Source organism: Mastigoproctus giganteus, chromosome 11 (genome assembly GCF_048544385.1).
Source record: "Mastigoproctus giganteus isolate SK-2022 chromosome 11, ASM4854438v1, whole genome shotgun sequence".
Lineage (NCBI taxonomy): Eukaryota > Metazoa > Arthropoda > Arachnida > Uropygi > Thelyphonidae > Mastigoproctus > Mastigoproctus giganteus.
Genome location: NC_143585.1, coordinates 97,727,745 through 97,871,923, shown reverse-complemented (window position 1 = coordinate 97,871,923; position 144,179 = coordinate 97,727,745). Strand labels below are relative to the sequence as shown.

Genomic DNA, 144,179 nt, shown 5'->3' with positions numbered 1-144,179 from the left:
TCTCCGACGCATGGACATCCGAACATTCTGGAATACTCCAGGCGAATTTCGAATTTCTTCAGCAGCTACTGCGATTCTTGCAACCAGCTCCTCAGCATTGTCAACAGGGGTGTCATAAACTAGTGATTTCATATGACCCCAGAAATAAAAATCAAGACATGATAGGTCGGGTCACCGGTCAGGCCAACGCACGGGTCCACTACGTCCGATCCACTTTTGACCAGATGTGACATCCAGGTAGTTACGAACATCTCCACTCTAATGGGCAGGGGCTCCATCGTGTTGGAACCACATTGTCTGTTGCGTCGATGCAGAAATCTGTTCATCTCTCAAAAGTTGTGGCAATACTTGCTGCAGAAAGATCAAGTAGATAGGTCCGGTTAGACGACACGGTAACAGGTAAGGTCCGATGAGGTGATCTCCCATAATACCGGCCCATACATTGACCGAAAATCGAATCTGTGCTGCACGACGTCGTATTGCATGCGGGTTCTCGACCGCCCAGATATGGTCGTTATGCGTGTTGAAAATTCCTTCCCTTGTGAAGGATGCCTCATCGGAAAACAACACTTCAGCAGGAAAAAGGGGATTTGTAGCACATTTTTTTTGCATCGACGCAACAGACAATGTGGTTCCAACACGATGGAGCCCCTGCCCATTATAGCGGAGATGTTCGTAACTACCTGGATGTCACATTTGGTCAACAGTGGATCGGACGTGGTGGTCCCGTGCGTTGGCCTGCTCGGTCACCCGACCTATCATGTCTTGATTTTTATTTCTGGGGTCATATGAAATCGCTAGTTTATGACACCCCTGTTGACAATGCTGAGGAGCTGGTTGCAAGAATCGCAGTAGCTGCCGAAGAAATTCGAAATTTGCCTGGAGTATTCCAGAATGTTCGGATGTCCATGCGTCGGAGATGTGAGGCGTGCATTGTAGCCCGTGGAAGAAACTTCGAACACTTACTTTAATCCATGTACCTTTTGCTTCTTTTCATGTATTATTAAAACGATTTCTCACTTACGGTCTCTTTTCTTTATGGTGCTTCTGTGTACAACATCGCTTCAGGAAAGCATTTCCGACCCCCCATTGCTATATGATTTCGAGTTGTCAGGATGTACCCTACCCCTCTTAGAAGTTCTGAAACGTTTAACTGAAACACCCTGTATAACGATAGATCTAGGCATAAAATCTTCAACCTGTATACAACTATTAGAACTAAAAACAAGATGTTATTTCATTTTCAAGATTTACTTAGAAATACATAAGTAATAGTTGGGGTTTTATTTTAAATGATAAATTACAATACTTCCAGAAGCATAAAAAAGTTTTTTTATTACTTCTAGAAGTTTTATAATGAAATAGTCGGACTAATCATGAGACAGGCCAATTTAATAGGTTTCTTGTTTATTGCCTGTCCTATCGTTCAGCAGCAAGTAAGATTTTCAGTATAATAAGTATTCTTGATGCGTTATGTGGAAATCTAAAGAGTTAAGTAAAGTGCACATAGCATTACATTTCAAGTGCATTTGATTTTTTTCTTAAATTAATATTTTTTTTGTAATTACTTTTATAGCTGGATCCCCCTCTTTCCCCAAATCTAGTAACCCAATTTGGCACCACCCATTTTCAAGCTGTGTTGAGCAAAGTGGGTGTATCTGATAATTCACCTGAGAACTGACAAAATTAGTTCTGTGGTTGGCCATTCATCTGAGCAAATGGCCAATAAACTAAAATTGATTGTGTAAAACAGAGGTTCCCAAACTTTCTTGGTTCATGGTGCCCCTAGTCCAAAAGAAATATCTAACAGTTCTATTTATTAAGTAGTTAGGGCCAAACAACTTAATAAGTAATTGAAACTATGAACTACCTCGAGCTAGTAGTTTGGATGGTGTCTGACAGATGTCGAGTATCACTGTGTTTTAAACAGAAACAGGGAACCACGGGTATAGAATATAGATTTCACTTCAGAGCCATAAAAGTTTTTACTGTGCTTCAACAATATTAAAAAATTTGTCATAGAATTTGTCTAATTGCTATTTACAAACAAGGATAGCAACTCAGATTGTCATTTGTAAATAACATTGACAGAGCAACTTTCATCTATTTGTATTTATGTATGCTGCTTTAAAGAAAACAGACTAACTATTCAAATGTGTTTTTTCCTATCTGCACAAAGGTAGCATGCTTTACAATGAGAGGATGATTTCACTTTTTAAAGTTTATTTTAAAATACAATTTGCAGGCCCAATATGATATTTGAAACTAAAAACATTATTTGTAGTTACGAAGAGCAGAATTTTAATAAACTTTCCTGTCTGTTTCAAAAATAATGAATGGGGCACTCTGTGCCTAGTTCTCAGTCATGTAATCATTCTCAAGGGGGGCCCCTCTGAGGTTGCAGTTTGTGGGGAATAACTAGTTGCTCTATAATGAAAAATCTATATTATGAGCTAAGAAATAAATTATTCACACACTTCATACACCACAGTAGATAATTTTAATAAGCAACCATCATGTTACAAACCTTTTACCGAGTTCTTGTTCACGTGCATAATGAGCCAGAACAAGGATTACAAATTAGCCTTTCTTTAACTGCTGGTGTCATGTCATATAGGGCATCTCCAATCCTGCTAGTGTTCTCACTGCTTTTCATTCCCAAGCACCCCCCCCTGCCATGCTCCATTAGTCCTAACTTAATTTTATTGTTGAAACATTCATTCGAGAGTTCCCCTATATTTCTTCCCCTGTTTCTGTTTAAAGCTACCTGGCTGAATTTTTTTTAATGTAAACGGCTCCTTTTATTTTTTTCAAAGTTCCTTTCCCCTGAATTACCACAAAGTTCCCATCACAGTATGCCTGAATGCATTCCAATACATGTTCTGCCAATTTTGATTCATGTTTGTTGCGTTCATCTATGCACAGTTTGTGGTCCAAAGATCTGATATGCAGATCTTTGGACCAATTCTCCTTCCCCCCATCTTATTAATTGGCTTAAAGATCAGTTCAAGCCTGTACTTTTACCATTTCATCTAGTGTTATTGTTTATTTTGTTCAAATATTTTTCTATGGTTTTGTTGATTAAATTACTTGGATGCCTATTATTTTCTAATTATCTTTAAATAGTGATCCTCCTTTTTTTGTTTATCACAAATTTTCAAATATCTATTGATGGTTTGATAATACCTATTTTAATTTTATGTGGATGATTAGACACAAAGTTTGCGTATCGGCCTGAAATCTATTGGCTTTCTGTACATTTCAAAACATAATCTTTCTTTCTCTTTAGTCACTAGGATGTCCAAGAGAGGCCAACTATTACTGACCTCAATGCTGAAGCTTAAACTGAATGCTGTTTAGATGTTCTTTGAGCTTATGTAATTCTCCCTGCCTATGTTCCCAAATTATGAATATATCATCCACTGTAAGGCCTTCCCTACAGGTCCATTTCATGGATGATATATTCATCATTTGGGAACATGTAATTGTAATCCTTTTTTTTGGTTAATTATGCATGTGAACAAGAATTCAGTAAAGGAGATTTAACATAATTCTCATTTATTAAAATTATTTATCATGCTGTATAAAGTGTTTGAATAGTTATTTTTTAATGGATAACACCTGCAAGAAAACAACAGATTTAAAGATATATTGTGAATTTTGTGTTATTTAGTCACTTCATTATTAAAGAGGTTCAGTGCCAATTAAACTAATTAGATAATAAAGTAATTTTGTTGATTTAAATCAATAAGTTAAATTTTAAACAAATTTTGTCGGAGGGGAAAGTGAGAAGTCTCAGTTTTCCCTGTTTTTTGAGACCATGTGCTGTTTTTTGCATTTAAATCAAGAACCATTTGACAAATCAACACATTTTATTTAATTTCATTAACATGTTCAACATTACATGAATTAATTTAAGCCCAATGGAATTCAAAATGGAAATAGTCAGTGGTGAAGGTTCATCTTACTTCAATGTGCTTTGATGGCAGAATATAAACGAAAGCCTTCTCATCAGTGTTGTCATGTGTAGACTGAATTTCTGTCTCCTTCTCCAGGTCTATTGAATAAGTTGCTCAATTTCAATGATTTCATAACAATATTTGTAGAGGAGCTCATTCCTGAGCTCTTCTACAAATATTGCTATTGCCAGTCAAGCTACCACTTTGATCCTTGATTTAGTTAAGTGGTGCAGCATTTTTTTCCCCCCCTGCTATTTTTTACTTCTGAGTCTTGTTCAGATATACTTACTTCATATTCACTAGCTTAATCTGTTAATTTTGCTCTTACAGTTTTGCAAATCTCTTAAAGATCACTGGACACAGCTATACACACAAAACACACACTACCCCTGACAGCAAGTAGTTATGTTAACTGGGTAGAGTGAAGCACATGCTTCTTGATTAGACCGGGGTTCGAGCCCGTGACCACCAAATACAGAGGATGTGGAAAGGTCAGGGAATGACCACCACATATTCCCGGAGCAATATGGCCTTAGTTGCTAATGCTTCTAAAAAACCAAATAACAACAACCAAAAAAAAAAAAAAAAAAACTGGGTAGAAGTGATGCCTAGTTTAACATGTGTCCCAACAAAATATGTATGTTCAAGATTAGCCATCATTAATTACTCTGTATCTTCATAATTACATACATATAGTTTTACTTGAATAACTTTGGAAATACTCAGGGTATAGTAGCCAATCAAAGGAGTGCCTAAATTATGTTTAGACACACTGTGTTTTGTTGCTATTATTAATTTCCATCAGAGGAAAGCCAGCAATGGACACATTTGTGTCCTTTGCTCTTCGTGGACTAATGTTATTAGTGGAGTCCCACAGGATTCAGTTTTGGGTCCACTGTTGTTTTGTATATTTATCAATGATATTGATAAATGACAGTAATGGCAGTGTGCTACTGCAACAGGATCTAGATAATTTGGGCAGATGGGCTAAGAAGTGGCAACTGAAGTTTAACCTTGACAAATGCAAAGTACTGCATATAGGTAGAAGTAACCCCAGAGAAACGTACTGTGTGGTACTACACTTAAGGTGGTAGAAAATGAAAAAGACCTGGGAGTAATTGTGCAGTCAGATATGAAGTTTTCTGAGCAATGCAGACAGACTGCCAAGGCAGGTCATGGGGTTTTGTCAATGATATATAGGAATTTTGCTAGCAGGGAAAAGGAGGTGATTGTCCCTCTGTATAAGGCAATGGTCAGGCCACGCCTTGAGTACTGCGTACAGGTCTGGAGGCCTCATTTTAGGAAGGATGTAGATTTGCTTGAGCGTGTACAGAGAAGTGCAACAAGATTGGTGAGGGGAATGAAGGGATCCTCTTACCAAGAGAGACTTAAGTTCTGCAAATTGCAGTGGCTGGAGACTAAGCACCTGGGCGGTGATCTGATTGAGGTGTATAAGGCCTTGAATGGGTTGAGCACGCTGAATTCTGATGGGATCCTTCCACTTGTTCAGATTACGAACCTAAGGAGGCATAAATTCAAATTAAGAAAAGACAGATATAGAATAGATGTGCAGAAATTTACCTTTAGTCAGCGGGTGGTTAATTGCTGGAACAAACTTCCATCTGTCGTTGAGGAAGTTGATAGGTTAAATAAATTTAAGGAGGAACTGGACAGGTATCTGGAGGGAATGGTGTGTTTTTTTTTTTTTTTTGGCTGATGCTGCATAAGCTCATATGCTTGCTTTCTTGCATCACATGCCACTACTACTACTACATTCCAAAAATAGCTAGCACTACAGCTTTAATAGACTGTTCATTGCTTGTATGCAATAAATGGTTTTCAAATTTTTCGGTACCACAATAAAATGATAAATGAATTTGTGCAACCCCTTTCCTGCTCACCATAAATAAAACTAATGAATTCATTTGGGTTAGAGTTGAGTAAGAAATAAATATATCGCAATTTAATAATTAAGTATCAATCTTCTTCTTCTCTGGGAACAGGGATTGGGCCCTTAAGATCCGTTCTGAGAACTCGAATTGGTCTGTCTTTTCTCATGTCCATCTTTTCTCAGGTTTTTTTGACACTCCTCCATCCATGTGGCCTATAAAACAGAGCCTTCTTAGATAGTCTGTCGTCAGTCATCCTCATTACATGTTCACTCCACTGTGTTCTATATCTTGTAATATCTTCCACTATACTGCTGATGCCAAAACATTCTCTAATGGTGTGGTTTGGGATATGGTGTCTCAATTGAGTACCCTGCAAGCGGCCTAAGAAATCTCTTTTGTATGGCCTCCAACCTTCTTTCATCTTTTTTCTTCAAGATCCAAGTTTCAGGCCAAACATTAAGGCTGGCTTTGAGACTATTTTATGAAGTCGTAATTGTATATCTCTTGACATATATTTACCAAAATGTCTTCTAGTAATACCATTCAATTTGTTGAAATTTATTATTTTACTCTCCATATATGCAATTTCCTAAATCTGAAATTGTATTGCTATTTAAATGTTTTTACTTCTTCTATTAATATGGCCATTAATTGCTATTTTTGCTCATAATAATTCCTTTCCTTGATTGGCCATAGTTTTGGTTCTTTGGATTGATATTTCCATGCAAAATAATGAACTAATTTTGAAAAGATTGTGAGCCTGTTTTTGTAATTCTGTCTCAGAATTCAGCTAAAATAATGTGGTCATCAGCATATAGTAGAGTTGTGAGACCTATGTTTGTGCTGAAATTGGGATCCCATTAGAGCGTAATTTGGTCCAGTCTTCTTGTTACGTTATTGATGTGGCCCTCCAAAGTTCAACCCTACTCGATGACACCCATTCCTTAATATTTAATTTCTCTCATTGGATTTTATTTTCCCCCGAGACAACCAATTTTTAACATATAGGTATATTATATTTAGGAGTGGTGTGAGTGAGAAATTTTGATAAAAGGAAGATAGTGGGCATGATTTAATTTGACCACCTTTTCATAGGCATTAAATGCCTGAGTGCTTTCTCAGGCATTAAATGCCAGAGGTAATGTCTCTGCAAATCTGGACAAATATCTAGCCTTTTATCGAAAGACCATTTGACTCAAGACAGCCCATGTGTCTTATGTGTAATAGTTCTTTTTCAAATGAGGTTATGAAACCAAGACTTCATCGTGGCATTGAAGGAGTCTGGGTGCGAGGTTAGCCTGTGCAGACATTGCTCCTTAAAGCTCTTCAAACAGAGAAGTTTTTCCTGATTTATTTTCTGCTTTATTAGTTTAAATTGTCATATTAACTTATTTTCTAGAGTAGCTTTATATTCCTAGTTACGATACTTAGTTTAAAGTTTAAATTAGACAGAGATTTCGTAGATATTACTTAGTATCGGTAACGGTATCAAATCCACGTGTCACAAATTGAACGAGAGGTCTTTTAACCAAATTTAGTCGATTTATTAACCAATTGTTATATCAAATTATCTTCTATAAGTAGATTATAGACCTAGTCAGGATCCTTAGTTTATTCTAAATTGAGATAGCGAGATTTCGAAGCTAATCAATACTTACGAGTCCGTAGAAATACCGTTCGTGAATTCCCGCCATTTTTACACGATAGCATAAGCTTAGTGTAGTATACTGCATAATATAATATTGTCAATTAATCAGTAAATCTATTAATCTTCATAAACTTTATTGTCAGTTAAATTGTATTTTTAACTCTATATATATATAACGACTTAATCGTAACAAATAAGTAATACATAACTATAGTGGTACACGTGATACGGAAGTTGTATAAAGGGAACACTAGATACCGAAAAAAAAAAAAAAAAAAAAAAAATATATATATATATATATATATATATAACATAACTGTTTTGGGATATAACTTAAGGATTTAATTTTTGTTTTAAATTTTATTGAATTAAATTGGAATCATGACTCTGACCAGAGCAGCAAAGCAAAAGGCTCAAGCTAATGGGAGTGCTGTGGTTCAGGGGAGAACTGAGGGGGGCAGTTGCCCTCTGAATCACAGTCTATTAAAATGCACTGTTTGCTTGATGTTTGCGGAGCAGTCGGGTACGGGACATGATACTGCCAAGGGGGATGTCTTTGTGTGTGCACGATGTAAGGAGTGCAAGGAAATCAGGCGACAACTCAGCGTTGTTATGGGCCTTTATGAGACCTTGAAGGACAGGGTGGATGCCCTCGAAGGAAATAAATTGAGGGGCCCATCAAGCTCTCAGCTGCCCACATCAACGCCAGAGCTTGCACTTGGTCATCAGGCAACACAGGGGCAGCCCCCTAGGCAGAATGCGCTGGTCCCACAGGAACTAGTAGTTGTTGGTGACTCTATTGTCAGGGAAACGGGGAACATGCTTTGTAAAAAGGATAGGTGGAATAGGACCAGGGTATGTCTGCCAGGGGCAAAGGTTGATGACGTTGTAGAGCGGATATCATCTTTTAAGGGCACAAAAGGTGATATAGTTGTACACGTTGGCACTAATGATATTAAGAGTAGGAGACCGGCGGAATTACTTAGCAAGTACAGGTCACTGTTGAAAAAAAGCCGTGAATTAGGGTTGAACTTGAAAGTGTCTGCAATTCTGCCCAGACACGATAGGAGGGAGTATATGATGAGAGCCTTGTCGATCAATTCGGCCCTGGAGGGATTGTGCAAGGCTCAAGGGGTAGAATTTTTTTCAGCCTGGACTGTACTTGTTAACAGGAGAGATTGCTTCTACAGGGATGGGATACATTTAAATAGAAAGGGTGCAAGAATATTTGCTGATGCTGTCGAGGCAGTGTTAGGTGGGTCGGAAAACTGCTAGTTGGGGGGGATACAAGGACTAATAGATTAACAGTAGCCACTGGCAGAGGTGGAAGTGATTCTTGCACTGCTTCTATTCAAATGAGCAGAAGTCTGAAAAACAAGATGCAGGATATTTCAGAGACTGCTGGTAGTCATTGCGTTACAAGTAAACACATGGGTTGTGTTAGGGTAGCTAAGAATAGAAACAGGTGCATGTATACCTGCGTGTACACCAATGCTAGGAGTTTGGTAAATAAATTTGATGAATTTGAGGTATTGCTCAAAACATCAAAGGCAGATATTGTTGGGATATCAGAGACGTGGTGTCACACAGATATAAGTAATGCGGAACTGGAATTTGGGGAATACAATGTATATAGAAAGGATAGACAGGACAGGAGGGGAGGAGGGGTTATGCTATTAATTAAGAAACACATAAAGTCAAAGGAAGTGAAGCCAGTTGACATCGCTGGACAGGGCAGTGTCGAGTCAGTTTGGTGTGACATAAGCATAGGGAAATCAAAATTGAGAGTAGGAGTGTGCTATAGGCCTAATGACTCTGATGAGTATAATAATATATTGTACAGGGAAATAGAGTGTACCAGTAAATCAGAGAGTCTTATAATGGGGGATTTTAATTTCCCAGATATTGACTGGAATTTGTGGGTTGGTCACTCGCACACTAGCAAGGCTTTTGTGGATTTATTGGATGATTGTTTTCTACATCAGCATGTTCGTGAGGCAACAAGAGGGAGCAATACTCTTGATCTGATTATCAGTAGTGATTCTTCATGCATTAAGAACCTGCAGATAAATGAACCACTAGGTGGCAGTGATCACAGTGTGTTGAAGTGGGATTTACTCAAGGAGGTAACTACCATCAGAGGTAAAGGGAAGGGTTTTTGTTTTCGTAAAGGCGACTATGATGGTCTGAGACAGTATTTAAATTCTATACAGTGGGACCAACTGATGATGTTACCAACAGCAAACTCAAAATGGGAAGCATTCAAGGAACTAATCTTGGTGGCTACCAGGCTTTACATACCAACTAAGAAATATTGTTCAAGGTTTAGGCCTAAATGGTTGTCAGATGGACTAATGAGACATGTGGCAGAGAAGAAAAATGCATGGGATACATACAAATTAATGGGTGACATGGAAGCCTATGATAGATATAAGTTGGTCTGTAACCAAGTCACAAAGGAGATTAGGCAGGCAAAGGCAGACTACGAAAAATCCTTGGCAAAGGATGCAAAGAAAAACAGAAAGGAGTTCTTTACATACTTGAACTCGAGAAGGAAAGGGATGAATCAGATTGGTCCACTGGATATTGATGGTTCAACAGTTGAGGATCCTGCTCAGGTGGCTAACAATCTAAACGAGTATTTTGCATCTACATTCACGCATGAGGAGTTATTCAGGAAGGAGAATGATGTAGGTAAAGTAAACATTGGCAGTGAGCTGGATGATTTTGTAATAACTGAGAGGAAAGTGGAGGAGAGATTGTTGAGGATAAACATAAAAAAGGCACCTGGGGTGGATGGGATCTATCCAGTTATATTAAAGGAGGCAGCAAAGGAAGTATGCAAACCCCTAGCCATAATTATGAGAGCTTCTTTGGACTCAGGGGAGGTACCCATAGACTGGAGATGTGCAAATGTAACCCCAATTCACAAAGGAGGATCAAAGGCTGACACAAGTAATTATAGACCTGTTAGTTTAACTTCTGTTCCAGGTAAATTAATGGAGGCACTGGTTAAAGAAGCACTGCAGGATCATCTAGACAAGAATTCCGTTATAGCTCAGACGCAGCATGGTTTTGTTAAGGGCAGGTCTTGCCTGACCAATTTGATTGGATACTATGATGTAGTCACAAAAGAACTGGATGCAGGGAATAACTTTGATATTATATATTTGGATCTTAGAAAGGCTTTTGATACTGTTGCACATGGAAGACTGCTGCACAAATTGGAGCAGTGTGGCATTGGAGGCAAATTGCTGCTATGGATAAGGGGATGGTTGAGTGGCAGAAGACAGAGAGTGGTAATCAATGGACACTGCTCAACGTGGACTAATGTTATTAGTGGAGTTCCTCAAGGTTCAGTGTTGGGTCCATTGTTGTTTTCGGTGTTTATGAATGATATTGATGATGGGATATCAAGTTTAATGTCTAAGTTTGCAGATGATACAAAGGTTGGCAGGGTCGTTAAGGACACTACTGACGCTATGCTGCTGCAACAGGATCTGGAAAGGTTGAACAGATGGGCTGAGAGGTGGCAAATGAAGTTTAACATTGACAAATGTAAAGTACTACATATGGGTAACAGTAACCCCAGAGCAATGTATCAACTCTGCGGTACTACACTAACAGTAGTGGAGAATGAAAAGGACTTGGGGGTAATTGTGCAGGCAGATATGAAGTTCTCTGAGCAGTGCAGACGAGCTGCAAGAGTAGCTCATGGTGTCTTGTCTATGATATACAGGAATTTTTCTAGCAGGGATAAGGAGGTGATTATTCCCTTGTATAAGGCAATGGTTAGGCCACATCTTGAGTACTGTATACAGGTCTGGAGGCCTCATTTCAAGAAGGATGTAGAGCTGCTGGAACGGGTACAGAGAAGGGCAACAAGATTAGTAAATGGAACAAAGGGTTGCTCTTACGAAGAAAGGCTTAAGTTTTGCAAATTACAGAGTCTGGAGACTAGGCACCGGCGAGGTGATCTGATAGAGGTGTATAAGGCTTTGAATGGTTTGAGCATGCTCAATGCCAATGGGATTCTTCATCTTTCTCAGAATAATCACCTCAGAGGGCATAAATTCAAATTGAGGAAGGACGGATGTCGGATAGATGTGCGGAAATTTGCCTTTGGCCAGCGGGTGGTTGGTTGGTGGAACCGACTTCCATCACTTGTTGTTGAAGTTGATAGCCTAAACAAATTTAAAGCTCAACTGGACAGGTATTTCGAACGAACGGAGGGGTGAAATGGGAGAGGGTTTTTTTTTTTTTTTTGCTGATGCTGAATAAGCTTGCTTTCTTGCATCATATGCCTCTACTAATGCTAATGCTAATGCTAAAGACTTTTAGATCATCTAAAAAGGAAACATCCTGATAAAGTTGGTAAACATATTGATTATTTTAAAATTTTAAAACAGAATTTTGAGCAATGTAACACTGTTACTTCCTTATTCAAGAAGAACACACAAACAAATGATGATAGAATGATTGCATGTTATAAAATTGCAGAAATAATTGCAAAAACTGTAAATAGCAACTGTGTATGTAGCACTCATACAGTTGTTGAGACTGTTATAACTCACATTAGAGACTGTAATTTCAACAATGATACATCAAAATCCTTCCAGTATTTCAAAAGCATTGCCATTGAGCAACAATTCAATTCGAAGACGAATTGATGAGATGTCAGTTAACATTGGACAGCAGCTAATTGACAAACTAAAAATGAGAAAATTTTCTATTCAGATTGATGAAAACACAGTTACTGACAATAAGGCCCTTCTAATGGCATATGTTTGTTATTTCAATGATGATTGTAAATTGTAAGAACAGATGTTGTTTGTAAAATCTATAGAAACTGATTGTACTGAAGCATCCATTTTTGCTGCTGTAAAAACATGGTTTGATGAAAAAAAGTACCATTAGAAAACTTAGTATCCCTCCATGGTTGGAAGACAAAAGTTTTATAGCCCACCTAGCCGACCGGGCTAGCCGGGTGGGTAAAGTGCCTACCTGGCAACCCAAAAGGTCGCGGGTTCGAATCCCTCCTCGGGCTTGGATCAAAGTACTGCAAAAACCTTGGGAGGTGCATTATGGCCACAGAAGCCAATGCACCAACAACTACCAAAAAAAAAAAAAAAAAAAGCCCACCTAAAGGAAGTATGTCCTGTCACTTGCATTGTGCGCTGACATCTGGTTGCAAAAAAATATTAATCTAGTTCTTTATCAGTCTCTCAGTATAGTTATTAAAACCATCAATAAAATAGTCACATACCAATTATAATCACCTTTTCAGAAAATTTTGTGTTGATAATGAAGAACATTGTGTGAGACTTCTTTTACGTACAGAAGTCAGATGGCTTTCTAAAGGAAACTGTCTAACAAGATTTGTAAACCTTTTGGATACAATAATTAGTTTTTTATTAAAAAGTGAAGGAGACAGAGATTTAGCAAAGGAGATCAGCAAACACAAAAACAACATATAGCATATGCCGTGGATTTTTCTAAAACTTATGAGATACCACTTCAGCTTCGAGGGAAATGAATTATGGTGATAGACTGCAAATGCGTATTAAAAGCCTTAACTGATAAACTGGAAATATTTGAAATTCGAAAAAGGTGGAATGGCTGAGTTGTTGGGATCAAAAACAACTAAACTTCTTTAACCAACAAAGTTGTCTGAAATGGCCAAAGTACTTTGTTTTCTAACGTCTTATATGGTTGGTGGAAAGTGGGTTTAGTTCAGTAAATAAAATAGTAACAAAGGAAAGAAACAGAATTGATATATGTTCAAGAGGAAAGGATTACCCATATGCAGTATGGGTAGCAGTAATTAGAATTAAACTTACTAACATCATACTGAACATTGAACTTTTAGACAAGAAGCATCAGGTTCAGGGAGTCCATTGAATAAAAAGAGTATTTTCTTGTTTAAAATTTCATGGGGGGGTGCAATTAGGGAAAAAATTGTCTAAAAAAGTCCTTTAGGGAACAACAATTAAAAAAAGTTGAGAAACACTGATATATGGATTAAACAATAAAGGAGAGAGCCACATCCTTGTAATCATCTAGTTGTTTTAAAATTTTAAATTTCCCAGAGAGTTGGTCAGTAGATTCTGTTATATGCTTGCTTATAATCAACAAACAGTAGGAAGGTTGGCTGGTTAAATTCTTTTCCCATGTTAATTATTTGTTGTAGAATAAAGATGAGATCAGTACAGCTTCAGCCTTTCCAAAAACCTGATTGTTCTTCAAATAAAACAATTTCCACACATTTCAGAAGTTTGTTTTTTAACATGTTTGCTGCATAAATTTTGTATGTCCTGCATAGGAGTGAAATACCTCCATAGTTTCACAAAATTCTTTAGATCCCTTCATATGTAAATTTATTACCACCCTTGTTTTCAATTCATTAGGGCATTCACTTTTTCTCCATACTGTATTAAGAAATTTTAGTATTGTCCGCTAACTTTTCACCTCCATATTTAATTTTAACTCAATACTAATTCCATCTGATGTGGGATTTACTTAAAGATGTAACTACCATCAAGGGTAAAGGGAAGAGTTTTTGTTTTTGTAAAGGTGACTACAGTGGTCTCAAACAATTTTTAAATTCTATTTAGTGGGATCAACTGATGATGTTTAAAACAGCGAATTCTAAATGGGAAGCCTTCAAGGAATTAATCTTGGAAGCTACTAGGCATTTCATACCAACTAAGAAATAACTCTGTTCAAGATTTAGACCTAAGTGATTGTCTGATGAACTAAAGAGGCTCGTGGCAGAGAAGAAAAATGCATGAAATGAATATAAATTATCAGGTGACACAAAAGCCTATGGCAAATATAAGCTAGTCTGTAATCAAGTTACAAAGGAGGTTAGGAAAGCGAAAGCTAATTATGAGAAATCCTTGGCAAAGGATGCAAAGAAAAACAACAAAGACCTCTTTATTTATTTAAACTCTAGAAGAAAGGAAGAGGATGAATCAGATTGATCCACTTGATGTTTGTTCGCTGTTGATGATCCTGCTCAGATAGCTGACAAACTGAATGAGTATTTTGTATCTACATTCACACACAAGGAATTCTGTAAGGATGGGGAGGGGAGGACAGAAGTTTATTAAACTCTAACGGGAAGCTAAATGATTTTGAAATAACAGAGAGCAAAGTGGAGGAGAAATTGTTGAACAAGTTAACTTCAACAAGAAATTGTTGAAGTTAAACATAAAAAAGGCACCTGGGGCAGATGGAATCTATCCAGTTATATTGAAGGAGGCAGCGAGGGAAGTAAGCAAACCCTTAGCCATAATTATGAGAGTATCCTTAGATCCCCAATTCACAAAGGGGGTTTAAAGGGTGAGGCAAATAATTATTGACCTGTTAGTTTAACTTCTGTTCCGGGAAAAACAATGGAGTCACTTGTTAAAGAAGTGAAGCAGGATCACCTAGACAAGATTGCAGTAATAGTTCAGATGCAGCATGGGTTTGTTAAGGGGAAGTCATGTCTGGCCAATTTGATTGGATACTATGATGTGGTCACAAAGGAACTGGATGCAAAAAATAATTTTCATATCATATATTTGGATTTCAGGAAAGCTTTTGATACTGTTGCACATGGAAGACTGCTGTACAAATTGGAGAGGTATGGCATTAAGGGCAAGTTGCTGAAATGGATAAAGGGATGGTTGAGTGGGAAATGGCAGAGAGTGGTAATAAATGGATACTGCTCTATGTGGACTAATGTTATTAGTGGAGTCCCCCAGTGTTTGGTACTGGGCCCATTGTTCTTTTGTGTATTTATTAATGATATTGATGAAGTTATATCAGGCTTAATGTCCAAGTTTGCAGATGATACAAAGATTGGCAGCATTGTTAATGATAGTAAAGACAGTATGCTACTGCAACAGGATCTAGAAAAGTTAGGCAGATAGACTGGAAGTGGCAACTGACATTTAGTATTGACAAATGCAAAATACTGCATATGGGTAGCAGTAACCCAAGAGAAATGTACCAACTGTGTGGTACTACACTCCAGGAGGTGGAGAATGAAAAAGACTTGGGGGTAATTGTGCAGTCGGATGTGAAGTTCTCTGAGCAGTGCAGATGGACTGCTAGAGCAGGTCGATGATATATAGGAATTTTGCTAGCAGAGATAAGGAGGTGATTATACTTTTGTATAAGGCAATGGTCAGGCCACACCTTGAGTACTGTGTACAGGTCTGGAGGCCTCATTTTAGAAAGGATGTAGAGTTGCTAGAACGAGTACAGAGAAGGGTAACAAGATTGGTGAGAGGAACAAAAGGTTCTCTTACCAAGAGAGAGAGGCTTAAATTCTGTAAGTTGCAGCATCTGGAGACTTCACCAGCGAGGTGATCTGATTGAGGTGTACAAGGCCTTGAATGGTTTAAGCAGGCTCAATGCTGATCGGATACTTCTGCTTGCTCAGATTAAGAATGTGAGGGGGCATAGATTGAAATTGAGGAAAGACAGTTGTAGAACAGATGTGCAGAAGTGGCAGAGGTAAAGAAAGCCAACACGAGAATGACGAGAAAAGTTGGATAACTTACGTGGAAAATTAGTTTCCTGATACGGCAGTCTAGTGCTGCTTGCTCGGTAAACAGACAGTAGGGTGTTATCAGTCTGGAGCAAAGTCAAGAATTGATATATTGATTAACAGGTAGGCATGCAAACATGCTGATTGGTGCACAAACACAACACACGATAACATCAGTTTAATAGCACTCAGAAGCACTAACAGTAACTTGCCCTAATCGCATATGCCCTAATGAATGCTTTCCATAATGGTGAAAAAAGATCAGGTTACCTCCACTTTAATCCCATGGGAGCTTGAACCCCTCCTTAAGTGGAGGGGGTAACCTAACCTTTCTTTAGAATCACAGTCATATTTAGAAATACATTCATAAAAAAATTTATTTTTTTATGACTGTATTTTTATTTTCTTGTTCAATAATATGTCCTAATGGTGAAAAAAGGTCAGGTTACAAAATATAATGAAAAATAAAGAAACCTTTTCCTTTTTTCGTAACCAAACCTAAATCAACAAAACAAACACACTCGTGAACTCCAAAAATCTGCTTTTAATAATGAGAAAAAAACATAATGAAGAACATAAAAATGAACGGAATGAAACTTTTATTTAGTTTTCATCAACAAATGAACCAACGTTTTATTTTCCTTACAAATTTCTTCCGTTTTTAAAAGATTCATTGCTGCCATTACCTGTTTATCGTTCATCACAAAACTATTATGCACCGTTCTTTACTCATAAATACACAATAATGCCAACCAATGACTACACAGTAGCTTCTCGTCTGTCTCACCCACCACCAATCATTTCATCGTTTGCCACGCCTACTTGTCAATCAATATATCCTTCTAGATTTCGGCTCAAGACCAGTAACACCTACCGTCTGTTTACCAAGCGAGCAGCACTAGAGTCCAGTGTCAGGAAACTAATTTTCCGCATAGGTTATCCGACTTTTCTCGTTGTTCTCGTGTTGCTTTCCAGATGCTTTCTTTACCTTAGCTGTGGAAGTTTGCTTTTAGCCAGAGGGTAGCTGATTGCTTGAACAGACTTCCATCTGTTGTTGTGGAAGTTTAAATAGCTTAAATAAATTTAAGGCTGAACTAGACAAACATTTGGGGTGACCAGATGGGTGAAATGGGAGGGTTTTTTTTTGTCTGATGCTCTATAAGCTCACTTTCTTGCATCATAATCCACAACTAATGGTATGCCTGGACTTTCCTATTTTTTGGCTTTTATTAATTGTAATTCTAATTCTTCTGAAATTGATTCCATGTATGGTTCTTTGGTGAGTGTATTATTTGTGATTTCTCTAGTTGATTATTACTTATTTCTATGGGCATTTCATTGTTCCAGAGTTTGTAATAATGTGTCTCCCATTCTTTCACTGTAATTGAATTTATTTTAAGGTTATCCTTAGTATCCAATCTGAGTTTATTTGAACACCTTGAAGCCATATCTTTGATATCCTGTAAAATCTCTCTGAGGACTTGACATATTTCTACCAGTCCTGTCGCTTTGTTTTTCTAACCAATCTTTTAGCAATTGCTGCTCTTCTTTTATATTCTATTTCATCTTCTAGTTTCTTTGTTTAAATATTTCTTATAAGCTTCTTTCTTATTTTCAAGCACTTCTTTTAGTTCATGGTTCCAAGTATGAATCAAATTTTTATGTTTCTTTTTCTTTATACCTAAACTTTTTAGAACCTGCCAGTAGTATTTTTTTATTTTATTTTTTTCCATTTTGCTTCTATTTCTTCTGATCGTTTCAGGTATTTATTTATTCTAGTTACATATAAATTTCAGATGCTTTCTTCATTTAATAGATGTATTTTATATTGGTGTTATGTATTTGTTTGTTTGTTCGTTATTTGATTTTTAGGAGCATTAGCAACTAAGGCCATATTGCTCCGCGAATATGCGGTGGTCACGGGCTCGAACCCTGGTCTAATCAAGAAGCGTGTGCTACGCCACTGCTGCTCCTGCTCACCTGGTTACGGAGGCGCCTATGTATTTGTATGGGAGTCTTAAATTACTTATCAATAGCATATGATCAGTATTTATTTTGCTGAATACACTTGTATCTGTGATATATGAATTCAATTTCTGGTTAATTATTATATAATCTGTAATTGAGTTGATGCCTCTTGCTGCAAATGCCCATGTGTATTTGTGGATATCTTTGTTTAAAATATGTATTAGTAATTTGGAGATTATTATATACACAATAATCATCTTTCAGACATTTTCCATTTTTATTATAGGTTTGTTTTCCCTATTTTCCAGTGCAGTCTGTTAAGGGACTGCAGCCTATTCTGGCATTTAGATCTCCCATAATTACAATATAATCATTCCTATTGATTTCATAGATTGTAATTTTATTAATTTATTAGTAATTAAGTAATTTATTTTATTTTATGGCACCCCTACTCAATTTTCTGCCTGTTAGATCCGATTCTCTCTCTGTGTGTGTGTAATATTAAAAATATAATATATAACTGTAATATTAAAAATATAATATATAACTGTAATATTAAAAATATAATATATAACTGTAATATTAAAAATATATATGTTATATGATAGTTATTACAATAATATAATTATAAAAATTACATTTAATAATACAAATTATACATATACAGAATATAATAATTTTATTCTTTATATAGAGTAAACATCAATTATAGATCACCACAATTAAAAAGATGTACACCTTTTTATAAGGAAATAAACATATAAATTTTTAAAAAAATAATATTTAAGTAACTTAAACCCAAATTACGTGGCAACCCTGGAATGTTGTTGCGGCACCCCGGTTGAAAACCACTGATATAGTTTCTTCCAGTTGTAATTCTGAGTGCGACAGTTCAATCTGAGATCCAGACATATGATTTGTTTTTGTAATTCCTGTTTTTACCAATACTGCAACTCCAGAGGATGATCTTTTGTATTTTAATTTTCCTGAGTAAATCATTATATGGCTACAATAGCATTAGTAGAGGCATATGATGCAAGAAAGCAGGCTTATGCAGCATCAGCCAAAAAAGAAAACAAAAAAAAAAAAAAAAAACACACTTCCATTTTACCCCTCCGTGCGTTCGAAATACCTGTCCAGCTGAGCCTTAAATTTATTTAGGCTATCAACTTCCACAACAAGGGATGGAAGTCTGTTCCACCAACCAACTACCCGCTGTCTAAAGACAAATTTCCACACATCTATCCTACATCTGTCTTTCCTCAATCTGAATTTATGCCCTCTCAGGTGATTATTCTGAGCAAGAGGAAGAATCCCATCGGCATTGAGCATGCTCAAACCATTCAAGGCTTTATACTCCTCTATCAGGTCACCTCGCCCGTGCCTAGTCTCCAGACACTGTAAATTGCAAAACTTAAGCCTTTCTTCGTAAGCGCAACCCTTTTTTCCATTCACTAATCTTGTTGCATTTCTCTGTACTCGTTCCAGCAGCTCTACATCCTTCTTGAAATCAGGCCTCCAGACCTATATACAGTACTCAAGGTGTGGCCTGACCATTGCCTTATACAAGGGAATAATCACCTCCTTATCCCTGCTAGAAAAATTCATGTATATCATTGACAAGATACTATGAGCTACTCTTGCAGCCCGTCTGCACTGCTCAGAGAACTTCATATCTGCCTGCCTACCCCCAGGTCCTTTTCATTTTCTACCACTGTCAGTGTAGTACCACAGAGTTGATACGTTGCTCTGGGATTGCTGTTTCCCATATGTAGTACTTTACATTTGTGAATGTTAAACTTCATTTGCCACCTCTCAGCCCATCTGCTCAACCTTTCCAGATCCTGTTGCAGCAGCATAGGACGCTACTGATGCTAATCAGTAGTGTCCTTAACAACCCTGCCAACCTTTTTATCATCTGCAAACTTGGACATTAAGCTTGATATACCATCATCAATATCATTTATAAATACAGAAAACAATAATGGACCCAACACTGAGCCCTGAGGGACTCCACTAATAACATTAGTCCACGATGAGCAGTATCCATTGATTACCACTCTCTGTCTTCTCCCACTCAACCATCCCTTTATCCATAGCAGCAATTTGCCTCCAATGCCACACTGCTCCAATTTGTGCAGCAGTCTTCCATATGCAACAGTATCAAAAGCCTTTCTAAGATCCAAATATATAATATCAAAGTTATTCCCTGCATCCAGTTCTTTTGTGACTGAATCATAGTATCCAATCAAATTGGCCAGGCAAGACTTTCCCTTAATAAAACCATGGTGTGTCCGAGCTATAACTGAAGTCTTGTCTAGATGATCCTGTAGTGTTTCTTTAACCAGTGCCTCCATTAATTTTCCTGGAACAGAAGTTAAACTCACAGGTCTATAATTACTTGTGTCAGCCTTTGATCCTCCTTTGTGAATTGGGGTGACATCTGCACATCTCCAGTCTATGGGTACCTCCCCTGAGTCCATGGAAGCTCTCATAATTATGGCTAAGGGTTTGCTTACTTCCTTTGCTGCCTCCTTTAATATAACTGGATAGATCCCATCCACCCCAGGTGCCTTTCTTGTCTTTATCTTCAACAATTTCTCCTCCACTTTACTCTCAGTTATTACAAGATTATCTAGCTTACTGCCAGAGTTGAATACACCTCTGGCATTCCTCTCGCTGAATAACTCCTCATGTGTGAATGTCGGTGCAAAATATTCATTTAGTTTGTTAGCCACCCGAGCAGGATCATCAACAGTTTAACTATCGATATCAAGTGGACCAATCTGATTCATCCCCTTCCTTCTAGAGTTTACATAAGTAAAGAACTCTTTGCTGTTTTCCTTTGCATCCTTTGCCAAAGATTTCTCGTAATCTGCCTTCGCCTGCCTAACCTCCTTTGTAACTTGGTTACAGATCAGCTTATATCTATCATAGGCTTCTGCATCACATGTTAATTTATATGTATCCCATGCATTTTTCTTCTCTGCCATATGTTTTATCAGGCGCCTCCATAGCCAGGTGGGAAGGAGCAGCAGTGCGTAGTACACGCTTCTTGATTAGACCAGGGTTCGAGCCCGTCACCACCAAATACGGAGGATGCGGAAAGGTCAGGGAATGACCGCCGCATATCTCGGAGCAATATGGCTTTAGTTGCTAATGCTCCTAAAAACCAAATAACAAATATATGTCTCATTAGTTCATCTGACCTCCATTTAGGCCTAAACCTTGATCAATATTTCTTAGTTGGTATGTAAAGCCTAGTAACTTCCAAGATAAGTTCTTTGAATGCTTCCCATTTTGAATTTGCTGTTGGTAACATCATCAGTTGCTCCCACTGTATAGAATTTAAATACTGTCTCAGACCATCATAGTCGCCTTTATGAAAGCAAAAACCCTTCCCTTTACCCCTGATTGTAGTTACCTCTTTGAGTAAATCCTACTTCAGCACACTGTGATCACTGCCACCTAGATAAAGCCATCTAGTGTTTCCTTTATCTGCAGATTCTTAATGTATGAAGAATCACTACTGATAATAAGATCAAGAGTATTACTCCCTCTAGTTGATTCCCAAACATGCTGATGTAGAAAATAATCATCCAATAAAGCCCAAAAGCTTTGCTAGTGTGTGAGTGACCAACCCACAAATTCTAGTCAATATCTGGGAAATTAAAATCCTTCATTATAAGTCTCTCCGATTTACTGGACCACTCTATTTCTCTGTAAGTTTCTTATTATACTCATCAGAGTCATTAGGCAGGCCTATAGCACACTCCTACTCTCAATTTTGATCTCCCAATGCTTATGTCACACCAAACTGACTCTACACTGCACTGTCCAGCAATGTCAACTGGCTTCACTTCCTTGAATTTTTTTCAAGGAAGTGAGTTGAATACACCTCTGGCATTCCCCTCGCTGAATAACTCCTCATATGTGAATGTCGATGCAAAATATTCATTGTTTGTTAGCTACCTGAGCAGGATCATCAACAATTGAACCATCGATATCAAGTGGACCAATCTGATTCATCCCCTTCCTTCTAGAGTTTAAAGTAAAGAACTCTTTGCTGTTTTTCTTTGCATCCCTTGCCAAAGATTTCTCGTAATCTGCCTTTGCCTGCCTAACCTCCTTTGTAACTTGATTACAGATCAATCAAACCACAATTAAAATCATTGTCTTTTTGCTCATTACAGCTGTGATATCGTTATTTCCGTACTCGTTATAACCAAGTTCCACTGCATTTTATTGTCTATGCCTATAGTATAGGGGAATTCCTTTTGCTTGGAAGCCCAAGGATATTTCCCTGCTTCCTCTGTCTTGACTTGGCTGGATGATGTCCCTGTTACCTGCATGTTGAATAAGCTTGTGGTACATACGCATTAAATCTTTCTTAGTCATTAAATGTTTAATGGAATATATATTTTTCTTCTCCACTCTTCATCTCTTTCTATCTCTCTTCAATGCAGTGAACTTTTCATTTTCTGTGATTAATAGAAGTGAAAAGTAAATAAATACTTGATGTTTTGACAACAAATTTATTATTAATAATACAGGAATACCTCACATAGCGCGGTTTCGAACAGCGCAGGTTTCACTATAGCGCAGTTTACAAATTGAAAAAAAATTAACTGTGTTACGCACCAGTACATTTGATATGTATGTATGTATTATAATGCCAGCACGTAGGTTAATGTGTTATGGATTCAAGGCCACGCTGACTGTTGTTGCAACTCCATTATATACGGACTCTGCTAGCATTCATACATTAGTTAACACTCTAGATTCAGAGCGGTAAGGTCATTGACTTTGTGTAAGCTGTACAAATATTTTTCGTTGTGTATTTTTATTAAAGATTATTTTTTAAAAACGTTACACCTTTATACGCAAATATGAGTGGAAAGAAGAAATGTAATGCCGCTGAACGTTCTTCTAATGAAGTCATCACACTCCTCCAAACTGCATACAACGGTTTAACCAGCCAGGTGTGCATCCAGAACGATTTATCTGAGGAATTTACCATTCAAACTGGAGTCCGCCAAGGGGATGTAGCCTCCCCGTTGCTTTTCAACATCGTGGTCGACGCCATTATGAGGCAAGCATTCAGAAACAGACGGGGCATACAATATGACAAGGATCACTATGTGACTGACCTGATGTTTGCCGATGATAGTGCTATCTTTGCTGGTAACGACTCTGAAGCCACGGACATCCTCTACGACATTGCCCGCATTGCCCGGCCAAACGGTTTGAAGATCAATGCTGATAAGACAAAGGCTCTGACAACAGATGGGTCGCAAGCCACCATCTATCTCGAAGGCGTCCAGATCGAGCAAGTGCAGGACTTTAAATACCTTGGGTCGCTGGTCCAGGAGAAGAAAGTTGCATCCACCATGGAAATCCACAGCAGAATTGGACAGGCGGCCACTGCGTTCGCCTCGCTCAAATGGTGTCTGTGGAAGAGGACCAACATTTCCTCAAAAACTAAAATCTGACTCTTCCGGACTTTGATCCTGCCCATTCTCCTTTACGGATCAGAAACATGGATTTGTCTCATGCTAGATTTAAACAAACTTGAGGTATTCCAAATGCGATGCCTGGGGCAGATTTTGGGCATCTCACTTCGTGACCGCATCACTAATGATACCATCCGCACCAGATGCCAACAGCAACCAACCATTGTCGACCAAATCCAGAAGCGAAGGCTTAGATGGTTTGGCCATGTATGTAGAATGGGCACGAACAGAATACCATCCACACTCCTTTGGAGACAACGACCCACCTAATGGAGCATCCAACGGACTGCGCCTAGGAAAACGTGGGCCAAGAAAGTCATAAATGACTTGAAGAGCCGACGTCTCGACCTTAACCAGGCCAGGACTGATGCCATGGATCGTAAAGTATGGAAGAACATCACAGAGCAAGTCCGAAACCCTGCGGCACCTACAGCAGCATACTGGTTGCGTGGCCAACCGCCTCCCCCAGCTGCCAGCTAAGGACCAAGAAGAAGAAGAACGTTCTTCTAAACATAAATGGCCGACCGGGCTAGCTGAGTGGGTAAAGTACCTGCCTGGCAACCCAAAGGTCGTGGGTTTGATTCCCGCCTCGGGCTTGGATCAAAGTACTGCAAAAAAACCTTGGGAGGTGCAATATGGCCACAGAAGCCGATGCGCCAACAACTACCAAAATCAAATCAATCTAAACATAAATGGATGACACTAGATGATAAACTAGAAATTATAAAACAATATTAAAATTGTGCATTATATGCTAAGATAGCACGGGACAAGAATATGATCAAATCATTGGTACAAACACTTCTAAAGAATTAAAATAAAATAAAAGAACATGGAATGGCAACAGCATCTTATATGTCAAAAATGATTGTTAAAAATCGTAGCTCTGAAATGGATAATATGGAATGTCTGTTTATGTTATGGATTGAAGACAGTAAACAGAAAAGAATTCCGTTAAGTCAGATGACGATTCAAGCTAAAGCAAGCAGTCTCTTCACTACTAACAAAAGAAAATGGCAAGGAAGAGGAAAGTTTTTGTGCAAGCCGTGTTTGGTTTTACAGGTTTAAAAAACATATGGGGCTCCACAATATTCGACTTAGTGGTGAGTGCCAGTACTGACAATGAAGCAGCTGCAAGATTTCGTAATGATCTAAAAAAACTGATTGAAGATAATGGTTAAGAGGATGAACAAATTTTCAACAAAATTTTGAACAAAATGGGATTATTTTGGAAGAAGATGCCGTCGTGCACTTATTTGGCAGAAAAAGAATCAACCCAACCAGCATATAAAGCCGCCAAAGGTGGATTAACCCTTTTACTAGGTGGAAACGCATCTGGTGACTTTAAATTAAAGCCTATGCTGGTATATAAATCAGAAAATCCAAGGGCTCCAAAAACCTTTTCAAAAAAATACTCTTCCTGTTATATGGTGGTCAAATAGGAAACGAAACAGCTCTTTGAAGATTGGGTAATGAAACAGCTCTTTGAAGATGGGTTTGTAAATTATTTTTTCCCTGCAGTTAAATGCTATTGCAAAGACAATAATATGGACTTTAAAATTCTGTTACTGTTAGACAATGCGCCAGGTCATCTTACTTATCTTAGACCTGAACAGAAATGTCAATGTTTTCTGCCACTGAATACAACTTCTTTGTTACAACCAATGGATCAGGGCATCATTGCCACATTTAAGGCTTTTTATTTGAGACATACCTTTGGACAAGCCATTAATGGGAGAAACCATTAATGGCTTGTCCAAAGATACGTCTCCAACAATGGGAGAAAATGCCATATCTTTATGTGAATTTTGGAAATGTTACAATATCCGAAATGCTATTGAAAACATATGTGAATCATGGCTTGAAGTAACTGCAAACAACGTGAGAGCTGTTTGGAAAAATCTTTTACCAAACTGCACCAATGTTAATTGTATCAGTTTCAAATCTCAAATCAAAATAATTTCTGAAAACATTGTGCAACTTGGGAAAGATCTGGATTTGAAACCTTGGATTGTGACAGTGTGTGTCAATGCATTGACTCTCACTTCGATGACCTCGCTGATGAAATACATATGGAAATGGAGTAGCAACGCTTATATGAAGAAGAAAAAAAAAAATAATTCACAATTGATGAATTGTCAACATTGATTGCTAAAGTAGATGAAGTTTGTGAATTGATAATGACAGCAGATCCAAGCATCGAACGAGGTATAAGTAAGGCAGGCATTGCAAAATGACATTCAATGTTATAAAGAGATGTATGCAGATAAAAAGAAGGAAAAAACTGTGCAAACTAAGCTGATCAGTTATTTTTCAAAATAAAAATACAGTACATACTTCACTTATATTCTTTTGGTATGTACATATTGCAATAAAAATAATTTGTACTGTACTTACTAGTATTTTAATTTTTGTCATTTTAGTTGCTTTTTTTGCAAGAACTTGGTGTGCATCAATTTATAGTAAACAAACACCTATATATTTTTGCAACTCAACCCATATAATCAAATTGTCCGAAAGCATTACATTAAAATATATACTAATAATACCTCAATCAGCGAGGTATTTTTTTGGCACGAATTAACCGTGCTATGTGAGGTATTCCTGTATTTAAAAATATTGCTTTAATTTTGCTGCACATACCTGAACATAATATTCACTAAACTTTTAGGATTGTACTTTACACACAAAGTGCAACCAGGGAATTCTAGGAATGATTTTATAAGTTGCAGTGTGAAGTAAATGATTAGTCAGTGTGTGGGGAGGGGGTTGATGATGTTATGTTTAACTTGAACCCACATGACTGCTGAATATGGTTAATGACAACATTCTTATCAAAGATGAATAGCTAATAAACCCCTCCATACAATGTGGTCATGCCAAACAGAATATTTTCTTCATTAAAATGTTATTTTCAGTAATATATACTTAGCTAAAATATTAAAAAAACATTTTCTTTCTTAACATCAAGTCTCAGATTTTCAATTGTACAAGCCAAATTGCAGCTTTCTTAACTTTGGAATTGTGCAAGCCAAATTATGCCAATATCTCTTTTGTTTCACAAGCTGACAGTTTTAATTGATACTAAAATAAAAGTCTGAAGTATAAAACTGGTCAAGAAATTAAAATGTGAGAATAAGTAAAATTTATATAAACTTCATGTAAAAAGTTATTTTTATTGATTTGTATATTAACTAAAGTTTATTTATTACCTGAAGTTTCTAAATTGTTCCTTTCTCCTAAAATTTGATATTTGTGATTTAATATAAATATTGGTTTGTGTTCAATTTCATATAGTCCCAAAGCTAAGAATGAAGTTATTCTCCAAGATACTATGCAAGCTCCAGTTGTTACTTCAGTAACTGATGTAAAAATGTACTTAGCAGAAAAGGAGATTATAAACAGCTTACAGAAACAAAGTTCATTCAAAGAAAATATTCAAGTGGATGATGAACATCACCAGGCATTCACATCAGGAGTTGACTCATTAAATTTTCTTAATGCACATTCATCAAGCTTTGGTATAAGCTCTAAGGCTGGTATTCTCTCTTCATTACCACATAGTGAAACAATGGAAAGCACTCATACTGGTATGTGCATATGTTTCTTTAAAAGAATTACTTATAATTGCATAAGCTACTACTGATTTTATGGTGATAGTATGTACTGTATGATGCTAATTAGAATCAAGAGCATTGAAGCCTAATAAGTCCTATTATTATAATCTTAAATTATAAGAGGAAACCTCATATCTTTTTAGTAGGACTGTAATTCTCTCGACACTCAATCGCAGATGAATGTATTATTATATGAACCCACCCCACGTGCTTAGTCTTAAATAATTTGATTTATTTATTTTTCCATACACCATTCTTGCATTTAGTAGTCAATTGATCTCATGCTTCTGCAATGTTCTTTATTCCATGAAGAATGTTATGGTTCTTCCAGAATTCTTGTAATGTCTGTTCTTTTGCTGTAGCTGCAATTATCTTTGCAAAAGTTATTTTAAAATAATGAGGTTTGAAGGTAGCAATAGCTCCCTGGTCCATAGGCTGTATTAAACTTGTGGTTTTAGGTGAGAAAAAAAAAAAAAAAAATCACTTTTACATTTGAGTGTAAACTTAGTGTGGAGTGCAGTCTGAAGCATATCATGATTTGAAAGGAATATCTTTTTCACAACAATATTCTTTTACTTCTGAAACAAAACAATTAGTAAACCAGTCTTCAAAAAGGAATTGCATCATCCACACCTTATTTGAATGATAATGGTAATTTGGCATTTACTGATTTCTTTTAATGCGCTAGGGTTTTGTGAGTGACAAATCACTTCAACTTATAGCCAGCAGCATTTCCACCCAATAAAAGAGTAACTTGATCCTTATATGCTTTGAAACATGGCATAAATTTTTGAATGTATAGTTAGGATCTTTTTCCATTAGAGACCAGTTTCATCCACATTAATAATTTGTTTGTTCAAATAATTTTGTTCTTTAAGGAACATCAAAATCATTCTTGAAGACATCAGTAGCTTTCCAATCTGTTGTTTCCCCGCTTATCTTCACATTATGAAAATTTCCACGATTTTTGAACCTTGGAAACCAGCCATACCTTGTATTGAAACTCTGGTCATAGTTGTCACCTTACCTTCTTTTTAAGTCTTTGAAAAGACTGCACAGTTTGTTTGGATAGTTGAATTCTATCGATGACGCGAGGAACTTTAATGGGCTTTTTTCACTCCATGGCTGAGTTAGTCGGTTTCAGGTAGCAAGATTTTCCCCCCCAGAAACTGGGGTTTTTTGTACAGTAAAACAGACAAATCGACCATAGAACACACACAATTAACAGACATAAGACACAGCATGGCAGATGAATTTAATTATTCGGGTGGCCTAAAAGTAATAATAGTTTGTATGTATGAACAATAACTGTGTTAATTAAAAAAAACAAAAAAAAAAAACAGTAGTCATGAAACTTAGTAGAATACATTTTTGAATTAGATTTTCCATTCAAATTTCAAATAGTTAATAATTTTTTTTTTATTTTGTGTATGGGATATTTTGTTTTTTTGTAATTATTAGAGATTTTATTGGTGCCAGTTCTCAACGCCTCACTAACTCACTTTTTCTTAATTAACATTTTTAATTAATGGGATAAGTGTTAAATCACACGCCCAATCAGACTCTTTTACCACTCTCATTGTTTTATTAATTTTATTTTTTAGGTGTGTTGTATTCCACTTTCTTTTATCACTTTTTCCCTTACTGGCCATAAGCATTTGATATTAACATAAATTGAAAACCAAAATACAAACCACGAGAAAATTTATGAAAAATAAGATATTGACAATCACACAAAAACACTGCTACTCAGTGACTAACCAATACAAAACAGTTGATTTTGTATGATGGGATACGTTCTTGCGTGATGTGATCGGTTGCATAATCGGCCAATATTCCCGTGCAATATTGAAATATCTTGATTTTTTTTATCCCCTCCCCCACTGACTTACGGTTGTAAGTCAGTGGAGACCTGCATAAATAAACCAACAGCAAAGTGCATTGCCATTTGAGAATTCAAATATTATATACATATATATATATATTTTTTTTTTTTTTTTTTTTTCTGCCTTCACGGAGTTCATGTACTCTATTAGTTCCTACTCTATTAGTTTTTGTTCATCTTACTATCCGCATGTTTCTCTTTGCATTAACTTAATTTTAACTAATTGGCTATTTATCATATCCATCACATAGGGGTCACCACATGCATATTAACTCACTAACCGACTGGGCTAGCTGGGTGGGTAAAGTGCCTGCCTGCCTGGCAACCTAAAGGTCACGGGTTCGAATCCCGCCTCGGGCTTGGATCAGAGTACTGCAAAAATCTTGGAGGTGCATTATGGCCATAGAAGCCGATGCGCCAACAGCTAACTAAAATACAAAAAAACAAAAAAATTAACTCACTAGAGGGATTTGCATTTCTTTCATGACGACTGTTGTTGTTACTACATCACGTTCTGGATATGGTAGATATGCCTTATGCTTTACATTTATTCTTATTTTAATTATTAAATTAAGTTCTCTGTCGGGTCTAATTATTGTTCAATATGTGCTTGCATTAATACTTTATATTATCTTTCTTTTGATTCTAAATTTATTACTATTATTATTTCATATAACTTAGAAAATATTGATCATTACAGAAAGAGAGATCTCCTTGTTGTTTTTTGCCTTCAGTCTGGGTGGTTGGGCAACTCCATAGCCAGGTGGGAAGGAGCAGCAGTGCACATAGCACACGCTTCTTGATTAGACCGGGGTTCGAGCCCGTCACCACCAAATATGGAGGATGCGGAAAGGTCAGGGAATGACCACCGCATATCCCGGAGCAATATGGCCTTAGTTGCTAATGCTCCTAAAAACCAAACAACACACTCTGGGTGGTTGGCCCCAGACGAAGTCACTTAGATTGTGGGTAAATAGCAATAAGTCTTGTGTATATATTTTAATTTAATTTATATTCTCTTCTTTCCCTTTTTTGTATATATATATAGTTATTATAGTAAAAGTATAGTGTGTATATATATATATATATAAACTAAGATAGCCTGTGTAGGTCTGCATTGCCATACCCTGGAAATAAACATATAATTAGCATTAGCAAGGGCACATGATGAAAGAAAGCAAGCTTATATAGCATAAGCCAAAAAAAAAAACCTTATTTCACCCATCCCTTCGCTCCATATGTTTGTCAAGTTCTGCCTTGACAGCAAACAGGCAAGCATTAGTAATAATATAGAATACAATAATGATTGTGTAGCTAATTATTGATCTATAGACACATTGAAAGGAACTTTTTCAAGGGCTAACCCCTTTCAATATAACCCACCAATAATTAGCAGAGCTGTCTGTTTCTGATTGCCCTCTTTTATCTTGCCTGTTTGCTGTTAAATTTAAATTTTAACCAAATAGCCTCTATGTTTATGATTATTAATTGGACCAAGTTAAACAGGCAGGGCAATCAGAAACAGATAGCTCTGCTAATTATTGGTGGGTTATATTGAAAGGGGCTAGCCCTTGAAAAAGTTTCTTTCAATGTATCTATAGATCAATAATTAGCTACACAATCATTATTGTATTCTATATTATATATTATTACTAATTATATGTTTATTTCCATGGTATGGCAATTTAGACCTACACAGGCTATCTTAGTCTTTATAAGTTATTTTGGCCTTATGGCTCACTGTATACTGTTATGTTTATGTACATATTCAGTACCTATATAGTATATATTATACTTTTACTATAATAACTAGATTACAGACTGATGTAATGTTTAATCTACTATTGATGGCATTAATCTGATCTGACTTAACGTTTACATTTATCCCAATATATATATATATATATATATATATATATATATTCTTTACTAACCTTACTTTATCCCTTACATTTACTATAAATCCATCTTGAATTTTTTTCAATATTATTTGCTATGTACAACATATTACACACACACAGGAACTCCCTTACTTACGAACGTTACATAAGTTGGAATTTTCCCCATGCTTGTGCAATACTCGCAACTGTGCTCGCTGAATTGATTGAATCAAAAAAGAAAATGTTTGATGAACACGTAAATAGAATTATTTATTGTATTTATTCAATTTTTTATCTCATGCACAGGAAAAATTACAAAAGCGTGCAATTTAAAAAAAATTTCAAAATTATAATATTACAAAAAACACAGAGGAGACAGGCATCATGTCGGTAAGTTTTACCTCTCGAGTATCTTTGCCAGAACATCTTGAGCTGATAAGTACGCTGCTGCGGAGATTTAGAAGGCATCGACCACTCAACCTTACGAAAGAACATATTAATGGATGACTGGATGATGGCTTGTTTTCTTTTCATTGTAGATTTCTTTGTAGCAATCAAGCATATCATTCACCCCTCTTAACTTTTAAGAATCGTTCGCTGTCAGGATCCATCTTCTCAAACCTTGCTGTTGCCGATGCACTTTCATGAAATACCATTGCCATCTCTCTGGTGATGAAACATCTCGGCTCCTCATTTGGTTCATCTTAAACTTTGTCAGCATTTTCTTCTTTCACTATTGATGCCTGCAAGTCAATAAGTTCTTTGTTAGATAATTCCTTCTCTTCTTCCTCTATTAACTCCTCCACGTCTTTGGCATAAACCTCCAACTGAAGTAGCTCTGCAACCTTTACAAATCTTATCTGTAAACTCTTCATGTGATTCATCTTTTTCAAATCCTTCGAAGCCTTTTACGTGCCATTGGCATATTTTCTTCCATAGACCATTTAAACAACTTTTAGTAATTTATGCCCAGGCCTTATTAATGTTTAAGATGGCATGGTAAATATTGTAAGATTTCCAAAAGTCTCTTAACGTAAGATTTTTTCTCATCGTCTACTGCAGAAAATGCCTGAGCAAATGTTGTGTATAAATAGTATACTTTTAAATTCGAAATAACACCTTGATCCGTAGGTTGGATGAGTGAAGTCGTGTTTGGCAGTAGAAATATGTTCGAATTGAAATCATGTAGATGCATAGGATGTCCAGGGGCATTATCTAATAGAAGCAAAATCTTGAAAGAAATGTCGTCTTAACAATATTTTTCGACCTCAGAATGAAGCAGCATTTAAACCAATCCTCAAAGAGAGATATTGTTATCTGTGCTCTCTGGTTCGATTGGAAATGCATGGGCAGGGTGGCTTTATTGCTGCCTTTAAATGCATGAGGATTTCCAGAATGATACCCAGGCAGTGGTTTTAATCTGTCATCTCCCACTGCATCAGCCCAAGCAAGAGTGTTCCCCTATATTTTGATGCCTTGAAACTTGGCATTGTATTTTCCTCTTTGGCAATGTATGTTCGATCCAGCATTTTTTTTTCCAATACAGAGAAGTCTCGTCAATGTCAACTTGAATGGTCATTAGACTCAGGGGCACTCGCTTCTGAATCCGATTTTCCATCCATATTATTAACAGCTGTTCCATCTTCGATATAGCACCTAAACGCTGTTTTGCGATCACTGTTGATCCTTTGACATGTTCTTTTATACGTACACTGTCCTTTAAAATAGTATTCATTATTGAAGCAGCGAGACCTAATTCCCTTGCAATAGATGACAAACTTTGTCCTGCTTCTTAATTAATCATCTTGATTTCTAAATTAATTTTGTTTCGTTTCCTGGCACTACCACCACTTGCACTTTTCTTTTGTCGCTTTCCCTTCATCATTGTAATACGTTAATAGGAATGAAGAGAAGTTTCTGAAAATTTTGTTTTTTATATGATCGAAGATTTCAGTGAAGGGGAACTCATTTCACCATAATAACGTAAAAACCCACACAATTGCAGTTATTGGTATTATTGCAAATGCAATACATTGAGTTTTATTACCCATTTATAATTAGATGCACTAACAGAAAAGCCCAATAAACCAGAAAGTGCAAATTGTTTTTGTTGTTTTATGATCGTGACCTCCAGAAACGTGTTTTAGAAAAATATCACAAAGGCATTCAAAATTGATTCTTATAACGGGAACATATGATAACAATGAAAGTGTACTGAAATATACATTATAAATATGACCTTTTAGAGATAAATAGCTTAGTAATATAGCGAAATTTTCAACTCCAAGGACTTGGAACGAATTACAAAAAAAAAAAAAAAAAAGTGTTATTGGGTTCATTACGATATTTTCACAATACCTTCATTTTTTTCTAAGGGATGCAAAATACATTTCCACTATGTTTTTAAGTTTGCACCAGCCAGCAAAAACTTACGTAAAGTAGAATTTCCATAAGTAGAGTATTACGTAAGTAAGTCGGGGAGTTCCTGTGTGTATATATATATATATACACACTGGTGTTCAAAGAAAGTGCATCACTTAGGAATTTCACATTTCTAACCCTTTTTCGCACTGGTATGTTACATTAATGTTGTGACTCAGGAGAGAAACAAAGAGGTGATTCTCCAATGCATCACAGTCTCAAAAAATCTGCGAAATGTGTTTGTCGACCTTTCTAAAACAGGATATGATCTAGCCATTGAGGATGCCTTTGTGTGTACTAGGTGTCTAGAGTGTCAAGAAATTAAGCACCAACTCAGCGTTCTGATGGGCGTCTATGAGAGCTTGAGGTGTAGGGTAAATTCTCTTGAAGAAATTAATATGAGGGCCCATCAAGCTCTCAGCTGCCCAGCTCAATGGCAGAGCTCACGCCTATGCATCAGATAACACAGAGGCAATCTCCAAGCAGAAAGTGCTGGTCCCAAAGGAACTAGTTATTGTCGGTGACTCTATTGTCGGGGAGATGGGAATATACTATGCAAGAAGGATAGGTGGAACAGTACCAGGGTATGTTGCCAGGGGCAAAGGTTGATGACGTTTTAGAGCAGATATCATCTTTTAAGGGCATAAAAGGTGATATTGTTGTACATGTTACATTAAGAGTAAGAGATCTGCAGATTTACTCAACAAGTACAGGTCAATGTTGAAAACAAGTTGCGAGTTAGTGTTGAATGTGAAAGTGTCTGCAATTCTGCCCAGACACGATAGGAGGGAGTATATGATGAGAGCTTTGTCGATCAATTCGGCCCTGGAGAGAATGTGCAAGGCTCAAGGGGTAGAATTTTTTTTCAGCCTGGTCTGTGCTTGTTGACAGGAGAGACTGCTTCTACAGGGATGGAGTACACTTAAATAGAAAGGGTGCAGGAATATTTGCTGATGCTATCGAGGCAGTTTAGGTGGGTTTGGAAAACTGCTAGCTTGGGGGGAAACACAGACTAAAGGGTTAACAGTGGGCGCAGGCAGAGGCAAAAGTGATTCTTGCACTGCTTCTATTACAATGAGCAACAGCCTGGAAAGCAAGGCAATTGGAAATTTCCAGGACTGCTAGGAGTCATAGTGGAACAAATAAATACCTGGGCTGTGTTAGGGTAAGTAAGAGTAGAAACAGGTGCATGTATAATTGCATGTACACCAATGCTAGGAGTATAGTTAATAAATTGGATGAGTTTGAAGTGTTGATCAAGACATCAAAGGCAGATATTGTTGTGATATCAGAGATATGGTGTCACACATATATAAGCAGTGCAGAATTGGAATTTGGGGAGTACAATGTGTACAGAAAGGATAGACAGGAAGGGAGGAGGGGTTATGCTGTTAGTTGAGAAAAACATAAAATATAAGGAAGTGCATCCAATTGATGTTGGTGGACAATGCAATGTTGAGTCTGTTTCGTGTGACATAAGCACTGGGAAAGAAAAAATGAGAGTAGGTGTGTGTTATAGGCCTAATGAATCTGATGAGTATAATGAGCAATTGTCCAGAGAAATAGTGGGCCAGTATATCAGAATGTCTTATAATGGGGGATTTTAACTTTCTAGATATTGACTGGAACTTGTGGATTGGTCACTCTAGCAAGACTTTTGTGGATTTATTGGATCACTGTTTTCTACATCAACATGTTCAAGAGGCAACCAGAGGGAGTAATACTCTTGATCTGATTATCAGCAGTGATTATTCATGCATTAAGAATTTGCAGATAAAGGAGCCACTGGGTAACAGTGACCACAATGTACTGATGTGGGAATTACTTAAAGATGTAACTACTGTACCATGAAGGCTAAAGGGAAGAGCTTTTGCTTTCGTAAAGGTGTCTACAGGGGTCTCAGACAGTTTTAAATTCTGTACAGTGGGATCAACTGATGATGTTACCAACATTGGATTCTAAATGGGAAGCCTTCAGGGACTTAATTTTGGAGGCTACTAGGCTTTTCATTCCAACTAAGAAATACCGTTCAAGGTTTAGGCCTAAATGAATGTCAGATGAACCAATGAGGATCATGGCAGAGAAGAAAAATGTATGGGATGCATATAAACTATCAGGTGACACAGAAGCCTATGGCAGATATAAACTAGTCTGTAATCAAGTCACAAAGAAGGTTAGGCAGGCAAAGGCAGATTACAAGAAATCCTTGGCAAGAGACGCAAAGAAAAACAGCAAAGAGTTCTTTACTTCTGTAAACTGTAGAAGGAAAGGGATGAATCAGATTTGACTACTTAACATAGATGGGTTGACTATTGGCGATCATGCTCAGGGAGCTGATAAATTGGTGAGTATTTTGTATCTACATTCACACATGATGAATTATTCAATGAGGGGAATGCCAGAAGTTTATCAAACTCTTAACAGCGAACTAAGTGATTTAGTAATAACTGAGAGCAAAGTGGAGGAGAAATTGTTGACATATAAAAGGCACCTGAGGTAGACAGGATCTATCCAGTTATATTAAAGGAGGCAGCAAAGGAAGTAAGCAAACCCTTAGCCATAATTATGAGAGCTTCCTTGCACTCAGGGGAGGTCCCCATGGACTGAAGGTGTGCAAATGTATCACCAATTCACAAAGGGAGTTCAAAAAGTGACACAGGTAACTATAGACCTGTTAGTTTAACTTGTGTTCCGGGTAAAATAATGGAATCACTGGTTAAAGAAGCATTGCAGGATCATCTAGACAAGACTGCAGTAACAATTAAGACACAGCATGGATTTATTAAAGGGAGGTCTTGTCTGACCAATTAGATTGGATACTATGATGTGGTCACAAAGGAACTGAATGCCAAAAATAATTTTGATATCATATACTTGGATTTCAGGAAAGCTTTTGATACTGTTGCACGTGGAAGACTGCTGTACAAATTGGAGAGGTATGGCATTAAGGGTAAGTTGCTACAATGGATAAAGGGATGGTTGAGTGCGAGAAGACAGAGAGAGTGGTAATCAATGGACACTGCTCTTTGTGGATAAATGTTATTAGTGTAGTTCCCCAGGATTCGGTGTTGGGCCCATTGTTGATTTGTATATTTATCAAAGATATTGATGAAGGTATATCAGGTTTAATATCCAAGTTTGCAGATGATACAAAGGTTGGCAGGGTTGTTAATGACAGTACAGACAGTATGCTACTCCAACTGGATCTAGATAAGTTGGGCAAATGGGTTGAAAAGTGGCAACTGAAGTTTAACATTGACTAATGCAAAGTACTGCATATGAGTAGCAATAACCGAAGAGAAACGTGCCAACTGTGTGGTACTACACTCAGGGAAGTGGAAAAGATCTGGGGGTAATTCTGCAGTCAAATATGAAGTTTGCTGAGCATTGCAGAGGGACTGCCAGGGCAGGTCATGGAGTCTTGTCAATGATATATAGGAATTTTGCTAGCAGGGACAGGGAGATGATTATCCTGTTATACAAGGCGATTTTGCCACACCCAGAGTACTGTGTACAGGTCTGGAGGCCTCATTTTATGAAGGATGTAGAATTGCTAGAATGAGTACAAAGGAGGGCAACAAGATTGGTGAGGGGAACAAAGGAATGCTCTTATGAAGAAAAGCTTAAGTTCTGCAAATTGTAGCTTCTGGAGACTAGGCACCTGCGAGGCAATTTGATTAAGATGTATAAGGCCTTGAGAATGGGTTGAGCAAACTGATTGCTAATGGAATTCTTCCTCTTGCTCAGATTAAATACCTGAGGGGGCATAGATTCAAATTGAGGAAAGACAGTTGTAGAATTGATGTGCGGAAATTTGCCTTTAGCCAGCGGGTAGTTGATTGGTGGAACAGACTTCCATCTTTTGTTGTGGAAGTTGATAGCCTAAATAAATTTAAGGCTGAGCTGGACAGGCATTTGGAACGAATGCAGGAGTGAAATGGTTTTTTTTTTTTTTTTTGGCTGATGCTGTGTAAGCTTGCTTTCTTGCATCGTATGCCTCTACTAATGCTAATGCCAATACGCGGTCCTGTTTTGGCATAGAGAATTGTTTGTTTGTGTGCAGTTCCTTTTTCCCTGTGAGCAGAACCAGTATTCTTGAGTTTGGAAAGAAATCTACTCACTGTCGACATTACAAGACACTCTATAAGCAATATGACAGAACATCATTTTCAAGTAAAGCAACAACAGCACTCTTTCTTTGTGATATCAACTGCACATAACTCGCCATCATGACACAAGCAAAGAATGACTGCAAATCTTGCAGAACGTGCTTACAAAGCTGAGAGTAACAGCTGATGCAATGTTACGTCATCACCTATGCGTGCCAATCTTATCTGATGCAATCTGTAAGAAATATTGCCATATAGTTACGTTATTCAGACAATTACAATTTTAAAGCGGTGATGCACTTTCTTTGAACACCAGGGTGTGTGTGTGTGTATATATATATATATATATATATATATATATATATATATATATATATAAATTATTATCATTTCTTTATAAAAAACCCAAGCACGAGAGGTGTTAGAACCTGTAGTACATAGTACTGTGCATGGGTTGAAATTTAATCCGATGTCATAAACCATAAAATTAAAAATATTTGAGGAGATGTTTTAAAGAAGTTTGTATGAATATGTTTTGGGTAATTATTTCTATAAATAATTCCAAAAATTTTCAATATTAGTAGTCCTTGTACTTTACTGACATTCCTTTTGTATTGAGGAATATTAATGGAGCACAGTGTTAATGCCTCAACAATTGTATTCCCTATGCTGTATAGCATGATGACAAAAATGCCATCACAGAAAAAAAATGGAACTTCTATTGATCATTAAATAGTATATTCTTTAAATGAAAGATCATTTTACATCCAGTTAAATTAGGATGCTTTTTTAAATTTTTTCTGATTGTTATGCTGCAGGGTGATTCAAAAGACATGCAACCCATAGCATATTTTCAGTTTATTTAAATTTTTATTCATACTATATAATTATAATAGAGATTATAATATATATTCAGTTATTATTATAAGCATGATTAGAATAAATATTAAAAACTCCTTTGTACTGAAAAGTACAAACTGCTTTTAACCATGCTCGATTTGCTAAGTGTTGGAAGAGTTATCATTGAAATTTCTGATTCAATATGGACTTTTATAACTTAAATTGATAATATGTAAAGGTTATGCCACTCCTTTTAAGAAATCCAAAAAATAAATATCTAGGAGTTATGAATGTTCAATTATGAACATGTGCTGTGCCTGGGAATATGATGTGTTACTTTCATTTTAAACAAAACACTATTGGTTAGTGACCAAAAGCTGACATGCAGTGATCACCACAGAAACACCTCTTGGAAATCTGGAGATGGCCAGTACTGTACCAATTAGAATCAAATGGTATTAAATATTGATGATAAATTACAATTTGGATTTTCATAAATTCATCAATTTTGAATCACATTATTATATAAAGTAGCATAACCAAAATAAAGTAATTGTAAAACTCTGTGTTAAAGCTTTTTATGTAAATTCTGGGTATCATTACTGGACAAACACTTAGCCATAATTATGAGAGCATCCTTGGATTCATGGGAGTTCCCCACAGACTGGAGATGTACAAATGTAACCCCAATTCACAAAGGGTATCAAAAGGTGACACGAGTAATTAATTTAACACGAGTAGTTAAATCTGTTGATTTAACTTCTGTTCTGGGGAAAATAATGGAGTCACTGGTTAAAGCATTGCAGGATCATCTGGACAAGACTGCAGTTATAGTTCAGACACAGCATGGGTCTGAACTATAACTGCAGTTTAAGGGGAAGTCTTGTCTGACCAATTCAACTGGATTCTATGATGTGATAACAAAGGAACTGGAAGCGAAAAATAATTTTGATATTATATACTTGGATTTCAGGAAAGCTTTTGATACTATTGCACATAAGACTGCTGTACAAATTGGAGAAGTGTGGCATTAAAGTAAAGTGGCTGCTATGGATAAAGGGATGGTTGAGTGGGAGAAGACAAAGAGTGGTAATCAACAGACACTGCTCTTTGTGGGCTAATGTTATTAGTGGAGTCCCCCATGGTTTGGTGTTGGGCCAATTGTTGTTTTGTATATTTATTAATGCTATTGTTGAAGATATATCAGGCTTAATGTCCAAGTTTGCAGACAATATGAAGGTTAACAGGGTTGTTAATGACAGTATACTACTGCAACAGGATCTAGGAAAGTTGAACAGATGGGCTGAGAGGTGGCAACTGAACTTTAACAGATGTAAAGTACTGCATATGGGAGCAGTAACCCCAGTGTAACATATCAGCTGTGTGGTACTAACTCAAGGTAGTGGAGAATGAAAAAAACTGGTGGTAATTGTGCAGTCACATGTGAAGTTTTCTGAGCAGTGCAGACAGGCCCCCAGAGCAGCTCATGGGGTCTGTCAATGATATGCAGGAACTTTGCTTGCAGCGATAAGGAGGTGATTATCCCTTTGTATAAGGAAATGGTCATGCCACATCTTGAGTACTACATACAAGTATGGAAGCCTCATTTTAGGAAGGATGTAGAGCTGCTGGAATGAGTACAGAGAAGGGCAATGAGATTGGTAAGGGGGGAACAAAGGGTTGCTCTTACCGAGGAAAGCTTATGTTCTGCCAGTGCAGCATCTGGAGACTAGGCACTTGCAAGGTGATCTGATTGAGGTGTTTTAAGGTTTTGAATGGTTTAAACGAGCTCACTGCTGATGGAATTCTTCCTCTTGTTTAGGTTATACACTTGTGAGGGGTCATAAATTCAAATTGAGGAAAGACAGTTGTAGAATAGATGTACGGAAATTTTCCTTTAGCCAGCGGGTGGCTGATTGCTGGTGCAAACTTCCATCTGTCATTGTGGAAGTTGATAGCTTAAATAAATTCAATGAAGAAATGGAAAAACTTTTGGAGCGAATGGATGGGTGAAATGGGAAGGTTTTTTTTTTTTTTTTTTGCTGATGCTGTATAATCTGCCTTGCTGTTCCAGTGCTGGTTGGCAGATCGACCGTATTTAGCAGTCAGGGGCTTGAACCCCAGTTTACTCCAAGAGTGTGTGCTACTGTGCTCCCACTCCTGACCACTTGGCCGCAGAGATTTTTGGGGGGGGGGAGGGGCTTGTAATCTTTAAAAAAAAATTGAGTGTTTTGTAGCATTTTCAAGGAACACATAACTGATATCAGAAATTACCAAGTTCTGATCAAAAACGTCTAAGACTTCAAAAGGAGTGTAGGTAGAGAGGATGAGGAAATGTAGGGTAGAGATCACTAAATTACTAGTTTGATCTGCTTTCCACTCCACTAAACCATTAATGAGCAGCAGTTGAAGTTCAGATGTATGTCAAGCCTCTATTGCAATTGTAATAGATGCAAAAGTAGAATGTGCCTCCACAAATTGTGTGAAGAGTGGAAATACTCATCCTCTAAATGTTAACTGTATTGGTGATTGATATTTAAGTAAGTCTTATTTATCAGTGGATGAAATATTACAAAACTGGCTGATAATCTATCGAAAATTATCGATGTTCGGGTCGAACTTCCCAAGTTGTGATTGCATGCTAAAATGCACGAAAAAATTCATTCTGATTGGCAATTATCTGAGAAATTGCTCATGAACTGGGAATTTCCTTTGGATCATGCCAAGTGATTTTGACAGCAAAACTTTATTTTTCAATGTTGTTGAATGATGACCAGAAGATTCCCCATCAAGAACTGTACAAGGAGCTGAAAAAAATGATAGAAAGAGACCCTAACTCATCAATTGCATTGGTGATGAAATAGATGTATGGCCGTGACTCAAAAGTAAATTCCAGTAATCTCAATGAAAGTTACTCAGCTGAGCCTATTATTCATTATGAATTTGTACAGTGGCTAGATGGTTGTAAACCAGGCCTATTACAAAGTTTTTGTTTGAAATTGAGTATTTTTTCTCATCACTCATAAAATGTTGATCTTAATCAATTCTCCCACACTTTAGAAACATTTTTGCTCTTATTTTCATTGTTATATCCATGTATCTATCAGAAAGATTTTTGTAAATCCAACATCATGATATAGTGTAAGAAGGTTTTTTTTGTTATTCAGGGGTATAAATAGCATAAAAACGAATGTAAAACTGCATAGACTGTCATTTGGAAAATTTATGAATCACTTTATTTGTAAACAAAATATTGTGGAAAATGAGCAGGGATTTTTAGTTTAATATTTCAGGAGCTGCCTTCCTTCTGAGGCTGTAAAAAGGGGAAATTGTACATAATACTTAATTCTGCTTTATACATCATATGCGATACTAATTTAATACATATATCCTTAAAACATTTTAATTTAAAAGCAAAAATTCTTGTCATAAGATATATAATTTGCCTTTAAAATGTGCACCTGAAATTATTTTCCCTTAAAAGCAAAATTCATGCAACACATACTATGAAATTTGTTAATTATCAGAGAGATGGTTGGGGGGGGGGGGAGTAAGCTTACTTTCCGTTTATTACAATAATTGACAATACTGTCATTTACAAGTCTCCCTTTACATTTTTACTTCAGAAGAGGGGAACACAGTAGCTCGTGAAATATCAGCCTACCTCCTTCCTCCCAATACTTTTTTTTTTGTAAATCCATTAATTTTTGAATAAATTCACATATGATAGTCTATACAGTCTCGTGTTCCATTTTTATGCAGTATCATTTTTTGTTTGCCTGTGCTGACCACAACCTTTGTATTGCTTATGAAAAACATTGTAAATATTCTGTTAAAAGAAATATTCACACTTGTAAAATATTTATTGATAATTTCAGTTAATTTTCTCTATCCTAATAATATAACTATTGTATTGTTAAGATGAAAGTTATTTGTTTGTTTGCTTTAGGGTCTGATGATGCCCAACCACCTAAGTTTCCACCACAGGTTTTGGGATCTCGTTGTGATCCTCCAATTTTGATGCCTGGCATTTATGGCTCAAGAAAATTTGTAGAAAAATATGCAACACATGTAGAACTTAGCAATAGTATTCAGCAAAAGCCCCAAGATTCTCATTCTGAACCTTCTCCTCTTAGATATGTTGATCTGTCACAGAGAAATCGGCAGGTTGATGAAGCTCCCATAAATATTTCATCTTCAAGCAGAGTAGCAGCTGATCAAGAGATTTCAAAGTGTCCACTTCTGTTACACTCACACGTTGAAGGTGCCAAAATGCATGATAAAATGTCAGAAGTCTGCAAACAAACTCATACAGGTAGTGATTTGATCTCTAGCATCTACCAAGAATCCCAGCAGTTACATCAAGTAGCAGAAGAAATATATCCAAGAACTTCTTCACACTCTCTTGCTGTTCATTCTGGCATCCCTTCTAAGAAATCTAAGAATCCAAATGACATTCGAAGATCATTAGTTAAAGATTCTCTAAGCCAAACAACAACAACAACAGTTGTAACAGACTCCTCAAATTCTTATAGTCAGACAAAACAAAAGAGCAAAACAAATCGAAAAGCACAAAATAAAGCAGTTCACACAGCTCGTCATGAACTTGATAAACTTCGGCATCTTATGGAGAGACAAAAGAAAAATTATCTGCAACGACTTCAACTTGAAGTTGAGCGGTTAGAAAGTTTAGAAGATTTATTGTTGTTCCAGACCCTAAAGTTTCAAACAGCAGTTTCGTCCTCTTCTTCAGCATCAGTTACAGCTTCTTCTAGTAATGTGGAACAAACAGAACCTAAATCTTTATATTCTTCTGAATGTACTTATATTAGAACAACTGAATCAAGTATGAACAGTAGTTCAAAGAGCAGTATAACAGAAAAAAATAAGCCAGTTTCTTTTAAAGATCCTAGTCAATATTTGTATTCCGTTCCTAGATCAAAAAAAAAACGAAATATTAAAATTTCAGCGAGAGAGGATGATTCACATCAGATTTTGCAAACTTCACTGAAAAATACATCAAGTTCAATAACCCATACTTTACGCATAACATCAATAAAAAAAGATTTCAGTCAAAACTATCCTACCCCTCTGCCTTCAGAAGATGAGGTGAAGCAAAGGAGATGTACAGCTAAAGTAGAATCTAAAGGTATTCAGACTTCTGATTCCTTGTTGTATCTTAAAAAAAATTATAAAGAATCAGAACGATATTTTATTTCTTTGAGCCCATCATCTAAAATGGCAAAGAGAAGTCCCAAAAAAAAAAATAGGAATAAAAGTAGCCGAAATATTAAATCTCACTATCATCATCAGAAAACAGATCATGAATATAGGAAGCAACCAGCTTTATCCTGGTTTATATCTTTTCACAATATGGATGCACAAAGAAAAGAAAGCAGCTATAAATCAACCAGGAAGAATTCCTTACAAAGATTTTCACCACCAAGTTTACAGGTATATATATATTTTCCTTCCATTCATTTAATTTGTTATGGCACATCCTAATGGTTTATGACACATTCTCTGCCAGTTTAGGGTAAAAATTAATATTCCATTGTTGACTAGCAGTGTAATTTCTAAGATTTTTAACCTAGTACCTTTTGTTCCCACCTTCCTGCCATAATAGACACTATGTAGGTGTAGTTTTTATTTGTAACTACTAGATAAAGGTACATTAAATAAAGATTATTTATTAAAGATATAAGATCAGGAATGGTGAACCAAATGGGACATGTTCCACAAGTCATATGCATAAGAAAATATACAAGCATGTAAACACTTATAGTTTATATTATAAAAAAAGTCCTTTATTTGAAAACATATTTGACAGCATATCAGCCACATCTGCTAGTGAAAACCATGTGTAATTGTGTGCAGAGTTATAAAGCAACAAAGTTTTCCAAATGAAAACTTTGTTGCACTTAAATATTATTTATTTTATTTTATTTAAGTTACAGTAATAAGCATTTTCACTCTGCAATTTTAGAACATCCTGTAATTCACAGATACAAGGCTTAAAGGTTCATTTTGTGCTAATTTAAGCATTCTAAACTTCTTATATAAGGTATTTTACAGGATTTTTCTCCATCACTTATAATCGTTAAAAGTTCTAAACCATGAAAGTATATTCATATGCGACATCTCGCTGTATATGTATAGATTTCAATAGAAACTCTGGCTGTTTCAATCCTGCCCTGAGAATCTTTTACAGTGGGCCATTATTTACTAAAAATAAAATTGTATAAAATTAATAGGAAATATCCATTTCATTTATACTGAAATGAAGAGTTCAAAGTTTTTATGATCTTGGATAGTTCTGTTGTAAAGTAGCTGAATAACTTCAGACTACAGATTCAACTTATCAATCTCCAGGAGATTGATAAGTTGACTCTTTTTCTCTTCATCTGAAAAGATTGCAGTTTTCTGTGATGTTCTGTAGTGCTGTTACCTTCGGTTGTTACAGGTAGAGTCTCTCTCTCTCTGTTTAGAGAACAGGTGAGAAGTAGTGGTTAGAATGTTCAGTAAAAGGTGGAATGATTGGAATAATAAATCGGTTGAAATTTTGTGGACTGGATATAAACCTACCAGGAATTCTGCCCTTTTTTAAGTTTGAACCCATAGCCACGTTAAGAGCCTCAAGATGGGAGTAACTCTGACTAATGGCCACATAAAACTGACTTCCTCTAGCCTCATCTTTGGTGTGTCTCTACATTATAATATGGAGAGGATGGGGGGGGAGTTGCAGAAATATCTGACTTAAGTTTTAATATAACTGGGAAAGGATTTTACATGGTTACACAGACTTTAGCTGCACTGGCAAAAAAAAAAACACAAGTAGATAAGAAAATACAAATTATATGCTTCCCTCCTCATATAGGTTACTATCCAATTGACCTTTGAATTTATTCAAACTGTCAACCTCAACTACATGAGAGAACAACTTAGCATTAGCATTAGTAAAGGCACATGATGCAAGAATGCAAGCTTATATAGCATTAGCCAAATAAAAAAAAAAAAAAAAAAAACCCCTTCTCATTTCACCCATCCACTTGAACCAAGTGTTTGTCTAGTTCTGCCTCTAATCTATTTAAGCTATCAATGTCTACATGACGGATGGAAGTTTGTTCGAGCAATCAACCACCTGCTGGCTAAAGGCAAACTTCCGCACATCTATTCTACAACTGTCTTTCCTCAATTTGAATTTGTCCTCTCAGGTGATTATTCTGAACAAGAGTAAGAATCCCATCAGAATTGAGCATGCCCAACCATTCAAGACTTTATACACCTCAATCAGATTACCTCGCAGATGCCTAGTCTCCAGACATGTAATTTGGAAAACTTAAGCCTTTCTTCGTATGAGCAACCCTTAGTTCCATTCACTAATCTTGTTGCCCTTCTCTGTACTCGTTCCAGCAGCTCTGCATCCTTCTTAAAATGAGGCCTCCAGACCTGTATACAGGCAGTTCTCGCTTTACAAGTTCCCTCGTTTTTTCCCCAAGTATCAACAAAATCGAAAATATGAACATTAATTGCAAAAAATGAATTAAATATTCATAAATACCGCATTTAAAACCATGCGTATAGCTATACAATACAGTGTACCCTGCTTTACAATATTAATCCACTACCATCGTATCGCAAAAATATTGTAATGTAAACCCTTTTTGGTAATTCGTTGCACAACCTCGGAAGTTGAAATTTTCACTTTGTAACTCAGTAAAAGGTCGTTTTTATAGTGTAAATTGTATTAGTTACCAATTCAAATCATTAAATGCACTACACTTTCGTTGTTATCATATGTTATAAGAACCAATTTTGAATGGCTTTGTGATATTTTTCTAAAGCACATTTCTGGAGGTCACAATGGTAAAACAATAAAAACAATTTGCACTTTCTGGTTTATTGGGCTTTTCTGTTACTGCAAGCAAATATAAATGGGTAGTAAACTTGATGTTATTGCATGTGTGAAAATACCGATATCTGGAATTGTGTGATTTTTTACTTTATGGTGAAATGTGTTTCCCTTTACTGAAATCTTCAATCGTATAAAAAACATAAATAAATTTTCAGAATCTTCTCCTCATTCCTTTTTTTTAAAGCTTCGCAAATTTGTTACTCTGTGCAAATCATGATAGTTGCAATTTGTGCGTTCCGTTAAAAAATGCTTATGCATCTATTGAAATTTATAAAGCATTTCTGAGAAGACAACTCCTTGTGCAACAAACCAACGAATGCCGAGCCATTGAGTGATCAACAAGTGTGCATTTAGTTGATGACGACGAAGAATAAACATTCTTTAACGTTTGTAAGCCATAAATAATTTCTCTAGTATTATAATTTGCTTGATTTTACAGGCTGTTTTCATTTCTTTGGATAAATCAATCATTGTTTAAACAAACTAATTAACTAACTAATTTCATTGTTGATAATGTAACCCCTATTTTTAACATTGTGTCTATGGAAAATAAATTCCCACTTTATGAGTTCACTTTACGCGCACGCTAGGAACGAATTAACTCGTAAAGTCGAGAACTACCTGTACAGTACTCAAGGTGTGGCCAGACCATTGCCTTATACAAGGGTATAGTCACCTCCTTATCCCTGCTAAAAAAATTCCTATATATATCATTGACAAGACAACATGAGCTACTCTTGCAGACCATTTGCACTGCTCAGAAAACCTCATATCTGACTGCAAAATTACCCCCAGGTCCTTTTCATTCTCTACTACTGTCAGTGTAGTCCCACACAGTTGATACATTACTCTGGAGTTACTGCTTCCCATATGCAGTACTTTACATTACGCAATGTTAAACTTCAGTTGCCACCTCTCAGCCCATCTGCTCAACTTTTATAGATCCTTCTGAGCAAGGATCATGTTGCAGCAGCTTACTGTCATTAGTATCATTAAAAACCCTGCTGACCTTCGTATCATCTGCAAACTTGGACATTTAGCCGGATATACCAAGGGTCATTCCATGTCAAGTGGCCTAGGAGTCCCTGCTCGACCATCTTCAATTTTGTTGAAACTCTGTGTGGATGTTTAAAAACAGGTTTCAAATGAAGCTGTGCAAAATTTCAGTTCAAAATATAGTATGCTTAAGGCACCACACCTTTTTTGTGGCGGTCACTTGTGTTATGCGGAATAAATCACAAAAAATTTTCAAAGTTTTAAGTGTTACTGTTGCACAACGGTGAGAGGTAGTGCTCTGAAACTTGGTATACTTAGCTAACTTTTGGTGTCCAGGCTCAAAATCCTTCACATTTTTTACAATGCGGTCTAAAACTGGCAACAAAAATTTGTTGTAACAAATTTAAGCAAGACTTTTGAAAGTCATAACTCTTCTTTGGACATTCCACTGCATGAATTCAGCCTAAATAAATATCGGCTCTTATACTTGTTTTCGGGCTGAGATATATTCCTTCAAAGATTGACTCAAAATTTGAAAGTAAAATTTGGCCTATCTTAAGGGGCAAATATCTTAATGTGGACACGTTCAATTCTCTCATTTTTGTCACCACTGGAAAGAGCAGAGTTTCATGGGTTTATATGTTATGTCTTTACACTTAAGGCTTTTGTTGCAGAACACTTTCTTAATCCTGCCTAATGTTTAGAATAAGCTAGAAATAGAGTATATTTTAGAATTCCAGAACATTCTTGGATTCCAAAAAAACTGATGAACATTCTAGAATTCTAGAATCGTACAAAAAAAAGTATAAATAGCCGATGTTTGAACCATGCTGTTATTAATGTGTTCCTCTATCTTTTATTGTTTGACTGTAATAAAGTTAATTAAGTTTTCATTGCTTGCAGAAAAGTCCACTATTAGTCAGCAAGAAAGCCATGGAATCAGAAGATTTTGCTGGAGATAAGCTGGACTCGTGCACCATCAGTCATATGGATAATTCTAAATATCTTGTGCTATTCTATACATGCAAAACTAGGTTAAAATTATTTAAAGAATTTGAAGAACAACAGCTGATAGATCGTTGTTGTGGATTAAAACTGGGTGAAGAAGACAATTTGTCTACATCATGAAGCTTTGCTTTGACAAAATTTGAAATTTTGCAAAAAAAATCATATGGTGAAAAACAGTTTACAATCAATTGATTTGTCAATAGCAGACCACCTGAAAGACCTAACAAAGGTAGACATAAAACCAGGTCAGAAGCTGTGTCCATCATCATGCTGAGGTGCCTCCGTAGCCAGGTGGGAAGGAGCAGCAGTGCATAGCACACAGTTCTTGATTAGACCGGGGTTCGAGCCGTCACCACCAAATACGGAGGATGTGGAAAGGTCAGGGAAAGACCACTGCATATCCCCGAGCAATATGGCCTTAGTTGCTAATGCTCCTAAAAACCAAATAACAATAACAAACATCATGCTGAAAAGAGTATAACAGCCGAAAAGCAGCAACCGGAACATCAACTTCATCTGGATCAGACCATGATGACAAAATGCATGTAATTGATTTTACTATTGATTTTACAATAGCCATCAAGATTGAACACAAGTTTGATGGCTATTGGTATTTCTCCTCTGAAATTTAAGTGAATGGTTAAGAGAGACTCACAAGGCTATGCCAAAGGAAGTCAAGTACAAGATGTAATTTCCAGTAAAATTGCATCTATTGGCGGCTTGGATCCAAATGACATCATGGAGCCAAGTGCAAGTCATCAGTGTGGAAATTGTTTAGATTACAATGAGCTGCCGAAAGAATTGAAAGAAAAGTTGATGGTATCAAGTAATTCAGAAATACTTCAAATAGTAACACTAGCTCCAGTTAGTTGGTCCATAAAGAAAACAATGGAAGAGTTCAGTGTCTCAGAAAGAATGGTCAAGAAAGCTAGAAAACTTAAAGCAGAAGAAGGAATCATGGCCATGCCTGGAAAAAAGCTTTCTGAGCAAGTAAAGCAAACCTCTACCTCTTGCTACCTCTACTCTGCCAGATAGTGACTGGAGGGAGTCCGAGTAGTGTGTATGTGGGGAGCATTGTCGAGGCCACGTTATGTCAAGGATCTGGGTATATTCTTACCACGTGTATGCCATATCCAAAAATTTCATTACTTCATACAGCATGTTCCACCCACTTTTTCTTACTATTGAATACACCATGAATTGTCAAACTAATAGAGCAAGCTTATCTGCAAAAAGATCTAAACCTCCCAAGGACTTCCTAATTCATTTCACAAATATACGTGGCCTCAATTCTAATTTCAACGATATCCACTTCCACTTGCAGTCTGTCAAACCCCATGTACTTTTTCTGACAGAATCTCAGTTATCGGTTGATTCAACTACTGCTCATCTCAGATGCCCAAATTATTTGCTGTATGATTCCTTTCGCCTCAAAGGTGGTACTTGTGCATATGTCCGTTCTGATATTCCCTGTCAGAGACTTGGCAATTTGGAATCTCCTCTCTTTGATCTTCTCTGGCTTAAAATCCCAACTCCACTAATCACTTGGAGCTCTTTGACTTCCTCTCTTTGCAACTTGACTTTCTCCAGTCAAACTTTCCTAACAGTGAGATAATTTTTCTTGGTGATTTTAATGTTCAAAACTCCAGCTGGCTTCTGTTTTCTAGTCACACCGACCCAGCAGGTCGAGATGCTGAGGCTTTTGCAATTACTAATGACCTAGCACAAATTGTTCATTTAACTACAAGAATACCAGACAATCCTAATGATACAGCCAATATGCTTGACCTTTTTCTCACAAACAACCCTTATAAGTACACGGTCGAAGTGAGAGGTCCTTTAGGTACTTCAGATCACAACTTGGTGATTGTCTCTTCTCCAATGGAACCTTTATCTCATGGCTATTCCCAACCTCATGTTGTTTGGCATTACAAGAATGCAAAATGGGATGACCTGCGAGACTTCTTTTCTTCTTTTCCTTGGTCGGATTACTGTTTCAAAACTTCTGATGGCAATGTTTGCTCAGATCGTGTCAGTGAAATTATTCTTGCAGAAATGAATCCTTTATCTAAATCTTGGTTTTCCAATAAATGTGCTAAGGCTGTTCAAGAGAAGAATGTTGCATATCGTAATTGGCTTCTAATTCTTCAGTTTCATTTTCTGTCTTCACCAAAGCTCGCAACAATTGTAAAGCAGTTATTAATCAGTCCAAACTAGAGTTTGAACAGGCTAAGAGTAGAAAACTTGCTTCTTGCCCTAATGGTAGCCGAGCATTCTGGTCTCTTGCCAAAGCTATTGGCCGCAACTTTTGCCCATCTCTGCTCCCACCTCTGTCCAAACCAGATGATTCTATTGTCACTTCAGCCAAGGATAAAGCTGACCTGCTAGCATCCCATTTTTCTTCCAGCTCATGTATTAATGATCTTGGTAAAACACCTCCCACGATTCCCAACACGCTCCATTCAATGCCTCCTGTGGTCTTCCGTCAAAAGGATATCAGAAGGATTTTGATTAATCTTGATGCTAAGAAAGCTCCAGGTCCTGATGGTATTTCTCCACTTGTTCTCAAAACCTGTGTTCCTGAACTTACTCCTATTCTTTGCCGCCTTTTTTCACTTTCTTATTCCAAAGGTGTTTTTCCTTCTGCTTGGAAATTTGCTCATATCCAGCCAGTTCCTAAAAAGGGAACATCCCATCCAATTATCGTTCCATTGCAATTACTTCTACTCTTTCTAAAGTAATGGAGAAATCAATTAACCGCCAACTCTTAAACTACCTAGAAACCTTCCGTCTGATCAACGATCGCCAGTATGGATTCCGTCATTGTTGATCCACTGGTGATATTCTGGCTTATGTTACCCATTTATGGACTAATTCAGTGGAAAGGTTCGGTGAAACACAAGTAGTTGCTCTTGACATCTCAAAGTCTTTTGATCGTGTTTGGCATAAAGGTCTTCTAAACAAGCTTCCATCTTATGGTTTGCCATAAGATGGAAGAACCAATTACTAAAAACAGTTTGCCAACTGTTTTTAGTAATTGGTTATCCAGTTTTCTCTGTGATCGCTCACTGAAAGTGATGGTAGATGGCTCTCTGTCTTCTAACTTCTCCACTAATGCAGGTGTCCCCCAAGGTTCAGTTCTTTCCCCCACTCTTTTCCTCTTGTATATTAATGACCTTCTTCCATTGACTGAAAATCCTATCCATAGTTTTGCCAATGATAGCCAATTCCTTAAATGCCGATCTTCAGGTAATTCTCCAGTGGGGCAAAGACAACTTAGTTGATTTCAACCCTTCTAAAACTCAGTCTTGTCTTATATCTCGCAAAAAGGATTCTTCTGCTCCTATGCTTATCTTTAGTTACATTCCAATTTCTAGGCAAAATGATATCTCTTTTGGGGATTACCCTGACTTCTAATCTCTCTTGGCACAAGCACATTACAAATATTGCTTCCTCTGCATCTAAAAAACTTGGTTTTCTCTTTCGCTCTCGGCGTTACTTTTCTTCCAAACAGCTGCTCACTCTGTATAAACGCAAATCTGCCCTGCCATGGAATATTGTTCCCACATATGGGGTGGTGCCCCCAAAACCTTTCTCAGGCTTCTTGATTCCATTCAGAAGAGAGCAGTTAGGTTAATTAATGATTCATCTCTAACAGAGTCTCTCCACTCGCTTTCTCATAGATGTACTGTTTCTGCTGCATGCCTCTGCTACAGATTCTTCCATGGGCACTGTTCTTCTGAATTGGCTTCTATAATTCCCGCTCTCTCTTTCAAAACAGTCCGAACACATGCCGCCACCAGTCAACATCCATTTAGTGTCCAACTTCAAACTCACAGAACCAACTTTTCATCTTCCTCATTTATTCATTCAACTGCCGTTTTCTGGAACAACCTTCCTTCATACGTATTTCCTGAAAATTACAATCTACAGAAGTTCAAGTGCAACGTCAACAAATATCTTCTTTCGTCTTCTCAACCTCCAACCCAAGCACGGTACTAAGTACTATAGGTTCTAATACCTCTCGTGTTTGGCGTTCACATAAAAAAAAAAAAAAGTGATGGAATTTTTTGAAGATGATGAATTTAGTTGGATATGCCCTGGAAAGAAAGATTACATTTCCATTAGAAATGCAGATGGAATAAAAATGCAAATGCAAAAGCGACTACTACTCAGCAACTTGAAGGAAATGTTTATAACTTATCAAGATAGAATGGATCTGACATTGGATTTTCTAAATTTTGTGTACTTCGACCCAAGTGATGTGTCACAGTTGGTGCACCAGGAACACATTCTGTATGTGTATGCACAATCCATCAAAATGTCAAGTTAATGCTAGCAGCAAGTCCTGTTGAATGTGATTACAAGGTTCTTATTGCTTAAAACAGTCTGTGATTTGGAGTCAAAAGATTGTATGCTTCATCAGTGTGAAAACTGGCCAGGAATAGATTAATTTAAAAATTTCTAGAGAATATTTTTGAAAACAATGAACCAGAAAATATTATTGAATTCAAGCAATGGATACACACTGACAGAGATACAGTGGACACAAAGCAATTAACAACAGAAGATTTTATTGAGAGTTGAGTACAAATATATTTAACGTTTCCTGTCATCACTACATTGCTAAACATCAAAGCTACCATTTTAAGTCAACAAAGGAAAAAGCCTAATGACAGGAGAATTGGCCATCTTGATGGATTTTGCAGAAAATTATTCATTTGTTGTGCAAGATGCTGTTCAAGGGTTTCACTGGGAAAATAGTCAAGGCTACATTGCATCCATTTGTCATTTATTACAAGGATGTTGAACTTCAGAATATAAGTTTCTGCATAATCAGTGACTGCCTTCAACATGACACAATTGCAGTGCATGTTTTTCTAACCAACTTAATTGAATATTTGAAGAGTTTCATGACAGAAATCGGGCACATTTACTACTTCAGTGATGGTTCTGCAGCTCAATACAAGAATTTTATTAACTTGTGTCATCATCAGAAGGGTTTTGATATCGGTGCTAATTGGAATTTCTTTGGCACTAGCCATGGCAAGTCACCATGTGACGGAATTGGTGGAACAATAAAACTATTGGTAGCATGTACAAGTCTCCAATTCCCAATTGAAAACCAAATCCTGACACCAAGAAACATGTTTGAATTTTGTGACAAGCATGTGACTGGAATAAAATTCTGTTTTGTTTCTAAAGAGAAAATTGAGTAAGTAAGGCCATTTCAAGAGAAAAGGTTCATAGATGGTCATACTATTGCTGGAACAAGAGAAAATCATCACTTCATTCCTATTGATGCAAGACAGATTCATGTTTTCAGAGTATCAAATGACACACCATCATCATAGTTCATGTAGATTAAACTAGTGAAACCAATATTAAATATGTGCATATTGTTAATTTACAACATGGCCAATACATTGCCTGTATTTATGACAATAATTGGTGGATTGAAAATATTTGTGAAATATCATTTGAAGAACATGATGTATTGGTAAATTTCATGGAGCAGCTTGCTCATTTCACTGGCCTGCTGGAACAAGCCAATCTTCCAGCTCCAAAAACAACGGGAGAACAATATAGCTTGCTGAAGTAGGTAATGTAAACCATTAATGAAAAATTCCAGTCCATTACGAAGCAGTGATTCAATACCTTCACACTCACTTGCTTATTTCAAATTGTATTGTGTTTTAAATAAATTTTATTGCAGTTATAACTTCTTTCAAGCTTAGAAACCAATAGAACATCATCTTTATGCTTGGACTCCTGAATAAAGACCATATTTCAGGCTTGGTAACTTGCACTAAAGAAACCCATGCAATTTTGTTTCTTGCCATTTGCACCCCATTGTAAAAAAATACAGATCTTTTTGTGCATTGGTAATATATCCTTTCTCCTTAAACCAAAGGGCAGAGTAATTACAGAAAATTTTACTCTTGTAAATGCAATAGTTCATCAATAAGTATGTAAATATTATGAGGAAAATATAAAGTGTTTAAGGCCATTTTTTAGGCCTTAAGTAACAAGACACACAACTGAAAAACCATGATTCTTGTTGCTTAAAACCTGCTCATTCCAATGGTGGCAAAACCGAGAAAATTGAAGGTGGCCCACATTAAGATATTTGCCCCTAAAGATAGGTCAAATTTTGAGTCTATCTTTGAAGGAAAATATCTCAGCCAGCAAACAAGTATAAGAGCTCATATTTAGCTAGGCTGAATTCATGCAGATGTTAAATGGAATGCCCAAAGAAGAGGATACCAAAGGATTTTATTTCAAAGTTATGACTTTCAGAAGTCTTGCTTAAATTTGTTGCGACAAATTTTTGGTGCAAGTTTTAGACTGCATTGTAAAAAATGTGAAGGTTTTTGAGCCTGGACACGAAACATTTTGCATTCTCTGCCAAAAGTTAATTAGGTATACCAAATTTCAGAGCACTACATCTCAATGTTGTGCAACAGTAACACTTAAAACTATTGAAAAATTTTTGTGATTTGTTCCATGCAACACAAGAGACCTCCACAAAAAAGGTGCTGGTGCCTCGACTATACAATATTTTGAACTGAATTTTTGCTCAGCTTCTTTGGAAACCTGTTCCTGGAACATTTTTTTCCCGGAAAATGTGCCATAACGGATCGACTTTTTTTTATTTTACAGATTAAAAGTATGCATCATGCGAATACTCATTGTATAGTTTTTTTGTGTTTTTTATTAATTTTTCATGGGAGCAAATCATACAGATTTTTTTAATAAATTAGCACTTGAGCTAAAAGAAAGGCACAGAGAAAAAGTCTTCATTACTCATTATATAAATAAATTAAAAAAAATCAAGTGGAACGTACAAGCAGTAATTGCGAACTAACTACATTCTGATACACAGCTGCTACAAGTGGACAGGCGAGGTAAGTGTCACTTACAGGTGGCAGTTCAAGAGGAGGCACCTCCGTAGCCAGGTGGGAAGGAGCAGCAGTGCGTAGCACACGCTTCTTGATTAGACCGGGGTTCGAGCCCGTCACCACCAAATACGGAGGATGCGGAAAGGTCAGGGAATGATGACCGCATATCCCGGAGCAATATGGCCTTAGTTGCTAATGCTCCTAAAAACCAAATAACAACATAACAACAACAGTTCAAGAGGGCACTAAAGTATTTTTCAATATTGTTTTTGTGAATTATTTTCATGGGTTCAGTATTTTGCATTTAGGACGGCAAATTATATTTTGCTTATTGGCAGCATAGGAACATGTGCTACTGTTCTGACATTGCTGTACAATATATAAGTAAAACGAAAACCAGTCGTTTGCTGCCAGGTGTAACAAAATCCTGAGAAAACTCAGGATTTACCTGCCTAATGCAAAATTAGCAAGATAGATGCCAGAGAAAATACGATTCAGTCCTAAATTTGGAGGCATTATTGTATCCCAAGATATTTTGTGTAGTTCCAAATAACTTTTAAAACTAAAAACGAGATCTCGGGATAATCCATGAAGCGGTTAAATATCTACACCAAGTTTCAACAAAATTGAAGATGGTTGAGCAGGGACCATCTTCAAAATTAAGCCACTTGACATGGAATCACCCATCATCAATATCATTAATAAATACAGAAAACAACGATGCACCCAACGCTGAACCCTGGAGGACTCCACAAATAATATTAGTCCCTGAAGAGCAGTGTCCATTGATTACCACTCTGTCTTCTCCCACTCAACCAATCCTTTATCCATAGCAGCAATTTGCCTCTAATGCCACACTGCTCTAATTTGTGCAGCAGTCTTCCATGTGCAACAGTATCAAAAGTCTTTCTAAGATCCAAATATATGATATCAAAATTATTCTTTGCATCCAGTTCCTTTGTGACCACATCATAGTATTCAATCAAATTGGTCAGACAAGACTTCCCCCTAACAAACCCATGCTGTATCCGAGCTATAACTGAAGTCTTGTCTAGATCATCTTGCAGTGCTTCTTTAACCATTGCCTCCATTAATTTCCCTGAACAGAAGGTAAACTAACAGGTCTGTAATTACTTGTGTTGCTCTTTGATCCTCCTTTGTGAATTGAGGTCACAGTACATCTCCAGTCTATGGATACCTCCCCTGAGTCCCCTTGGACTCAGGGGAGGTGTCCCTTAGCCAAAATCTCATAATTTTGGCTAAGGGTTTGCTTACTTCCTTTGCTGCCTCCTTTAATATAACTGGATAGATCCCATCCACCCCATGTGCATTTCTTATGTTTATCTTCAACAATTTCTGCTCCACTTTGCTCTCAGTTATTACAAAATCATCTAGCTCACTGCCAGAGTTTAATACACCTCCGGCATTCTCCTCCCTGAATAACTGCTCATGTTTTAATGTAGATGCACAATACTCATTTAGTTTGTTAGCTACCTGAGCAGGATCATCAACAATTGAACCATCAATATCAAGTGGACCAATCTGATTCACCCCTTCCTTCTAGAGTTTACATAGGTAAAGAACTCTTTGCTGTTTCCTTTTGCATCCTTTGCCAAAGATTTCTCGTAATCTGCCTTGGCCTCCTTAACCTCCTTTGTGACTTGGTTACAGACTAGCTTATATCTATCATAGGCTTTCATGTCACCTGTTTCTTCTCTGCCACATGTTTCATTAGTTCATCTGACATCCATTTAGGCCTAAATCTTGAACAATATTTCTTAGAATAAAAAGCCTAGTAGCTTCCAAGATTAATTCTTTGAATGCTTCCCATTTTGAATTTTCTGTTGGTAACATCATCAGTTGTTCCCACCGTAGTCGCCTTTATGAAAGCAAAAACCCTTCCCTTTACCCCTGATGGTAGTTACCTCTTTGAGTAAATTCCACTTCAGCACACTGTGATCACTGCCACCTAGTGGTTCCTTTATCTGCAGATTCTTAATGCATGAAGAATCACTATTGATAACCAGATCAAGAGTATGACTCTCTAGTTGCCTCCTGAACATGGTGCTGTAGAAAATAATCATCCAATAAATCCACAAAAGCCTTGCTAGTGTGTGTGTGACCAACCCACAAATTCCAGTCAATATCTGGGAAATTAAAATCCCCCATTATAAGAAACTCCAATTCACTGGCCAATTCTATTTCTCTGTACAGTTATTATACTCATCAGAATCGTTAGGCCTATAACACACTCCTACTCTCAATTTTGTTTTCCTAGTGCTTATATCACACCAAACTGACTCAGCAATGCACTTATCACCCAAGTCGAGTGGATGCACTGCATAACCCCTCCTCCCTACCTATCCTGTCTATCCTTCTTTACACATGGTACCCCCCCCAAATTCCAATTCTGCATTCCTTATATCTGTGTGACACCACGTTTCTGATATCCCAACAATATCTGCCTTTGATGTTTTGACCAACATCTCAAATTCATCAAATTTATTTACCAAACTCCTGGCATTGGTGTACACGCAAGTATACATGCACCTGTTCCTATTCTTAGCTATCCTAACAGGGCCCATGTATTTACTTGTTCTGCAATGACTCCCAGCAGTCTCTGAAATCCCCTGCACCTTGTTTTCCAGGCTGCTGCTCATTCCAATAGAAGCAGTGCAAGAATCACTTTCACCTCTGCCAGCAGCTACTGTTAATCTATTAGTCCATGTATCCCCCCAAGCTAGCAGTTTTCCAACCCACCTAACACTGCCTCGATAGCATCAGCAAATATTCTTGCACCCTTTCTATTAAGTGTATCCCATCCCTGTAGAAGCTGTCTCTCCTGTTAACAAGCACAGACCAGGCTGAGAAAAATTCAATCCCTTGAGCTTTGCACAGCCTCTCCAGGGCTGAATTGATCAACAAGGCTCTCATTGTATACTCCCTCCTATCATGTTGGGGCAGAATTGCAGACACTTTCAAATTCAACCCTAATTCACAGCTTTTTTTCAACATTGACCTGTACTTTTTAAGTAATTCTGCCAGCCTTCTACTCTTAATATCATTAGTGCCAACGTGTATAACAATATCACCTTTTGTGCCCTTAAAAGATGATATCTGCTCTGCAATGTCATCAACCTTTGCCCCCCTACACACTGGGCATCAGAAAGTCTTAGATAATCCAGTTGATGTTACGGATGAATTGAATAGGTTTTTCCAGCTTGTTCCAACAATCAACGACTCGCAGGCTAAATGAAAACTTCCTACAACTTCAACCCCTGTAATTTGAATTTATGGCCCCTAGTTCTGGAATTCTTTATAACAGTGAAAATTCCAGCTTCTTTCGTATTACTAATCCCTCTCAGAGCCTTATAAACTGCAGTCAGATCACCTGTGAGGTGCCCGTTTCCAAGCGTCTGTAGTCACATAATCAGAGTTTTTCCTTGTACGGTTGTCGTTTTTTTTTTATCTCACCATTCGAGTTGCCCATCTTTGCACCCTCCAAGAAGCTCAATGCTTTTTTTCAGATGAGGTTGTCATACTTGAATGCAGTATTCCAAATGTAGTCTTACAATTGACTTATACAAAGTACAGTAGGATTATGACCTCCCTATCTCTACACAGGCACCTCCGTAGCCAGGTGGGAAGGAGCAGCAGTGCCTAGCACACGCTTCTTGATTAGACCGGGTGTTGAGCCCGTCACCACCAAATACACCAGGGAATGACCACCGCATATTCCCAGAGCAATATGGCCTTAGTTGCTAATGCTCCTAAAAATTGGTGCCTCCGTAGCCAGGTGGGAAGGAGCAGCAGTGCGTTGCACACGCTTCTTGATTAGACCGGGGTTCAAGCCCGTCACCACCAAATACGGAGGATGCGGAAAGGTCAGAGAATGACCACCGCATATCCCGGAGCAATATGGCCTTAGTTGCTAATGCTCCTAAAAAACCAAATAACAAACAAACAAACAAACAAGCTCCTAAAAACCAAATAACAACAACAACTATCTCTACAGGATAACATCTGATAAGACACCATGAGCTTTCTTGGCTGCCTGTTTACACTGCTCAGAAAACTGTATATCTGTCCATATCATAACTCCCCGATCTTTTTCCTCCTCCACTGTTTTTAATTCAACCTCGCCAAGTGTATAATTTATTTGGGGTTGCTATTTCCCCAAGTGTGAGGCCTTGCATTTAGCAGTATTAAAGCATAACTGCCACTTCTCTAACCATCTTTGAAGTCTATTCAAGTCATTCTGAAGAAGCGCTGCTTGTCACTGATCATTAACAACTCTACCAATCTATGTTGTCTGCTGATTTTGACATCACACCTTCTATCCCTTCGTTGGTATCATTTATGAAAACGAGAAACAACAATGGTCCAAGAACTGATCCTTAAAGGAGCCCACTCCCGATGTTGCACGAATCGGAATAATATCCATTAATCACAACCTTTTTCCTTCTGCCCTGCAGCCACCCAGAGTACATCTTGGAATCTTACCAGTAATCCCAACTTGTTCAAGCTTATACAGTAACCTCTTTGAGGGACCGAGTCAATGCTTTGCTAAATTCCAAATAAACTATGCTGAAATTGCCCCTACATCCAGCTCACAAGTAACTGTGTTAAAATAGCCTACCAATTTAGTTATATGTGATTTTACCTTAACAAAGCCATGTTGTATATCTGTCTAAATGTTCCTGGATTGCACTCTTAATCAATTCCTCTAAGAATTTTCCTACCACTGAAGTTCAACTAACTGGTCTGTAGTTACCAACTTCACTCTTAGAACCACCTTTGTGTATTGGTGATACATTGGCACTTCTCGAATCCAAAGATCTCATAATTAACCTCAATGGTTCTGTACACTCCCTGACGATCTCCCTCAAAACTACCAGGTATGTGCCCTCAACTCCAGGAGCTTTACTTGCCTTTATGCTCAAAAGTTTTTCTAATAAACAATCATCTGTAATTATGAAATGACTAATTTCATATGGCTCATCCTCCTCACACAGCCTCTTCTCAGCACGAAGGGTCTTTCATCGGTTAACACCAATGCAGAGTACCTATTCAATTCATCCGTAACATCAGTTGGGTTACCTAAGACTTTCTCACACCCAATGCGCAAGGGTCCAGTCGCATTAGCTTTCTTTTTCGTTGTATTCACATACATGAAAAATTCCTTGTCCCCATTCTTTGCTCTCTTAGCAAATACTTTCTCGTGCAGCCTTGACCTCCCTATGGTACTATTACAGATTAACTTCTACCTGTTGTAGGCATCAGTACTTTTCATTGCTCTGTAACTGTCCCATGCTATCTTGTTCTGCTCTCTTTAACCAGCCAGCTCTGCAGTCATCCATTTCGGCATCCTCCTCCTGCAGTATTTTCTTAATGGTATATATGCGTTCGTGGCTTCTGTGATTTTTGCTTTAAAAGTATTCCATAATTCAAATGTATTGGCCATTCCTCAGCAATCTGCCCAGTTCATAGATGCCATGTATTGCCTTAAACTGTCAAAGTCCCCCTCTTCTGAAGTTAAACCTGTGCCTTTACCTTTAACTACTGCAACATCTTCCTTCTCATCTTCCAACTGATGATTGCATGATCACTGCCTGACAGTGTACTTTAATCCCTGTGATGTCATCTGATTCATTAGTAGTAATAATGAGGTCAAGAATATTCTCACTCCTGGTACTTTCTCTAACATGCTGTTACAAATAATAATCATCTAGTTTATTTTTAAAAAAATTTTTCCCGTGGTGAGTTTCAGTCCCACTTATTTCAATCAATATGGGCAGATTAAGGTCACTCATAATAAGACATTCACGTTTTCCATGCCCATTCCATCTTCATATAGAGCCTCTTGTCATACTCTTCAATCTTCTGGTCTGCAGATTACTCCCACTCTCATTATACCTTTGCTTCCAACTAACTCGCATCACAGATTCTGTGATTATATGTTTTATTGGCGCCTCCATAGCTAGGTGGGCAGGAGCAGCAGTGCGTAGCACACGCTTCTTGATTAGACTGGGGTTCGAGCCCATGACCACCAAATACGGAGGATGCGGAAGGTAAAGATGACCACTGACCACCGCATATCCTCGGAGCAATATGGCCTTAGTTGCTAATGATCCTAAAAACCAAATAACAACAACAACTATGTTTTATTAAACTCATATACAGGACCATGAAAAATACAGGACCATGCTGAGGAAATGTCGCGAGCTAGGCCATAATGTCTATGTGTCTGCAATTCTGCCCAGACACGATAGGAGGGATTATATGTTAAGAGCCTTGTGGATTAACTCAAGACTTGAAGGAATCTGCAAGGCTTTAGGGGGTAAATTTCTATCAGCATGGCCCACACTTGTAGGTAGAAGGAATTTGTTTTGTAGAGACGGAATACACTTAAACAAAGGTGGTGCAAAAGTTTTTGCCAGTATTATTGAGGATACCTTAAAGGTTCAGGGAAACTGCTAGTTAGGGGGGATGTGGGTAATACTGACACGCGTTTATCTGATAATATTGGTCAAAGTAACTCTTGCACATACCTCAAGAGTTCTTATCTGTTACCCCAACTGGACGTATTATCTAGATGTTCTGGGGGCACAAACGTTTCACGTGGGCGGGTAGCTAATGCCAGGGAAGAGAGCCTAAAAAACTTCAAGGGTTGTGTTAGGGTTGTTAAATATACAAGAACAGTAAATCTTAATTGTTTATACAGTAACGTTAGAAGTGTCGTCAATAAAATGAGCGAATTCGAACTGCTGGTTAAAACAAGTAACGCGGACATAATAGGGCTTACAGAGACGTGGTGCCACCCGGAAATTGGCGATGATGAGTTTCAGTACGGCTTGTATAATGTATTTAGGAAGGACAGGTTAGATAGAAGGGGTGGTGGGGTAATGCTTCTTATCAGAAGCAGCCTGAGTGCGACGATAGCTTTCCCGGATTCAGACGTTTCACATGCTAGTACAGAGTCTGTATGGTGTGAGATAGTTGGAAACAAAGGTATAATGCGAGTAGGAGTAATCTACAGACCAGGTGATTGTGAAGATTATGACAAAAGCCTCTACATGCAAATGGAATGGGCAAGTAAGCGTCAATGCCTTATTATGGGTGATTTCAATCTGCCTCTAATTGATTGGAGTAAATGGGAAGGAAACTCGACATGGGGAACAAAATTTTTAAATCAACTAGATGACTGTTATTTGTATCAACATGTCAGGGAAAGTACTAGAGAAAAGAATATCCTAGACCTCATCATCACACATGAATCAGATGACATAACAGGGCTGACAGTAGAGGAACCAGTAGCAGGAAGTGATCACGAAGTTCTACGGTGGATGATGACGAGAGAGGAAGCAGAAGTAAAAGGCAAAGGAATGGGTTTTAATTTCAGAAAAGGAAATTACGATGCCTTAAGGTACTACATGGCCTCTATTAACTGGGTAGATATCGCGCAGAGAATGAATACAATTGAACTGTGGTACGTTTTTAAAACATTAATCACAGATGCCTTGAATGCGTATATACCATTAAAAAAATACTCCACGAGAAGGGTTCCAAGTTGGATGAATAGTGAAGTTGCCACATTACTTGAGCAGAAAAAGGTGGCATGGAAAAGTTACAGAGCAATAAAAAGTACTGAAGCCTATAACAGCTACAAGGTGATGTGTAATAGAGCCACAGAAAAGGTTCGACAGGCAAAGGCAGTTTATGAGAAATCACTAGCAAACAGAGCAAAGAGGGGGGATAAAGAATTCTTCACATATATAAATGCCAAGAAGAGCAGGACAAACCAGATCGGACCTTTATGTAAGGGAAAGGGGATAGTAATAAATACACCAGCTGCCGTTGCAGATGAACTCAACAGTTATTTTGCATCGATATTTACAAATGAAAAGCCTTTTGTGGCAAAGGGAAATTGTGGGAGCGAAGTTAAAAAATATGTAATTAATGATATTGAAATTTCGCAAGATTATTTAATGAAAAAACTTTCGAGCCTACAGACCAGTAAGGCTCCTGGAGTTGATGGAATATACCCTATAATCTTAAGAGAGGCGGCAAGCGAGTGCATTGAACCATTGAGGCTAATTATGCGAGCATCATTAGACTCTGGGGAGATTCCCTTGGATTGGAAAAGTGCAAATGTATCTCCCATACATAAGGGTGGCTCTAAAAGTGAAGTTGGAAATTATCGACCTGTCAGTCTGACTTCAGTAGTAGGGAAAATCATGGAGGCAATGATCAAGGGTGGAATTCAGGATCATTTGGATCGAATTGAAATTCTCAAGGATACTCAGCATGGTTTCGTAAAGGGAAAATCATGTTTAACAAATCTGGTTCGCTATTTCGAAAGGGTCACTCACGAGCTGGATTTAGGGAATAATTTCGACATTGTTTATTTAGATTTCAGCAAAGCTTTTGACTCAGTCCCACATGAGCGGTTGCTTTATAAGCTGGAACAGGTTGGAATCACTGGGAAAATCCTTAGATGGATAGAAGGATGGCTTCAGGGCAGGAGGCAGAGGGTTGTGATAAATGGCTATTCCTCAGATTGGGTTGATGTAAGAAGTGGGGTTCCCCAAGGATCAGTATTAGGACCACTGTTGTTTTTAATTTTCATAAACGACATTGATGAAGGGATAGAGGGCGTGATGTCTAAATTTGCAGATGATGTTAAAATTGGGAGAGTAGTTAATGATCACTGTCAAGCTGAGCTTCTTCAGAGAGACCTAGATAGACTTCAGGAATAGTCAGAAAAATGGCAGCTGTGCTTTAATCCAACAAAGTGTAAGGTATTACACCTGGGAAACAGTAATCCCAAAAAAACTTATTCACTTGGTGGAGTTCAACTAAAGCCAGTACTGGAGGAAAGGGACTTGGGTGTTACGATACGGTCAGACATGAAATTCTCTGAGCATTGTAAACAGGTTGCAAGGAAGGCCCATGGTGTCCTATCAATGATCTATCGAACTTTTGCAAGTAGAGATAGGGACGTGATAATCCCATTATATAAGGCTTATGTTAGACCACACTTGGAATACTGTGTTCAAGTATGGAGACCGCACCTGAAGAAAGACATCGAGCTTCTTGAAAGGGTGCAAAGAAGGGTAACTCGCCTGGTGAGATCGGCAAAAGGGCGTCCTTATGAAGAAAGACTTCGAATATGTGGGTTGCAGAGTTTGGAAACTAGACACCTTAGAGGAGATTTGATTGAGTTGTTTAAGGCTCTGAGAGGCATCAGTAAAATGAATGAGGACAAAATTTTCAAGATTATAAATGATGCTAGAACTAGGGGACATAAATTCAAGTTACGGGGGGAAATGTTTAGATTGGATTGCAGGAAGTTCTATTTCAGCCAGCGAGTTATAAATTACTGGAATAAGTTGCCTTCATGGGTGGTAGAGGCCGAGAGTTTGGGGAAATTCAAAGGTCATCTGGATAGTACTTTCGGGTAAGGGAAGCACATAGGATGATAGGTTTAATTTCCTTTTTATCATTTTTTATTTTATTAATTATTATTATTTAGTTATTTATTTTTATTTTTTTGTTTTTATCATTGTTTTGTTCGGATTTATATTTTTTTTTATTTTTTATTTTTTTTATTTTTATTTTTTATTTTTTTTGGCTGGTGCAGCATAAGCCATAGGCTTTCTTGCACCATGCGGCCGTTACTAATACTAATACTAATATACAGCCACTCCCCAACATACGTAAGGGTTGCGCTCTGCTGAATTCTACGTAAGTCGGAATTTCCCTAAATGCTTATGCTGCACTCACAAATTTGATCGAAGCAAAAAAGTAATGTTCGATGAACATGTAAATAGAATTATTTATTCAACTTTTTTATATTATGCGCAGGAAAAATTATAAAATTACAAAAAGAGAGAGGAGACAGGCATACCGTCAGCAAGTTTTACCTTTTGAGCATTTTTGCCAGAATTAACTCTCCAGCTGACAAGCACGTCGCTGCGGAAGTTGAGGGCTGTGGAGATTTAGAAGGGGTTTTTTCCAACACATCACAAAATTTCTCTGCAGCTACAGAAAAATTTTGTGATGTGTTGACCTCATTTCTTGACCTTTTGCATCCTCCGTATTTGGTGGTCACGGCACTGGCGACTTCATCACATACTTTAATATTTTGAAAACCAGCAACGATGCTTGAACCTATTAAATCATCCGTTGTAATCAGGTCACAAAGGAGGTTAGGCAGGCGAAGGCAAATTACGAGAAATCTTTGACAAAGGATGCTAAGAAAAACAGCAAGGATATCTTTACTTATATAAACGCTAAAAAGAAGGGGATGAATCTGATTGGTCCACTTGATATTGATGGTTCGACTGTTGATGATCCTTCTCAGACAGCAAACAAACTGAATGAGTATTTTGCATCTACATTCACACATGAGGAGTTATTAAGGTTTGAAAATGGCAGAAGGCTATCAAATTGTAGCAGGATGCTTAATGATTCTGTAATAACTGAGAGCAAAGTGGAGGAGAAATTGTTGAAGTTAAACATAAGAAACATCCTTGGACTCAAGGGAGGTCCCCATGGACTGGAGATGTGCAAATGTATCCCCAATTCACAAAGGGGGATCGAAGAGTGACACGAGTAATTACAGAACAGTTAGTTTAACTTCTGTTCCAAGTAAAATAATGGAATCACTGGTTAAAGATGCATTGCAGGATCATCTAGACAAGACTGCAGCAATAATTCAGACACAGCATGGGTTTGTTAAGGGAAAGTCTTGTCTGACAAATTTGATAGGATATTATGATGTGGTTACAAAGGAACTGGATGCAAAAAATAATTTTGATATCATATATTTGGATTTCAGGAAAGCTTTTGACACTGTTGCGCATGGAAGACTATCATACAGATTTGACCAGAATGGTATTAAGGGTAAGTTGCTACAATGGATAAAAGGATGGTTGAGTGGGAGAAGAAAGAGGGTGGTAATTAATGGGTGCTGCTCTTCGTGGACTAATGTTATTAGTGGAGTCCCACAGGGTTTGGTGTTGGGTCCTCTGTTGTTTTGTATATTTATCAATTATATTGATGAAGGTATATCAGGCTTAGTGTCGAAGTTTGCAGATGATACAAAGGTTGGCAGGGTTGTTAATGACAATAATGGCAGTGTGCTACTGCAACAGGATCTAGATAATTTGGGCAGATGGGCTAAGAAGTGGCAACTGAAGTTTAACCTTGACAAATGCAAAGTACTGCATATGGGTAGAAGTAACCCCAGATAAACATACACTTAAGGTGGCAGAAAATGAAAAAGACCTGGGAGTAATTGTGCAGTCAGATATGAAGTTTTCTGAGCAATGCAGACAGGCTGCCAAGGCAGGTAATGGGGTTTTGTCAATGATATATAGGAATTTTGCTAGCAGGGAAAAGGAGGTGATTGTCCCTCTGTATAAGGCAATGGTCAGGCCACACCTTGAGTACTGCGTACAGGTCTGGAGGCCTCATTTTAGGAAGGATGTAGATTTGCTTGAGCGTGTACAGAGAAGGACAAGATTGGTGAGGGGAATGAAGGGATCCTCTTACCAAGAGAGGCTTAAGTTGTGCAAATTGCAGTGGCTGGAGACTAGGCACCTGCTCGGTGATCTCATTGAGGTGTATAAGGCCTTGAATGGGTTGAGCACGCTGAATTCTGATGGGATCCTTCCACTTGTTCAGATTACGAACCTAAGGGGACATAAATTCAAATTAAGAAAAGACAGATGTAGAATAATGTGCGGAAATTTGCCCTTAGCCAGCGGGTGGTTAATTGCTGGAACAAACTTCCATCTCTCCTTGTGGAAGTTGATAGGTTAAATATATTTAAGGAGGAACTGGACAGGCATTTGGAGGGAATGGCGTGTTTTTTTTTTTTTTTTGTTTTTGGCTGATGCTGCATAAGCTCATACACTTGCTTTCTTGCATCACATGCTACTACTACTTGCCACGAACTTGGCTTGGGGTTTGCCATACTTATCCTTAATATCTTCATAAATACTTCTTGCTTTTGCTTGACTGGCAATTGGACTCGGGGGCACTTGCTTCTGAATGCTGTTTTGTGATCACTGTTGATCTTAAATGCGCTGATCCTTCAATATGTTATTTTATACACTCACTGTCCTAGTATTCACTGTTGAAGCAGCAAGACCTAATTCCATGTAATAGATGACAAACTTTGTCCTGTTTATACTTCTTAATTAATCATCTTCATTTCTAAATCAATTTTGTTTCGTTTCCTAGCACTGCCTATCACCGACCAATAGAAGTGCCAGCGCTTGCACTTTCTGTTGGTCCCTTTCCCTTCACCATTGTAATGAATAAATAGGAATGAAGAGAAGATTCCGAAAATTTTTGTTTTTTATATTGATTGAAGATTTCAGTGAAGGGGGACTCATTTCACCTTAATACTGTAACGTAAAAACTCACAAAATTCCAGTTATCAGTATTACTGCAAATGCAATAAGATAGTTTATTACCCATTTATAATAGATTTTGATAACAGAAAAGCCCAATCAACCGGAAAGTGCAAATGATTTTTATTGTTTTATGGTAGTGACCTCCATAAATGTGTTTTAGAAAAATACCACAAAGGTGTTCAAAATTGATTCTCATAATGGAACATATGATAACGATGAAAGTGTAGTGCGATTTCCATTATAAAAATCACCTTTTAGAGAGATAAATAGCTTAGTTATATAGCGAAAATTTCAACTTCCAAGGTCTTGGAACAAATTACCAAAAAAAAAAAAAAAAAGTGTTATTGGGTTCACATTACGATATTTTCATGATATCCATTTATTCCTACGGGATGCAAAATACGTTTCCATGTTTTTTTTTTTTTAGTTTGCACTGGCCGACAAAAACTTATGTAAAGTCGAATTTCCATAAGTCGAGTATTACATAAGCCAAGGAGTGGCTGTATATATATAAAATACATGCCCAGTACTACACTAATTCGTTAGCAGGTGATGTGTCAGGATTCTTGCTGAACCCCATGGTTTATGATCTGAAGGTAGGGCAGTTTTAATAACTTCTAAATTAATTTCAAAATAAACTTCATGGGGGGGAAAGCACACCTGAATTTAATACTTCCTAAACATGTGATTAAAATAAACAGAAATATATGCAAAATAATAAATGAATAAATGCAGAAGTAAGCATTAATATAAAATATTAATGCTTACTAGCATGACCTCCTGTAGTGATCCAGTGATAGGATTATCAAATAAAGTGCCTGTGAGGCTGTTGAACTCCTATACTATGTACTTTATAAAGTTAGTAGAGAAGTCTCTACCAATATTTTATATATGTAAGTCCTGAAATTTTGAAGTGGATTATGTTTAAAGCACAATTCAGTCTGGCAGTTTGAATTGCACTTAAAACATTCTTAGGAACCAGCAGGAACACACCCTGAAAATTTGATATTTATCTGACTTTTTATTCTTGAATGATGCCAGATCGTCTGTAAAACACTTTCATTTATATTACACAGTGTGCTTCATAACATTGGACCTGTACTTTCAGGATTGGTTCAGGGCCTGAAAACAATGAAAAAAGATTATAAACATTTTTTCAATTCTGAATAGTTACAGTGCTTGGCAATTTGAATTTTAAAAAACAGCTATGGAGCAGTGGTAAAAAATAATTGAAATAATAAATAATGTTGAATAAGCAGAAACATGTCCAGTAAAATGTTTATTCATGAGGTGTTTATTCTCATTTATTTTTTTATTTCTTTTCATCAGTTTTACATATCCATTTTTTTATTTATTTATTTTACTCCATAGTCATTTTTTTTTTAAATTTAAACACCTGCAGTTCCCATATCCATTCAAAATCATGCACTAGAGTAGAATGTGGCCTGGGCCTTAAGGCACCAAATGAAGTTAAAGAAAAGACTCAGAATGATTGAATTTAATTATAGAAGTCTATGATTATGGCTTTGATTTTTTTACTCTTTCAAACACTAGCATCTATGTGTAATCCAAACATCACACATTGGTGCTTGGCTTTTCTCATTTAAAAATTTTTTTATATCTAGTACGTTGGTGGTTGGAATAGTTACCGAGGAAATGTTAAGGTGAAACTATGAAAATGACTGCATCCAGATACCAGCTCTTAAAGGATGCAAAATGAATAGTATCATTGGGACACTTTTACACGTATTGTGAAGGGATGGCATTTTCTGTTTGCTTTTGAGAGCTTAAGTCTTGGTAACAAGACTTAAGACCCTACATAGATATAACCTCTGTATTGTGTTTTGTCATAATGAAAAGCAAAGGTACTTATTTAGCAGTAGGCACTAAAAATCTTAGTTACAACATCACTGCACACCATATCATTTGCAACTTAAGTCATATATGATTTTTAGGAATCCTTCCATCTGAACTGTGGTCATCTTATCAGACGCTCTCAAGGTAGATTACTGAAAGTAGCAAAACTTGCTGAACTAAGGAGAAGATGTACTGCTTTAGCACTAGAAAGGGCAAGGTTGACAGATTATATGAAAAATAAAAGGTGTCATTCAAAAGGTATGTTTTCATATTGAAATGTAATTTTTTGTATGGTTTGGTTTAAGTTATCACAAAAATAAGTTCTTTTATATTGTGGATGTGCATCTGGTGAAGGTAAAGAAAGAGACTACAAAAATCATGGCATGCTGGCAGCTTCCTACTATGCGATTTGTAAGCAGAAAGAGTGTATGTGTGATAAGCCAATTGTCTATCAACAAGATTTCCGGTTATGAGCTCAGACAACAGTATTCTGATACCTGCAGCAGCAAATGCAAATTGTGGCAAACAACGACTGCTGGTGATCACTCAGTAGCGTAACATTTTTCATATGGAGTGAATCTAAAGCTGTCCACTTTGCAAATTTACCCTACCACATATTATTAAACTTGTGAACAGCCTGTGTTGGCAATGACAAAGTGATATGTCTTTTATCAGCAGCATAAAAGTATACCTAGCATTTTAACATTTGTTTCTGTATATGGCATGTATTTCTTGTTTCTGTATATGACTTTCTGTATTTCTAAACATACAGTGACTTTTTTTTTTTTTCTCCCCTTGTCCAAACTCTGGATTTGAGGTGGGCAGCTAAGAGCTTGATGGGCCCAGATCTGCAAACATTGAATAAGTAATACATTTCGTGAGGCTGTGATTTAGAGGGAAACCACTCCCTCAGTTTTCTCCCAAGCCACAGCACTCCTACTAGTTTGAGCCTTTTGCTTTGCTGCTCTAGTCTGAGACATGATTTCCATTCAAATTCAATTTACTTAAGAATACTACACTAAAATAATATACTTAAATGCAATATTAACACTATGAATCAGTTATGCAGCAATAATATGCATTACACTATCTAGTTTGTTATTAAATATACACTGAGTGGACAGAAATCATGGGATACCTACCTGGTATTGGGTAGGCCCACCTTTTGCCCAGATAAGGGCAATCACACGGCAAGGCATTTAGTCCACTAGTTCATGAAAGCATTCCACAAGTATTTCCATCTATGCTTGCTGCACCGTTGTCCTTAATTCCATCACATTCCTGGGTGGAGGATCCAAAGCTCGAACGGACCTTTCCACGGCATTTCAAAGATGCTCCACAGGGTTCATGGCCGGTGGGGAGGCCATTCCATGGTGGTAAAATCTGCAGAATGCTCTTCGAACCATGTTCTAGTTACCATGGCTCAGTGGGGAGGTGCATGCCCTGTGGGTGCATGATGACTATGAAGGGATGCAGATGGTGTGCAAGGATGGACACATAACCTGGACTGTTGAAAGATGTTTAGACATACCAGAGGTCCAAACGTGTGCAGTTGAACACCCCTCCCCAGACCATTACCAATCCATCCACCTGCCTGAACAGTTCCTTATTGATATGATGGGTGCATAGCTTTGTGCCAGATACACACCCTCCCATTCTCTCGAAATAACTGGAAACAGGACTCTTCGGAGCAGGAGACCCATCTCCAATCATCCAAGTTCCAGTGCTGATGTTCTTTAGCCCAGTTGAGGAGTAGAGTTCTGTGTCATCATGTTAGCAGTGGGACTCTGGTGGGTTTGTGTCTGCCATAACCTATTGTGGCTAATGATCACGATGGTCTTGGCGGAGATGTTTCTGGCACCTCCCTCATTGAAGTTGGCAGTGATTTATGCTACTGTCACTCTCCAGTTGGCTGAAACAATGCGAGACAGACGTCGACGACTGCATTCATCCACCACCTTTCTTTGCCCACAGTGCTGTTCATGATGAGCTGTTATTCCAAGAAATGGTATATTCCTGATACACTCTTGATACTATCACACGGGTATAATGCGATTTCTGTACACCTCCATGATAGAGTGACCCATCCATCAGGCACCCACTATCATCCCTCTTTCGAAGTCTGTTAACTCACGATGTTTATCCATACCGACACTGAATTACCGTCTACGTGAATGAAGTGATGCAGTTTACCTATATACCTGCCAAGTGTTGGGTTCATCCACTAGCAAGAGGGTGAAAACGTAGTCTTTCCCAGGAACCTGGTATCCCATGAATTCTGTCCATGGAATATGATTTAATATGCTAATTAGACCAATAAAATGGCAAAATTTTTCATTATATCAATATATCAGAAACTTCTTAATTATGATGGTTAAGTTCTTTACAGACCAGTGAAATCAATTGACTGTTTCAGGGTATATGCACCCTAACTGGGATGAAAGTATTAATTGCTCTTTGAACTCTATGTTTGAATATGTAAGGTTAGTACCAAGTATATCAAGTGAGAGTGGCCTCTCCGTAGCCGAGTGGTCAGGAGTGGGAGTGCAGTAGCACACGCTCTTTGAGTAGACTGGGGTTCAAGCTCCTGACTGCTGAATACGGTCGATCTGCCAACCTGCACTGGACCAGCGTGGCAGATTATGGTCCATTTCCCTCAACATGAATTGTTGAGGAGGCTTCCATCCTGCAGTGGGTTGATAATGGCTGCACTTTACCTTTTTTATATCAAGCGAGTCTCTGATAACCAAAATTCTTCTGAGTGCAAAGTTAAAAACTAGGTATCTACTTTGCCATTTCGGTAACATATCTGACAGTGTTCAGCAGCCAATGTAACTAACTACTGAGGGGTGGGGGGAGTATTCGAACAGCCGACTGAAGGAATAAAGAAAAATCCGAATAGCAAATCAAACATAGTTTGTTTTAGTAATATACACGATTCATAAATGAATTCATGGGCCACATAAAATTAACATTATATTTTTTAATAGTGAATAAAGGTTATGCGAGCAAGTGATTGAGTGACATGTTTGAGAATAACATATCACTCAGTCACTGTTAATGTTTACATGTTACTTAAGTGACATGTAAACATTAACAGTCAATAAACTGATTGGCACATCAATCAGCACTTAACAGAAAGCAGTTTGCTGATAAGAGTTCTGGTAATTTGAGGATAGTTTTTCGTAGTCTCTTTCTTTACCTTTGCCATACATCCTTATTTGATATGTCCCCATATCAAACAAGGATGAACGTAATAATTTCTCCTCCTGGGTTTTTAATTTATCACAGATTCATTTTAATGCCAACTATTTCTTACCCAAACTAACACAACCCCTCACCAAATATATTCTTGTGCAGTACAGAGAACAAGTTCAACTCTTTTGCTTGGGGTTATAAATACTACAGTACTAATTCTGCTGCTTCCCTGTACCAAATATTCATTTACATTTCATTCTTTTCCTTTTATTGTTCACATATACAAAGAATTCTCTACCTTTCTTGAACTGCTTTGCCAAACCCTTTTCATAATCTGCATTATCCTGCCTAACCTCCTAACTTAATTACACATCTTATATTGATAGGATCTCTTGATAATCTATAGATATTCCAGGCAGCCTTCTTTTCTGATACTGATTTCATCAATTATTTTATCATCCATTTTGGTTTCCACTTTGTGCCATAATATTTTTTAATGGTATGAAAGAGTGTGTGACATCCAGAATTACTTTCTGATATATTTTCGATTTAAATGAATTCAAACGACGCTTATAGCCAACCCTGCTACCTTTTCCTTGGATGCATTAAATACCAAAACAAATCACATTTTATTTGCTGCGGCCCCCCTGGCGGCAGCAAATAAAATGTGGTTTGTTTTGGTAATTTACACATTCTTAGATGTACAGCATAAAAATAACATTATAATAACTAGGTATCCTCTTACGTCATATCAGGAAAAAATTGATTCCAAATCTATTGAAGCGATGGAGGCATGGAAACATTTTTCAATTGTTACCACAGCTTTATCTCCCAGAGAAGTAAAACCATCAACATTAAATACGTATTGGAAAAATGTATGGCCAGAGTCAGTTCATTCAGGAAATATGTTAGAACCGGCAGACAACGGAATCGGTGTGATAGTAGAACTTGATAAGTAGGAGGGGAAGGTTTCGATGGCATGACTACCGAAGCAGTCAAGAATCACTGGTAGCAAAAGAGGCTGGCAAAGCGGATTCGGTGGAAATGGCATCAGAAGTAAACCAAATAAATTGCTCAGAATAATAGCCTGAGAGGACACAAATTCAGGAAAGATGGTTTTAAGATAGATGTGTGGACGTCTGCCTTTAGCCAGTGGGTGGTTGATTGGTGGAACAAACTTCCATCTGTTGTTGTAGAAGTTGATCAGCTTAAATAGATTCAAGGCAGAACTTGACAAACATTTGGAGCGAGTGGATGGGTGAAGTAAGGGGTGTTTTTTTTTTTTTTTTTTTGGCTGATGCTATATAAGCTTGCTTTCTTGCATCATGTGCTTTTGCTAATGCTAAATTCAGAGGATGATAGCACAGATGAAAATTCTGCAGTTCCAAATTTTACACTAAAATCCACAAACAACCCTTTTAAGTACACGGTCAAAGTGAGAGGTCCTTTAGGCACTTCAGATCCAACTTGGTGATTGTCTCTTCTCCAATGGAACCTTTATCTCATGGCTATTCCCAACCTTGTGTTGTTTGGCATTACAAGAATGCAAAATGGGATGACTTGCGAGACTTCTTTTCTTCTTTTCCTTGGTCGGATTACTGTTTCAAAACTTCTGATATCAACCTTTACTCAGATCGTGTCAGTGAAATTATTCTTGCAGGAATGGAATCCTTTATCCCACACTCCACTTTAAAATCTCGTCCTTTATCTAAACCTTGGTTTTCCAATAAATGTGCTAAGGCTGTCCAAGAGAAGAATGTTGCATATCGTAATTGGCTTGTTTCTAATTCTTCAGTTTCATTTTCTGCCTACACCAAAGCTCGCAACAATTGTAAAATTATTAATCAGTCCAAACTAGAGTTTGAACAGGCTAAGAGTCGAAAACTTGCTTCTTGCCCTAATGGTAGCCAAGCATTCTGGTCTCTTGCCAAAGCTATTGGCCGCAACTTTTGCCCATCTCTGCTCCCACCTCTCTCCAAACCAGATGATTCTATTGTCACTTCAGCCAAGGATAAAGCTGACCTGCTAGCATCCCATTTTTCTTCCAGCTCATGTATTAATGATCTTGGTAAAACACCTCCCACCATTCCCAACACGCTCCATTCAATGCCTCCTGTGGTCTTCTGTCAAAAGGATATCAGAAGGATTTTGATGAATCTTGATGCTAAGAAAACTCCAGGTCCTGATGGTATTTCTCCACTTGTTCTCAAAACCTGTGCTCCTGAACTTACTCCAATTCTTTGCCGCCTTTTTTCACTTTCTTATTCCAAAGGTGTGTTTCCTTCTGCTTGGAAATTTGTTCATATCCAGCCAGTTCCTAAAAAGGGTGACAAATCCCTCCCATCCAATTATCGTCCCATTGCAATTACTTCTACTCTTTCTAAAGTAATGGAGAAATCAATTTACCGCCAACTCTTAAACTACCTAGAAACCTTCTGTCTGATCAACGATCGCCAGTATGGATTCCGTCAGTGTCAATCCACTGGTGATATTCTGGCTTATGTTACCCATTTATGGACTAATTGAATGGAAAGGTTCGGTGAAACACAAGTAGTTGCTTTTGACATCTCAAAGGCTTTTGATCATGTTTGACATAAAGGTCTCCTAAACAAGCTTCCATCTTATGGTTTGCCAACTGTTTTTTTGTAATTGGTTATCCAGTTTTCTCTCTGATTGCTCACTGAGGGTGATGGTAGATGGCTCTCTGTCTTCTAACTTCTCCACTAATGCCGGTGTCCCCCCCAAGGTTCAGTTCTTTTCCTCTTGTATATCAATGACCTTCTTCCATTGACTGGAAATCCTATCCATAGTTTTGCCGATGATAGTACATTGCATTCAATTTTCCATTTTGAGAAACCTTGTCCTGCTCAATCTGCTTCAACTTCTCAAAAATCTGCTACCAATTCCTTAAATGCCAATCTTCAGGTGATTCTCCAGTGGGGCAAAGACAACTTAGTTGATTTCAACCCTTCTAAAACTCAGTCTTGTCTTATATCTCGCAAAAAGGATTCTTCTGCTCCTATGCTTATCTTTAGTGACACTCTGATTTCTAGGAAAAATGATTTTCTCTTTTGGGGATTACTCTGACTGCTAATCTCTCTTGGCACAAGCACATTACAAATATTGCTTCCTCTGCATCCTAAAAAACTTGGTTTTCTCTTTCGCTCTCGGCGTTACTTTTCTTCCAAACCAGCTGCTCACTCTGTATAAATCGCAAATCCGCCCTTTCATGGAATATTGTTCCCACATCTGGGGTGGTGCCCCCAAAACCTCTCTCAGGCTTCTTGATTCCATTCAAAAGAGGGCAGTTAGGTTAATTAATGATTCATCCCTAACAGAGTCTCTCCACTCGCTTTCTCATAGACGCACTGTTTATGCTGCATGCCTCTTCTACTTCCATGGGCACTGTTCTTCTGAATTGGCTTCTATAATTCCCGCTCTCTCTTTCAAAACAGTCCGAACACGTGCCGCCACCAGCCAACATCCATTTACTGTCCAAACCCACAGAACCAACTTTTCATCTTCTTCATTTATTCATTCAACTGCCGTTTTCTGGAACAAACTTCCTTCATACGTATTTCCTGAAAATTACAATCTACAGAAGTTGAAGTCCAATGTCAACAAACCCAAGCACGGTACTAAGTACTACAGGTTCTAATACCTCTCCTGTTTGGGGTTCACATAAAAAAAAAAAAAAAAAAAAGTGGTATGGCATAAACGTAGCCGAGCAATTAGAATCTTATTTTTATTACTGCCTGAAACTGCAGAAGTTACTTTATAATTATTGTTTAGTTTATTGTATCTTTATCAAGTTGAAATATGATAACAAATCCAAAAATTATATTCCCAGTCTTCCTGACTATTTCTTAGTTGGATGCACTAAAAATAACCCATATAATTGTTTTTTGCTTACAGTACTTATAGATCAGAAAAAGCTGTTTTCACACAAAGAAATGAGAGAACAAACTGAGAAGTAAGTAATTGCATGTTTTTTAACCATGTGTTTGTAATTAGTAATAGAGCTAAAAATATTAGTACATATGAATTTTCCATCCCAATTCTTTAGTGCTAATCCAGTGTCAAAAGAAATTATAGCCAACTGAATCATTTGAAATAAAAGAAGTATTGTGGGTAATTATGCAAGTGTAATTAGAAATTTAACTGCAGATATCACTAGAATTTAGTAAAAAAATAATTCATATTTATTTATATCCTCCATGATACAGAATAAAATTCCAGTATTACCAGATAAAATAGGAAATTTAAACATCTTGATGAGGTTCCATAGTTAAGTGTATATTCATGCATTCATTTTTCACCTACTGCACTTTCTGATCAATTTCTTAATTTTTATAAATTATACATTATGTAAATGACACATTCATACACAGATATACAGGGTGTCTCAAAAATACACGGCATAACTTCAGGAAGGAGTTCCTCATATGTAGACAAAAATATTTTATATCAACATAGTTCCTGAGTTATTAACTGGAATGTCCTATCTCCCGCAGGTGATTTCCTTCATCACAAGGTAATGACAGAATCTGGTGGTTTTCCATTCCAACCATGTACTCAAATCAGGAGCAAGCGGATATGCACTTTATGTACGGTTTGGCGGACGGCAATGCTCTGGAGGCTCGTCATTTGTACCACGAAAGGTTCCCAGAACGAAGATGTCTAGACAGGAAAATGTTTGAAGGTATCCTTCGCCGCCTTTGTGAACAATGGGACCTTTACACCTCGTGCTGCCGACAGAGGACGACCAAGATCTACAACTCCTGAAGTAGAGGAGATTTTGTATGTTGTGCATGCCACTCCTGGAATCAGCTCATGCAGAATAGCAATGCAACTGGCTGTTCAATGTTCAACTATTTGGAGAGTGTTGCAAGAGCACCAGCTGTATCCTTACCATCTGCAACGGATACAGGCCTTGTCACCAGCAGATTACGCTGCGTACATAAAGTGTATATCCGCTTGCTCCTGATTTGAGTACATGGTCGGAATGGAAAACCACCAGATTCTGTCAGTACCTTGTGATGGCCCCAGGGGCTATTCTGGGGCAAGTCAGTGAATTTAGTGCGAATTGAGACTGTGATAGTTGAAATTGAGCTGACTTTCAACTTTTAATTTTTATTCTCTTTGTTCTAGTTTACTGTTGCCTTACTTTAGCTGCCCTACTTCCACGTAGTCTGGGGTGGGCGAGCAGGGTGAATCCCTGCTCGGCTAAACGGGCATTGACTGATTGTTGATAGGGTTTTTTGAGGAATTTTGTTGAGTATTTCCGTGCCCTTGGGCAGTTGCCCTTGGGACCATTTACCCGTTTAACTTGGGTTACGGTGTTTCAACGACAGTTGTCGTTTTAAAATTGTATTTAAAAGTTAAGTATTGGTTCGACGGCTCCTTGCTCTTTGAATTGTAAATATTGTATATAGTTATCAATTGTCATTTTTGATTTTTAGTTGTAAATAGAAAAGTTTTATTATTTACAATGACGAGTTCTAGTGATCTGGACTCAGTCTGTGAGCAAATTATGTCAGTAACATCAGAAGTTACTGAAGATGAACAGGAAGAAATAGCTAGAGATATCCTAGTTCAGGCTCAAGAATTGGTTGAAATTGAAGTTTCAACAAGTAATTTAGCTGGAACAACTGTTCAAGACAGCTCGTCGTCACTTCCTGGTCCTTCGCAATTAACGAGCAATGCTCTAATAGTATCAGGGTCTAAGAAGCAGAAAAGATCTAAAGGTACAGGTGAATCGGACAAGAGTGTAAAGAAGACTCGAAATAGAAAGAGACAAAGGAAAGAAACAGTGGAAAAACAGGCAGATCTTGATGGATTTTCAGAAATTAAGAGAGCTCGTGAACGATTAAGAGCTTTTCTGTGGGACAAAAATAGTAAAATGCCAACAGCTTCGATAAGAATTATTTTAGAAATGTGGGACGAATAAGAAAACAAAGTCCAAGAGATAAGCAAGAAAAATATGGTGTTAAAAGATCGTCTAAAACAAAAAGAAAAGTTAAAGAAGGAAACCTATTCGAGTATAGTCAAGAGTACTGAATTGACTGAAGATAAAGTGTCCAAAGATATGATCTTAAAGTCTACAAAAGGAAACTTAGACTAGTGAGCAGGTGAAAGATGGAGTATTGAATGAAATTCGTCCATTGTTGAAAGATGTTAAAGTGAGGAATATAAGACCAATTAGAGATTGCGGTGTTGTTGTGGAGGCAGTGACTGACGACGACCTGAATAAACTTAAAAGTTGTACAAAGCTAAAAGAGCTTGGATTGGATTGCTCAATACCTAAGCCAATATGTCCAAAAGTCGTGCTTTTTGATGTAGAAAAAGGGTTCAAGAAAGACGATATGGTTAAAGAACTGTGGGCAAAGAACTTCAAAGATCTTGGTCTAAGTGAGAAAAGAACTGTTGAAGGAATTGAAGTACTGACTGTTAATAAAGCAAAAGATGTAAATGTGGAAAATTGGGTTCTCCAAATATCACCAAAAATATGGAAAAAGTTTAAGACTTGTAAAAGGTTGTTGGTGGGCTGGTCAGCTTGTAAGTTTAAAGAAATTTTTAGTGTTACTCAATGCTATAAGTGTTTGATGTTTGGGCATGTTGCCAAATATTGCAGACAAGAAGTGCATTGTGGTCACTGTGGCGAGATGGGGCACTCATAAGAATTGTACTAATAAGAATGTCCAGCCTAAGTGTTGCAACTGTAAGCGAAATAAAGTGGAAGCGGGCCATGTGGCAGTAAATAAAGAATGTCCTCAATATAGAAAAGCGCTTGAAAATTATAAAAGAAAGATAAACTATGGGTAAAACACTAAAAGTGATTCAACTGAATGCCCAGCGCGCAAAAAGTGTGGCTATGCAAATTAATAACAGAATGGAGAAAGATGACATTGCCCTTCTCCAAGAGCCATATACTGCATGTGGACAAGTGAGGTGTTATCCTCAAGGATACAGAGTGATATCGGAAGGGGACTCTCCAAATGCTGCCATCATAATACGATCAAAAGATCTAGTAGTAACGAAAGTTATGGTACTGTGCAACAGGAATGCTGTCTGTTGCGGGGTGATTGGTGGCTTTGGTAGAGTGTACCTGGTATCGCAGTATTGTCAGCATGCAGAGTCCATATTTCCCGAAGTGGAATATATGGAAAAAGTTCAAAGATTACTTGGTTCTTGTGAGTTGGTCATGTCTCTAGACTCTAACTCTAATTCTCCTCTATGGGGTGGTGAGAATACTGATGATAGAGGTTATATACTTGAAGAATTTATAGCTGCCTCAGGGGTTGAGATTGTGAATATTGAAGGCCATCCGCCCACATTCTCTACTGCCAATGGCCAGTCCTATATTGACCTTACACTTGTAACAGGTGCAGTTAAGAATAAAATTAGGGGTTGGAGAGTTGCAGAGGGTTACACTACAAGTGATCACAATGCGATATTGTTTTCTATAGAAAATAATAATGAAGCCCGAGTTACATTTGATATTGAGCGATATTGTATAAAAAATGTATCTTGGCAAAAGTTTAATGATATCTTTTTGAATATGGTAAATAATGTTAACTGGCAAAATTTTGATGTCAATGAATATGTGTGCACATTGAGTGAAATAATAATTAACTGTTGTAATAGATGTTTTAAGAAAAGTTATGTTAAAAGCAGACCGGTCTTTTGGTGGACAGAACAATTGACAGTTTTACGAAAACAGACCAATAAATCAAGAAGGCTATATCAAAGGCACAGACGTTTTGGAGATGTTGACTTACTGGCTAGGTATTTGGCTAACTATAGGGATAAACGAAAAGAGTATTGTAAAGTTATAAGTGAAACTAAAAAGTCTTGTTGGGAGACTTATGTCAAGGAGCAAGGATCCCGAGACCCTTGGGGAATTTTTAAGATTATTGTTAATAAAAAAGGAGCACAGGACATAACTAGTACTATCGGTTCTGATGATAATCAAACCTTAAATTGGCGAGACTCAGTTAACAGGACGCTGAATGATCTTTTTCCTGAGATTAACAAAGGAGCTTCCACTCCGCTACAGTTGTGGATGAAAGAGCAGAATATGCAATATAACTCTGAAGTACTGGAAGAAGGGTTCTCTATGGATGAAGTTATGTTGGTGGTGGACTGGGCAAAAGCAGGAAAGTCACCAGGTCCTGACAAAATAGAAGTGAAAGTAATGAAGCAAGCTTTTATGTTGAGCCCTGAGACATTCTTAAATTTGTACAATAAATGTTTGTATTATGGTGCTTTTCCGCAGAGCTGGAAGGAAGCCCGTGTGAGGTTAATAGTTAAAAGTACAGATAGATTGCTGAATGATACAGGTGCATATCGACCCATTGCTCTTTTGTCAGTCTTGGGTAAAGTTTATGAAAGGTTGATTATAGACCGATTAATGATTATATACGAAAATAGGTCCATGTCCTCCTTGAGCCAGTATGGCTTCAAGAAAGGGAAGAGTGCAGAAGATGCCGCCTATGGACTAACCCAGATTGTTGAAATGAGCGGTGCAAGATACGTACTTGCAATCTTTGTTGACTTCAAGGGGGCTTTCGACCGGCTCTGGTGGGAGAGTGTTCTTGCTAGACTAAGGAAGTGTCAATGTGCAATGAATTTATATTATGTTTTTAGAGATTATTTCTCTGATAGAACTATAGTGGTGAGAAATAAATATTGTGAAGTCATTAAGAAAGTGAGTCGGGGATGTCCTCAGGGTTCCGTAATTGGACCTTTTGTCTGGAACATCATCATGGACGAATTCCCGGAGAACACTTTTGACGGTGTACAAAGCATAGTGTATGCAGATGACCTAGTTTTACTGGTCCATGGTGATTCCCGTCTTCAGTTGGAGACTAGAGCTGAAATAGCTCTTGATTCGCTAGACAGATGGTGTAAGCAGAATAGATTAGAAATATCAATGACTAAGACTGTCCAAATGTTGCTAAAAGGGAAGTTAGCAACATTTGGACAGTCTTAGTCATTGATATTTCTAATCTATTCTGCTTACACCATCTGTCTAGCGAATCAAGAAGTACAAATCGTCCCCCTACTGTTCGGCTGAGTGGAGGGGCTGTGCGATATGCTAGAGTGGTGAAATACTTGGGAATTATGCTAGAAGAAAGGCTCTATTTTACAGAACATATCAAGTATTTGAAATATAAAGTTAAGAGTATTGTATTCTAAGCTCCGGAGGGTTGTGAGGTGTGATTGGGGCATCAAGGCACGTTCGTTGAACTTATTATATGATTGCGTATTTGTCCCAATCATTACTTATGCCTCTGGAGCTTGGGTACATCGAATAGAAAATTCGTCGATACAAAAATATATGTCTCAAGCTCAACGTTTTGTTCTGTTAAGCATCACTCGGGCGTGTCGTACGGTCTCAACCGACGCCTTACAGGTAGTTGCGGGCAGAATTCCAGCATTATATAATGTTTTATTAGCTGGAATGATGTACTACACCAAGAATAACATAAGAAAGACGATATTAGGAGTCTCTTCCTGCCTAGAAGAAAATTATATATACTCAAGAAATGATGTAAAGCTAGAAAAGAAAAGGATTAGTCTTGAGATAGAAAATCTTTGGCAACAGAATTGGCAAAATTCTGAAAAGGGCAGGCAGTCTTATATGTTCCTACCATCAGTTCAAATTATTAAATTAAAAATAAAACCATGGCTCCAATTTGGCTTAAATGCTATGTTTTTGATGACTGGTCATGGCTTAGCTAAAAGGTTATTTGAACTTGGGCTTAGAGAGTCTGATCTCTGCACCTGTGGCGGTGTGGAGACTTCTGAACATATAATGCTTGAATGTGTTCAATATAGTGATTTTAGAAATATATTAGAATGTTCAATTGGTGAGTCGATGGAACGGGATCGTCTCAGTGTTCTGTTTTCTTGTAGAAGGAATTTTAATTTCTTTAACGAATTTATAAGTGCAGTTTTTCGGAGAAGGAAAAGTCTGCTAGATAGTAGTGGCCTGCCTCCCAGGGGCAGGGATGGAAACCGCTCTCATCAAGATATGTAAAAGAACAAACATATTGTTCCTAAGAGCGGGCTAAATGGCCAATATATTGTTGAGTTCAATTTTAACTTGAGTTCAGTTTAAAATTTAACTAAATTTAATTCTTTATTCTGATGCCAGTCTACGATGAGACAAAAGCCACGGATGTGCAGCTGCACAGGTAGTGGTGGGCTCAGGCGCTTTAAATGAATGAATGAACAGAGGGAATCTCGTTAATCCATTCATGCTCGTCACTAATTAGATGACGAGGCATTTGGCTATTTTTTGCTACACCACCTTTGCTGATGGCAGTCATTCCCCCTCCTCCGCGAGGGGTAGCCCAAAATGGGCGCCCTAGACGAACAGCTTGATGGCCCATCATTCCATCGAAGTCATCCTCTGGTGTATCCTGAAACAGGTATGGGTTCCCTGCAAGACCCGGACCGACATAATCTTAAGATCAGAGGACGAATGTCCTAAGGTATGCGGCGGAGCTAGGGCTCCATACACCCCTATACGATATGGTAGCAGTGCTCACAATCGGTAATAGGCCAGTCAAGTCTCTAATTTGCCCCTTGAGACTGGTGTTAGTATCATAGTACCGAGCCTTTAGACGGTGCGCTACGTCTAAGTCGTGTCCATGTCCCACGACCTGCGCATCAATGATATGAGCGCTCTGTGTGTTGTAACACACACCAGGTCGGGTTTCCGAAGACCTTGGTCAGTCACGTAGTGGGGTTCCTTCTGCACGATCCATTTCTGCTGAGCCAGACGATTCGCTAGAATCCCGACTATGGCATCGTGCCTTCGCACCCTCATTCCATCAGTCCTGTGGCACCGAAGTGCCACGTGAGCAAGAGTCTCAGTTGCCTGACACCGGGCCTACAGGCAGTCAAATCATTCCTCCCTCTGGACTTCCTTGCCAGGGTTGGAAGAGCATTGATTCTGGTTCGGTTAAGATCAATGAACTCATACCCAGTAAGGAGTCGAGTGCCATCGCTCACCCAGTGGTGTTGGGACTTCACCACGTGCGAGTTATGGAAGGCCTTGCCGCACAAGAGCCTTGAAGGAGATTCCGCCATCTACGCTTGACCTTAGTCTCAGTGTCGCAAATCAGGTTACGGTCTTTAACCAACTTATCACAAGACCTTCGTTCCTTTTTCAGTGGATTATGATCGGCTAGCTTACGAATAACACAGGATGAAGAAGTCTCCAAACCTATGAGCCGATTTCTTTTAAGGATAGGAATCGTCCATCTCATGGACGGGATGCCCAGCCCTCCGTCTGCCACATCAGCATGGAAGTAGCCTGTAGGCACATCCTTGGGTAGGCGCATCCATGTCCGGATGGCCCTCCTGACCTGGAGGTCAAGGTTATTCAGTAAACCCGCAGTGATGCGCCCCAGCGCTAACTTATGGTATAGTCTGGGCAGGACATATACCCTCAAAATAAACAGTCGCTGTTGTGGTTTCAGGGGAGCTTTCCTAAGTCTAGTTAATAGGGCACTTAGGTCGCATCCTGGGGTGGTTCGCCCACTAGGTGAGAAACCAACACCCAGGTACTTCCAACCGGTCTCTATAGTGACCGAAGGAAGTTGCCTATCCTTAATTAGAAATTTAACGTCCTGGATAGCGACTTTCTTTTGTCGTCCGGACGGGACCTGGGACATGGTCCATGATTTAGAGAGGTTAATGGCCAGCCCGCGCTTCTCGAAGAAGTTGAAGGCTTGGTCCAAAATCCTCTGTAGGCCACCTCGGGTGGACCCCATCAAGATCAAGTCATCAGCAAAAGCCATTGCATTTATCTTTTCACCCTGCAGGGAAAAACCAATATGTGTAGGGAGCTCTTTCAAGAGCAAGTCCACTACCAAATTGAACAGCAGGGGAGATAGGGGATCCCCTTGTCGCACACCTCTAGTGGGCTTAATGAGGTGCGTTCTGCCTGCGACTCTTAAATCAGTGCTGCATTTCTCCTGCAGGAAGACAATGTATCTCAGGAAAGAGGTTGGAAAGCCCCTCTTTCTCAGAGCATCAATGACAGCTGAATACTCTACCTGGTCAAATGCCTTGGTTAAATCTATCGATGCCAGGTAGAGAGGTCGGAAGTCCTGCCTGGCTGTGTTAATAATAGCAGAGAGAAGATAGATATTCTCAGCACAGCCATCGGCGGGAATGAAAGCCCTCTGTCGATGGTCAAACCCGAGGCGCTTCATAACCCGCCGATTGAGAACTTTATGGTAAAGTCTCACCACGATCGAGCCCACGGTAATAGGGCGGTAATCACCGGGTGACGTGGGGTCACTCTTCTTAGGGAGCAAGATGGTAAATGCTTTAAGAAGAGATTCAGGTAGTCGATCCATAAGTAGAAGATATGTAACAGATCAATTAAGATCTGGATGGGAATACTCCTGAGATGGTGTGAGCTAATCCCATCGGGGCCAGGACATGCGGACAAAGCGGGGTATGCCTCCCTTATCTCTGTCGGGGTGATCGGCGTGTAAAGTAGAGCCTTCAACTCCTCATCCTCAGCGCGATTGGTCGGGGGATCCCTTCTGTTTGATGATTTGTCCGGAGAACTGAAAACCCCCGTCCAGAACTTCTTGAATTCATCAAAATTCGCAGCTGAGGGAGGGTCTGCCGCATCATCCAAGATGTTGTGTGCACATCTTTTACGGTTCTTGGCATAAAGCCGCTGAACCCTGGCATATTCACGCTTCCTTAGCTTCCTCCGGGAAAGCTTGGAGTTCCCATCAGTCACAGCAAATTCATTTTGTTCATGTCGTCCTCTGGGAAGTGTGTTAGAGGACTTCATGAAGTTGATTCGGAAGAACCTATCCAGCTCCTGCAGATCTAGACGCTGGTCAAGTGCCTCTGCCATTAAACTCTTAAGTATACGATGGTTGTACCCAGCGTCCGGTAACTCGACCAGAGAGGAGAACATAGCTTCCCTCAGAGAAGATTTCGTCTCCTCTGGAGGGTTGCTTTCCCAAACATCCTCCTCCACCAGTATTCTTGGTATATTAGTGGAGGGACCCTCAATGGTAGGACCACTGGGGGCCGGTGGAGAAGGGAGTAACTTCGCACTGTCCTCCAACTCTCTAGACAGTCGGGCCAACACATCGGCATATGACTGCATCTTCCTTCGGCTTTTAATCGCCTCCACTGATCGGTGGGGCAGTGCTGTCACCAACAGCTGATTAATGTTTCGAGCCTTAGAATTCGAGACTCTCAGCTCGAGTTCTGCTTTCGCCAGAATGGACACTTCCTCATCATTCCATCGAGCCTTCACCCTCGCAGTGTCAACAGCTCGGTTGGCCACCATTGGGTGAGCACACTTCACGTGCAACCCCAAACCAGACTTTGTGGTGAAGGCTCTGCTACATTCTCCGCAAGACCAGGTCGGGCGGGAGACCATGGTTGCACAGGAGCCACCAGTGCCATCAGAGGCTAGACTCCCAGGACACGGGGGGTCTGGATGGCTCTGCCCGGGCGGGACAGAACCTACCTCTTTATCTTTATTACTTCTTGTAGCGATCGGATTTAAACCCCGCGGGGGTGCTGGCCCCGTGAGGAGTGTCAAAACATATAACCATTAGCCAGCTGAAGCCGCCCAGCCCACACCACGAGGAGGTTGGTTATTCCGCACATGTAAGCCTTCCCGTCCGGAAAGCGAACTTCGTGAGCCTTAGTAGAGTCATAGTTACTCCCTCCCCGTTTACCCGCGCTTGATTGAATGGGAGATAAAACATTTTGGTTAATAACTCGAGAACAAAACATTTCCGGAACTATGTTGATATAAAATATTTTTATTGTCTACATGTGAGGAACTCATTCCTGAAGTTTTGCCGTGTATTTTTGAGACACCCTGTATAAATACATTTAAATATAGTATGTATTTTTCTACTAAAGCATTAGTATACAATAATCAGTTAATCATTATATGATTAACTTCATATTAACTTGGCTGCCTCCATGGGCAGCAGTGCGTAGCACACGCTTCTTGATTAGACCGGGGTTCGAACCTGTGACCACCAAATATGGAGGCTGTGGAAAGGTCGGGGAATGACCACCACATATCCCCGGAGCAATATGGCCTTAGTTGCTAATGCTCCTAAAAACAAAACGACAAACAAACATATTTACTCTTTTCTTTGTTATGAAAATTATATTGATATAAATTGGCTTCTTTCAGAATAAAATATCTTCTGTAAAGAAGAATATTATAGGAATAATCTGGTTTTTTTTTCTTGTTTGGTTTCACTTATATTAATTTCTTCAACTAAAAATTTGTTTTTATATTTCTATATCCCTCTCTCTCTCCCCCCCCATGCAAAACATGTGTATTTACCAAATGGGTTTTGTTTCATTCAAGTAACAATTATTTTCTAGTATTTCTTTTTTCTTTTTCTTCACTGGATGGAATTCAAAGATGTTTAAATAACATTTCTAACACAGTCCATATATATAGCCAGGAGATTATATATAATTCCTTCATTGCAAAAAAAATCAAAGGAATAATGCTAGGCAGTATGAATATTTTATATAACAGGCTCCATATGAAATAAAAAGAATCTTTATAGAATATTTTTATCTCTCATTGCATTGGAAAGATAATTTAATCTAGTTCTTTGGATATATAATCATAGGGGCATGTATCAGTAATGATGAAGGTTATCATTACTGATACGAAGTATAGTACAACTTTACAATTCCGTAAACACATTCTCCAGTTGCTTTCAGTTATGGCAGTAAATCATTTGTGATCATGGTACAAAGATCATTTAAAGAGTGTGGTTCTGAGAAGTAAACCACACTTTACCATGCCCCACAGCAAAAAAACAGTCCAGTGGAGAAAATCGGGTGAATGAGTTAGTCAAGTAGTTGGCTCACCTGTGGGGAAGACTTCATATAGAAATTGTTGAATGTGTCGAGCAAACAAGAAAAGTGCTCCATCTTGCTGGAAATCTATATTGGCTTCAATTCTTAATTTTATTTGTTTTTTTTCCCCCTTAAAAAAAAAAAACTAAACATTAAGTTTAGAGGAATCCTTTCCCATTCTCAGACTTTTTGGGATTTTTCTGTCCCCCCCCACAAATACACCAATTATGACAATTAAACTTGCCACTAATGTGATAAGATGCTGTTCAATAAACTCTTGACAGAAAGCTAATCTTGCAAGTTAGCCCCTTTCCAGCAATGTTTGATACACTTTATTCTTATAAGATCACTTTTCTCCAAGGGCTCACACATCTGGTGAGTATGGGCTTGGCACACCCAGGGTCCTGAGCTGGATATCATCATTCTTCTCTTTATTGATGATTTCTCTCTCTCTCTCTCTCTCTCTCTCTCTCTCTCTCTCTCTCTCTCTCTCTCTCTCTCTCTCTCTCTCTCTCTCTCTCAGGGTAACTCAGGAATTTTTTTTGGCTGGTGCAGCATAAGCCTCTGGCTTCCTTGCACCATATGGCTATTAATAATAATAACAACTTGTGCAATTTCACTCTAATAATTTTATGCACTGTTGCTTTAGAACACAGTTCCAGAGATGCCCATCTTATTGATTTTTATGGACTTTGCTGAAAAGCCTCCTCATTTAATCCAGACCTTCCATTTATGGCTTATCATTAACAGAACCAGTCTCTTTAAACTTCTTCATCCAGTTTGAAATTGAATTTCTGTGCAGTATAATGTGTTAATTTTCTTCTAACCACTGATATTGACTTAGCTAGCTAGAGGACAGTTAAATTTTTCTTCTATTAAAGCCATCTCTTGTAGGGTTGATATCTGAAAAAAATTGAAAAATTTTTTTCAATTTTTCAAAATTTCAATTTAGAGTAAATTAAGTAATTATTTTTGTGCTTAAAAACTAGAATAAATTGCTTTTCAATGTGTTTTACAGATTCTTTTTATCTCATATAGAACCTAAGTTTTAAAGTGCACATAGGGACAAAATGCACAAGGACTTTATGGACACTGTATTGCTAAGTGCAAATCCAAACTGCATTCAATCCAAAGTTTTCTCACATCATAAATAAAAGTCTATATGAAACAATAATTGGCATCCTGTAAATTTACTTGTAGGAATGCTGTGAAGCAGTAAACTATGACTTCCTCAATAGATGATCCTACCATCTATAAAGCCCACCAGCATTGGCATAAAAACTAGAAATAAAGACCTAATTCTTTCACTGTTAAAACAAAAGCACTTCTTGAATACAGCAGGCATAAATTTTAAAATAAACCATCTAATCCACAGTTACTGTTATTTCCAGCAGCTTTAAATACTTCAAAAAGACTAACATTGTAACACAGAATAATACACAGCAAATACTTAGAGAAGAATGACAAACAAGCAGTGTGCCTTTCATGCACACCATTTGGGGACCAGTCTGCAGGCCCTGTTATCTTCAGTTTGATTTCAGGTGTCTCATGGAAAGTTTCCACTTATTCTTAAATAAAATATCTTTTAAATAAAAGGTAAGCATGTACAAGTTAGAAGAAACATACATAAAACATTTTTGGGACCCAGACAATTTGTTATGTACCAGATTTCATTTGTATATTGGTAACTGTATAAGGCTTGTGTGGGATACTAGTATCCAACACAAGCCTTATACAGTTACCAATGTACAAATGAAATCTGGTACGTAAAAAATGTTTTACGTATGTTTCTTCTAACTTGTATGTGCTGAGGTTATAAGCTAATAAATATCTTTTACTAAGGGAAAAAACATGCATTATGTACAATAATGTTTTCCACATTTTATTACAAATAATCCTACCATCAATGCCACTAAGATATTGCAAGGGGTTTTCGAAAAGTTTGTAGCCTGAATATGAAAAGTTTATTTGAAGAGTCTGGTAACATGTTAATTTTCAATGTAGTCCTTTGGACTCAAACTTTTGCAACTGATGCTGCAATGCAATGATTCCAGCTGCTAAGAAAGTTTTTTCTTGGGCCTCCAGAATTGCATCCACTACAGAAGTGATGCCACCATCAGTGAGAAAATGGATGCCAGCCAGATATTTTTCCAAATTAGAAGATAACTGAAAGTCCAATGAAGGTAGATCTGGGGAATATGGGAGATTTCAAAGCCATAAATGGCAATGACAGACTTGTAAGCAGACACATTGTCCTAGTGGAACAAAACAAGAGTCTTCCTTTGCTGAGTTTTCTTCAGTGTTTGTCTTTGATGTTTTCATGCAAATGCCTCACAAGGTCTGTGTAATATGCTCCTGTGACTATATGGCTTTTCTTAAGGTAATGCCATCATCTTTGTCAGCAGAAGGAATTGCCTTAAAAGCTTACTTTTGAGGGGAGAACAGCTGTGTTTCTACTGTTTGAACAGCGCCTTTGTCTGAAAGTGATGGACTCGTGTCTCATCCATGGTCACAAACCTTGCATGGAAATTTGCTAGATCTGCTTGAAAACAATGCAGATGTTCATTTGATTTGACAATTCTTGTGCATTTTTGATTTACTATCAAAAAATTTGGAAACCATCATGCTGATCCCTTTTTAGTGAGACCCTCTGTTATTATGTGATACAATACCACCACTTTGCTTATTGGAGACTTGAAGTGGATGAATCAATGTTTACTTTCCAGAGCAAAGCTCCGGCAGCCCCCCCCCCATCTCTTCCATCATGCAGTATGATTGATGTCTTTTGAGGTTATAATGGACGTCCTGGTGAGATCCAGTCTTCCTTACATTTTGAGGGTACAGCTCTAAAACAGTGTTTGCAGGATAGCCCACTGGACCAAACCTATTGGTACCTCTCTAAGAGGTTCCCAGATCAGCTAGTGTATAATCTCACTATGTCTACTCTGCCAGATAGTGACGAGGGAGTCTGAATAGTGTGTATGCAGTGGTGGTGGTGGTGGTGGGGGGGTACATTCTATATGCAGGGGCATTGTCGAGGCCACGTTAAGTCAAAGAGCTGGGTACATTCTTGCCATATACACTATATCCAAGAATTTCATCACTTCATACAGCATGTCCCCCCCCTTTTCTTATTACAGAATACATCATGAATTGGAAAACTAATAGAACAAACTTATCAGTGAAAAGATCTAAACCTCCCCAAACACTTCCTCATTCATTTCATAAATACAGTCTCAGTTCCAATCTCATCGATGTCCATTTCTACTTACAACCCCATGTACTCTTTCTGACAAAATCCCAATTATCAGTTGATACAACCATTGTCCAAATTATTTGCTGTATGATTCCTTTTGCTTCAAAGGTAGTACTTGTGCGTATGTCCATTCTGATATTCCCTGTCAGAGATTTAGCAATTTGAAATCTACTCTTTTTGATCTTTTTTGGTTTTCTCTCCTTGAAATTTGACTTTCTCCGGTCCAACTTTCCTAACTGTGAGGTGATTTTAATGTTCACAACTCCAGCTGGCTTCCATTTTCTAGTCACAAGGACCCAGTTTGTCGAGATGCTGAGGCTTTGCAGTTATAGATTACCTTGCAGGGATTGTTCATTTACCTACCAGAATACCAGACTATCCTAACCACACAGCCGACATGCTTGATCTTTTTCTCACAGACAACTGTTCTAAGTACACAGTCGAGGTGAGTGGTCCTCTTGGAACCTCAACTCATGACTTGGTAATTCTCTTCTCCAGTGGAGCCTTTCTCGTGTGGCCATTATCAATTTTGTGTTGTTCGGCATTAATGCAAAATGGGATGATCTGTAAGATCTTTTTTTTTTTTCTACTGTTTTAAATCTTCTGACGTTAATATTTGCTTAGATTGTGTCAGTGAAATTATTTTCATAGGGGTGAATTCCTTTATTCCACACTTCACCTTAAAATCACATCCTTTATCTAAACTTTGGTTTTCCAATAAATATGCTAAGGCTGTTCCAGATAAGAATGTTGCATATCACAGTTGGCTTGTATCAATCTCCAGCTTCATTTTCTGCCTACACCAAAGCTCACAACAATTGTAAAGCAGTTATTAATCAGTCCAAACTAAATTTCGAACAGGCTAAGAGTAGAAAACTTGCTTCTTCTCCAATCAGTTTTGAACATTGTGGCTCCTTGCCAAAGCTACTGGCTGCAACTTTTGCTCATCTCTATTCCCACCTTGTCAAAACTAGATAATTCTATTGCCACTTCAGCTAAAGCCAACCTGCTAGCATCCTACTTTTCTTCTACTCATGTATTGATGATCTTGGTAGACCACCTCCTGCAGTTCAGTAGTAATAGTCTTTGCCATATAGTGCAAGGAAGCCACAAGCTTTTGCTGCACTGGCAAAAAAAAAGAAAGAAAAAAAAAACAAGTAAATAAGAAAACACAAATTATATGCTTCCCTCCTCATACAGCTTACTATCCAGTAACTTTGAATTTATTCAAACTGTCTGCCTCAATTACCTGCAAGGGCAACTTGTACCAGCTGTCAATTACTTGCTGGCTAAAAGGAAACTTCTTATGATCTAATATAAATCTCAAGTCCTGTAATTTGAATTTATGACCCCTAGTTCCGGAATTGCTTGGAACAGTGAATTCCACCTCCATTCATTTTGCTAATTCCTCTCAGAACCTTATAAATCTCAGTCAGTTCATCTCTGAGGTGCCTGGTTGCTAATATCTGTAACCCGCATAATCAGAGTGTTTCTTCATACAGTCATCCTTCTGCTGATCTACCCATTTATGTTGCCTATCTTTGGATCCTTTCAAGAAACTTTTGTCTTTTTTCAGATGAGGTCTCCATACTTGAACAAGTATTCCAAATGTGGTCTTACAAATGCCTGATACAGTGGGATTATGCCGTCTCTGTCTCTACAGGATAGCATTCAGTAAATCATTGATAGGACACCATGAGCTTTCCTGGCTGCCTGTTTACACTGATCAGAAAACTTCATATCTGCCCATATTGTAACTCCCAAATCCTTTCCCTCTACTGTTTTTAATTCAGCCCCACCAAGTGTATAGTTTGTGGGTTGCTATTTCCCAAGTGGGCATTCTGTGTGTTATTACACACTCAGTCCAAAACATTGATGGATCAATATCTTTCTATTTTAGGAGATTTAGGAGGGAGAAGTCTGGTTGGCCTGCCTCCCTAAAATCCACTCATGCACACCTTGATGGTATGCCCTGTTACGTCACGTCACTTTGGTTGCAACAAACTTGAAGAGTGGTTATCTTCAAGACGCGTGAAGACGTGAAGAGGAAAAGACAAAACCCTTGAGCATGTGACAACACGATGAAACAAATGGCCCTCTTAAAGCAACAAGAGGATCAGAGTGGAAGCAGAGAGTGCTAAGAGTCTCTGGGTATGACCATGCTGCCATGCACTGAAACTGAACTTGGCCTGTTGCAACATAAGATCACTGATTGGTGAAGAAAGGTATTAAAACTGGAAAAGGAATTAGAAAATGTGAATTGGAATATCATTGGCTTGGCTGAAACAAGAAGAAGAAATGAATCACTTATAGGTTTATCAAGTGGAAACAGTGAAAAGAGCGAAAGTGGAGTTGGCTTTCTAGTCCATAAAGATATAAAAAATAACATTTTGGAATTCAAAAGTACATCACCAAGGGTGTCAAGACTACTACGAGGTACAAACTCAAGGTTATAATGATATATGCACCAATATTCAGCCATGAGGATGAAGAGGTTGAAAAAATGTACAGTGAAATTGAGACACTTCTAGATGAACAGAAACTCACTATACCATTATTATGAGGGACTTCAATACTAAAGTTGAAAAGACACAACAGTGCAGAAAGGGAAACTATAGGAAATTTTGGAATTGGTGAAATAAATGAAAGACTTGTGGAATTTGCAGAATCTCAAGGAATGTCAGAAGAGGGTGAACGGAAAGTGGACATGTAAGAGCCCAAATGGATTAACAACTAATGAAATTGACTTCATTCTCACTAATAGAAGATATATTGTGAACGATTTTACCATCCTGAACAAGGTAAATACTGGAAGTGATCACAGAATGGTAAGATGCACACTTCATATAGATGTAAGAAAGGAAAGGAAAAAACTGACCCGAATAAATAATACAAAGATTTTTTGAGATAACAAAAGAGGAGAAAAAGCAGCATGTACTAGAACTTAAGAACAAGTTTGAGTTTCTGAATACCTATCAGGATCAAGATATCGATGAGGAATACAACAATTTTCTAAAAGCGATAAAGCCCGAGAAACCTATAGGTAAAAAGAAATCCAAAGAAGAAAAAATTAGTCAAGAAACTTGTCGTGATGAACCGAAGACAACAAAATGAAGAGCAAGATAGACACTGAAAAGGACAAAGTTGATTATACTAAGTTATGCAAAGTCATTAATAAGAGATTCAGAGAGGACATGAGAAGATTTAATATAAGAAAAATAGAACAAGCATTAAGGGAAAACAAAGGAATTAAATCAGCAGTCATGAGCAGTAATACAGAAAGACAAATGAAACTGAAGAATAGAGATGGTGTACTTATAAATAGCAAAGGAGGCATAATTCATATAGCAGAAGACTACTATAAAGAATTATATAAGGAGCAAGGAAATGAAGCAAGCAATGGAGAAGATGGATCACAAATTAACAACACATGCGACATACCCAACATCCTTCCTGATGAGGTAGAACATGGATTGAAGAAGTTGAAGTTACTGTAGAGTTGTTAAAATTGGGAGACAGAGACATGACACAGAAACTGGTAACACTCTTCACAAAATACATTAGGAAAAGTGTGATGCCTAAAGAGTGGAATAATGAAATCATAATTTTGCTGTATAAGAAAAGAGATAAATTGGAAATTATATACCAATTAGCTTATTGTCCCACATCTACAAGTTGTTCACAAGGGTCATTACTAACAGATTAGAAAGAATACTTGATGACAATCAACCGAAAGAGCAAGCTGGCTTTAGGACAGGATTCTCAACTATGGATCACCTTTGTGTAATGTCGCAGCTAATGGAGAAAGCAAATGAATATAAAACATCATTATGCCTGCCATTTGACTCCATACAGCATAAAGTAATGTTTTAGGCACTGGAAAGGCAAGTCATAGACACCCCATACATTATGATTTTGAAGAAAATATATCAGAATGCTACCTCCTTTATTAGACTAGACAAAGACAGTAGCAAATTTAAAATCGAGAACGGAGTTTGACAAGGAGACAATATCTCTGAAGCTGTTTACTGCTACCCTTGAAGAAGCTTTCAGAAGACTGGACAGGTTGCAGAGAATGCCTAAATCATTTATGGTTTGCAGATATTGTGATCATAAGCCATGATCCCAAAGAATTAGAGAAAAATCTTAATCAGTTATGCAGAGTTAGTAAGGATTTCGGACTGAAGATGAATATGACTAAAACAAAAGTAATGCTGGAAACGTATGCCACAGAAATGGATATAATCATTGAAGGAACAGGAATTGAAAAGGTGGATTCATATACTTATCTGGGACATGCTGTAATAATGATAAATGGCTGGAGGTCAAGAAAAGAATAAATTTCAGTTGGATAGCATTCAGGAAATATAATCACATACTGAGCAGCATTATCCCGATTTGTCTGACGTAAAATAATGAACCAGTCTATACTCCACATCATGACTTATGGAAGTGAAACTTGGGTACTCACCAAAGGAATGGAAGAGAAGCTGAAAACTACGCAGCGAAGAACGGAATGAATTATATTAGGAATCAGTCTGTTAGATAAGAAGAGAAACACATGAATTAGGCAGCAAACACAAATAAAGGAAATTATTATCAAAACTAAAGAACTGAAATGGTCTTGGGCAGGACACATAGCTCAAAGACATGATGACAGATGGACTAAGAAAATAAAAGAATGATACCCAAGAGGAGCAAGAGAAAACCTGAAAGACAGCAACGGAGATGGACAGATGAAATTCACAAGTTCATGGGTAGTAAATGGATAGCCATTGCACAAAACAGAAGGAAATGGAAAGTTGCTGGAGAAGCCTTCATCCTGCAGTGGATTGAAAATGGCTGATGATGATTTACCAAGTGCATTTAGCAGCATAAAAACATAGCTGTCACGTCTCTGACCATCTCTGAAGTCTCTTCAAGTCACCCTGAAGGAACACTGCTTGGCACTGGTCACTAACGACTGCCAATCTTTACATCATCTACAGATTTTGAACAATCTTGATGCTCCGGGCCCTAATGGTATTTCTCCACTTGTTCTCCTGTTCTGCATTACCTTTTTCACTTTCTTATTTCAATTTTTTGTTTTCCCTTCTACTTGGAAATTTGCTCATATCCAGCCAGTTCCTAAAAAGGATGACAAATCCTTCCCATCCAGTTATTGTCCCATTCCACTTACATGTACTCTAAAGTAAAGGATAAATTAATTAACTGCCAACTCAAAACTATCTAGAAACATTCCGTCTGATCAATGATCCACTGATGATATTCTGGCTTATGTTCCCCATCTGTGAACAAATTCAATGGAAAATTGAGTGAAACTTAAGCAGTTGCTCTTGACATTTCAAAGGCTTTTGATCGTGTTTGGCACAAAAGTCTTCTAAATAAGCTTCTATTATATGGTTGTCCAACTGTTTTTTGTAATTGGGTATCCAGTTTTCTCTCTGACCACTCACTGTTGGTAATGGTAGATGGATCTATGTCTTCTAACTTCTCCACTAATGCTGGTGTTCCCCAAGGTTCTGTTCTTTCTCCCACTCTTTTCCTCTTGTATATTAATGACCTTCTTCCTTTGACCAGAAATTGCATCCATAGTTTTGCTGATTGCACATTGTATTCCACCTTACAGTTTGAGAAACATTTGCTGCACAAACATCCACTGATAAATGCCGATTTCCAAGTAATTCTCCAGTGGGTCAAAGATAACTTAGTTGACTTCAATCCTTCTAAAATCCAGTCCTCTCTTATATCTCACAAAAAGGATTCTTCTGCTTCTATGCTTTTCTTCGATGATACTCTAGTTTCTTGGAAAGATCATATATCTCTATCTGGGATAACCCTGACTTCTAATCTCTCCTGGCATAAGCACAAATACAAATATTGCTTCCTCTGCATCTAAAAAACTGGGTGTTCTCTTTCGCTGTTGACATTACTTTTCTTCCAAACAGCTGTTCACTCTGTACAAATCGCAACTCTGCCCTAACGTGGAATATTGTTCCCACATCTGGGATGGTTCTCTCAGGTGTCTAGATCCCATTCAAAAGAGGGCAGTTAGGTTAATAACTCATCTCTAACAGTCTCTCCACTCTCTCTCATAGATGTTCTGTTTCTGCTGCATGCCTTTTCTATAGATACCTCTATGGGCACTGTTCTTCTGAATTGGCTTATATAATTTCCACTCTCTCTTCCAAACCCATGCCGCAACCAGTCAACATCCTTTTACTATCTAACTTCAAACTCACAGAACTAACTTTTCTTCTTCCTCATTTATTCAACTTATTTTCTGGCACAACCTCCCTTCAAACATAATTCCTGAAAATTACGATCTACAAAAATTAAAGTCTAACGTCAACAAGTCTTCTTTCATCTTCCCAACCTTTTTTCCCCTCCCTTGTTTAAATTCCACTTCCTGCTTCTTAACGATGAAACAGGAAAGGGCACCCTCCCCCAATATTGTAACCATATCTTCATGAACTGTCTTTGGCATTAGTCCCTTTTTTTTACAAGTATTGGATAACTATAGTGACTGATTTTGTCCATCCTTTCTCATTGACAACTTTGTTGACTGAATTCAGGACCTGTAATAAAAAAAAGACATTATTTAAACTTTATGGGTTACTATTTGAAGTGTTGTACATTAAGTACAGAAATTGTTAACTGTACCACTATCCTTTCATACTCATTATTATTATTCTTAGCTACATGGTGCAAGGAAGCTCGAGGCTTATGCTACACTGGGGGGGGGGACACGTGTGTGTGTGTGTGTGTGTGTGTGTGTGTGTGTGTGTGTGTGTGTGTGTGTGTGTGTGTGTGTGTGTGTGTGTGTGTGTGTGTGTGTGTGTGTGTGTGTCAAAAGTAGAAGGGAATCACCAAGGAAGAGAAGAATGATGATATCCAGCTCAGGACCCTGGGTGTGCCATGCCCATACTCATGTGAGGTACTGCTGGAAAAGTGAGCACAGTAAACCCCCGCTATTCGCGGGGGTTACGTTCCTGAGAAATGCCATGAATACCAAAAACGCGAATACTGAGTTATGGCTCCCATAGTAATAAAGGGGTTCCGTTCATGGGTAGTAAATGGATAGCCATTGCACAAACAGAAGGAAATGGAAAGTTGCTGGAGAAGTATGAAATATATAAGAAAAACTAGTCTAAAATTTTGTCTATGTATGTATTATATGTACCTTCATAATATGACTATGTACATAGACAGTACATAGTGAAATGCAAGCATATGGCATCGAAATGAAAATAAGAAACAGTTTAATATTAAATGTAATATTTATTAGAAATTTCAAATCTTTCAAACCAGTGCCTTTGCTAGCTAAAAAACTTATCCCGCCAGTGCTATCACCAGTTTCGCTAAAGTGCTGATAAAGGAGTTTTGCCTTTTCAAGAATGATGAGTGAACTTAACGGAATTTTATTTTGAGTTCGGTCTTCTATCCACAGATTTAAAGCTTTTCCATTTTTTCTAATTTAACATCACGAGTTACAGAGCAAATTTTTGAAGCAATTAGCGCGTTTTCATGGACGCTATGGCGGATTTTTTCTTCCGATTTCTTGATTGATCGTACCTTTTGACTCATTGATTTTATAATGTTTTGCCACTGAGGAGACACTTTCGCCATTAGAAATTTTGTCTAATAGTTCAATTTTATTCGCCAATGCCATCACCTTCTTTGATAATTTCACATTCACATTTCCCTTGTTATTCGTAGCCATATTTTTGTACAGGTTAGAAAGAACTTGTCCAAATAAAGTCGCTTTCTTCTGTTAACACACTCGAAAAAGTCTGTTTTACACTGCAAAATGGTAGATTTATAAATTGATAAATTTATTCAATTTTAAAAGCATATAAATTAAAAACAAACGACGAAACCTTCCATGGCAAGTGCATAACACATACCGAACAAGGATTAGCGAGAAACATCCACGCTCGCGATTTTGTCACCCCTCTCCCCCACCCACTGAGCGCTGTTTTGACCAGGAAAGATAATTTTAGCAACGCCCATGGTTTTTTTTTTGCCGGAAAATGTTCACGGCGCTTTAAAATTCACATTTTTTTAGGTTTCATTTTATGTTAAATCAGCGACCGCAAATATGCGAAAAGCGAGGGTTTACTGTATAGTATGAAGTAGCAGTAGCTGGAACAGTTCCAGCTACTGCTACTTAACTTCTTTGGAGAAAAAAAAAAAAAAATTCAATATTACTTTAACGTGCAAGTTCTACATTTAACACAACGCTTTAATGGTGCTGCTTTCATAAACATAACTTTCTGTGTCTAGTGCAAATTCTAACATACTCTTTTTGTGATCTGACAATGTTTCCAGATCGTATTGCATTTAGCAGCTATTCCATTTCAGAGAAGCTCTCTTGTGATCTTATGGAGAGAGTCCAGTGTTTGGAAACCTTTGTAAAAATCCTCTGTGTTTTAACTCTGCAAGTCTGTAGTTGTTCTTGGATCATAACTATATCACTTCCTTCCCTTTAATGTGAACTTGAGTTTTGGTTTACAAAACTGTAACTAAAACAAAATAATCTTAATTTTAGTCTACTGCAGTTCATTAAGGATTAATAAACTGCAATAAACTAAATAGAGCTCATCATATTCGAAGTTCATATAACCCCACCAGTAGCACAAACTGGCCAGTGTCATTTTGGTCATCCTTATGTAGATTATGTGGAACTGTGCTTTGAAAATGAAAAACCCAGTCATAAGCTTGAATGTAGATTTCTACCAAACATTTTTTATTTTCAGTCCATTTCACAAAACTTCACTCTACCGTTCTCATGGCCTTTTTTTTTTATGAAATATGATCTCACCTCATTCATAATCTGAATGTTATTCAAAAATACTTTACAATCCTATATTTTACCTCACCTCTCTCTCTATGCCTCACTAATTTAGTCTCTTTCACTTCTAAATCCTTTCATCTTCAGCCTATTATGTTATCAAATATTTTGAGGTGGTTAAATGCGAAGTATGTACTTCCTAACATATCAACATCAGTTGTACCAACAAAATAGAATCATGCCTATTACAGTTCACCGGAAACAACTTTCCAGCGGTTTACATCCATGATAACCAGCCAAGAATGACTTCCTTGACACCTGGGACCTTCTTCAAAGGAAAATTTCACCAACCACCAGAACTACTGTCTCTTCAGTCTAAACTTTCTAGAATCAGTATAGTTCATTCATTTGCCAAGCTGGTTGCTTTTCCCCATCTTGAACCCTGATGTCTGGCTTGTGTCAGCATGTACAGAAAAGAATTTTACTCCTTTAAATTTTTTTTTTTTAAACATTTTATTAATTTATATTCTCCTGTATAAATTATCTATGTGGCTGTCCATTCTTATACCATGCAAACTATTCTAGCTTGTCCTTGGTGGGAGTGTTGTTTCTATTTTATTTTTTGGATAGAAATAAGCGGTTTTATTCATACACTGGCAAGTAACACTCTCTGTTAATGATTTCTTTATGCTTCATTAAAACCTGTTTCTAAAAAAATTTTCCTCATTTTTTAAAAATGCTGTTAATTAGCCTAATTGTACCCATTTTATATTGAATATATTTGTTTTTCCAAGTTCACTCATTACACCAACAATAAGTTTAAAATTCAAACTAAGTTGCAGTTAAAAGTCTCATCAAAATGCTTGAGAAATGGGCAAACATGGAACTGCCTTAGCATGACAACAGTTTCATGACTAAATTCATTTACATCCTGTCACCTTTTCCCTCACTTACTTTTATCCATCATACTGCTACTCTTGCATCTATATTTAGTTATTTACTGCATCATTGGGTTTAATACAGACCAGGTTGTATGTGTACTAGACTGACTATCCTTTCTTTTTATGGCAGAGTAGCAGGTGCAGTTTAGCTCAGAAGAAAGGATTTAATGGAACAAAGCCTTAAACTAATAACATGTTTAAAAAAACAAAAAAAAAAAGTGCAATGGTGGTGGAGTGTGAGCAAGAATAGGATATCCTGACATATGCAACATGCAAAAGGACTACATTTAATTAATTACTTTATTATTGTATGCTAAAGCAATTGCAAGATCAATTTTAATTTTTTATATTAAAAATATTTATCGTTAGGATATACCAAAAATTACCAGAAGTTATAGAAGAAAAAGAGAAAAAGAAAAGAGATGAAAGATATAAAACCAACAGGCTAATGGCTCAAATGTATAACAAGGTAAATAAATGTGTGTTAGCATGTAGTATTAATTTTGTATGCATTATTCTTGAAATTACAGTTCTGTTATCATTAATAAATCATTTTCATTTATTCTTAATCAGTTCTTTTAACTATTGATAATTTGTTTAACCATTACCATTTTTTGTTATCATTCCTGTTTTACTGTTTCCACACTCCTGTTATCTCTTTTCATATATACAATACTGGTAATGCTTCATTTCATTATTGTAACTTTAAGAATGTTATGCTTCTTCCTGTTTTAAAAATTCTAGTTTTTAATACAAATTGGCTTGCAATGAAAGCATTTTTGAATACCTTGTAAATAATTTTCTCATTTTTTACAGGCATTCAAAACATGTGTTTTGATTGTTTTGTAGTTGTTATCTGGTGCATCTTTCCAAATGATCACTCAACCTCTTGGCTGTATTCATATCCAGTAACTTTAAGGATGAGAGAAATTGGCTTACATATTTGGACTGTTTTTAAAACCATCCTTGCACATTCTATTATTGTCTGAGCAGCATAAATAATACTCAAGGGTCCCACAAGAGAACATAATGGGTGGAACGATGCAATCTCTATCTCTTTGGCATGCCCCGCTGGTAGAATTACAAAAGACACTGCAGATGACAATCAGGCCCAATGATCTGGAGAGAACAAAAGAATAATTTTACTGACTGCTACTTCTATCTAACAAACATAATGGGGCAAAAAGCTGGAAAAAAGGGATCACAGCAACACTGGATGCTTATAAATGTTAATTATCATCCAAGAAATTTAAATGTTAAAGCAATGTGTGTTCACATATCACTTTTTGACTCTGTATATTGTATGCATATCTTTAAATTCCTCAGTTCAAGAGTTTGTATCAGATTCAACATTGAGAAATCTGAATTTCAATTTAGGAAGATGTTTAAAATTTGTTTTCTGGTATAATTAGATGCCAAATTCTGCTGGCCAGTGTGTCATAAGAACTTCCTAAAACTCAGCCTCAAGACATGTGGTACAAAGCAACAGAGTAAGTGTGAAGAGTCCGATTTGGAATTCTGTAATATAGATTAAGGAAGCTTCATTTAAGTATTCAACGTGAATTGAATAATTTTGTCTGATCTGAATTGATTAATGAATTGATTAAAAGTGCCAAGGTTGCACTTTTGGAATCCATATTAAGAGGCTGAAATATGCAAATATTTGAATATATTGCAGTCACCATAAAGATCTTTTAAAATTCTTTTCTGTGAGGAAAATACTTGGTTACTGTAATGATATGGATCAACTGATGAAAGCTATGGAAAAAACACATGAACCAGAAGAATAGAAAATTTATTTATTCTTTTACGTTCAGTTTATTGGATATATTGCTACATATTGGGAATGAATATGCTCTACATTTGAAGATATCCTTCAAATGTACAGTATATACAAATATGAAGTTTCTCATTTTATAAATTGAATATGAGAATACCCATTAAAAAAAAAAGCAGCAATATGACTAATACGACTTCCACACAGCAATAAACCAAATACTGTTTCTTCCTCTGTGAATGGAATAGCAGGGCCATATTGGGTTGAATGAAAGATTTTCTAAAAGTTGATAAAGGAGGAGGTTGCTTTAAATACTTATGGATAACATTTCCTGCAGTCAGTGAGATGAAACTGAAAGAAGTTATACTCAAGTGCCCCAAAAAAAAAGAAAAATTATTTAATGACAATTGCAATGCAGCTTGACTTCTTGATTTTTGAGGAAATCAGAAAGTTCAAGATATACATACAGTAAAATATAGCCAAAGTTATCTATGAACTTGCTTCTTAGGAAATAAAAAAGGATTTCATGCAAATTATGATTGAACAACAGAAAACTATAGTAATGTTGTTTGGTGTTCTTACCTAAACTAATGATCGTAAGAAAGATTCAGGTTTGTTTTGTTATTTTGTCATTAAGTATAACATAAGTAACCAAATATCTTCTTCAACTCTTATGGCCATATACCAAGTGATTAAGTGTGAGACTGTAGAAGAACATGCATTTTAATGGGCTGTGGTTAACTTTTTTTAAGACGGGTTGAAAAACTAATAGCATTGGGAAGGGAGGTTAACAGAAGCTGCAAGCAGAGTTAAAATTGATTGATCCTTGAGCTGTGTTAAAGTTTCTTTTTTTTTTTTTTATGAAACCCCCAAACACGAGAGGTATTAGAACCTATAGTACTTAGTACAATGCTTGAGAAGACAAAAGAAGATATTTGTTGACATTAAACTTAAACTTCTGTAGACTGTAATTTTCAGGAAATACATATGAAGGAAGGTTGTTCCAGAAAACGGCAGTTGAATGAATAAACGAGGAAGATGAAAAGTTGGTTCTGTGAGTTTGAAGTTGGACAGTAAATGGATGTTGGCTGGTGGCGGCACGTGTTCGGACTGTTTTGAAAGAGAGAGCGGGAATTATAGAAGCCAATTCAGAAGAACAGTGCCCATGGAAATATCTGTAGAAGAGGCATACGGCAGAAACAGTACATCTATGAGAAAGCGAGTAGAGAGACTCTGTTAGAGATGAATCATTAATTAACCTAACTGCCCTCTTCTAAATGGAATCAAGAAGCCTGAGAGAGGTTCTGGGGCACTGCCCCAGATGTGGTCACAATATTTCATGGTAGGGTGGATTTGCAATTTGTAAAGAGTGAACAGCTGTTTGGAAGAAAAGTAATGCTGAGAGTGAAAGAGAAAACCAAGTTTTTTAGGTGCAGAGGAAGCAATATTTGTAATGTGCTTGTGCCAAGAGAGATTAGAAGTCGGGGTAATCCCCAAAAGAGATATATCATTTTGCCTAGAAATCGGAGTGTCACCAAAGATAAGCATAGGAACAGAAGCATCCTTTTTGTGAGATATAAGACAAGACTGAGTTTTAGAAGGATTGAAATCAGTTAAGTTGTCTTTGTCCCACTGGAGAATTACCTGGAGATCGGCATTTAAGGAATTGGTAGCAGATATTCAAGAAGTTGAAGCTGATTGAGCAGGGCAAGGTTTCTCAAAATGGAAGGTGTAATGCAATGTTCTATCATCGGCAAAACTATGGATAGGATTTCCAGTCAATGGAAGGTCATTAATATACAAGAGGAAAAGAGTGGGGGAAAGAACTGAACCTTGGGGGACAACAGCATTAGTGGAGAAGTTAGAAGACAGAGAGCAGTCTACCATCACCCTCAGTGAGAGATCAGAGAGAAAACTGGATAACCAATTACAAAAAACAGTTGACAAACCATAAGATAGAAGCTTGTTTAGAAGACTTTTTATTATATAACACAACCAAAGCCTTTGAGATGTCTAGAGCAACTGCTTGTGTTTCACCAAACTTTTCCATTGAATTTCTCCATAAATGGGTAACATAAACCCGAATATCACCAGTGGATTGACACTGACGGAATCCATACTGGCGATCGTTGATCAGACAGAAAGTTTCTAGTTTAAGAGTTGGCGGTTAATTGATTTCTCCATTACTTTAGAAAGAGTAGATGTAATTGCAATGGGACGATAATTAGATGGGAGGGATTTATCACCCTTTTTTAGGAACTGGCTGGATATGAACAAATTTACAAGCAGAAGGAAAAACACCTTTGGAATAAGAAAGTGAAAATAGGCAGCAAAGAACAGGAGTAAGTTCAGGAGCATAGGTTTTGAGAACAAGTGGAGAAATACCAGCAGGACCTGGAGCTTTCTTAGCTTCAGGTTTTGTCAAAATCCTTTTGACGGAATACCACAGGGCACCGAATGGAGTGTGTTGGAAATGGTGGGAGGTGTTTTACCAAGATCATTAATACATGAGTTGGAAGAAAAATGGCATGCTAGCTTTATCCTTGGCTGAAGTGACAACAGAACCATCTGGTTTTGACAGAGGTGGGAGCAAAGATGGGCAAAAGCTTTGGCAAGAGACCAGAATGCTCAGCTACCATTAGGGCAAGAAGCAAGTTTTCTACTCTTAGCCTGTTCAAAATCTAGTTTGGATTGATCAATAACTGCTTTACAATTGTTGTGAGCTTGGTGTAGGCAAAAAATGAAACTGAAGAATTGGAAACAAGCCAATTACGATATGCAACATTCTTCTCTTGAACAGCCTTAGCACATTTATTGGAAAACCAAGGTTTAGATAAAGGACGAGATTTTAAAGTGGAGTGTGGAATAAAGGATTCCATTCCTACAAGAATAATTTCACTGACACGATCTGACATCAGAAGTTTTGAAACAGTAATCTGACCAAGGAAAAGAAATCTCGCAGGTCATCCCATTTTGCATTCATGTAATGCCAAACAATACGAGGTTGGGAATAACCATGAGATAAAGGCTCCATTGGAGAAGAAACAATCACCAAGTTGTGATCTGAAGTGCCTAAAGGACCACTTACTTCGACGGTGTACTTAGAAGGGTTTTTTGTGAGAAAAAGATCAAGCGTGTTGGCTGTATAGTTAGGACTGTCCGGTATTCTTGGAGGTAAATGAACAATCTGTGCAAGGTCATTAGTAATTGCAAAAGCCTCAGCATTTCGACAAGCTGGGTAGGTGTGACTAGAAAACGGAAGTCAGCTGGAGTTTTGAACATTAAAATCACCAAGGAAAATTACCTCGCTGTTAAGAAAGTTGGACTGGAGAAAGTAAAGTTGCAAAGAGAGGAAGTCAAAGAGCTCCAAGTGATTAGTGGAGTTGGAAGAACGGTAGAGACAACAGATGAATTTCACAGAATGAGGTAGAAAGATTTTAAGCCAGAGAAGATCGAAAAGAGGAGATTCCAAATTACCAAGTCCCTGACAGGGAATATCGAAACAGATATATGCACAAGTATCACCTTTGAGGCGAAAAGAATCATACAGCAAAAATTTTGGGCAACTGAGATGAACAGTAGTTGAATCAATCGATAACTGAGATTCTATCAGAAAAAGCACATGGGGTTTTGCAGACTGCAAGTGGAAATGGACATCATTGAGATTTGAATTGAGACCACATATATATTTGTGAAATGAACTAGGAAGTGTTTGGGAGGTTTAGATCTTTTTGCAGATAAGCTTACTCTGTTAGTTTGATAGTTCAATAATTCAATAGTAAGAAAAAGTGGGGGGGACATCATGCTGTATGAAATAATGAAATTTTGGGGTGTGGCGTACACAGGGTAAGAATATACCAAGATCCTTGACAATGTCCCCCCCTCACTCCCATACACACTACTAAGACTCCCTCCAGTCACTATCTGGCAGAGTAGAGGTAGCAAGATTATACACTAGCTGATCCGGAAGCCTCCTAAATAGTTACCAATAGGGTCGGTCGGTCCGGTGTACTAACTAGTGGCTGGCCTGCAAACACCGTTTTTGAGCTGTACCCTCGAAATGTAAGGAAGATTGGATCTTGCCACGATGTTCATCATAACCTCAAAAGTCATCAGTCATACTGCATGATGGAAAAGATGGGGAAGGGTTGACCGGAACTTAGCTCTGGAGACTAAACATGGGCTCCATCACTTCAAGCCTCCAATAAGCAAAGTGGTGGTATTTATTGCACTGGTTAATGAGAGTCATCCACCTAGTATTGCCTGGTAACACAGAGGGACGGCATTCATCCATGTGGTTTGGATGCCACACCACAACCCTTGCTTACGTTGGTTCACACCTGGGTGGTCACCGACCGTGTGCATGGAGGTTATACCCAGGATTACTAACGGTCCCACCATCGTGAAGGTGCAAGCACAGGATTTGGCTGTCACAGACCGTCCGGACTTCATCGAAATCGGGTCATTGATAAATAAAAAAAAGTCCACTTGACTTCACCTGAATATCAGTTCCATCAGCGTTTTAGACTCCCAGGTAGCAAGTACAACTTGTCTGGCATATCTGAGAGAATTTCTGTGACAACCTCAAGGACCAAATGTGGGGGGGGGGGGGAATGCTCTTGGTTAAGAAGCATATAGAATCTAAGGCAGTACACCCAGTTGGTGTGACGAGTACTGGGAAAACAAAAATGAGAGTAGGTGTCTGTTATAGGCCAAATGATTGTGATGAGCAAAATGAAACAACCTTACAGACAAATAAAGCATACTAGTAAATCAGAATCCAGTCAGTCCTCGTATAACACGTGTTTACACTACACAAATTCGATCATACACGATTTATAAATAGGGGAACGATATCTTATATAACATGAACTGAATTCGCTTATGCACGATTCGCCTTTGTGTTTACAAGAAATGGCAGTCGAACGCAGAATCACCCCAACCGAATACAACACGATAGGAATGAAGAGAAGATTCTGAAAATGTATTTATGTTTCTTATATCAGTGAAGGGGAAATGCATTTCACCATAATAACATAAAAACCAACACAATTCCAGCTATCGGTATAATCGCAAATGCAATTAGATCGAGTTTACTACCAGTTTATAACAGATTCCACTAGCAGGAACGTAACTGGAAATTGTTTTTATTGTTTTATGGTAGTAATCCCCCAGAAATGTGCTTTAGTAAAATGTGAGGTGTTAATAGTATATCTCTGCCGTTACGGTGTTGTTTATTCAGTTGCTACACGCGCACAGCTTTGTTTATGTGTATCAAGCATGCCTCCTTGTTTTGTAATTGTGCTTTATTCCCTAAAAATGAGTAAAATATTTAAAAGGTGTGAAAAGAAAGCATCCTGGTGAAGACACTGCAGATTCAGAGAGAAAAAGAAAAGCAATATCGATAAACAGAGGCGGACTGGGTCAAAAATTCTTACCCGGGAAAATTTACAATGGCCTCACACTATGGTTTATGGCCAAAATCACACCGGCCTCCGGCCGACTGGGGCCGGAGGCCGGTGTGATTTTTTTCTCTATACAGAGGCCAGTCCGCCTCTGTATAGAGAAAAAATATGAAATTGTGAAATGCTTTGAGCGAAATGAAAGACCATGTGATATTGCACGTGCTACAGACCTAAATGAGGCAACGCCCAGAATTAGAAAGAATGCAACTCAAAGTGTAATTAAAATCCATTAGATTAAGACACAAAGAATTGGAAGAGATGGAACGGCTGTCATCTGTTTGGATAGAAAACCAAACAAAGAACAAGTTTGCTTACAATAGAAGCAAAAGCATTAGCAATATTTTATTACGTAATAGTCGTAATAAAATACGTATTTTATTACGATTTTTTGTTGTGTTTGGTAATGTTTTGGTTACACAAAGGCAAAATGTGTGTTCAATCTTGGGTGGTCGGCACCTAACCCTATTTTTCCCATAGGGCCTGTTGTTTATATTGCACGATTTTGCGTTGCACGAGAGTTTCTAGGAACACAACTATCGTGCTATACGAGGACTGACTGTATCTTATAAAAGGGGATTTTAACTTTTCAGTGAAATGACTGAAAACTTGTAAGTTGGTCACCCACACAGTATCAAGACTTCTGTGGATTTATTGGATGGCTGTTTTCTACGCCGGTATGTTAGACAATGAGAGAAAGTAATATCCTTGATCTGATTATCAACAGCAGCTCTTCGTGAATTAAGAGTATCTGGATTAAACAACTAGATGGCAGTAATTATAATGTTTAACTAATTTTAAGATTTTTGCCCCTTTTTTTTAAAGGTAACTACCATGGCCTTAGTTTTAAAATTCTTTTCAGCGGGATCAAATGATGATGTTTCCAAGTAAAAATTCTGATTCTAAAAATAAAATTCTTTGATTACTTCCCAAAATGGGAAACATTCAGGGAAGTAATCAAAGAAACTACCAAGCTTTTTATGTCAACTAAGAGATATTGTTAAAGGTTTGGATGTCAGATGAATTAGACCAATGATAGAAGAAAAATGCATGGGATGATTGGGGGTGCAGATATCTACATTAAATGTAAATTAGTCTTCAATGAAATGAAATATATACCTTGATATTAGACTTTAATTTGTGTAGATTGTAATTTTCAGAAAATATGTATGAAGCAAGGTTGTTCCAACAACCAGAATGCTTGAATATTATTTGGACTGATTAATAACTGCTTTACAATTGTTGCGAGCTTTGGTATAGGCAGAAAATGAACCTTGAGATTTGAATACAAGCCAATTGCAGTATGCAACATTCTTATCTTGAACAACCTTAGCACATTTATTAGAAGGACAAGGTTTTAAGGTGGATTTTGGAATAAAAGATTTCATCCCTACAAGAATAATTTCACTGACATGATCTGAGCAGACATTCACATCAGAAGATTTGAAACAGTAATCCAACCAAAGAAAAGAAATCTCGCATATCATCCCATTTTTCATTCTTGTAATGTTAAACAACACAAGGTTGAGAATGGCCTCGAGAGAAAGGCTCCACGGGAGAGGAGACCATCACCAAGTTGTGACCTTAGATGCCTAGAGGACCACTCGCCTCGACTGTGTACTTAAAAAGATTGTTTGAGAGAAAAAAATCAGGTGGCTGCATGGTTAGATTGTCCGGTATTCTAGTAGGTAAACGAACAAACTGTGTGAGGTCATTAGTAATTGCAAAAGCCTCAGCATCACAACCAGCTGGGGTCCATATGACTAGAAAATGGAAGCCAGCTGGAGTTGCAAACATGAAAATCACCAAGGAAAATTACCTCACTGTTAGAAAAGTTGGATTAGAGAAAGTCAAGTTTCAGAGAGGAAGTCGGAGAGTTCCAAGTGATTAGTGTAGTTGGGAGAACAGTAAAGGCAACAGATGAATTTGAGAGAATGCCGAAGAGAGATTTTAAGCCAGAGAAGATTCCAAATTACTAAGTCTCTGACAGGAAATATCAGAACCGACATATGCACAAGTACCACCTTTGAAATGAAAGGAATCAGACGGTAAATAATTTAGACAACTCAGATGACCAGTGGTTGAATCAACCGATAACTGGGATTCTGTCAGTTTTTGGCAGACTGTAAGTAGAAATGAACAAGGAAGTGTTTGGGAGGTTTAGATCTTTTCACAGATAAGTTTGTTCTATTAGTTTGACTATTTGTGGTGTATTCAGTAATAAGAAAAGGTGCAGAGCACATGCTGTATGAAGTAACAAAATTTTTGTATATGGCATACACATAGCAAGAGTATACCCAGTTCCTTGAAATAACATACCTCAACCATGTCCCCTACATACACACTACTCATACTATCTGGAAGAGCAGAGGCAGCAAGATTATACACTAGCTGATCTGGAAGCCTCTAAGAGAGATTATCTAGCAGCTGGCCTGCGAACAGTTTTAGAGCTGTACCCTTGAAATGTAAGGAAGGTTGGATCTCGCCATGATGTCCATACTGCATGATGGAAGAGATGGGAGGGAGATTGCTGGAGCTTTGCTCTGACACTAAACATGGGTTCCACCACTTCAAGCCTCCAATAAGCAAAGTGGTGGTATTGCACTGGTGTATGAGAATCATCTACCACTTACTGTTGCCTGGTAACTCAAAGGTGGCATTCCTCCATGTGTAGTCACCTCAGTATGCTAGGTGCGATATTTCAGGACTTGCACATGGGGGTTACACACAAGGTTACTAATAGGGCCACCATCATGAAAATGCAAACAGGGATCTATATAATTATTTTAAAAGAAGGCAAAAGAGCTAGCAATAATAAAAAAAACAGTGTGTGTACCCTTTGCGCATGAAAGATGTTTATGTGAAAACATCCTTGGCTTGGATGAGGTTAAAAGGGTTTAGTATGAAAAGAATCCGAACATGTTTAACATTTTAAAACATTTTTTCCCCCCCAACATTTTCATGAATTTGAGGTTGTAATAGGTAATTTACTTACAATGGGTTTGTGATAGATAAATATGATACATACACTTCAAATTGTAAATGTCTTTGAAACACAGCATCAATTATAGTTCCATGATTAGTAGTCTATACAGATCTAGAAGTATTTAACATTAGTCCAAATTTATTTTCTAAGAAATCAGTCAAAGGTTTGGATTGGGTATCTGCAAAATTAACGTTGAAATCTCCACACTAAGTATCATTGGTATTCGATCACTTTTTTTTTTTTTTTTTTTTTTTGTGAGAAAATTGTTGTAGCAGTGCAGCTCCTTCAGTCATGTGAGGAAGTAAAATGAAATGGATGAATTCAACAATGTGTTCAATCTTTTGGTTAGGTGAAATGTAAATGACTACCGACAATATTGTTTGAGCATCAGGAAGAAGGCATTCAGCTGCACAAATGTCTTCAACAGGTCTAACACTCACGGATTTGCCAACAGTTTGTTGATAATTCACTTCCACATGAGAAGTAACAACATGAGTATGATTTTTCTCTCTTATGATAAACTGCTACACTGCCAGCTTGTTGATTTTCTCGTTTGAATTGAACGACACAATCAAAGTTGGGTATGCTTACTTCTTTTTTCTTTAGCTATGTTTCAGAAAGTAGAAGTAAACTGGATTGTTGTGACTGCATCAGTGTGATCGTCACTGTAAGCACGTAAACTTTGACAATTTAACTTGCATGGTAAATAGGGAATTACTCGACAACCTGGTCATTTCAGCTTCAATTGCAAGTGTGGATGTAGCGTTTCTCAGTCCATGATAAAATTTCTTTTCTCCATTTGCAGCAATAATGTAAGGATCATTAATATCGGTAACTCAAGATAATGCAACATAAACTAGTTGTTGTTTGTGGTATGATGCAAGGATGCATTGCACCAAGCTGATTTAAAGTTGCTAGTCGAAGATTGTTATTCATTTTACCGTCTGGGTGTTCGTAGAAATTTTTAAATGGATCAGCGTCTTCACAAATCAACATTGCAAAATTTTGTATATCACCGATGACAGCTGCATCGGCTTCTGTCAGTATGGTATATTTCACAACATATCTCCATAGTTTTGTGAATATCTAAATCAGATTCATAATTTTTACGACATTCTAAAATAACTTGTTCGTGTTCATTATACAAAGCGAGAAATATCATTTCTGAAAGTATTCCCTCTTCATCACTTCAAAAAGGTAAATGAAGAGTAACCATTTCTTATATTCATTCAAGCCTTTGGCAATATCAAAGTATTTTTGGATATTGACGAAGTCGATGTTGACATCCCTAGGTGTAAGTATAATTGGCAACGAAGTCAGCTAAAGTAACATTTTCTAGTTCTGAAGGTCTTTTTTCGTACTTATTAAACCACTTCTCTTTCCAAATGTCAGTACAGTCGTCACCCCATGACCACCAAATACGGAGGATGCGGAAAGGTTGGGGAATGACCACCGCATATCCCCTGAGCAATATGGCCTTAGTTGCTAATGCTCCTAAAAACCAAATAACAACAACAATCATCACCTGTGTTTTCTCATTCCATTTCTTCATTCAATTTTCTATTATGCTGTCGCTCGATATGCCACATGGTAGGTATATAAGTTACAACAACTAAATTCTCTGACATCGGTTAATGAAACAAATACCAAGCAGCCACTTGACTAGTAATTTCAACAGAGTTGAGCACATCAATGCTTAATTTTCTTGTAATTTCACAGATGTCAAACTTAGGATCGTTCGTAATTTCAATAATTTTATGTTGTAGACTGCTAATCCCGCGATTGGTCTTATTTATGTATCTGATGACATAAGCAGCACAAGAATATACTTCTGTAATGAACTGAATGTCCATGTTAGACTTTAAAATGCTAAGCATAAAAGGATTGAAGGGGTTCTCATTTCAGAAAAACTTTTGGCTGAGTAATATCAGTTTGAAGTAAACTGATATAATATGATTCCGAATGAATGCGATTTTCTTTAAAGAAGTGATCGATGCTAGTATATTCATTGTCCTCTAGAGTCTTCCACAATTTCTTGTATTCAGCATTATATCTGACTCATTGAGTGTCTGCAAAACGACAAACCTGTTTGTTGGTAGATTGGATCCTTTAATAACAAGTAAAAGTATGTTTATGATTTGAAGTTTGATATTACCAGAGGCTTTTGCAGTAGAAACGAAGATGAGCTGATTTATCATAGCTATCATCGTGTTCATACCGTTCCCATAGGTTTTTAGGATCATTATTAAGCCACTAAAGAACGTGAGCGTGTGGACTGCCACAATGTTGAAATTCGATCAGTTTAAAAGAGTTGACGATGCAATATTGTTGAAATGGACTGAAATTCTTAGAGTGAAGTAAAGTTAAAATACAATCCACAAGTTTATTAAAATGAATCTCACACGTTACGGCTTCTTTGATAACTAATGTCGCCTTTCCCATAAAATGAAGAGCTTCTGCTTGCTCGTCAGAGATATCCAAACCATTGTGTTTTAATGTATATACATTTTTTAGCAATTTAGGCCAACCGATTTCGTTTACAAAGTTAAGAAGATCATAGGTTTACGAATCGTGTGATCAATGCAAGCAGATCTCTTTTATGTTGTGTTCAGTAATAAGTTAACAAATCTGATTAGCTATTTTGACAGGGTCACTCATGAACTGGATATAGGTAATATAATTTCAACATTGTTTGTTTAGATTTCAGTAAAGCATTTGACTCAGTCCCACATGAGAGTTTACTTTATAATTTTAAGATAAACTCTTTATAAGAGTTTACTTTCTCTGTGATTCCAACCTGGAACAGGTTGGAATTACAGAGAAAATCCTTAGATGGATAGCAGGATGGCTTCAGGGCAGGAGACAGAGAGTTGTGATAAATGGTTATTCTTCAGATTGGGTTAACGAAAGAAGTGGGGTTCCCCAAGGATCAGTATTGGAACCACTGTTGTTTTTGATTTTCTTAAATGACTGATGAATGGTTAGAGGGTGTGATGTTTAAATTTGCAGATGATGTAAAGATTGGTAGAATAGTTAATGATCACCACCAAGCAGAGCTGCTTCAGTGTTACCTAGATAGACTTCAGGGATGGTCAGAAAAAGTGACAACTATGCTTTAATTCAGCAAAATGCAAAGTCTTACTCTTGGAGAATAGCAACCCCAAAATAACTTATACTTGTTGGAGTTGAACTAAAGTCAGTAGTGGAAGAAAGGGACTTGGGAGTTATGATGCGGTCAGATATGAAGTTCTCCAAGCATTGTAGACAGGTTGCAAGGAAGGCGCATGGTGTCCTATCAATAATTTATTGAACATTTGCTAGTAGCGATAAGGACGTCATAATCCCACTGTAAGACCACACTTGGAATACCGAATTCTAGTGTGGAGACTGGGACATAATGGGAAATTTTGTGTTGCATTCACTTGAATGTCTTTAGATCTTGCTGTAAATTTTCACTCTTGTATGGTAATATTGGTGCATGGTCAACAGCTACTGTTTGATGAATGTTATAGATGTTCCAGTGATCCATATCATCCACACTGGTCAGAAAAAACATAGATCCCAAAATACCCACTTATTGATGATAAAATGGTATAGTATCATGCTGTGTTTGTCTTTGCTGTATGTCTCAGTGGTAGTTAGACCATAGAACTCTATGCCAATCCTATCTTAACACTTTCTGCTTCACTTTATTAAGAGTATTAGATAGAGTATGCTACTACACACTTTTTTTCACATTCTATTAAGTTTTCACTATGTAAACACAAAATCTTGACATTGTCAGACAATTTTAATCCCCAGTTTAAATTATCATTTGGCAAGTGTAGCAACTGAAACATGTAATTTTCAAAGGGGCAACCCTCAGGATGCAGTTGATTTGCTAGTGTGCAACATTCCTTTCACTTTGGATACAAGCCATGATTTTTTTACCTGTATCTTGCTTTGAAAAGACACAAAGATATGCATTGTTTCATTTTTCCATTCTCTTTTAGTCATGCCACAACCAAACGTACACCATATATGCTGATATAGTAATATTATTTAAGGAAAACATTTGATGTATAAAATTTAACTCACAGTTGTCTGAGCAAAAAAAGTAAGATTAATTTATTAGATATCACCCACCTGCCACTACATTCTCAAATTTCTAATACCACTTCGAAACAATTCTGTCCTGCTTAGAAGACAACTTCTCTGCCAAAAGTTTATATGCAGTGCTATCCCATCTGTGGAGATTTAAAAATGCAATTAGTCACAGTAATTTTTACAAAATTTTTCTTCATGGCAGTGTAATAATATTTTCCTGGAATATCCTGTAAATAATTATTTTCCCTCTCCAAACAGACAAAAGAATTTTTACGTTTTATTTTTAGCATTGGGTAACTAAAGGATAAACCACTTTTTTTATGTAGATTTTGCTTTTCTTATGTAAGTTTGTAGCTTTACTAAAATGGAAATAAATTATTTATTGAGATATTCCATTGCAAAATTTATAAGTTTGAACAGCATAGCTTTCTATGGTAACTTATATATATATATTGTCTAATGTTACTATTTATAAATATAGAAACTACAAGAACAGGCGTTAAAAGGAAAAGTGAGTTGGACAATTACTCAAACTTGTTTAACTGCATGACACTGCTACTGGAAATCAACTGAACTGCTAATATAATATTAAACTGAGAGCTAACTAGTTTATTTAATTTTGAAAGAAGAAACTGCATGAGATAGTACACAATTAAAAAAAAAAAAAGCTGTCAGTTTAGATTCAACAATCCTGTATAGATAAATAAAATAAAATTTGCTTACAGCTTGTTAATCAGTAATAACATTTAAAAATATACAGAAAATAAATGTATACAATAATTCCATATTTAAAATGCATTGACTGCTATCATAATGAGAAGTTATAATGAAATAAGTAAGAAAACTGTTAAAATTGCAACATTAAATTTTTTTGTAGTCATTCCTCATGTTGCACATCACCTTGCCATAATTAATTATGGTTTGTACATTTTTGAAATAGTCTAGTCAGATTTTTTTATGATTTAAGAGATTCATGTGTGACGTGTTCAAATGTAAGTTTTAAAAGCAGATTTACAATAAATCTGAATTGTAACTTTTTTTTTTTTTTTCCCCATTAATGATTCACAACAGATTACAAGTACCTGGCAATAACTGTTAATAGATGTAAATATTTGACTGCATTCATTATATGTACTGGAATGCTTAAAACTTGTTTTTATATGTACTGCTGCCTGTTCTTGTAAAGAGATTTTTTTTTTTTTTTTTTTTTTAACTATTTCCCCCCCCCCCCAAAAAAAAAATTTTCTTACTAGTATTGGCTAGTATAGGATAGCGAATGCTTACTAGTATTGGTATTAAAATAAAAATGAGAGAATTTTTTTATTTTATTTTTTTAACTTCACTATCTTGCCAATAAAAATTTATACCTTTAATTTCTGTTGCTAGGATTAATATAATGATGGCCAGAAGAACATTCTCTATAAATATAACTTTAATATATAACCAATGTAATGTTTCACATGCCAATAATGTCCAATTTTGATAGATAAATAAAGTTGGTTTTTTTGTAACACTTCTTTTATGTTTTTCCACATTCTGATCACAAATGTGAACCTTTGAAATAATTTTCAAATGCTTAAAAATATTAATTTACAAACTGATACACCAATAAAAATAATTATACCACAGAGGGAATAAGAGTCATTAAAGTCAATTAAAATGCTATAATAAAATGTCTCACTCTTACCTGCTATAAATATAAAAATTTATTAGCACATTAAAACATCTAATAATTAAAATAGTCTCATCGTGGAAAAAGAATTTAAACTAATGTTTGTATAAAGAAGCAAATAATCCCTCTCGGATGAAACTTTAATATGCAGTAGTATATATAAGTGTGAGTAGGGATCTTTTTCAATACTACCCGCTTGCACAGCTAACATGTGTATTGCTATTTGCTGTAGCAAAGGTTATTAAACTATGGATTAATTATTATTATCATTAGCCATATGGTGCAAGGAAGCCTGAGGTTTTTGCTCCACCAGCCAAAAAAAAAAAAAAAAAAAATTCTGTGTTACCCAGAGAGAGTCAGAAGCAGAAGGGAATCACTGAGAAAGAGAAGAATGATGATATCTAGCTCAGGACCCTGGGTATGCCAAGCCCATACTCACCAGATGTGAGCCCCTGGGGTTAAAGTATGATTTGGATGACAGGAAGAAGAGGCACATTCAGGTAGGTCATAGGGGAAAAAAAAAAAAAAAAAAACAGATGAGATTGGGTAGCAAGCTAAAATTTTAAAATATATATCAGACCAATCTATCTAAAAGAATCTTTATAGACACTGAAATGCAAAGTTTCATAGAAAAAGGGATTTTTATCATACATAATTTATTGATAATTTCTCCTAATAAAGTATGACAAGTCATGTCATACCATACAAATAAATAACAAACACTGCCAATTTCAGTATTTTTTGCAATGTACTTCTATCTCAGATTTATACAATAATTTTTGCTAAAATAATACAGACAAAATGAGTACATATTTGGTAGCCATAATGGATATACATTCCATTCCCAGCTACCAGTGGTTCCCTGTTAAGTTATCGTATGATAGCTAAAACATTACAGTACATGTACTTAACTTGTTTTTGATTGTGACTCTATTATTAATTTATTATTAATAAATTACTATTATTAATAGTAATTAATATTAATTACATTAATATAACTTTAAAATATGTTGCCCAAAAACATCATTTTATTTTTAAAACAATGCCTTCAAGAGAATATTATACCTAAGTTTGAGAAGATAAATTTTAACCAGAGGATCCTGGGTAAAAATCGATTAGTTTTGTCTATGTCACGTAAAATTATTAAACTCTCTCTCGAATCTAGGTTTGCAGATAAAAGGATATTCTTCAGACAAATACAACATTACCGGAACAAGATCAAAAAATATCTGCATTCCAATGATTGGAATGTTTTGAAAACTTTTATTGATTTTCGCCGAAAGGCTTTAGAGGTTGAATTAAGGACTAGGCCCTTCAGCAAACTACAAGGACTACGTGGATTTAGAAATGGTCGTAATAATACGATTGATCCACATAGCAACAATATGACTAATAATCGGAACAGAAACTACAGTGATAACAATCCAGTACTCTTACAATAAAAAAAAAAGGTAAACTGCAGCCATTATCAACCCACTTCAGGATGGAAGCCTCCTCAGCAATTCATGTTGAGGGAAATGGACCATAATCTGCCACGCTGGTCCAGTGCGGGTTGGCAGTTGAACCGTATTTAGCAGTCAGGGGCTTGAACCCCAGTCTACTCAAGGAGCGTGTGCTACTGCACTTCCGCTCCTGACCACTCGGCTACGGAGGCCTTTTAACTCCCCCTACTCATAATACAGATGAAATAAATGTTTACAAAAATATTACGAATCTTTCTTCATATAAATTAACTGAACACCAAGTTGCACTGTTAGAAAAAGGTTTAAATTATAATCTATCCCCACACACTCTACCAAAGAAACAGTTAGTAGTAGACATTGAATTTAGTCTTAGAGACATCCCCCAAAAAGATGTTTTAATCCAACAAGTTAATCAAATCATAAACCATCCTAGAATGTCAGGTGTACCGAGATTAAATAGAAATGAAGTTATTGCTTTATGGAAATTAAGGGGAAATAAGGATATTGTAGTCATTTTACATAAAATGGATTATAATAAAAAATTACAGGTAATTATATCAGATAGTTCCATATACCAAGAGGTAGACTCTTCCATGTTTGATAATGAGGTTAATCAATACAACAAATTACTTACTCCATATCGTAAAAGGAATTACATTTCAATGGCACAACTAAAGCAACTAAAAGCTAGAACAAATAATGTACCTATTCTCTTTGGACAAGTAAAACTACACAAACTCTGACACCTTATTCGGCTTTGGCGACACATTTATATTGGATAATAAAACCTTTTCGGCAGGTATTAAAATATAGCATAAAGAATTATAATACTTTATATACAAATTTAAAAGACTAAAATTGGGGGAGGAATTAAATTATTTTCCCTTGATGTAGTTTTATTATACACTAATGTTAATGTAATATATGCACTGGATGTAATTTGGGATTTATTAAACAAAAACACTATTAGCATTAATAGTACAAAGTTGCCCAAAAAAGAGATATTTGAGTTAATTAAGTTACTGGTTGAGGCTAATTATATTTTATTTGAAAGTAAGATTTACAGACAGATTTTCGGTTTGCCTATGGGTTTAAACTTGAGCTGCTTAATATAGGAGTTCTATTTAGATAGATTAGAAAATATACGATTAACTCAGTTTTTACCAAAAATCACATTTTATGGAAGATACCTCGACGACATCCTCATTACAATGGATAATGACACTACAAATGAAGTTTTGCAAACTTTTAATAATATGCACATTAGGTTAAAATTTACTCTGGAGATAGAACAAGAAGAAACAAAGTCCACAAATTTTTAAAATTTACACTTAAGAGGGAGGGCGAAAATATTAATTTCAGTATTTATCATAACCCCACGAATATGGGGATGTTCCTACACTATAGTAGCTACCACCCATACTCATATAAAAGGGCAGTCATGCTAAATTCAATTCCCTATGTTGAACACTGGTATAGACAAATTAACAACCTTTTTAGAGGTACAGAAATGCAAATAGTAGCAAAACCGGTCTGTAAATTATATGCTACACTCAAAAATCACATGGTGGTATCGACTTTTGAACAAACGCATGACCTAGTCTACCACATTTCTTGTAAGGATTGTGATTCTTCTTACATTGGATCTGCCAGATGTATTTTAAACTCAAGGGTTAAGCAACATAAAGCTTCAGCCTGTGCATCACATATGAATGCATCGGAACTAGCATTCCATGCGATAAATGAAAACCACACATTCCTCTTTAATGAAGCCAAAATTTTAAATATTCAACATAATTATACTGAGTTATTGATTGCCGAGACTTCAGAAATGAAAATACAAAAAAACTATTAACATTCGTTGTCCATTTCTTATATCTGATTCTTGGTCATTCGAATGCATGTGTTCCAAAGACTAATCTCCTATTTATAAGATTCTGAACATACACGTTTCGTTAGTTTCATTCCACCCTGTGAACACGACACTAGTCAGTTTTTTTTTTTTTTTTTTTTAAGCGGACTAAAAATGGGATCGGGTTGGGGTTCACCGCTGTGATCCTGGGGTATTGTATACTGTCTGTGTGTCAATAGTGAGGAAAATATTATGTAATTTTGTTTCGACATATCATTTCGTAATTTATTTGCATAAGGAGATTTGATAAAGAACAAATCCTACTGACTGAATGAAAGGTAACTCCTTGTTTATTTCTAAAATAATAGAACGTAGAAAAAATTGAGCATATCTAATCTCTCATTTATGTAGTTACTGATGTTAATGAATACCTGATTGCATTATTACTAGTATGTTAAATGTCCTAATGGTAGTATAATTATTGAAAATACATTAATTTATAGCTATAGGTGGGCTCTGAAAAAAAAAAATCTGCAAATATTAGTCCATGCTTGAAAAAGCTTGGGAAACCCTGATATAAATAAAAACGATAAAAAAGCACATATACACTGGTTCAAAGGAAGTGCATCACCTAGGAATTTCATATTTCTAACCCTTTTTGCAATGGAATGTTACATTAATGACTAGCATCAGAAATAGAAATATAAACAAAATATATTTATTAATAGTTAAGGCAAAGCTAAGTAATATTTGACAGGTGCTCTCAAAATATTCCAAAATGAGCATTTGCAACCTTTATACAACATAGTAAACACGACAATTATGGCTGAAACATTATCAGAAGCCCTCAATTTACTTCAGTTTATCATTTTTAAATGGAAAACAAAATGAAAAGTTCACCAGGTGCAAACTAATATTTAGTTGAATCACCTCTAGCCCTGATGACAGCAGCACACCGTTGAAGCACTGACAAGATCAATTTCTGAAGAAAATCAACTGATTGTTCGTGGTTCCAAACACAAATTATGGCTTCTTGAAGTTCACGAAGGGTCTTTGGTTTCTTTCTGGCAACTGCAGATTCCACACGATGCCAACAATTCTCTATAGTATTTAGGTCCGGGCTGTTTCTTGGCCAGCTAAGAGTTGTAATGGACTGTTCTTCCAACCATTTTTTCACTTGTAATAAATGTAAACACACTACTGTCGAACCTCTAATGCAGAAATGAAGCTAAAGTGACTACAGAAGTGCCTACTTACACTTTTTGCCCGATGACAAGGAGCAGAGTCGTCCTGAAAAATGCAGTTACTTGGCAGGTTGGCAGTAATTTGCCTTCCAATATAGCCAGGTATCCATTGGCATTTACGGAACCGTTTATAAACTGCAGGTGGCCGACCTACTCTGCGATACAAAATGCACCCCCATATCATTTTGCTGGTAGGGAATTTCACTAGACACCGTACAGTCTGGATGGTATTCTTCACCACATCTACAGTGAATTGTTTGTCTCCCATCAGAAGATGGGAGACATACAGGTTGAATTTTGTCTCATTTGAGAAAATAACTGACTTCCACTGCTCGGGGCTTCTTCTTAGCATGACGGGCTACAAGTCCACTTTTGAAGAGGCATCTTCTGAATGTTACTGCATTTGCTACCACTCCTATATGGTATTCCCATTCTCTTTTCAGCTCAGACAACTCTACACATGCCAATAGAATGCAAATGAGAGAGCCTCTACACATGCAAATAGAATGGGCAAGTAAACATGAATGTCTTATTATGGGTGATTTCAATTTTCCTCTAATTGATTGGGGCAAAGGAGAATGAAATTTGGCATGGGGACAAAATTTTTAAATCAAAGCTAGATGATTGTTATTTGTATCAATATGTAAGGGAAAGAACTACAGACAAGAACATTCTAGACCTGATCATCACCCATCAGCCAAATGACATAACAGGGCTGATAGTACAGGAACCAGTAGCAGGAAGTGATCATTAAGTTCTACCATAGACAATGAAGAGAGAGGAAGATAGCAGTAGTTAAAGGCAGAGGAATGGAATATAATTTCAGGAAAGGAAATTATGACAGCTTAAGGTGCTACATGGCTTCTATTAACTGGGTAGATATCTCATAGAGAGTGAGCACAATTGAATTACGGTATACCTTTGAAACATTAATCACAGAAGCCTTGAATGTGCTTATACCATTAAAAAAATAATCCGAGGAGAATTCCAAGTTGGATGAATAATGAAGTTGCCAGTTTATTTGAACAGAAAAAGATGGCATGGAAAAATTACAGAGCAATAAAAATTACTGACGCCTATAACAGCTACACAGTGATCTGTAATAGTGCTACAGAAAAGGTTAGGCTGGCAAAGAAAGCGGATAAGGAATTCTTCACATATATAAATGCAAAGAAGAGGACAAATCAGATCAGACCCTTATGTAATGGAATTGGGATAGTATTAGACACCCCAGCTGATGTTGCAGATGAACTCAACAGTTACTGACGCCTATTACTGACGCCTATAACAGCTACACAGTGATCTGTAATAGTGCTACAGAAAAGGTTAGGCTGGCAAAGAAAGCGGATAAGGAATTCTTCACATATATAAATGCAAAGAAGAGGACAAATCAGATCAGACCCTTATGTAATGGAATTGGGATAGTATTAGACACCCCAGCTGATGTTGCAGATGAACTCAACAGTTACTTTGCATTATGGGAGTGAAGTCAAAAAATATGTAATTAATGATATTGAAACCCCCATAAATTAAGGTACTAACTACAAAAAATAATGGAAATCATTAAGAGACACAAAATTAAGGGCTCTACAATAGTATGTGAAATGAAACCCACAAATAATTAGATAAAAAAATAAATAAATGAAAGACTAAAGTGGACTGAATGTATCAACTACATGCAAAACTAGTGACAGGCATAACTGATCATGGCATTTTCATAATCGATTATGTTCAAATTAGGTTACAATGAATATCATAATCTATATTTGCATATTTGATTATATGCAAAAATAAGAGAGACTATTAGCCAACTATTACTTAATTATTCTGAACTGCATAATTGATTAGCATATAATCTAGTATGTCATCATTATGGAAAACAAGACTTTTCAAAAAACAAAAATGTTGACGACCAAATTCCTAAATGGCAAGAGAAACTTAAGATCTAAAAGGTGGAAGGATGTAATTAGGCTGGAAAATTAAAGGGATGCTAAAATCTTAATGCAGAAAAGAAAGGAGAATTACATAATTTTAGTATTAATTATACATATGAGTCAAAACATTATGACCACCTACCTAGTAGCATATTGAACTGCCTTTTGCGCCCAGTGCATCAACTCCACCAGACTGTGGAGGTTGTTCTCGGGTATCCTGGGCAGAAGGCCATCCCAGATATTGGCAATAGCGAGAGACACTGGCACAGATTGGCTGATGTTGCAATTCACAGGTGTCAGAGGAATCTGGTGGTAAGGGGAACACATGAAATTCTTGGATATGATCCTTAAACCATTCTTGAACAATGCAGTCCTTGTGACACAAAACATTGTTAAAAGAATCTAGTGCCCTTGTATACACAGTCACCAGCAAAACTTGGTGCAAAACAATGCCAAGGTAGAATCTGCCAGTAAAGGTGTGTGTATTCAGAAAGGAGATGACGTGACCCAATAATGTCCATGAAAAAAACTACCAAACAATCGTACCACACCACCAGCCTGTTTTCATCGAATTATCCAGTCTGGTTGCAGTTGTTTACTTGATCGGCATTGAATATGCACCTGTCCACCAGCATTATGGAGATGGAACCTTGATTTATCAGACCAGGCAACTGTTTTCCAGGAATGATGCTCCTGTGCTCACTGCAGCCAGAGATGTTGATGACAGTTAGTTAACATGAACAGGTTTCCTACTCAGCAGACCTATCCATGAGAGCATCTGCTGGATGCAGTGAGCACCATTCCTGGACACTAATTGGATAACTGTTCAAAAGAGATCCTGGGTACGAGGTTATCCCGTGTTGGACAAGATTTTGCAGCACCGGTGAATGCTAATTTTTTTATTTTTATTGAGCCGTTTTATTGTCTTAATTGTTATTAGCTTTAGCATTAGTAGAGGCATATGATGCAAGAAAGGAAGCTTATGCAGCATCAGCCAAAACAAAAAAAAAAAAAACACGCTCCCATTTCACCCCTCCATTCATTCCAAATACCTGTCCAGCTCAGACTTAAATTGATTTAGGCTATCAACTTCCACAACAAAGGATGCAAGTCTCTTCCAACAACCAACTATCCACTGGCTAAAGGCAAACTTCCGCACATCTATCCTTCCTCAATTTGAATTTATGCCCTCTCAGGTGATTATTCTGAGCAAGAGGAAGAATCCCATCAGCATTGAGCATGCTCAAACCATTCAAGGCTTTATACACCTCAATCAGATCACCTCGCAGGTGCCTAGTCTCCAGACACTAATTTGCATAACTTAAGCCTTTCTTTGTAAGAGCAACCCTTTGTTCCATTCACTAATCTTTTTGCCCTTCTCTGTACTTGTTCCAACAGCTCTGCATCCTTCTTAAAATGAGGCCTCCAGACCTCTATACAGTACTCAAGGTGTGGCCTGACCATTGCTTTATACAAGGGGATAATCACCTCCTTATCCCTGCTAGAAAAATTCCTATATATCATTGACAAGACACCATGAGCTACTCTTGGAGGCCGTCTGCACTGCTCAGAAAACTTCATATCTGCCTGCACAATTACCCCAGGTCCTTTTCGTTCTCTACCGTCAGTGTAGTACCACAGAGTTGATATGTTACTCTGGGGTTACTGCTTCCCATATGTAGTACTTTAGATTTGTCAACTTCATTTGCCACCTCTCAGCCCATCTGCTCAACTTTTCTAGATCCTGTTGCAGTAGCATACTGTCATTAGTGTCCTTAACAACCCTGCCGACCTTCGTATCGTCTGCAAAATTGGACATTAAGGTTGATATACCATCATCAGTATCATTTATAAATACAGAAAACAACAATGGACCCTGAGGGACTCCACTAATAACATTAGTCCATGATGAGCAGTGTCCATTGATTACCACTCTCTGTCTTCTCTCAACCATCCCTTTATCCATAGCAGCAATTTGCCTTCAATGCCACATGGCTTCAGTTTGTTCAGCAGTCTTCCATGTGCAACAGTATCAAAAGCCTTTCTAAGATCCAAATATATGATATCAAAGTTATTCCTTGCATCCCGTTCCTTTGTGATCATATCATAGTATTCAATCAAATTTGTCAGGCAAGACTTTCCCTTAACAAAACCATGCTGTGTCCGAGCTGTAACTGAAGTCTTGTCTAGATGATCCTGCAGTGCTTCTTTAACCGGTGCCTCCATTAATTTTCCTGGAACAGAAGTTAAACTAACAGGTATATATTTACTTGTGTTTCCCTTTGATCCTCCTTTGTGAATTGGGGTCACATTTGCACATCTCCAGTCCATGGGTACCTCCCCTGAATCCAAAGAAGCTCTCATAATATGGCTAAGGGTTTGCTTACTTCCTTTGCTGCCTCTTTTAATATAACTGGATAGATCCCATCCACCCCGGGAGCCTTTTTTATGTTTATCTTCCAACAATTTCTCCTCCACTTTCCTCTCAGTTATTACAAAATCATCTAGCTCGCTGCCAGTATTTAATTCACCTCTGGCATTCCCCTCCCTGAATAACTCATGTGTGAATGTAGATGCAAAATACTCATTTAGTTTGTTAGCCACCTGAGAAGGATCATCAACAGTTGAACCATGAATATTCAGTGGACCAATCTGATTCATCCCTTTCCTTCTAGAGTTTACGTAGGTAAAGAACTCTTTGCATCCTTTGCTAAAGATTTCTCGTAATCTGCCTTTGCCTGCCTAATCTCCTTTGCGACTTGGTTACAGACCAGCTTATATCTATCATAGGCTTCCATGTCACCCATTAATTTATATGTATCCCATGCATTTTTCTTCTCTGCCACATTTCTCATTGGTTCATCTCACATCTATTTAGGCCTAAACTTTGAACAATATTTCTTAGTTGGTATGTAAAGCCTAGTAGCTTCCAAGATTAATTCTTTGAATACTTCCCATTTTGAATTTGTTGTTGGTAACATCATCAGTTGGTCCCACCGTATAGAATTTAAATACTGTCTCAGACCACCGTAGTCGCCTTTATGAAAGCAAAAACTCTTCCCTTTACCCCTGATGGTAGTTACCGCTTTGAGTAAATCCCACTTCTGTACACTGTGATCACTGCCACCTAGTGGTTCCTTTATCTGCAGATTCTTGTTGAATGAAGAATCACTACTGATAATCAGATCAAGAGTATTACTCCTTCTAGTTGCCTCCCAAACACGCTGATGTAGAAAACAATCGTCCAATAAATCCACAAAAGCATTGCTAGGGTGTGAGTGATCAACCCACAAATTCCAGTCAATATCTGGGAAATTAAAATCCCCCAATTATAAGCCTCTCTGATTTACTGGCCCACTCTATTTCCCTGTACAGTTTCTTATTGTACTCATCAGAGTCATTAGGCCTATAACACACACCTACTCTCAATTTTTATCTCCCAATGCTTATGTCACACCAAACTGATTTAACACTGCACTGTCCAATGATGTCGATTGGCTTCACTTCCTTGGATTTTATGTTTCTTTACTAATAGCATAACCCCTCTTCCCTACCTATCCTCTCTATCCTTCTGTACACATTGTACCCCCCAAATTCCAATTCTGCATTCCTTATATCTGTGTGACACCACGTCTCTTATATCCCAACAGTATCTGCCTTTGATGTTTTGAGCAATACCTCAAATTTATCAAATTTATTTACCAAACTCCTAGCATTGGTGTATACACAAGTATAAATGCACCTGTTCCTATTCTTAGCTACCCTAACACAACTCAGTGTTTATTTGTACCGCAATGACTCCCACCAGTCTCTGAAATACCCTGCATCTTGTTTTCCAGGCTGCTGCTCATCCCAATAGAAGCAGTGCAAGGATCACTTTCACCTCTGCCAGCGGTTACTGTTACTCTATTAGTCCTTGTATCGCCCCAAGCTAGCAGTTTTCCCACCTAACACTGCCTCGAGATAGCATCAGCAAATATTCTTCCACCCTTTCTATTTAAGTGTATTCCATCCCTGTAGAAGCAGTCTCTCCTGTTAACAAGTACAGACCAGGATGAAAACAATTCTACCCCTTGACCATTGCACAGTCTTTCCAGGGCCGAATTGATCGACAAGGCTCTCATCATACACACCCTCCTATCGTGTCTGGGCAGATTTGCAGACACTTTCAAACTTAATCCTAATTCACAGCTTTTTTTCAACAGTGACCGTACTTGTTAAGTAATTCCACCGTCTCCTACTCTTAATATCATTAGTGCCAACGTGTACAACATCACCTTTTGTGCCCTTAAAAGATGATATCTGTTCTACAATGTCATCAACCTTTGCCCCTGGTAGACATACCCTGGTTCTGTTCCACCACTCCTTTTTACATACCATGTTCCCTGACAATAGAGTTCCCCCGTTTCCCTGACAATAGAGTCACCAACAACTACTAGTTCCTGTGGGACCAGTGCATTCTGCCTTGCCATTGTGTTGCATGATGATCAAGTGCAAGCTCTGGCATTGATGTGGGCAGCTGAGAGCTTGATGGGCCCTCAATTTAGATCCTTCGAGGGCATCCACCCTGTCCTTCAAGCTCTCATATAGGCCCATAACAACGTTGAATTGTCACCTGATTTCCTCAAACTCCTTATATCGTGCGCACACACAAAGACATTCCCCTTTGCAATATCATGTCCCGTACCTGATTGCTCCACAAGCATCAAGCAAGCAGTGCATTTTAAACGGCTGTGATTCAGAGGGCAACTGCCCTCAGTTCTCCCCTGAACCACAGCACTTCCATTAGCTTGAGCCTTTTGCTTTTGCTGCTCTGGTCTGAGTCATGATTTCGATTCAATTTCGATAAAATTTCAATTTCAGTACAAAATATAACCCTAACCCTAAACTGGTATCCCAACGCAGTTATAACACTATATACAGTTCATTCCGGTTATTTGGGACACGTCGGGACTTGTGCATTTTGGCCCGATTAAGCGGCTGCCCCAATTATCTGAAGTTTCACATAAATAGTTAAAAATACAATGTACCCCCTCCTTTACAATTAGTTCACTGTACAATCAAATCATGTTACGACGAACCATAGTAAAGTACCGTTCACTATACGATGTGTAGTAAGCGCCGGTCATTGTGATCACGTTTGTGAATTGAATTTTAATTCTATTAAACCGATTCTAATTAGAGAAAATATGAGGAATATTATCCACAAGCTATAAAAGTAAAGATATATTAAGCACAAATTTACCCTTTATTACCTTACCAATTAAAAAATTAAATGATACGTGAAAATCGGAAGAATATACATGATAATCGGAATAATTAATACATACTGTAATATGTACATATGAACTAGTTGACATTTCTGTTCACTCACATTTGTGGGCGGGGGTTAAAATTTAAAACAGTAAAAAGATAAGTAATCAATAACAAAGAACACGGCACACACAAATTGCAAGTAACATGATATGTGCAAGTGAGAACGGAGTAACACAGCTTTAAAAATAGGAATGAAGAGAATATCTGAAAATTAATTTTTTTATGATTGAAGATTTCATGGAAGTGTAAACACATTTCACCATAATAACCCACAGAATTCCAGCTGTCAATATTATCGCAAATTCAGTAAGATCGAGTGTACTGTCTGTTTATGATATATTTCACTAACAGAAAAGCCCAATAAACAGGTGACTGCTAATTGTTTTTATTGTTTTATGGTTGTGACCTCCGCGATTTCGACTGAACCACGTGGTACCGTCATAGGGTAATTTACAGTGCTGCGGTCTCCTGCCCCGATTAAACGGCATTTTGTCCCAATTAAGCGAAGTAAACCCTGGCTATTTTCTCGATTGGTTTCTTTTTTTTTTTAAGATTTGCCCCAAATAAATGGCTGCCCCGATTAACCGGTGGCCCAAATAACTGGAATCCACTGTATCTATATATATTTTTTCAGTATCGAGTATTATCTCCGAGTTCAGTTATATAACTTCCATATCAAGTTGTGTATTAATTAATTATGTTATGTTTGTAAAATCTAAGTCGTTATATGTATTTAATTAAAAAGTACAATTTAATTGACAATGAAGTTTAACAAGATTAATAAATTTTACTGATTAATTGATAATATTATATACTATACTATACTAAGCTAACGCTATCTAGTTCGGGATATAACATTGTATCGTATAGCAATGGGAGCAAGTTACAAACGGTAAATCTTCGGACACTTAAGTATTAATTAACTTCCAAAATTCTGCTGCCTCAATTCAGAATAAACCAAGGATCTTGACTAGGTCTATAAGCTACTTATAGAAAATAATTTAATATAACAATTAGTCAATAAAGCGGCTAAATATGGCTAAAAAACTTCCCGCTCCGCAGAGCTGCAAAACTTGTAAACACGTGGATACCCTTACCGATACTAATAACCTAAAAAATTTCTATCTAGGGATATAAAGCTACTCTAGAAAATAAGTTAATATGCCAATTTAAGTTAATAAAACAGAAAAAACTTCTTTATTTTCCGGAGCCATAAAAACTTCGCCTGAACAAGGCTACTCTCTTTCCCCATTATTAAATACTCTTGTTCCTTGTTATATTAAATTATTTTCTATAGGTAGCTTTATAGTCCTAGTCAAGCTACTTGGTTTATTTTGAATTCAGATAATGATTTTGAAAGTTAATTTTACCAATCGTAACCTGCTGCCATTGTTACACAATAAGGAATAGCATAACATATATCCTGAACTTGATAGTCTAAGGTTTAACATAAAACTAGATGGCGAAATACGTAGCACCGTATTAGAAATCTGTTAGCTTAGTACAGTATTATCAATTAATCAGTAAATTTATTAATCTTATTAAGTTTCATTGTTAATTAAATTATACTTAAACGAAATCATGTCCAGACTAGAGCAGCAAAGCAATGAGCACAAAATAGCAGTAGTACTGTGGCTCGGGGGAGAACTGAAGGGAGCGATTCTTTCACGCATCACAGTCTAAAAGAAAAAGTGCAAATTGTGAAATATTTGCGGACTTTCCTAGAACAGGACGTGATCTGGCCAAGGAGGGTGGGTGTGTGTGTGTGCGTGCGCGCACGCTAGGTGCAGAGACTGTGAAGAAATTGGGCACCAACTTAGTGTTCTGATGGGAATCAGTAAGAGTTTGAAGTGTAGGGTAGATGCACTTGAAGTAATTGATAGGAGGAGCCCATCGAGTTCTCAGCTGTCCAACTCAATGCCAGAGCTCACTCCTGTGCATCAGGCAACACAACGACAATCTCCAAGGCAGAATGCGCTGCTCCCACATGAGTTATTGTCGATGAGTCTATTGTCGGGGAGATAGGGAATATATTATGCAAAAAGTGTAGGTGGAACAGGACCATAGTATGTCTGCCATGGGCAAAAGTTGATGACGTAGAGCAGATATCATCTTTTAAGGGCATAAAAGGTGATATTGTTAAGAGTAAGAGATCTGCAGACTCATTTAACAAGTACAGGTTAATGTTCAAAAACAGTTGCAAGTTAGGACTAAATTTGAAAGTGTCTGCAATTCTGCCTAGGAAGGAGTATATGATGAGCCTTGACAATCAATTCAGCCCTGGAAAGATTGTGCAAGGCTCATGGGGTAGAATTTTTTTCAGCATGCCCTGTGCTTGCTAACAGGAGAGACTGCTTCTACAGGGATGGGATACACTTAAATATAAAGGGTGCAAGAATATTTTCTGATGCTACTGAAGCAGTTTTAGGTGGGTCAGAAAACTGCTATCTTGGGGGGGGAATACACGGACTAATAGATTAACAGTAGCCGCTAGCAGAGGTGAAAGCGATTCTTGCACTGCTTCTATTGGAATGAGCAGCAGCCTGGAAAACAAGGTGCAGGGGATTTCAGAGACTGCTGGGAGTCATAGTGGAACAAGTAAATACATGGGCTCTGTTAGGGTAGCTAAGAACAGGAACACGTGCATGTATAGTTGCGTGTACACCAATGCCAGGAGTTTGGTAAATATATTTGAAGTGCTGATCAAAACAAAAAAGGCAGATATTGTTAGGATATCAGAGACATGGTATCACACAGATATAAGCAGTGCAGAATTGGAATTCGGGGTGTACAATGTGTACAGAAAGGATAGGAAGGGAGGAGGAGTTATGTTGTTAATTAAGAAACATAAAATTTAAGGAAGTGCATCCTGTTGACATGGGTGGACAGTGCAATGTTGAGTCATAAACACAATGTTGACATAAACACTGGAAAGGCAAAAATGAGAGTAGAAGTGTGTTATAGGACTGGTGATTCTGATGAGTACAACGAACAATTGTGCAGACAAAGAGTGCCAGTAAATCAGAATGTCTTGTAATGTGGGGACTTTAACTTTCGAGATATTGACTGGAACTTGTGGTTTGGTCACTCGCACATGTTAGCAAGACTTGTGAATTTATTGGAGGATTTTTTTTTTCTACAGCAACGCGTTCGATGGGCAACCAGAAGGGATAATAGTCTTGATATGATTATCAGCAATGATTAATCATGCATTAAGAATTTGCAGATAAAGGAACCACTGGATTGACAGTGATCACAGTGTACTGAAGTGGAATTTACTTAAAGATGTAACTACCATCAAGGGTAAAGGGTTTTTGTTTTGTAAAAGTGACTACAGTGTTTAAATTCTATACAGTGGGATCAACTAATTATGTTAAAAACAGCAAACTCTAAATGGAAAGATTATTTCCTGGAAGTCTTCCAGGAAATAATCTTGGAAGCTACTAGGCTTTTATTATTATTATTATTATTATCATCATCATCATCAGCCATATAGCACAAGGAAGCCTGAGGCTTATGCTGCACCAGGCAAAAAAAAAAAAAATTCTGAATTACCCTGAGAGAGAGAGAGAGAAATCACCAAGAAAGAGAAGAATGATGATATCCAGCTCAGGACCCTGGGTGTGCCAAGCCCAGATGTGAGCCCCTTTTCATACCAACTAAGAAATACTATTCAAGATTTAGACCTAAATGGATATCAGATGAACAAATGAGGCAAACAAATGGCAGAGAAGAAAAATGTGTGGGATGCCTATAAATTGTCAGGTGACACAGAAGCATATGGCAGATGTAATCCGAAGTCTGTAATCAAGTTACAAAAGAGGTAAGGCAACCGAAGGCTGATTACGAGAAATCCTTAGCGAAGGATGCAAAGAAAAACAACAAAGACATCTTTACTTATCTAAACTCTAAAAGGAAGGAGATGAATCAGAGTGGTTCATTTGAAGCTGATGGTTCGACTGTCGATGATCCTGCTCAGTAGCTAACAAACAATGAGAATTTTGCATCTACATTCACACATCAGTTATTCAAGGAGAAGGCCAGATGTTTATCAAACTCTATTTAATAGAGAGTTAAATGATTTATATGGGGCCTTTTTTATGTTTAACTGAAGTTAAACACAAAAATATCACCTGGGGTAGATGGAAACTATCCAGTTATATTGAAGGGGGCAGGGAGGGAAATAAGCAAACCCTTAACCATAATTATGAGAGCATCCTTAGATTCAAGGGAGACCCCCACGGACTGAAGATATGTAAATGTATCCCCAATTCACACAGGAAGTTAAAAGAGCGGCACAAATAATTATAGACCTGTTAGTCTAACTTCTGTTCCATGGAAAATAATGGGGTCAATGGTTAAAGAAGCATTGCAGGATCATCTAGACAAGACCGTAGTAATAATTCAGACACAGCATGAATTTTTTAAGGATAAGTCTTGTCTGACCAATTTGATTGGATACTACAATGTGGCCACAAACGAACTTGATGCAAAAAATAATTTTGATATTGTATACTTGGATTTGAGGAAAGCTTTTGATACTGTTGAACATGGAAGACTGCTGCACAAATTGGAGCAGTATGGCATTAAGGGCAAGTTGCTGCAATGGATAAAGGGATGGTTGAGTGAGAGACAGCAGAGAGTGGTAATAAATGGACACTGCTCTACGTGGACTAACGTTATTAGTGGAGTCCCCCAGGTTTGGTGCTGGGCCCATTGTTGTTTTGTGTATTTATCAATGATATTAATGAAGGTATATCAGGCTTAATGTCCAAGTTTGCAGATGATACAAAGGTTGGCAGGGTTGTTAATAACAGTAAAGACATTATGCTACTGCAACAAAATCTAGAAAAGTTAGACAGATGGGCTGGGAAGTGGCAACTGAAGTTTAACATTGACAAATGCAAAGTACGGCATATGGGTAGCAGTAACCCAAGAGAAACATAACTGTGTGGTACTGCACTCTGGTAGGTGGAGAATAAAAAAGACCTGGGGTAATTGTGCAGTCAGACATGAAATTCTCTGAGGAGTGCAGACAGGCTGCCAGAGCAGGTCATGGAGTTTTGTCAATGATATATAGGAATTTTGCTAGCAGAGACAAGGAGGTGATTATCCCTTTGTATAATGCAATGGTCATGCCACACCTTGACTACTCTGTACAAGTCTGGAGGCTTCATTTTAGGAAGGATGTATAGTTGCTAGAACAAGTACAGAGAAGGGCAACAAGATTGGTGAGAGGAACAAAGGGGTGCTCTTACTGAGAGAGACTTAAGTTCTGCAAGTTGCAGCATCTGGAGACTAGGCACCTGCAAGGTAATCTGATTGAGGTATATAAGGCCTTGAATATTTTGAGCAGGCTCAATGCTGATGGGATACTTCCGCTTGTTCAGATTAACGACCTGAGGAGGCACAGATTCAAATTTAAGAAAGACAGTTGTAGAATAGATGTGTGGAAGTTTGCCTTTAGCCAGCGGGCAGTTGATTGCTGGAACAGACTTTCATCTGTTGTTGTGGAAGTTGATAGCTTAAATAAATTTAAGGCTGAACTAGACAATCAAGTGACCGGATGGGTGAAATAGGAATTTTTTTTTCTTTTGGCTGATGCTGTGTAAGCTTGCTTTCTTGTATCATATGCCTCAACTAATGCTAACTCTTTTGGGTCCTTCTCTTTCTCCATTGCACAAACTTCATTCATACTGATGAACTGACAGGCACTATCCATACTATCACTACATATGCTGCGCGAGTTTGTGATGTCAGAAGCACAAGTTCATTAGATGCTGTGGGATGCATCAACTCGCAGAGACAGGGGTGGTCATAATGTTTCAGCTCATGAGTGTACATTAATAAATTTTATATAAACAAATACAGTGTTTTTTCCACAAAAAAAAAAAAAAAATAATAATAATAATAAATAATAAAATAAAAACAACCCAATTAAGAACTGTTCGGTTCCTTTTTTTATAGTGGAACTAGAGCTTGAAATGATTCATATTTCGTGTATCATTTCAGCTGCAACTAATTCAGTTTTGGGAACTTTCCAAGCATTACAAATATTCAAGAAACAATGAAAAACAATTATTGCAATGTGTAAAGTGCACTGTACTGCACTTGACATTGTCTATTTAATTTGTATTGTTTATTATAAGCATATTTATGATTTTATTTAAGATTTTTATGTTCAGTTCCCCCCCGTGAGATATGCCAATTATTTCCTTAACTGTGTACAAGTTTAATGAAAGTTTTCACCATTAATTCCATTTCTAGTGTATTAAGAATCGACCTATTTCTTCCACTTCATCACATGTTTTTCATCAACCTATATAGTCATACCATTTATTAATGTATTCAAATTAGCCAATGACATATCCATCAATAAAAAGTTGAAAGGCTGATTACAGAGGAAGGACAGATTTTCATTTGTAAATTGGGGTAGTTAACAACCTTAAATAAGAAGTCAAGATATGTACGGAGCTGTCTACATATGCTATTTCACATTTTATAGATCCTTCAGTGGGTGATTGAGGTTCATATTTTTAATTCATCAGTATTATTTACTATCTGGATGGTATGAAGAAAACATTAATATATTAGGGGTGATCATTTAATTCCTGGACTGGTGCAAGATCTTATCTTAATTTTCAGCATCTGAATCTTTTGTGGATTTCTCCTTCTCAAAATACTCTTCTTGAACGTTATACTTTTGCCACCATTATACCTGCACCTTAAATGCTTCTTGCAAGCTATTTTTCGAAAGACCGCAAAGTGCTCTTCCATTATGGTGGCGAGCATCGTTGAGTCAGACACAAAACGCTTGCCTTTTTTCAGACATGGAAACACGAAGAAATCACATGGAGCTAAGTCCAGTGAATAAGGGGAATGTGGCAGTACCTCACCAGCTATGGCAGTGATCACTGGCTGCACAATATTAGCCATACAGGGCCTGGCATTGTCTTGATGGAGAAACCATTTCACACTGGAATATGGCTGGTCTACCAAGTGAGTTTTTTTTAGCCGTGTGTCACTGTTTCTGATGCATTTAAACCCCGTCTGACAAAATAAAGCATCACATATCGCTGTTCAGTCTGTATGTCCAACATGATACTTGCTTCAAAAATGATTGTCAGTGACACACGGCTAAAAAAAACTCACTTCATGCAACACGCGCTCGACAAGTACAAGTATGTGCACACAGTCTACTCAGTAGCAGCAGTGATGGAAATTTTGTGCAGTAAACAAAATCTTGCACCAGTCTGTGAATTAAATGATCACCCCTCGTATTTTGTTGATTGTTACATCTGTTTCAAAGATATCAGAATTTTCCTCCAACCTGAAATAAAATCAAATGTATTGTCAACAATGAGATTTGCACCTCATGACGAGAAGTTGATGGCACCTCAGCAAACCAAAAGCATGGAATTTGGATGAAGAAGTATGACAATGACAACTAAAAAAACTAGTTTTTCAATAACCTGTAGATCTAGACACTGAACCAATGGAGAAGCATCGACAGCTTAATTTAATTTCACACTTAATTTTACAAGTAGAATTAAATGATCTCATTAAAGAATTGGAGCTCTTTAAGTTCTGGGTTGAAAGGGTAGAACCTGGGGGGGGGGGATCAAGATTTCTTTGTTTTACAAGCATCAATGTTAACTACTCTGAGCCAGTGTGACCATCCTAAGTATATATATATATATATATATATATATATATTTTTTTTTTTTTATTTAGAGAATTGTTTACTACAAATACTGAATTGGTATTCTGCAATGACGTTAAAAAGTTAGTGGAGGCTCTTGGTCATGAACCCAATCAGGAACTGGCAACTATTCACATTTATCAAAGGTGATTTGAAAAGCAGGTGCTCCTATACAATGATAATCAGTAGCATTTCATCATGAGATTGGGTTTCTGGTGTAATGTAATTATTTTTTATATACCTTTCTCACTATTTAATTTTTGTACATGTCGAGTACCTTTTGTCTTCACCTTCACATCCCTCAACAAGCAATAATTCATTTTAAAATCGGACAAAAAAATTCTGGCAATTATTTCTTTTGTTCATTTCATACATATCACATAGCTTACCCATATGTACTGTATATTGTAGTTGAAGCACTGGATATTATGTTTGTTGCCATGCACAGATTGGAGGAAAAAATGGACAATGTGGCACATGCATTCTTTTTTTGGTATGCAGAAATATGAAATTTATTGCATTTCAATTTTTATTAAAATTCAGGAGAAAATAAGCAAATATACAAAAAGTTGAGTGGGCATGTCCAGGTATGTGCAATAAAATGTTAATAATTTCTTTTATATATTATTACTTAATTAATTGTAATAAGTTAATTAGTTATTTACTTTCCAATTCATTAAAAAAATAATAAAAATAAGTTATTTACTCACAAAAAATAAAAATTAATTTAAGGGAGGAAAAAAAAAAAACCTACCTGAATGTAATATACACTGGCTAACTTATTCTCTTTTCTACTGGAATTCATGTCCTGGTACAGCTGCACCACCTTACCAGAGGTTTGTAAGCCACTGACAGTGATATCTATCCAATAGTTCTAATTGCACGTGCCTTCATATGAGGAAACTATATGAAAATGTTGTTTTGTTAAGGACGTTAAACATTGGGACTTCAGTGAAGCAACTGTGTGAAACTTTTTCAATTAATATACATAATGTATACAGACAGTTCCAAAAAATCATTTCATTTGTTAAAAGTAAATTTCATTAAATGAGACTTAAGTCTCATACTAATGGAAGAAAAATTTGTTTATTCTTTTCCAAAATACTACATAATTGCAAAATATTAAAAAAAACAGAGTAATAACATATTTGTTAACATTAAAAACATAGATACCATTATATACCACATTTAAGAAATCACTCAAACTGCAATCGCAATGCTGATGTGCCAACTACCACCTGCATACAAGGCGCCTCCGTAGCCAGGTGGGAAGGAGCAGCAGTGCGTAGCACAACGCTTCTTGATTAGACCGGGGTTCGAGCCCGTCACCACCAAATACGGAGAATGCGGAAAGGTCAGGGAATGACCACCGCATATCCCCGGAGCAATATGGCCTTAGTTGCTAATGCTCCTAAAAACCAAAATAACAACAACCTGCATACAAGCAAACACTAAAATAAAAATTAAAGTTACAGAAGCCTACATTTACCCAGAAAGTGGGTAAACATTATAAAAAATATATTAAATTTCTGTTTATAGTCCGGGTTTATTTCGTTTTTCACTGTTTATTTATTCTGTTTATACTTCTAGATTTATAAACTTAACTCTCAAATCATTAATTATTTTTGGACAACTAATTACATCTTTATCTTCTGAAAAAAAAATTATTTAATACTCATTGATAATCTTCAATGACGTTTGTTACAGAAGTTGGTGAATATCTTGTTCATTTTCTTTTGTTATTTTTTTGTTAAAGAAGTTATTATTTTGTTATTAAATGATAAAATAATATATTGTTATTATTTGTTAAAGAAAATATTAAAAATTAATATTATACATACCCAGTGATAACCTTAGTGAAAATAATTATTTCTCCCGTTCGCGTTATTAATGATAGGTCCGGCGTCCGACTGTTAATAAAATAATTATTAACAAAAAAAGGCGACGCGGAATAATTCCAAAATTATTTTATTAATTAACAAAGGTCCAGGAAAGTTTTAATGAATTAAATTGTTATTAAAAAATAAAAACGTTTCAACTATTATTTTAAGGCTCCAAAATACTTATCAAGATTGTATTATTTTTATGTACTAATGTTTTAAAAAACATCAAATTCTATGCTTCCTCGATTGGATCCTCTAGATCGGATCGGCGGCTAAGGTGTGGACGGTCCTGTTTATAGAAAAGCCAAGAAAACGCGAATATAATTATTCTCGATTTTAATTGTAAATTGTTATTTAATTTTTAAAATTTGTAAACTACTAAATTCCGAATAGCGCACCCACGTGATTAGGCACATTTGTGGGGTGCACAATGTACACACTTGCATGCGACGACTCACGTGTCTCACCTGTTGCTCCACTCCCTTTCCAATACTTCCGTACATAATAGAAAGTTATGGCATATGAACAAGTAACACTTCTTGGGATGAAAATAGAACATATATGTAAAGTTTTGCTATTTCGTTTATTCAAGATATCAGATATTGTACAGCGCCCTTCAAGGAATTTCTGCTGTCTTCAGTTGTTGCAAAGTCAGACAATACAGTCAGGAACTGAATTTTCAGAAACTATAAATGTACTGGATGCAGTGTAATCCCAAACCAAAATGCTAGGTGTTATGTGTAAACGTTGTTTATTCGTTAGCGCCCATCATGCAATATTACTTCCAGCGAAATGATTAACACTGATACCCTAATATTCGAAAGCTCAATGAAAAGAACGGAATGAAAAAAAACATATGAGACAATTTAAACGAAGAAAACTTATTGCAAGGCAAGGAACAGCAACAAGACAAGGCTGCTGATAACACAAATAACAATTGGTCGAAATGGAACGCTCCTTAATAAACTATCGTAATAGTACCGGATATTCCAACATACAAGTTGACTTCTATATATATATATATATTTTTTTTTTTTTTTTCTGTCTTTAAAATTCGTTCTTAATCATATATTCGCCTTTTAAGTCGACTCCCTCTCTGCCTTTTCACAGTCATCTTTCGCATCTCGCATGAAAGCGTAGTTGCAAATACAAGAAAATCTGCATTTCAACCACTGCTAGTTTTTATTTCAATTATTTCTGCTCTTTCTTTTAAAAAATTACATTGTGACATTTTATCACGTCGCACAGCAAACTATAAAGAAAGCGAGGGCATATACAATACTCCCTTCTGTTCAGTTTTACATTGCATATTGGTTTCATTGTAAACATTGTCTCAATATGAAAGTGCGTTTGTGAAAGACTCGAGAAATTTTACTATATTTTCGAGACTTTTGAAAACAAAAGTAAATTTTCGAGAGCTCGAAAAGAAAATAAAACTTTCTACAAATGTCCTGCCTGTTTTCGTCTGATAAAGAAGATGAGCAAATTCCTGGGTTATAAAATCTGAGCAATCTGTGAAAAATATATATGTAATAAATTGTAATATACTAGTATTAATTATTGTCTTTCTACCACTAAGCACGTGCCAGTAATTCAGACTTAGGACTTTATACTCAGTGTATAAAGTCAACCTTAAAATTTTAGAGGATCTTTTTAGTTCTTCAAAGGTCAACTTATATGCCTGAATATACGGTATATGTACACGACATTACCGATGCATGTAAAAAAACAGGAACGAAGTTACAAAAAAAAAAACAAAAAAAAACACGTATTTAAGAATACGTGTTTTTTAACTTGTTAACCCACAAGTTAAAAAAAGGAAAATAAGAAAGACAAAAAAAGGGAAGTTTCGATGGATTAGGGCTACTCACAATACAATACAATGACCATATTTATTAGTTATTGCTAAAACAATGGGGAGAGAGAGGTAAATATCAGCGTGAAGAGAAATAGGAAAGGAATAAAGGAAAAAATAAACGAAATAAATAAAAATAATGGAAAGAGTGAAACAGACATTGAGAAAGAAAACAAATATAAAAAAAGAGCAAAAGAAATGAGGAATATGGAAGAAGTAAAGTAGTTTCTGGATCAAAGCTATAGAAAAAAAATTATATATAAGAAATAATAATAATACATAATGATGTAATACTAACGCACAGCCTTGGTGTCACTTTAAGAGCCAATCATCAAGGTTGCAATCTTGATTATATCTTTTTTCCTCAGTACTATATCATTATGTATTATACATTTCTTATATATGTTTTCTTTGATCTGGACACTACTTTTACCCCTTCCTTGTTCCTCATTTCTTTTGCTCCTTTTTATCTCTCTCCATTATTTTTATTTATTTCTCTTACTTCCTTTATTCCTTTTCTATCTCTCCACGTTTATACTGTATTTACTTCTCCATTATTTTTAGCAATCACTATATATATAAACACACAGTCTTTATATATAGTGATTGCTAAAAATCAGTGTTAATCAATGTTTTTTTTTTCCTTTATCTTTACTTGTGAAAACTCAAATTCAACCAGAGGTCAGTAACTTTTTTTTCTTCTTTTTTTTTTTTTTTGAATAATCTCGTACGTTAGAATCTGAAACACGTGTTTCTGTTGTGATCTGATCGCAGTGTTCAAATGGCAGTACCATGTTAAACATCGCCGGTAAATTAGTATCGTTTCTGCCAATCCAATCTTATACCATACTAAATCAATACCGGCATGTTATCCAAATTGCAGTAACATGGTAGTGTTAATGAACACTTTCATAAAATTAGGAACTCATCACATATGTTTCAAAATCGAGTATGGTTTATTTCATTATTGAGACATCAACTACATTAGCAAAATTCTAATCCGTGGCACTACGAACCTTCTTTTACAAAAGGTACTTATATATATATTTCTATTTTATAATTTCCATAGCGAAAATTTTGCATAGCGCAAATTACTGTGATGACGTAGCAAAGCGGCTTAGAGTTTGAAAACGGATGTGTATATTTGTAACAGCTCTTGGAAATACCAGATGAAGCTGACTATCAGCGCGCTGATTCATCGATTTACGGGGCCGTTATAATTCAGGCTGCTTCGTTATTCAGCAGTCGAATGTATTTGGTTATACCCATTGCTCAAATTAGAAAAATATTGAGGAGTGTAACACTAAACATTTGGTAAAAACAACAACAACAAAAAAATAAATAAATAAAAATAAATTATTTTTTACCTAAACTTTATCCAACATTATGTAAATACTATACACCAGAAGAGCCGGTCAGAGGTGAAATATGCCTGAGGTTGTGTGCATGTAAAAAATAAAACAAGGAAAGTTTAAAGCACTAGCAAGCAACTTGGCAGTGTGCTACTGCAACAGGATCTAGATAATTTGGGCAGATGGGCTAAGAAGTGGCAACTGAAGTTTAACCTTGACAAATGCAAAGTACTGCAATGGGTAGAAGTAACCCCAGAGAAACGTACCAACTGTGTGGTACTACACTTAAGGTGGTAGAAAAAGAAAAAGACCTGGGAGTAATTGTGCAGTCAGATATGAAGTTTTCTGAGCAATGCAGACAGGCTGCCAGGGCAGGTCATGGGGTTTTGTCAATGATATATAGGAATTTTGCTAGCAGGCAAAAGGAGGTGATTATCCCTCTGTATAAGGCAATGGTCAGGCCACGCCTTGAGTACTGCGTACAGGTCTGGAGGCTTCATTTTAGGAAGGATGTAGGTTTACTTGAGCGTGTACAGAGAAGGGCAACAAGATTGGTGAGGGTAAGGGATCGATCCTCTTACCAAGAGAGGCTTAAGTTCTGCAAATTGCAGTGGCTGGAGACTAGGCACCTGCGCGGTGATCTGATTGAGGTGTATAAGGCCTTGAATGGGTTGAACACACTGAATTCTGATGCGATCCTTCCACTTCTTCAGATTACGAACCTAAGGGGGCATAAATTCAAATTAAGAAAAGACAGATGTAGATTAGATGTGCGGAAATTTGCCTTTAGCCAGTGGGTGGTTAATTGCTGGAACAAACTTCCATCTGTCGTTGTGGAAGTTGATAGGTTGAATAAATTTAAGGAGAAACTGGACAGGCATTTGGAGGGAATGGTGTGATTTTTTTTTTTTTTGGCTGATGCTGCATAAGCTCATACACTTGCTTTCTTGCATCAAATGCCACTGCTACTACTACTAGTGCCTTTAAGCATTGGAAGATAATTTTATTTTTATGTAGGGATATTTTTAGAGAAAGGAAATTTCAGAAATATCATCAATTAAGCGAAGAATATGAGAATTTTTTTTTTTTTTTTTTTACAGCAGCCCGAGTTAGATGGCTTTAGGAAAGTGCAATGTAAGTTTGTTTTTTTTCATCCAGCAAAAATGGCAATTCGACCTAAGAATACATGACCCAATATACTGTCGCCTCATTGTCTTAGTTACTTTTGCACTTAACACACTCATATTCTCGATATACCTGAGACACAAAAATCTCAGCTGGGCTGTAATTTCCTAGTACTCATACCAGCGCCAACTACAATGCCACCTGCAAAGTGACTTACATCTTTCGTCTATCCCCATTGTGGCGCTAAATTGCATACGTACAGCATACCAGCGTAACTACCCACCCGATTGATATAGAATGTTACGAAAACGTGATGCTGTTACTGAAAGCATGCTCCACTTCATGAAATGGGCAACTAAGTGTATCTAATGAAGTGGCCACTCAGTATAGATAAGCTGAATAGCTTTGTTAAAGGCCTTCACGGCCATAAAGCTAGGATGAGATGACCAAAATTTTGTTTATACTCTGAAGCGACCATACTATAGATCAGGGCAGTGGTATTCAGGGGTGGGCAGAAGGGGCATATGCCCCTCCTTAACCCAAAAAAATTTTGAACGCCTCTTGCTTGCTGTTGTTGTTATTTGGTTTTTAGGAGCATTAGCAACTAAGGCCATATTGCTCCGGGAATATGCGGTGGTCATTCCCTGACCTTTCCGAATCCTCCGTATTTGGTGGTGACGGGCTCGAACCCTGGTCTAATCAAGAAGCGTATGCTACGCACTGCTTCTCCTTCCCACCTGGCTACGGAGGCGCCGCTCCACCTTACAGTGAAACCTGGACACGGTCGCCAGGCCCCCCCCCTCGTTACGATGATACCTGGATACGCCATTGGATCAGGGAAGTTTGCAAACAGATATTTGACAAAAATACTAACACTGACCATATTTTGTGGTCGCGTGGTTTCCAACCCAGTGAACTCAGGCGTGTCCATGGGGGGGGGGGGGGATGTGGAACACATACTGTACCATTGGATCAGGGAAGTTTGCAAACAGATATTTGACAAAAATACTAACACTGACCATATTTTGTGGTCGCGTGGTTTCCAACCCAGTGAACTCAGGCGTGTCCATGGGGGGGGGGGATGTGGAACACATACTGTACTCTGCATTGACCATTCGGCTGTATCAGGCCTATGCCATAATGTCTTATTACGTATTAAAAGTATGTAATTTTGTCGTCGCATGAATAAGAAAAACAATCCACTCGAATCCATCTACATACAAAGGGTGAACAATGCGGTACATATGCTATACTCCTCACCAACCACTGGTTTTGGAATTCGTAAATTACAATTAACTAAGAATGAGCTTGAAACTAATTGTTAATGCCCATCTTAGCACTGAAGTTTTAAAATAACCAGGAAGCTCTGAGCTTCAGTTAAAGAAAACTTTAAGAACTGGTCCGGCTCACTGGGAGTAAAAATAAAATTTCTATCAATTTTTTTTTTTAAGAATAGGGTTACCATACCTGGATCATAAGAAAAGAGTACAGTACAGATGAGGTGAGCATGGAACGGACCGGGGGGGGGGGGGGGCGGTAATTTCAAATAAAAATTGTAGAACAATTTTTATTAGCGAAAATATTAAATTTTTATTAGCATCACAAAAATCAAATTATATCATAAATTAAAGTAGGTAACTATCTACGTTGCAAATGCTTTTGCAATAAACAACTATCAAAGAGATCAATAATTAGAGCTTAACGAAATCTATAATATAAATATAAAGTTTTAACTGTATTATACTGAACCATTAACAATTTTTCACGGAGTCGACAGCCAATCCATTTCTTTCATCAGTCCATTGAGCGTTCATCACGCTAAAGACTTTCAACGTTAGCGATGTGGATTGGTATTGCAAAAACGAAAGAACATATTTTTAAAAACTCGCAGTTTTATTCACGTTTTTGAAGTAATCTAACCATTTATCCGATGATTTTTTCATAGAAAATTCGGCATTGATGTTCACATTATCCCAAAATTTATTTAAGTTAAAAGATTGGTC

General features: G+C 37.2%; 1 protein-coding gene across 1 annotated transcript; it reads left to right on the top strand.

Annotated features, from left to right (window-relative positions):
* Positions 1-43,533: 43,533 nt before the first annotated feature.
* LOC150078286 (centrosome-associated protein ALMS1-like) lies at positions 43,534-115,357 on the top strand. Its single transcript, XM_090385265.1, has 5 exons — positions 43,534-43,728; positions 69,479-69,638; positions 76,494-76,551; positions 100,837-100,936; positions 115,260-115,357. The coding sequence occupies exons 1-5, from the start codon at positions 43,648-43,650 to the stop codon at positions 115,326-115,328; spliced, it is 468 nt and encodes a 155-aa protein (XP_090241391.1). The 5' UTR covers positions 43,534-43,647; the 3' UTR covers positions 115,329-115,357.
* The last annotated feature ends 28,822 nt before the right edge of the window (positions 115,358-144,179 follow it).

Coding starts and splice junctions, on each gene's coding strand:
- LOC150078286 (XM_090385265.1), top strand. CDS start 43,648: ATGGATGCACAAAGAAAAGAAAGCAGCTATAAATCAACCAGGAAGAAT. Junction 69,639..76,493: donor TAAAAGGTGTCATTCAAAAG/GTATGTTTTCAT, acceptor TTTTGCTTACAG/TACTTATAGATCAGAAAAAG. Junction 76,552..100,836: donor ATGAGAGAACAAACTGAGAA/GTAAGTAATTGC, acceptor ATTTATCGTTAG/GATATACCAAAAATTACCAG.